The following is a 107,755-nucleotide window of genomic DNA, read 5'->3' as shown; positions in this document are numbered from 1 at the left end:
TCAAAGGGAAGAAATTTCATTTAGCTGTATGGCTCTTTTCTCTAAACAGTTAATGTTACTATAGCTGCGTCTGTAGGACTGCTCTTTGGGTTGAGGCAAGTATTCTGCTCTCTACTCTGCCTCAACCTGTGAGATCCCCATCTTACTTTGTTGTTAAGCCTTTCACTGAAATACAAATTTTAATAACTTTAGTCCTGTAAATAATTATACTTCACTACTACTTGGTCTTGCGGAATAAACCAAAACCAGCTAATTAAGAATTATGATTAAGCTTCTGCTCAGTGTAGAGCAAGTTGGAAAAGGGTGGGATGGGAAATATTGTTATGTCTTGGCTTAACCTGAAAAAAGTCTACATTTAATTAAGCTTGCAAGTGCACTTTTTTTCTCCTCCTCAAGGAGTTGCTTCAATATGGTTGGACCTGATAAGGTCATACTTCGATGCAGCATGCATGTCTCAGCTACTCCTTAAGATAATATAAAACTGTACAGTAATTAGAGCACATAGATGAATTTATAGAACTCTTCTTAATTATCTGTCAAAAAGTTAAGATTGGTGGTCTGCTTTTCTTGTTTACATAGCAACAAAATAACAACAAAGGAAATTAGTTGAATCAAGTTGCTGTTTGCAGAAGTACCAAAGAGATCCAGGAAGACAAGACAAGATCTGTTTCAAGTGTGCAAACACGAAGTCTAGTTAAACTATGTGTGCACATGTTGGAAAGCATGTTTTCCCCTTTCTGCTACAGCAGTTTATTAAGAATTACTACTACTTAGCCAGTACTGGCTGGCAAACTGCTTTTTCTTTGTTCTGGCAATGATGCTGTTGTCATGAAGTTGCTGAGCATGAGTGAAGGAGCTAAAAAATGCTGTGTGCCTGCAGCCTCCCCAAACACTGTGGAAGCTGCCTTAAAAATGTACCTTGTTCCCAGCCACAACATAGGGTACAGAATGGGGATAGAGACGGTGTGTGCCATAGGCAGAATATTAAAGTAGCCTTGAGGCTGTACTAATTGAGAAGTGAAGCCCAATGGAACTTAAGCAGCCTGGTTTTTGTAATTAATGACAAGAATACTTGCCCAAGTGCAGGAAATAAATGTCATGGTTTAACCCCAGCTGGCAACTAAGCCCAACACAGCTGCTTGGTCACTCCCCCCCTGGTGGTTTGGGGGAGAGAATCAGAAGATTAGAAGTAAGAAAACTTGTGGTTTGAGATAAAGACTGTTTAATAGGTAAAGCAAAAGCCACACGTGCACAAAGCAAGGCATTCTTTCACTCCTTCCCATGGGCAGGCAGGTGTTCAGCCATCTCCAAGAAAACAGGGCTCCATCGCATGTAACAGTTACTTGGGAAGACAAATGCCATCACTCCCGCTATCCTCCCCTTCCTTCCTCTTCCCCCAGCTTTATATGTTGAGCATGATGTCATATGGTATGGAATATCCCTTCGGTCAGTTGGGGTCAGCTGTCCCAGCTGTGTCCCCTCCCAGCTTGTTGTGTACACCACCTCCTGATGGTGAGATGGGGTGAGAAGTAGAAAAGGCCTTGACACTGCATAAGCCCTGCTCAGCAGTAACTAAAATACCCCTGCGTTATCAATACTGTTTCCAGCAGAAATCCAAAATGTAGCCCCGTATTAGCTTCTATGAAGAAAATTAACTCTATCCCAGCCAAAACCATCACAAAGTGGTTGAGGCTCATGTGTAGAATACACTAGCAAACCTATACTAAAAAGGGACTAGGAAATGTCTTTGAGGATTTATGTCCGTTTCTGTAGCCAATATAATATTTTCTTTAGCTGCCAGAATTATAGATTCAGCCTATAAATCAAGCTTCATTCATACTATAGTTATAAAGATTGTGAATATCAAATTATAGATGTGCTTCTTCCTCCTTCATAGTTTGCATTATCAGTTCCAGTAAACTGGTTATACTGACACCCGTGCTCGCAGCTAATGAAAGCTGTGTGTATTTAGATTAATTGTGCTTCTTATTTTACTGCACTTAATTTTTCTGTGGTTGTTTTGGCTCTGATGGATTACTGTACATAAAAATATCTGGTACAGCATTTAGGCACACAGTATCTTGTTAGCCGTTTTTTAGTCTTTTTGTAGAGTCATTTATCCTTGAAAATGCACTTCTGACCTTTTGTCTGGCACTCAGAGTATTGCTGTATCGTTATCTAATGTGAAATCTGAACAATTTATAGGCACTACAGAAAAGTGATGCTAAGAGACTGGAAGGTATCAAGCAAAAATAAAAATTGCAAGACAGTAAAACTGCTATTAGCATGGCAAAAGCCTCTCAGTCTCACAGAGAATTGCAAGAAAGGATTATTAGAAAAGGTCCTGCAATGCAACGGCATATTCTCTGTAATGTATACTGCAACACAGTATAATTGTTTTTCTCTGTGGACAAGTTAGCAGTTAGGGAGCACAGAAACACATCAGAGAAGTGGGTGATAAGAATTATGCAAGAAGATAAGGCTGTGTTCAAAACGTTTAAACACCTACAGTGGGGAAGCCTAGAAGGTAAGGGAAAGGTGTAGAGGGAGGGGAGGAATTCTACTTTAGATTTACAATACAGATTTCTCTTTGACTAGGGGAGATTATTGCCTAATACAAGGATTAGGTGTGCTGGTAGCAAATGCAAGAACGTATCAGAAAGGCGGACAAGAGTATCACTAAATATAATATAAATATGAAGCACTTATGTGGCTACTGTTAACAATTATCAAATTTATAACATGAAAGAGAATAGTTACAGATATTTCACTTTTTCCTGTAGAAAACTGAGTCATTTTTCAAACACTCTTAATTTTTATGTATAATCTGTCACCAGCGGTAGACAATGTTACAACAAAAAAATTTTTAAAAGGTGCTAATAAAATATTGCAATTACATTTGGATTAGAAATGAGACATATTATAATCTAGTCTTGAGGGTGCCTGAGCATGATTTGCTTCTTGATCTAAGTTGGTTTATAGTTTCTGAAGACAAACGCGTATAAGTTTTATTGTGAAACACCTACATAAAGAACTAAAATACCACACCATCAAGGCACCACATTTAAACTGGCCAAAGTTGATTACAAATATGAGAGTTGTTTTGGTTTTTTATATAACTAAAACAATGCAGATCCCAAAGGCCCTTGCCACTTTGACAAAATTGTTCAAAACCAATGGATGGATTCAAAATATACTGGGAAACAGGGAAATATAAACACACAGCCTAGTGATGTAAACCTTGATTTTCTTAGGGAACTGGGCAAAAGAAGGTAAGCATGTTAAAAAACAAAAAAGGGGCAAAATTGGCACTAGCTGAGAAAACAGCAGGGAGAGTGACTTGTACAGAACACTGAGCTACTACCAAAACTTTATGCCCTGAGTGATGTTGTCACCTTTATTTGCCCAGTTCCAGATAGGTTAGCACCTCAGTCATAACTTTTCAGACAGTAGCTCTATTTAAAAATAGAACCACAGCCTTGCACTAAGAACAGTTTTGCTCATAAGCTCAGGAAGCAGTGAAGCCTTGTGACGCATGGTCATCTTGACTTAATTATCTGCCTATTTCTAAACAGTAATTAATGGCTGTAACATCATACTCTGTTTACTCTGCATCTTATCTCAGGGCTTCATCCTGCAGCCCTTAACTGTATCAGAATCCTTGTGTTCAGTAGGATTGTTTACATGATGGAGGATTATTCATGTGAATAAATTATTAACTGGAAAGCACGTGTACAAGTCCCCTACAACTACTCCACTTGGCTGTCCCCAACTCAAGAAGTAATGAGTTATTTGCTAAAGGCCTGACCCAGCATCTGTATCCATCAGTGAGTAGGTGTTGACTCCAGTATGCTTTAGTCTTCAATACTGTGGTCTCTCATCCTCTGGGACCTGGTAATGACTTCTACATTGAATGCGTCTTTTCTGGAGGACAAGAGTTGGGAGCATTGTGGAGACAGTACCCATAGCTGTCATAGGGAGAAAGGACCCTGTCCTTGTCCCTAGTCACCAAAGCCTACAAGGCCAATGTGAGTGCATGTTCCTAGTGTTTTCCTGAATCGAGGACCTTCATTCCTAAGCAGTAGCAATTTCCAGGGTGGTCACACTTAGCACCCCATGGCCCCTGTTTTTTCACACAGGGTGGATGTTTATCTGCAGTCACCCTCCCTCCTTAATACCTCAAGCAGAGCTGACACTGTATTGGAAAGGGGAAGAGCAATAACATATGGAGCCATTTGTCTGCTTTCACATGTTTTCTGTGGAGGAGTCCTAGGGCAAGTCCTGCAGCCCTCTTCTCTAAGGAGTCCTTCCACAGGTGAATAACTCACCTGGCAGAAAACCTGGCCCCATAAAACATCTTCTGAACCTTTTACCAGGAAGCAATTTAACAGGTGAAGTTACAGCCCTTCCGTCAGCAGTTTCAGATAATTTGATCAATACTACAGAGGGCCTGTGTTTCATGCGTAACATCAGGGTAGGACACAGAAGCGTCAGGAGAATATATTCCTTTGACACCAGGGTTTGCAAAATGGTTGAACACCAACAGTTACAGCGCCTTCCCATCACCAGCTTCAGACAAAACCTCCTAACAGCGTCAGGTGCATTTGGCAGGAACCAAGTGTGACCTGCTCCAATGGAAAAATACAAAGCCCTTCCCTGAGCCCCACATACCTCATGTCGATAAGTCACACACACTGGAGACAAAGCCTTTGGCTTTGTCACCTCTGCATCATGCTGCCCGTTTCTTTCTCCTCTTCCCTGCAGGGTATCTGTTGTGTCTGTACTGTGCCTCACACCTCACCGGGAGCCAGACTCACCCAAGAGGAAAGCAGCTTGACCAGTGTAGATGTGGAAAGGAAGGGAGACTAAATTAAGGTTATCAGGCTGAAATGTGCCAGATTATTTGGCACCTTGGGCTCTCTCCAACATTTATACAGGTTAAAGCAGCCATTTCTCATCTGCCTTGGCCAATGGCTGGACATGGTCCAGGTCAACCAGCTCTAGGTGTCCTTGCTTGAGCAGTGTTGGCCCAGATGACTTCCAGAAGTCCCTTCCCACCTCAACCCCTCTGTGATCTCAGAGCTGGCTGGTGCAGGTTTCCCTTTGCAGAAGAAAAGTACCAGCTGGTCATTAAGTCAAAGAAGTGGTGTTTTTCCCATCTGTGCCCATAATGCCAGCAGGGAATGTGTTTAGGAAGTGAGAATATGCAGGAAATGTGTAGTAGAGCTCTGCTCCACCAGCTCCCACCTTTTATGCAGTGACTTGGGGAGGTGGTACTGGTTCTGGGGAGACAGAGGAATTAATTCAGGAGTAATATCTTCTGGCAAAGACAGAGCAATTAATTTTGGAATGTGGCTGAGACACCACAAGGATGGGCTACATCTGGAAAAGCAGGTAGAGCTAAATGACCATGTCTTTTCCAGGACACAAGAAGGATGCAATAAATGTCTGTGTCTAAATCTAATGCTAGCATAAGCCACGATATCAATAATTAATTTAGAAAATAGAAACAATACATTCCTTTCTAGATCTTAATTTTATTTCCTGATGTTTGGGTGCTTCCTATCTCAGTGTGCAAACAGACAAACATAAACTGCTTTATGAACAGTAAAGTATTGCTTTTACTGCAATTGCCTGTATTCAAAAGGCAAGAGGAAGTAATTATTGTTGTTTACATCAGCCATTGCCTTGCAACTATTGTGTTAGGGGAACATGTCCAAGGATAATCAGTGTTTTATAACTGTTTTTCCCTACTAAAGTGTCTGATCTTTGTGTCTTCTATTTCTTGAGTTGTGACCAAGTCTTGTACAAAGGCAGATAAAATGTCAAAGTTGGGAAACAGATGAAGAGTTTGGGAGAGCTGAGAGTTTGGAAGGAGCTATATTTATCTTTAATCATATTCATATTGCAATGAATAGACATGGCTTTATTATTTTCCCAGACAAAATGCCACATCATATTTTGCACTCCTAAGTTATCTAACATAATAACGGCAGTATCTTGGATAAGGATAGCAAAGGAAGCATGGGCTATGAAGGCTGGATGATAAGGGAAGACCAGAAAGCACAGATAGAATATTCTTCAAATAGAAGAAGCTGTTTTCCTGAACAGGTTTAAGAAAAAAATCATATGCTCAGTCTCTCAAGCCAAAATACATGTGCATTTTCTCACTTGTCAAAGTGGTGAACAATGGTAAATTTTGAGTTTATAATGTACAGAGAATTTGGTAAAAATCTCCGGAAAAAGAAATCACTTGCCTCAGATTCCATCTTATACATCTTATTCCATGTTATACTCTGGCTTGTTGACAAAGAAATGCAAATGAAATGCCTGATTCACCAGGGGAATATGTTCTGCATTTCATTCAGGAACAAGATGAGATAATTTTAAATCCCAGACCTGTACCACAGCACATATACACAATACCATGTTAAGGATGTGCAGAAGTGCACATCATGCCCCTTCCTCTCAATATTAAAACATGCATATTGTTTGCTCTGATGGCACCATAAAGGAGTGTACTTTTATGAACTTTTAATAGTAGTTTCACTCTTTTCATCATATTTTTAGTGTTTTCTCCCCACAGTTAGGCCACCTGCACCCCTTGGATGCCTCTGCTCCTCTACAGCAAGGATGCAGACAAACAAAATAACCTGCTTCTCAAACAAAAGTACACAAATGTTGAAAGTTAAAAGGAAAGCTGACATGGCAACTTAGGCAGCTTTTAGACCCTAGAAAGCTCAGAACTTGAATCCGGCTCTGTGGCTCCAGCTGTGCTGGGCCAGCACTTGAGACCAGCATTCTGGCCGCTTTGTTCTGTGAGCTTAAGAAAAGCAACCAGGATATGAGTTGTAGGCAGTGATGTCTCCTAATCATGCTTCCTCCATGTGACAGGCAAGCATATGGGTGTCTCCATTGTTTCACAGAGTCTTAAACACAACCTCTACAAAGACTTACGTAAGTCCCCGGTGGGTTTAACTCCTAGTACAGTGCACTATTTCACCCAAGCAGATATCTGCTCTGCAGCAATGCCATGGATTTTCCTAAAGGACTGCTCTTTTAAAATATGGTTTATAAATACATATTCCTCTCTGCTTAAGGAGACAGCATTTATACAACTTGTCATAAAAACTGCCAGAAATTTTCTGTAGAGAGTAGGAGGAGGAGGAGGAAGGAAGAGGAATTAGGACTTCAGTTACCAGTGGGACAGGCTTAGCAAGGAAAAAGATGTAGGATTTTATTGCAAATTTGTGATGGTCAGTCCCACAGCTGCTGCTGCAAAAAGGCATATTCCTTTGGGTATGTATCACGTACCTGCCAGTAACAGGTGCGCATAAAGAACTGAGAAAATGGTGCTTGATTCTAGGACTCAAATGTATTTTCAACACAAAATGCACACCTTCAAATGCCAGTTTTCTGGTGCAATATGGGCAAGTTTCTTCAGCCGCAGGGAAGCTGTGCTGATGGCCACCTAGGGAAGAACCTCCAATACATCTGTCCTTTTAATCCCCAGTTCAGCCTATCTGCTTGCCATGGTGTTTCTAACTTTACTACCTTGGCAGTTATCTTGTTTGATCTCTTCAGTTCTTCCTCATACATTCAAAGCTTGAAATAGCTTTTTCACAGTTTAAATTCACCAGTCAGGAAATAAGTGACTTTTATTGGTACACTTTTAATGAACATCAGCAATTTTTTGCCAATTGAGTGGCACAGACCTATCCCAAAACAGGAAACAGATTCTTACCTAAGTATTGCTGCATAGAAGTTGCTAAGTCAACACTGTCAAGGTCTGGTGGGTGTTAACTTGGTGTGATAATACTTGTGAGTGATAGTTATCTGGAAACTTTCAAGGTCAGGCTGGGTGGGGCTCTGAGCAACCTGATCTAGTTAAAGATGTCCCTGCTCACTGCAGGGGGGTTGGACTAGATAACCTCTAAAGGTCCCTTCCAGCCTAAACCATTCTATAATTCTATGCCAAATAGCAAGTCCACAGTCATAATCTCAGCAACAGTGTTTTTTGTGTTCCCACCATACGAAACAAAGGCAGCTACATTTATAAAAAGATTTTCTTGTCGTGATGGGTGACTTCAAAAGGTATCGTCTCTTTGCCCCTGGGAAACAGCTGTCAGCTGATTTTCTTCTCATCCTTGCAGAGCAAGGGAAGAGTGGCAGCCTGGCTGGCCAACTTTAGGAGAAGAATTGGAGCTGCCAGACCTAGGTCAGTGCAGTTCAAGCCACTAATTATAACTATTTTCTTTCTGATTATTCAGGGAAGCTGTGGATGTTTCCTTGATCAAGAACATCAGCTACGGTTTCCTGAAGCCATGTAGACGTTCTACACCTCTCAGGCAATAATCTTGCAAAGTTTCTCCCAGGGACAACACAGGGCACAAACATCACTTTAAGCAGGAAGAAAAAGATGCCTTTAAGGGTAGTATTTGTTCCACTGTACATAATATCCATCTACAGCCAATCATCTCCTTTATCCTCCCCTCCTCATCAAGGGAAGAGAAAGGATTTCTAGAACAGGGTTATTCTGAATTGTTTAGGTGTTTCCTGTAGGACGTAATAAGCAGCAAGTCAGACATGCTTGTTGCCCTCCACTGACTGAAAATCTGCTCAGCTTACTTAGACCCAGAAGCTTACACTGTTGGCATTTCAAGTACAGATAGATGGATTTCCCCTACTGCTCCACAAATGCAAAGCCCAGCTTACTGCAAGCTTGAACTCAAACTTTTCCAGTGTCAGCTATGTCCTTTTAAGGTGGTCAGGGAACCAGTTCACAAGAAGAAAGCTGGAAGAAACTAGCCTCTGTTTTAAGTAGCATATCTTCAACAAAGATTTGTCAAGCTGAAGTACAGCAAAGGCTGAAGCCGAGGCATATGTTCCTGTGACCCAGTTACCCTCAGGAAACCCAAGCAGGACAGAAAGGTTTCTGGCTTCTAGCTACAGGAGAGCAGCTGAGCATTAAGACATAGTAACACATAATTAATTTATTCCCCCAAAGGAGAATTACTAGCATTTTTTCCCCCAAAAAAGTAGCAGCCTAATATTGGTGCTGATTTTAATTAACTAGCCAATGGGAGGCAGGATGGGCTAAGGAAAGATTTCATACAAAAGTTAATTAATGCTCTGACCTAGTTTAAAGTGTAGCTTAAGTGCAAATTGGGAGGAAGTTTACATCAACCATTTACGGTTCTTTTAGCATCCATATTACTGGGCATATAATGAGTCCTCCCATGGGATCCACAGCAATTAAATTGGCAATCTAGGAGAAATTAGTGAACACACAAGAAACAAGGAAGTAATTTCCAAGGCAAACATAATTCCTTCTTCATGAACCCACCTGAGTTAGAAGAGGAAAAAGCCCTTCTTGCTCAAGCCAAGCACCTGGTTTACAGCTGAGCTCAGCTCAGGGCATGTGATGGCTAGTATGGGCTCAGCTGCTTAGCCAGGAGGCAGATCTGCGTAGCACCAGTCTGGCTGAACCGTGTAGTGGAACCAAGTCAGTGCCCAGCACATAGGAGTAGAGCTCAATACCTTTGCTCAGTGTTACTTGTATGAGCTGTAGTGTTGGGGGAAGGTATTTTGCACCTCGTGGAATGTGCTGGGCGTACAGAAGCATCCTGATGATAACTCATTATTTGTTTAATGAGACTATAACTGTCTCTGGGTTTCTTCCTTTTGTTCTTCCCAGATCTGTTATGATCATTTGTGTCTCAGATTAATAATTTTTGCTTTGATTTATTTTCCAATTACTGAAAATAAGACACTTCTGGATTTTATTTAATTTTGGGGGGTAAATAAAAAATTATTTATGCTACTAATCATCTCTAAATCCTTCATACAAGAGCAGATTTCTCCTCATCTCTGAAAACCAGGGCCCTCTGTGATTCTTGCCTTGGGCCCACAGCCACAAAATCACTTTTGCAAACTAATGCCGACAACTGCAGGACATTGATTATTGCCTCATTATTCTCATGGGCTGTATTTTGCTTAGCACTGCCTGTCTCAGAAAGTTAGCCATCTGAACAGGCAGAATAACTGCACTGTGGGAGAAAGGAGGTTTTAATTGAATCCTGTTTCACAAGCAGGATTCTGAGGCACAAGGACATGAAATGTCTTTACTAAGGTCACAGTAGTGCAGAGTCAAACCATCCCATCCTTTGCCCATTCCTCAATATTACATCATCTTCTTCTCAGATGGCAAAGTGCAGTTGGAAGCACACAGAAAGACATAATTTTAAAATTAGTGTATCAGGTTAGCTACAGTCTTGTAAGAATCTCTTCCTTTTCATAAACAGCTTCATCAAGGTGATTGGGAGTCAGATCCTGTACCCAAATTTTGTGAAACATTGAGACTCACCAGCAAGCAGCTCTGAATCACCGCAAATCACTGAATCAGTGAAGCAAACCCTTGTCTAGCAGCTGAGCATCACATCCTTGTTTAGGTCACTTCATAGATAAGCAGTGGCTTATACATCTACTAGTGGAGCCTCACAGCCTTTTCTAGGTCACTTCACCAAAAAAACCATATAAAATTCCTTCTCTGCAAATCACAGCCTAATGTTTTGTTGGAAACCCGAAGCAAATCCCTCCTGGGAGGCAGGAGTTACCCCTGGGATCTGACTTCTCCCTCAAATGCAGCCCAATCTTAGGTGGAGAATATGTTTAGACCTTTCTGAATCCTATTAAAAGCCCTTTTTGTTGAGGATACACCAGATATCTCTTTCTTCCTTTTTCTGCAGGAACATGTAAATAAGGCATGTTGTCCAGCTGACATTCAAAGAACACCAAGGCTGAAAAGGGTTAATGAATTGTGGCCCTGCTGTTAGCACCTGATTTGGGTAGGGGAGGCAGGTTCCTACAAGAGAAGGGAGAGCCACATACAAATAAGATGAGATGCTACTGTTGCCTGCTTCTGGTCCCCTTCACCCTTCTTCACTGGCGGGTAGCTGAAGACCAAAGCTGTGCTATGTGCCTGTTCGAAGCCTTGGTGTGAGCAGCTTCCAGCCTGTGCTCTGCAGTGCTGCAAGCCCCGTCTTGCATCGGCATGTTTGATTTCCATCAGTTGCTTCTTCCTGGCCTCTGGGGACGCAGGAGAAGAAGGCCTGGCCTTTTGTAGGGCCCAGCTGATCCTTGAGGCTGTGCACACTAAGCAGGGTTAGAAGTCATGTGGGTCAATGTGCCCCAGACATGTCTAAAAGGCAATACTAGTTGGTCTCAGCTGTTGACTGCCCTCACAGGAGGTGATGTGTCTGCGCTAAGAAAACCAAGATGTGGTCTTGTTGGGCACTTTCACTTTTTGAGGAAGATTTTGCTGTGGCAACCACCCTCAGAACAAGACACCTCTCACCTGCCAGGTAGGTGAGCATGCTGCTGAGACCTCTTCTCCATGGGACTGCTGATCTCCTACCTTGCACATCCCATCTCCTCTTGGTTCCTGCCTGCATGCCTTGCACACTCCTCCTCTCCTTTCGAGAAGGGAACCCCATGAGCTCTGTCACTGAAACTCATGAATATTGAGTGGTGGTGTCCACACCCATATGGGGAGCAATTCTCTCCCCCCTTCTTCCACAAGTACTTCCCAAACACTGGACCTTTGCCCCATGATGCTTGTTTGAGCTTAGCTCCACAGTGGTCTCCTTTGGCATGTCCTTGCACAAGATTTCTGTGATTATGGCTGAGTTAACCTGGTCCTGGAAAGAGACATCCTTCAGTGATGCTTCTTGTCTTTATTACAGGTTTTGTATTTTTTTGTTTAGATGGTGATCCTTGATGAACCTCTTAGCTCAAAGAAATGCTATCTTCCACCCCTCCCCTCCATGAGGGATGCAGGGAACTGAATAGGCAGCTGCTAAGAGATTCCTGGCAGAGGATCTTGCCCTTGGCACTCTGACTTAAGGCACATGATTGTTTGACTTTGCCTACACACACCGACTTGTGTGGATGCTACCTAGCTTGTTTGCAAATAATGTCAGTTCCAGCTGAAAGGTGCCAAGTGCTCACAAGCGTCCAGCAGGATGTTGCTGGTGACCTCCTTTGTGAAGAATGTCCCATTGTTGGTGCCAGCAACAAAGTCCTGGCATGACCAGGAGGCAAAAGGACAATATAATAGTAGCCTCCAACCTCTTGAAGGGCTGTTGAAAAGATGACAGAGCCACACTCTTCTTGATGGTGGCAGATGGTGTAACAAGAAGCAAAGGTCACAAATTGTGGCTTGGGAGGTTCAGGTTGGATGCTGAGGAAAATATTCCTCATGGGGAAGATGTGCAGCCCAGGGACAGATCACCAGAGGGGTTGGGGGAACCTCCATCCTTGGAGGGGTTTCAAGTATCTGCTAGACAAAGCTGCAGCTGGCCTCATTTAGCACTGGCAATCATCCTCTTCTGAGCAGGAGGTTGGAATAGAGACTTCCAGAGGTCCCTTCCAATCACATACTCATAGGATGACAATCTTGCCTGTTGGCATGTGCTGCAGGAAGACCTATGGCAGAGCCTGCGGATTTGTGACTGCCAAGTCTGATGAGCCCATGCAGTGGGACAAAGGAAGAACCCAAATGGCAGCAGATACCAGCTGGCTCCCAGGCAGCTGGCATGCTGTTCCACCAGCAAGCAACCCCCCTGGCCTTTCTCTAGACATGGGGCAGCTGCAAGAACAGGTCTGTGCTCTGAAAACACTCTGTGCAGCCTGGGATGCACTAGAGCTACAAGCAGATAAGATATTTGCCCACTTCTGATGCTGTCATAGGGGGATGGGGAAAAGAACTAAAGAGCATCATGGCCAGTGAACCTGACTTTCTGTGTTAGTAAAAAGTCAATGTGAAAGTCCAAGTGTCAATTAAAACCAATCATAGGACCCTTACCCTCCCTGTCCATATCTTACCCAAGTCTGTCCAGTACCTATGCATGCTTAAAGTTTATGCTGACATGTAACATAATAACCTCTATAGCTGGTCAAGGCTAATGACTACAATAATTCAGAAGTTGTATTACCTCCAGAAATGGAATACCATCCCCAGAGGTATGCGGCACATTATCTAGAGCCTATTCTGGGCTTAATTTTGTCCAAAAATTGTATTTAAATGGTTTTAAAAAACAGCTATTACATCATTACAGATTGCCAGTCTCTTTGGCATTCAGTATAATGAATCAGTGGTCAGTTATTTCTTGGCAGGGAAGTAAAATGACTGTCTTGAATCATATTTGAAATAGACAGCATGTACAACCTAAAAAGCTCAATGGGCAGAAGACCATGTAAACAATGTATCATTTTACTTCTTTTTTTTTTTGCGGGGGTGGGGTGAGTGGGTGTGATATAACTTCATTTAAAGTGTCCTAGGCCTTTGTAGAAGGAATTGGAGAACTACAGAACCAGCATGTGTAATTAGGAGTCAGTTGTATCTAGTCCTTGTTTTTGGCAAGATGGAACCTTATCTGTAATTTTAAAGGCTTACACAACACAAAAATGTATTTTCAAGGGGAAAATTCAGATGAATCCTGCATCTTGTAGTTACACAAGGAAACTGGATGGGTAATGGTTATTAGTGCTAATGTAAAAATCCACTGCATATCACTTGATTCAGGAACACCTAAATGTACCATTAGCACCAAAAAGTCTCAAATTAATGAATTAGTATTCATGCTCATCCTAAATGAGGTAATGTTTTTTCCTGCTGAGGGATTGTGCTAGATGACAGGAACAAGGAGCAATCTCTGCGTGGTGTATTTTTGTCCCTCTGATTGTACCGTAGGTGGGAAGGGTGAATTTGGGCAGCTATTGGGATCAACTCACAGCCTTCAATGCAAGGGGTATGCTGGCACCCACTTTTGGACTCTGCAAGTCCATCCTTTGCTCGCTTCTCAGCCTAAGGTAGCTGTGTGTCTTCTGGACCACGCATCACTGCCTGCCACCAGGGGCAGGTAGCCCTGTTTTGGACCTGTCTATGCTGCTTCAGCGTGCAGTCCCTGGCCATTTTAGGACACAAGGGGCACATTTTGGCTGTGCTCTTTTCTCTGTCCTAGGATTTGCCCTACCTGTGACAGTTCAGAAACCCATCTCTTAAAGACTTGGCTGTTGCACTGAACCCAAGGTACTTGGTTTGGGGTTTTTTATTGCCTTCAACAGTCTTTAGGATCCATTTTCCTGCAGGCCATGTAGCACGGATATCATGAGCCATGGTAAATGCAGGGTGTAAACAGGACTACAGGGTTTAAGTAGGACTACAAGGCCTTAGCACCTGGGGGTTTGCTCACCAGCAGTGGCCCAGCAAGAGCACTTGGCTGGTGAGTGTTGAGATACATCATTGCTGCACTGAAGGGTGAGGTCCTGCAAGATGCTGGAGGTGATCAAATGGTTCCTCAGTGCCAAACAGCTTCTTCCCCCAAAGCTGGTTGTGCAGCCCCTCTAACCCTGAGTGCCACCTCTAGTGCTCCACAGTGAGATGGTTTAGCTGGCACAAAACTTACCTGCTGTGGGGGAAGAAAATTTGGGCTGGTGGTCCTGTACACTGAATTGGCTCAACCAAGGGGCTTGGGGAACACTGCAGTGGGTGCAAGGAACAGGATGAGGCTGCTGCTTTTGGTCACAGTTTTGGACTTCAGATCTAGTCTGGCATTTTTAATGGTGGCTCATAGACTTCCTACTTAGGGCAGGATTTCTAAAGTGAATATTTTTCCCAGCATCCCTCTAAGCTAACAGGAAGTTCCCAACAGGGATATTCCAAGGACATTTTGCATTTTTGTGCTGCTTCATGTCTGGTTTAGTTGCCTTTCAGTCCTCAGTAGTTCCTCGAGTTTGTGATTACAGTCTCATTTAACATCCTTTGCTAAGGAAACTTGTATTAGTGCCAGGGAACTGCTAAGCAAATGCCAATGCGGAGTTTAAGAGTGGGAGGGAAGAATCATGAGACATGATATTCATGAGGGAAATGAAAGGTGGAATTCCTTTCATGTAAACCCAAAAACCTACATCAGTACTTTCTCTTCGCCCTGCCCCCCCCAAGGCTTTCTCTGGTTCCTATCACTTTGCACTTTTATTACCCTAAGTATCTAAATATTTTCTTAATTTATCCAAGAAATGAAGGGATTTTCTAAAAGAATAATGAGGATATTGTAAAGGAAACAGTCTGCTTTGCCAATGCTATCATCTTCCTTAAAAATAGGTGGACAGGGACTGGAAGGGAGGGGGGAAATGGAGGAAGGGAAGATGCATGTATTGCCAGAGCAATAGTCTTGCAAGAATCGTGCAGCTGGTTTAATTTCTGTAAATTGAAACATGCTGTACTCTAAAATAACAATATTTCTTTCCGATATACGGGAAGTTGCTATTATTTAGTAACTCCAGGTTCCCCTGACGGTGACTTTCTATTGAATTATGTGAGTCCTGGAAATTACAGCTCTGTGGAGATCCAGTTCTGGTGCCTAGCCTGTGTCACTGTGTGGTACCTACCCACTGAACAGTCCTGGCTGCCTAAAGTCACTGATTTACGGCAATACAGTACTGGTAGGTGGAAAGGCTGTTCCAGAGAGCAGCTGTTCCTTACAATCATCAGTGACAGATCCCACCAAAATGTTAAATATACCATTGCTCTAATTTCTGATTTAAAAGGTTAAATGGAGGTAAAAATACCTGCATGGTTTGGCTGTGACAGTTTTGCCACAGTCGGCAAAACCACTTAATGCACTAGGGTGAGGGGCTGGCTTGCTTTCTGAATGCCATTATGACACTGGAAAAGAAAGTCACAGACTTTCACATGGCCAGAGTAGGAACTGGTTGAGCTCTCCCAGTTTCAAGTGACTTGTGCTGCTGTGGGTGTATCAAAACTCCAGCTGGAAAAGTAAACAAGTACTTCCCACCATAGGATAAATGGAGAGAGAAAGGTATATTAGCTCTAGTAAGAAGAAACCACAGTACAAAAGTAAAAATGGATACTGTATAGATACCATTCCAGTCTTTGCTTTTTGCATTGAAAACATGAAAACCCTCTGCTCAGTTAAAATATAAGCTTGCTTCAGCAGTGATTTGGAGACTTAAGTTACTGGTTAGTTCCTTGTTGGTCTTCAAAAACACATGGCAAGTGTCTTGGCTTGCTTGCCTGTACTGGTGCTACTATTTGGAATGAACTCTTGGCTTTAATCTTTCAGACTTGAGGCAAAAATTCTGATGAGCAGCACCCACTCTCTGATCCTGAGCCCTGAGTAACCTGGGTCAGAAGAACATGACTAGCTGGAGCTTCTGGGGTATAACCAAGCCTTTTTCTTTTCATCTTTGGTATAGTTGAGAAATAGTGTTCTTCCTACAGAGATTCATTACTGATACTGTGATCACACATCAGAAACCCTCCTGTATCCTGTTTTTCCTTGAGATGATTAGCAAAAAGCTGCTAAGCTTACCTATATAACCTATATAGGTTGAAAATATATATATGAATTATACATAGAAGTTCATCTACTCTAATAGCCACCCGAAAAGCTGCAAACATTCCTCCAAGATGTCTACATTCCAAAAATTCAGCATTTCTTGTCAGCTCAGTCATCATTAGGGTTGGAAACATTTGACTTTGGTCTTCTGGGTTGGGTTATGAAAGGCTTACAGTGCAAAGCCACAGTGACTAGCAGCATGGTTTGGCTTTTGTGTGACTTCCAGACAGAACTGTGGTGAAGAAGAGGTAGAAGGCTGCTGTTTTCTCCACCTAGAAAGGAGATTTGTGTGAAGCTGAGCAGTTTCAATCCAGCACAGTTGTCTCCATTGGGAGGAAAAACTGGTAGTAACAGCCTGGTAAGGTTTTGTGGGCTTGTAACAAGCCAAGACATATTTCATCAACACACAGGGATTTTCTTTGCTCAGGTAGCTGAGTAGCAGACAGACCAGCTGCTTCTGGTGCCTCTAAACACAAACATCCCAGACCCTCTGTTGATTATTGGAGAGGAGCTGTACTCTCTTGGTTTTGAAGATCCAATCAAAGCAGAGAGCCACAGCCAGCTCAGGCTTCTCCGGTTTCAGGCTGTGCTCACGGCTCTGACATTTTTTCATCCAAGACTGGAAAAAAAAAGTGGCAACACATTAACAAACATTGGGCCTGTTGATGTCTTGGGATCAGGGACTTGGTGACAGCTAATGGAAACCTGCAGCAAAACAACATGCAAGCCTGGGTTACAGAGCACTCAAGATGCTCTCCTGGGGCAAACGAAGGGTGACAAACTCCTTCATTCCCAATCTTGTGGTTCCTTACTAAAAACACAATGGTACGCATGTCTGGGCACACTCCTGTTTCATTTTTTGTATAAGGAAGGGGTGCAGAAACCCCCCAGGGTGAGGATCTGAGCACTGCAGGTAGCCACACTTAATCCAAGCCTTTGCCACGTAAGCATGGATGGGGTGTAGAAGAGGGTCATGCCCATGCAAAGGCAAGCCTGTGCAGAGCTGGCAGGCCCCTTGAAGGGTCTTGTTTGGCCATCTGTCTGAGTTGGGGGTGATGAAAACCTGGCAGTGGGGACAGGAGGGAAAGTCAGCACGAGTGGCTTGTGTCATGCTGAGAAGAGGTGACGGTTCTGGGAGCTGGTGATGCTGGTCCAGCAGGTCACTGCAGCTGGTAGCTTTTTTCCATCAGCAAACTCAGATTTTTTTTGCAGGGGAATGAAAGGTTCTCCCTGCCCTCCTACTTTTTAGGAAGAAAAGTTGAAAGTTTGAAGTTACATTTGAAAGTACAAGAGGAATATCCACCTGCCTGTCAGCATAATGTAGCCCTGAGGCATGCGCCAACTTCTACCTACTGCAACCCAGTTTAAAAAGTGCTGAGAGCCCAGGACTCACAGATTGCATCACCCCTGGAAAAAAAGTCTGCACCTGGGGAATCTGCTGTTCCCAGAGTAATGTGAGCCAGTGACTGAGTCACTTCAGCTTTGAATTTGTGTTGGTTTTTTTTAATTAATTTGGTTTTTAATTAGAGGTCTCTCTTACCATGCCTGTCCAGGCAAAACATTGTGACCCTGTCAGTAGAAAATGAAGTGGTGCAATATAACTGCAGCTAAAACAGAGTGTGCAGTACTGAGAAATGTGAGCATCAAAAGCCTCCAAGGAAACAGGCATACAGAGGGCATCAAGCAATCGCTTAAAAATAGCTAATCTAAAAATAACAGATTAGGGAGGGAGCTCTCCTGAAAAGCAGTTAAGGAGCTTACGTCTGGTCTGGAGACTAAGGACAAAGAACAGTGCTCTATCTACAATGTATCTGTGCTTTTAGGCAATAAATAAGCCTTAGGCCAGAGGGCAGGGCGCCTTCTGTATCTCTTCATATGCAGGGCCTAAGGCAGTCTTAGTCCGATGCTTTTACCTAAGGAATTCAAGGCCATCTCCTGCTGACTCAGGAACACAGTTTATGAAATCATCCTCTGGCTGGGCAGAGGTCTTGTGGGGTTCTCCTGCCTCAAACCAAGTCCAAAGCTTTTGTCTTCCTTCTCCCAAGCTGTGTCAGCTCTGGGAGTTTAAAAGCAGGCTGAGCAACAGTGGGTCTGAGCCAGCCCTGGAAGCTACATGGCTCTTCCTGCTCCAAACAGTCCCTTTCTGTCCAGGTATTACAGGATAGGCTCTCTATAGTAACTGAAGGCCATGAATAAATGCAACTAGAAGGACACCAGAAATAGTAGCCTAAAACTAGCAACAAGGCTCCAATCTCTTTAAACAAAAAACATTGTTAGGTTAAATCTTTAGTAGTGGGAGCTTTTCGAGCTGTGAGAATTGAAGCTGGAGGTGTGTATGATAGCTTGATGTTCCTTCTGAGGTGGTTATGTAGATTTATTGCACAACAGCATGTTCTCAGTGTTGGTGACGCTGGATCAGGGTAGCTCATGAACACTCACGAACAAGCTGAAGGCTGCCACAGACTGAGGGGAAGAGAGGGTTATGCATTAATGTATTACTCTGCCAGGTTTAGCTTTGCTTGCCTTTTGATCTCCAGGCTGGGGACAATTCCCATTGCACTGCTACTCTGCTGACCACTCAGAAGTGGAAGGCCCAAACCCACTCTCTTACTGCTGAATAGCCTAAAGCAAAAGGTAGCAGCAAAGAGAAGCCTTTCCTTTCCTCCTGGCATAACTGCTAGGCCTCGTTGGGAAACCAGCAGGACGTTGTGCGCATTTCACAGCTCAGGAAAGAGCCCTGCCCTGCCCAGGTGGAGTACTGGAGAAGAGCTGGAAGCCAACAGCTCTCTGAGTATTTTCTTGCTGCTTTCTGTTAACAGCACGTCTCTGCAGAGTTAGAGCTCAACAGTGCCCCTTGCATGTAGGGGCACTGATACACGCCTGGCTTTTGATGGGCTTTAGTCCCTCAGCTGTGACTCAGCTAGAGTGCAGGCACTAGAAGTGGACATTTCTTGAACGGACCTTAGCAGAGGGCCAGATTTTAGCAGCCATAACCTCATAAAAAGAAATTATGGGAAAAAGTTTAACTACTCCAAAAAAAAACCAAAAGCCCCAACCCACTCCACCAATAATGTATGGGGCAGGTAATAAGACTGTCATCTCAAATCAAGATACACTGAACAGGATCAGAATGGAGATTCCATTTTAAGTTATAAAGATGCTCTCCTAGAATTGATGTGTGAAATTAATACCAAAGCCATTGTCAGTCCTATGCCTCATCAATGAGAACTCAAAGTAAAATGATATGCTGACAACTTCAAAAACTAGTTAGAAGCTCCCTGAAGTACTACAGTGGAGAGAATTGCTGGGGGAGTAGATAACATTGTGTGTGAGCAGAGTGTGACTTCCTTTCAGCACTCCATGCTCTCTGGCCTTCAGTTTCACTCTATTTATCATAACACCACTTGCAGGATGACAGCCTATCAGATTAAAGAAATGACACTTCTCTTTATTTTGAGCCTGGCTTCTAGGAGAAACAAAGCCAATGCGGATGTACTCATCTCAAGTTACTTTTGAATTCTTTGATCAAATCTGTTAGGTAATAATGTCAGAAATTATGTGCTTGCTTGTAACAAAAGTCTGTTACTAGACAGGGGGGAGACGCTGACACTGTAGAAAGTCAGTGGAGGTGGCTCAGCTCTTAAGCACTGGAGAACTTCCAGTGGAAAGATGTGCATGAATACTGCAGTTGACACTTCTTGCTGGACATCTGTACTGTATCAGGCACTGGAAAATCCAGGCAAGAAGCTAGACTTTATTTCCCGTTCTCCTGGGACTATTTACTTCAAGGAAGGCTGGAAGCACCTTTTGGAAATTCCCTAAAGGGCCAACAGCATGAGAACATGACAAATCCTTAGTGGATATTTATGTGTGTATAGACATATGTAGGTCCAGCTGTAAAAATTTCCATCCAGATGCCAGGAGTACAAGAACTGGAAACTCAGACACATGCTCCCTGCAAGAATTAGAGAGTCCATTTGCTGGCTTGTGTGTATGGTGACTAAGAAGCTGAAGAGACTCTAGGTCACTCGGTTCATAGGGTAGAAATAAGAATGAAAGGGGATAAACAGCAGAGGATAAATCAATGCTTGAAATGTTATTTTGCCCCAAAGGGAGACTGAGAGATGAGCCTAGATAAAACCTGTCCTGTTACTTCGAATCTCTCAGCTCTTTCTATATGCTTCCTTCATCCTGGATACAAAGTGTAGGATTGCCATCAGGCAGCAGCTGTGTCACAGGCAGAGCAATTAGGATGTACAAAATCACTGGGTAGCAGGAATGCAAGGGAAGAGCGTGGGTGTGGAGACTTAAATAGAAATACATTGCAAGAGGGGAAGTTTGGAAGAAGGACATAAAATGCTAGTTAAGACAGACCCAAGTTGTGCTTATGTGCAAGATGAGAACTAACTTACAGTGTGCTTTGTGTCTGCCCTTGAGTCACATAATGCTTTTGTTTTACAGTTAGTGAACGGTGATGCAGAAAGGCTCTTTTTAGGGTGGAAATGAGGCCCCACAGAGCCCTACATCTGTATCCACTGTGCTAAAAGCTTAAGCAGAACAAGAATGATACTGTTAGCATCCTAAAAAACTTTCCTTCAAAGTGGATTCAAGCAGCAGCAGATGCAAAGGGGGTAGCTCAAAAAAGAACAGCCGTGCTTCTGCACCCATTCCAGCAAAGGCTCTCAAAGGAGAGACAGGATTTGGTACAGGATCGTAAGAAAAAATTTGGCTACTGCTTGTACTGGAGTATCCCCAACATTCATATTTCCAAATCTTTACCACAGAAAACTACTTTTCAAAGAGAGCTAATTTCTCCTGAAATCACAAAATTCCAATACATAGTATTAATATGTGAACTGGCAACCATGATTTCATGTTGCGTTTAAAAGTAGCACCTTAAAAAGCCAGATACTGCTGGCAGACCCACAGCAACAGATTCCTGGGAGGGGAAAAAAAGAAGTCAGTTTACTGGCATGTGGTACAGCAGAAATAACATTTGGTCTTTGAAACTTCCTGTACCTTAGGGTGTTGATTGCAGCAAGCAATCAAAAGGCTTAAAATCCTAGTACTGAAGGAGGAAGCAAAATGCATTATTTACTTGTCTTATGGCCAGGGAAGAGACGGCAAAGAATTTTTCAAATACCTGGGCTGACCCACTTTTTGTAATGCAGACAATTGCTTGCTGTTTGTAACCGCAACTGTCTTGAAAAGAAGTACAGTTACTGGATTACAGTTTATGGGGTTGGGGTAACTTGGTAGATGCCTACTTACTCTGCAAGGCATTAGGTGCACAGTTACCACTGTTTAGAGATAGTGATGACAAGAAGGGATATTTCAGTTTAAGTGGAACTTTAGAGGGAGGTTTGCTTGTTTGAACAATTGCCTTTGATGTGGCAAAACATGAAATACACAATGACTTTTTATATGGTCCTGGAAACGTAACTGCAGCACGTCTGTGGGGACTGGAAATACCCTTCATCTGATCAGCTAACACAGCTGGATAAATCAATGAGTTTTAGGGCAACCAAACCTTTTATTTCGGGGTTGCAAAGGTATGGTTTGTTTTTTTTCCCAGGTAAGCAAATATATTCCCCCAAGTATGTTAGTGATTCCTTAGTAGGAATCAGTTGGATAACATGCCTAGACCTGGGAGCTTGGAGACGCTCCTTGTGTGTTATAATGCAGCTTTTCTGTCTCTCACCTCTGCAGGTGAGCTGCACCTTCCATGCTGTACTATGGTGTGCACAGAAACAACATGGCTATAAGTGAAGGGAGGATGATTAGGAGAAAAGTTACTTGAGAATGCCAGGTGTCTTACCCTTTATGGGGTGGTGGAAAAGAGCTCTTCTTCCAGCCTTCCTCTGCCCTTTGCTATTTGCAGTACCACCAGCAAACGTTACTGGTCTGAAGTAGTGAGCTGCCATTGCATTTTCTCATCTCATGGGTTTGAAGAGCTGTTTCTCAGATTCAATTTCTTCAATGAAGATCAATTTCTCAGATTTCAGGCTTGCCTGAAGCCTGAAAACACTCCTTCTTGGGGTAACCACAAGATGCTTTCCCAGAGCAAAGGCCACTACAGCACACATCTGCAGGCCCTGAGGGGAGCTTCAGAATGGGAATACAGCACAGCCTGATACTACATCTGTTTTAGTAACAGTCTCTAGAGCTGGGAAGCAAAAGGCATGCAAATAATAGATTTAAATATACTGATACTCTTTCTTGCTTTCAGTTTTGAGAACAAGGGGCTAGTTCATTGTGAGGAAGTGAACTCAAAACACTTAAGTATGCAGACTACAAACTTTGGCTTAATCATTTCTATTAAACAACAGAACAATCTTTGTATAATTTAACAGTGAGAAAATCAACCTTGTTCATGTCTCCTTAGCATCCCTTCTACCCTGAGCACTTCCTGCTTAATCAAAGCTATTCAGCTGTTATTCTGTTTTCATGTACTAAATTCACTTCTAGCTATTGTGAAAGAAGGAAGTGAGTAGACAGAGTTCCTTCCCTGTGGTGTGACAGTGGGAAAGGACTGAAAAGACAATAACTTGCTAATTCTGCTGTGTATGAAGGACAGACTTTTTTTCTTCATGTTATGTATTAAGTTTTTAAGATAAGTCAGCAGATACACACTGCCTTCAGTGACATGAAATTGCACTGCTTAAGACTCTGACCCTGAGACTGTCAACACACTGAAAACTCACATTGCCACAGAGCTGCAATAGTCAGAAAATGTATTTCCTTTTCCCCACGTCTGACTCTCAGTAGTTTGATTGTTGCTAAATGTCAAGTGTGGGGTTTAATTCTACATTTCCTGGCTTGCATGTACTTTCCGCTTTAACTAACTTCAGACACGGCTGCTGGCATAGTTTTATCATGTGCTAACATTAACACACTGATAAAAAGAAGTAGCATAGTACGCACTTACAGACTTGCCCTATACACTGTAGGCAAATGTAATCTTCTTGCTGATAATGCAGTCCATAAGGAACAGAGGTAAAGACTGTAGATTACAGTGGTAGGGGGACTAGAGAAGTGCACTGCTCTATCAGGAGGGTGCAGGACCTCTCCCTTTTGGTGAGGGAGAGGAGGGAAATTAAGGTGAGTTCAAAAATTTGGTTGTCCATCTAATATGACAATTAGAAACTGGTAAGCTGGAGATGTTTGTTAATAAGCACTACAGCTTCCTTGTCAGTTCTGTTTGCTGCAAGCTCCTTGCTTTTCCAGGAGCCAGCAATACCTACCAAGTTCCGCACTGCCAGAACTTTTCTGATGGCAGACACTTGGGATGATCCAGTGAGGTGAAATCACAGAGATGGCTGGTTTCTGGATGCTGTAATTTTGCATGTGCTCCCATAGCTAAATAAGGCAGATCCACTGATGTTTCGCATTCCCCAGCTCAGCTCCAGCCCCACTCCCTACAAGGAAATGAAGCACTGGAGTACCGCCTTCCAGCTCATAAAAAAAGGTGCCACCCCACTCCTTAAAGGGATGAGTAGTTCTTGGAGACAGATAGTGAATGGTAAGCTGTAGCCTGGCACTACAGCAGTGTCTGGGTTTAGTTATAGCCTAGGAGGTAGCTAGGCTTGCACCTCTATTTGCACAGTGATCCCAAAAGCGCAGGCCTGGCTCAAGAGAGGCTGTAAGTGTAAGGCTGAATTGCAGTTGCTGTGCCTGAAAAGCAGACTTAAAGGCTCTCCCTGTGAAAACCTTCCCCGGCTCAAGACAGCTCAACTGAGAGCAAACAAAACCCTCTCAGCAACCACAGAAGTTCAAATTTATTTTCTTCCTTTTAACAATGTTCTTCTAAACAAATCAGTTTGCCATCACTGCTTTGCAGTCCAAAAGCTCTTGGAAAATAATACCAGCTCCTTCCCAGTCTCACTGGCAGCATGTGTGCCAAGACATGCAGCCAGCTCTCCCCTGGCAGCATTTCTCCCCAGCAGGCTGGCCAGTGGCTTTCCTCCCCGACTGCCTGCCCAGACAATAAAAGGGGCTGCTTCCTGACCTCTGCCGGCAGTGGTGTCTGGGGATGTCTGGCTGTGCCATGCACACTACGTCAGGCGGCACTGCAATATATTCCCTTTGCTGGGAAGCATCTGGTGTGTGGCTGGGGGCACTCGCTGCACCCCTGTTAGAGGGTCAGGATGCCTGTGTTGCTCCCCCAGGACTGCTGCTGGGGTCCTTGTCACCATGCCTGTCATGGCCATCACAGCACATGGTAATCATGCCATGTGCTAAAGTGATGTGTATGCCCCAAATTCAGTGTGGTTCATATCCTATTTTCCAGCAGGGTTTGCATAGCTTCAAGTTACACTCAATGGCATGTGAAGAGCATGCACGGCCTCGGTGTGCAGCAGCTGACTACTGGCTTCCTGTTTCCTTGACCTCCATGTGAATTATTGTTGATGAGGTCCGTAAGCCCTAAGAGAAAGACTCACAGCCTACCCACCTGCTGATGTCTCCAGTGAGAATTCTGGGGTTTTTCTCCTCTTGATATCCCAAAGAAAATAGAATTTTCTTCTAAGTAATAAAAATGAACCATGTGAGCCTGGCAAAACAGAATTTGGCAACCAGAGAAGAGAGCTGAGAGGTAGGGAAGCATTTGTTTTACAGTTATATCCTTGAAGAAAGCTGAGAGACTGATCAAAGCTAACAACTGGGTGATAAAGTATATAGTCAGAGAGAACAACTAATTGAGATGTTGATAAGAACTAAAACAAAGTGTCCATTAGGTGAGCTATCCTCATTATAATACTAAAAATCACACTCATAGGCCAGGAATCCTCCCCCACTCAAATAAGCCCCTTACTCTCTGAGCATGCGTGATAAATTTAAATGGCGCTGTACCTTTAAGTTGAAATGAGAAAGAAATAAACCCACTGAGCCGTGTGAATATTAGCTGTGACCAACACATTTAACTGTATAAATGCCTTGTAGTTTCTGGGTGCGGGGTGCTAGCTTTGTGGGTTACCACCTAGCACCAATCTTTACGCAAAAATGAATTAAGTAAAATACCTCTGTTCTGTGTGTAGTTTGGCATTTTGCACACCGGGAAAACGAACCCGCTTTTGGGGATAACGCTCTGGGCCCCGCTGTGTTGTTTCCACCCCGCGCACCCAGCACAGCCCGGCGCTCGCCACTCCTCGGGGCTCTTCCAGGCTGCGCCTTGCGTCGGAGCTTGTAGAGCAGCGGTGTAAAACTACCGAATCCTGAGCGGGACGAGATAAAAGCGTGTGGGAGATGCTGGGCGGCACCGCTGCTCCCTCGCCTCACGCAGGTGAGGAGTGGTAGTACCAAAACCTCTCTTCGCAGAATCCAGAGAACTAAACCCGGCTTAAATGTATTTTGAAGAAAACCTGACCGGAAGCAGCTTTGACCACCCCCATTCTATTCCCCACCCTCAATTCTCTGCATGTGTTTTTCTCCCGTCTCTTCCTTCTCCCCACACAAAGTCCCCCTGCAGCCCCGCGGGCTGCTACGGCCCAGGCCCCCCCCAGGGGCGGACCCGCCGCCCGCGCAGACGCTCTCGCCGGCCCGGGGGCGGCACAGGGAGGCGCCGCGTCTTGCTGCTGCTGCCTGGGTTCGTGTCAGCGCCGGCTTCCCCGCTGTCCCGCCCCTACCTCAGCGCCGTGCCCGGGGCCCCTGCGTCCGCGCCTGCCCGCAGCCAAGATGGCTCTGCCCGCTTCACCTTGCCCTTCGCTGACATGGCGGCCGCGGAGTCAGGGGGCCCTGCGCGAGCCTGTTGTTTCCCACCCGGCAGCGGGGCCGAGTGCCTGAGGGGCGCTGCGGGGGTACGGCCCAGCCCGGGGCAGCCCTGGCGTGCTTTTGGCTTTTTCCTTATTCCCCGCTGCGATGTTTTGCTATCCGTGGCGTGCTGCGGCCTGCTTTTCCCTTCGGGGGGGCCTAGCTCGCGGCCGGATCTGGGGGGGACGGGACCGCCCTGTATTGCTCTCGTTTCTCTTCTCTTTGGAGTGGTTGTGGAAATAACGTGTATCTCTGCCTGCAGGAAAAGGGGAAACAAACGAGACTGGGAGGAAGAGGACCCTTCTCCTACGCCTCCCCCAAACCAGCTGAGTGGGGCAGCCGGTAAGGCCAGTGCCATCGCACATGCCATGGCACGCTGTCGACCTGTTTGTGCAGGACCGGCGGCCTGCGTTTGTCCAGGAGATCTGTTGGTAGCAGCACAGTGCTGCTGGCTGAGGGTGGCCCAGAGACAAAGTCAGTTTCCTTCAGAAAGTATGTGTCTTGATTGCTCACTGAAAATAATGAGGTAATGGCAGAGGGTGGGAAACAGAATTTGGGTTTTGTGGGCCTGTGGCTTGCTCTGCAGGCTGGGTTTCGTGGCCCTCTTAAAACACATTTCCTGGTCGAGGTTTGACGCAGCACAGGCTGTCAGTGTTGGTGTCAAAACACAACTAGATAAACCTGTTGGGTAAATAAATACCTGCTCGTCCACAAGAGGGAGTGAAGGCTGCCAGCTGTAATTTGCTTCTCTGCTTTACAGGCTTTGAATAAACAGCCCATCTGGCAGCTTCTTTTAATAAAAATCTTGGGTTTATTTCTACAGCATGCCAACCCATTTCCAGGAGGTCTCCATCACTGTCAAAAGATTCATGGCCATCACTAGATGTGCTATTTCTGATGCCTAGAAAAAGCCTTTCTCTGTGCCAGACCCAACAAACATAGTGGCATATGTGATGACTGACTGTTGGCATTGGCTGGCATATGTGCTTTGAAAGGTCACACTGTTCGTCAGCCCTGTCAGCTGATGTGAGGCATGTAACCAACCTGTTTGTTTCATTCCAGCAAGCTGGGATTGACAAACCCTGAAGGAAGAAGGAGGGGAATCCTGAAGTGTAGTGACAGACTGTTTGCTCCCAGACTCTGTCCAAGGGGACAGCTTCTGCATCAGTGCTGTTCCCAGGTATGGCATAGAGGTCATAGTGTGTCTCTTCCATATGCCTGAAGCTGAGCTGAGGTCTTGCTTATCCTCACAACTCTCCATCAGTTTTGGGAGTAGAACTGCAGTAGCCTTGACTTACGCTGCCTTACATGGGCAAACTGCACTCTGAACTTTTTGGAGGACTAAAGGGAGCTGATCCAAAGGAAAGCTTTTTTTAGAAAAAAAAACAACAACCAAAAAACAGTGACTTGTTTTATCTGAACCTGATCATTACGTGGCTGCAGATGTTGTTAGCCCGGCCATGGCAATACAAGGAAGGAGGCCAGCACAGGCAGCTGGCAGAAACAGCCAGTATTGCAGCAGCCCACACTGATGACAGCCTTAAGCTGCTGTGGTACCACAGCAGCAGCTTCTGTTGCCATCATCTTCCGCTTGCCCTTGGAGGGATAGAATTGGTTGGGGTTTTGGTGTGGTTTTTTTTTTTCCCCTCCAGACCAAGGACTGAAATAGGCAGTTTTGTTCTCTAAAATATTCATGTATTTAAAAGGTAGCATAAATCCTAAAAACAGTATTTGAGGGCAGTGTCTCCATCTCTGTGTTCCGTATGCACAGATCATCTGTGTTTTGGGACATGAAGAGCAATGGAGCTGAAGCTTCCCTCTGATGTGACTGTTGGAGGGCAGAGAATTGTGAGCTTTGTTTTGCTTTTAACCTTCCACACTGTTTTTCCTGGAAGCTTTCTGTGATTGCACTGACCTTGCATGTCCCTCCAAGGCAAGGCAGCTGGTCTTCAGTATCACAGCCAACATCTCCACTCTGTTCATTAGCGAGTTAGTCAGCATTCTGCAAAGGTCAGAGGTGCATCTTATCTACAAGTTTATTCAACAAAGAAGCACCTAAGGAGTGGTGGTGATTTTTTTTTTTTTAATCTGCATGTGAGTATTTATTTAATTTTTCAGTACTAATGCCTTCTAGGGATTTCTTTGGCCTCTATGGCTGTAACATTCCTCACTACCAGCACCCCAGGGATAAGAGTGTGTTGCTCTCTTCGTTTTATGAAAGAGGAAATAAATTTGAGCCTGGAGGGTCTAGAGCCATTGCCTGACTGTTGGATCTGGTTGCTCTGTCCTATCACTCTTTACCAAAATAGCAGAAAGATACAGCAGGGGGCAGCACAGATAACCACAGTCAACTTTTTTTTTTATTGCATATAGGTGGACAAAACAGATGAAGGAAGAACCTTGCAGAAAATCTGGAGTCTGTGTAGGAGCTGGGAACTAAATTCACATTTCATGAGAGACACTCTTGTTCTGTACATGTTTTTTCCATTTAAAGCTTCATCTGTTACTTGAGTGAGGGGGAAGACACCACAATGTCAGCTCACGTTTACCCACTCAATCTCATCGTCAGTGCTCACTGGGGTTTAAGTGAAGCTCCTGCCTGAAAGTTCTTCTGGCATAAGGCCTTGCAGTAAGGACTGGATCAATTCCGGCTCTATTTGGTGTTGCTAGAGGTGTGAGCAGGACTACAGCAGTGCTCTGCTCAGAGTTGTTACTGTTAGTGGAGAGTCTCAGTTGACTAACAAGGGGCTGTGCAGGGTGGCCAAAGGCTAATGGTGGAGGTATCAGGAGGAAACTGAGGGTGTTTGGGGCTCTTCTGCATCTTTCCTTGCAGGTGTCTTTCCTTGAGATCTACAGAGAGCACCTCTTAGTGAATCAGTGCGAATTATGCTTCAGCCCAAGGATTTCTACTTGCTTCTCTCTGTCATTCTGTGAGCTGCCCTACCAGGTTTCTGCCTTTCAGTCCTCTCATGCCCCAGACACTTGTGTGGCTCTGCTTGGAGCTGCTGGACTGGAACACTTTAGTTTCATACTCTCCAAAAGAGTTGCCCATCCACTGTGGTCCTCGCTGTGGAGCTGGATGGCACCAGCCCTGCCCTGCTGTCCACCCAGCTGGGCGTCCTTGCCCTCTGCGGTGGTGGACTGGTTCAGGGAGCTCAAGAGAAGGGTGTTGGGATGTGGGGATATTTCAGCTGCAGCTTTCCAAAGTGCTGTGCACAGGGTATGCAACGTAGCTGCCCTAGTGTCTCCACACCAGGAAATCCTTACCGTCCCTGTGAGATTGAGACTACTAGGTTTTAAGATGCTGTTTCCTTCTGCCTAGTGAGTGTGATGAGCTTTATGAACAGAGCCAGGAGGGATGGGTTTAACTTGTGACTTCCAGAAGCGTCAGTGGAAAGGAACCCTGTAGAACATGTTTTCTTTGAAATCAAAGAATCATAGAATCGTTAAGGTTGGAAAAGACCCTTAAGATCATTGAGTCCAACTGCTAACTTATCACTGCCAAGTCCACCACTAAACCGTATCCTCAAGCACCACATCTACCCTTCTTTTAAATACCTCCAGGGATGGAGACTCCACCACCTCCCTGGGCAGCCTGTTCCAATGTTTGACAACCCTTTCGGTGAAGAACTTTTTCCTAATATCCAATCTAAACTTCCCCTGGCGCAGCCTGGGGCCATTTCCTCTCATCCTATCACTTGTTACTAGGGAGAAGAGACTGACCCCCGCCTCACTACAACCTCCTTTCAGGTAGTTGTAGAGAGGGGTAAGGTCTCCCCTCAGCCTTCTCTTCTCCAGACTAAACAACCCCAATTCCCTCAGCCGCTCCTCATAAGACTTATTCTCTAGACCCTTCACCAACTTTGTTGCCCTCCTCTGGACACGCTCCAGCGCCTCAATGTCCTTGTAGCGAGGGGCCCAAAACTGCACACAGTACTTGAGGTGCGGCCTCACCGGTGCCGAGTACAGGGGCACTATCACCTCCCTGTTCCTGCTGGCCACGCTATTCCTGATACAAGCCAGGATACCATTGGCCTTCTTGGCTGCCTGAGCACACTGCTGGCTCATGTTCAGCCGGCTGTCAGCCAGCACCCCCAGGTCCTTTTCCTCCAGGAAGCTTTCCAGCCACTCCTCCCCAAGCCTGTAGCATTGCGTGGGGTTGTTGTGATCCAAGTGCAGGACCCAGCACTTAGCCTTGTTGAATCTCATACCATTGCACACATAATATGCCCTGAAGGGAATATACCCATAGCATTCTAGTTTTGCGGCCTGAATCTGTACCTCTGGGAAGCCTAAAGTCAGATTTGTTGTAGACTCCTAGTTATCCTACTTAGGACTGAGAGCTGTTGTCTGTGGGTTTTGCTGTTGTTCTTCCTTTACATCTTTAAATTCGCTCTTATTTTCTTAAATGAAGTACAAATATGTGAGAACAGATTCCCTCAGCTCATAAAGCAGTGCAAAAATGCCAGATAATTTGTGTTGACTTCTGCTTAGATTTTCATGCTCTAAAAACCCAGCTCAGCCGCATTTGCATCTTCTGCAGTGGGACCATGGAAGGGAAAGAGATGTCACCGAGTCATCACTCAGAAGAGAGCAGCATATTGGACCTACTCTCTGTCTGTGACCTAGCAGAGCGCTTTCTGCCTCTACACAGCTCTGAAAACAGTGAGGAGCTTTTTTGTTCTGTGGATACATTTCCCTCTCCACCAACAGGTAACAGCTTCTGCCTCTCCACATGCTCTTTCTTCAGCCAGTACATTATCTATTTAAGCTATGTGTCATTTGACTGAGTAATAGCAGTCTGATACCGGTGCATCTGCCTCATGCATCTACCATAACTATACTCTGTTCCAGCTTAACAGATACAGTGTGAACTGTGTATTGATGAGACACAGGAGAAGAGTTCAGAGGGATGCCATCAGCTGCTAATGTTTTGACAACACCACTTCTTCATGTTTAGTGTCTTCTCAGACGAAGAGAGTTACCTGAACTGACATACAGAGCAATCCTCCAGGCATCAGTAGGAATTACAGTCTCAAATTACCATAGTTAGTAAGAAATGTTTTTAAACTTCATTGTGTTCTTCACATGCTCATCATGTATCTTCCACTCATGAGCTCAGGATGTGGCCTCTGTTGCCCATTACTTTAAAATTATGACAGTGAATGTTTGCTTGTGCTAATGACACGAGTGTGATGAGAACCACTTCAGTTCAACTCTTGGAAGACAGCAGTTACCTCATTTGAAGGAGGACTGACTCCTGTAGAAGTAGCATTTTAGGTCAGCGCCTGCTGCAGATTCTCAGGAGTAATGGTGTGTCTGAGAAGATGAAGGAATAGCTGGCTCATTCTGATTACTACACCCCTCAGCCCAGTCAATGTGAATATATGGCAAGAAGTGTGAATACAAAATGCACTGGTCCAGTGACACTTCTTGCCATGTATTCATACTGTCTGAGATGAAAGTTTTAGTAATTATATTTAATATTGGGGGTGTGTGTGTGTAAAATCTGGTCAACAAATAATGTGTGGAGATGGTTTGTCAAGGCACCTGAGCAGGTGAAATGTCACTGATGACATTTCTGGTTGCTTTGGAGTTTTAAGTAGTGTAAAAGTAGAGTTTGGCCCCTCTTCTTCCTCTGGCACTGTGTGGTTTACTTTGGCCTAGTTCCAAGAAGTCAGGTTGGAATTAGATGTGTTGAATTTTTTCAGTGGGAATTCCACTATTTTGCATGATAAACAGCTAAGCAGCAGGATTTACCAAACTAGTCTAACTCTGTTGATGTTGACTACTTGCCTGTGCAGTTGTCTTCGCCTCTGACTGTGGGACAGCCAGAACTGTAATGAAATCTGCGAACACTAGATACCAATCCTTGCTTTGGTTTTCCTATGCAGACCAGGAAGTCACGTGTCTTATATTACTAATGGTGTAAATCTTCTACTGTAACCTCTGCTTTAAACCATGATCCATATCACATTCCATGATCCATATTGCATTAGAGAAATAGTGTGTCTGGTTTGAGGTTTTGCTTTATTTTTTTGTGCATAAGAGTGGTGAACACCACTATGATGAATGTCCTGAGCAAGCCTTTTCTGCTGTCCTGGGGGGAGAGGATGGGGAAGTTTCTGTAACAGTGAGATGGGCTGGAAAGCATTTGTCTACTCAGATTTCACAAGCCCCATGTCACAGGTATGAAGAAATTCTGGGAGCTGTGGGGCAGTTCCTGCAATGTTTGTAGGGCAGCTTAGTTGCTCAAACATGATTTAGTGTGGCTCGGGGCAACTGGACTTGATTGCTCTGATGAATGGGATGCACAGAAGAACTGCATGACTATTCATCAGTCCTAAGACTGGTCTGAGGCATAGCAGCGGTGACATAGGCAGAAATGAAGATAGGCAGCTCTAAACCCAAATGACAGCATTGGTCAAGTCACTTATGGTGCATGTATGGAGTATGTAACTGAAGCTCAGCACCAAGATATGCTGAGAGGCCAGATCCTGCCTCCTTGCTGTCTCCAACACCCTCTGGTGTCAGCAGGGATTCCAGGTGTGCTGAGGAGGGCAGATGAGGCCTATGAACCCTCTCCTTTGTCATCTGTTTTAGAGACCCCTCACAACTGAAACCACTTGGCAATAACTGTGGGATGCATGCTGTAAAATGCTTGTGCTCCTGGGAGTGAAATAACCCAGCATCCCATTGGACTCAATTCATGCTCTGAACTTCTCTGTTCCTTTCTCATTGTAACAGTGTCAAACCAATATACATACTCACTTGAACTCTCGTTCTTTTTTGACGCAACTTCAGCTTTCTAAGCCATTGAGTTTGGTGAGTGTGGCAGAAGAGGCAGGAGGATCATTTTAAAAACAGTTTATCTGCATCAGATGCTCTTGAACAAGCAAGTTCTGTCAAACATGTTTTGAGAAAGGAAGCTCCTTTGCATGTTTGTTTTCTCGTGAGAGGTTGTGAGCTGCTTCTGTGACACAAGATAAATTAGGAGAGCAGGAGTGGCTATAGCTTGCACCCCACAGTATGACCAGAAGATTGCATCCCAGGGCTTGGGCAGGATACATGATGGGTGTTCTTATAAAACTTGAAAGGTTTTTATTAGGGGTGGGGATCTTCCTTAGTGATTCAAAAGCATTTTGAAGGCCATTAGGTCTCTGAGAATGTGACACCTTCCTTAGCAAAGAAGCAGACTGGCAGCATAGGCTGTGTTTTCTGACATCTGTCACATGAACTGGACAGAGACTGACTGAAATATGATGCCATCACAGCCCCAGGAGTTGGAAGTGGATATGGAGGTATTCCTAGTTCCTGAGTCACTGGTAATAGGTCTTACTAGTCTAGAAAGGCTCCATCACTTACAATAGAAGAAGGTAGTACCTATTAGCCGTGAAAACAAGCATCCCTAGGCAAGAAAACGTTAGTCCTTTGGGAATACTACTAAATATCTAAGTTGTGTATAAATGAGTGGTTTTACAGTTTGTGCGGGAGCGAGGGTTCTGCTCTTGCAACAAACATGCATACTTTTAGCTTGTTGTCATTGTGAGTTCAAGTGTTTAAATGGTGATAGACTGAGAAAATTAAATTGGATCAGTGAACCTTTCAGTATGCTTCCTTTTTGGTTGGTTTTTTTTTTTCCATACTGGAATGTTTCCAATCTGCATCACTCAGTTGCACAATGCTGCAGCAACACCTTGCTACTTCCTCAGGATTAAGAAAAATTGCCAGCAGAAGTTCTTACTTGGTAGTGCTCAGGTGTGTGTGGGAAGAGGCCTTAAATTACTTGGATTAATATTTGAAAGGCAGCTAATAAAGTTGTTTACAATGAAATAAGTCACTGGCAGCGTTCCTTTTTGATGTAGGGCACTGAACACTGAAACTGTATGGACAGTGGAAACAATGTTTGCCTGGAAAAATTGCAGCCTAAAAAAAGGTTAGAGAATAGACTACGGATGTGGTGCTGGCGGGGTCCTGGGCTCTGCCTATGCTGCATAGTTTGACAGAGCAGGGTTTGCCAGCACAGCCCTGGAGTGATGCTACCAAGCCTGGAGGCAACGTTAGAGAGCTCAGCGATGGCACCGTGCTTGGGACACTGCCTGTCTGAAGGATGGGCAGAGCTCAAGCCCATCTGCCTGCATGGTGGTTCCCTGGGGCTAACGATCTTTGGAGGGGGTGTGTGTGTGTCGTCTTGTTTGTCCTGTAGCTTGTCCCTTAATTGCTTTTTCTTTGTAATGAAAAGTAGTTTAAAAACTGTGTCCTCAGGAGAATGGATGGGTAGACAGGGTCATCCATTGGAAGGGGAAGGTACAGGAAAATGTAGCGTAACAGGAGCAGAGAAAATAGAGGAAAGATGACAGTAGGAGAGGAAGGATGATGCTGAGGAAATGGTGGGAGCAGGAAGACTGAGTTCACTGTGTGATTGGAGAGGCCTGTGTATATCTAAAAGCTGGCTAGCTTTTTTAAAGAAAATAAATTATAAAAGCCAGTTTGGGGATGTCAACCTTTAGGTGCTTCTCCAAAAGCACTACTTCTGTTCCTGCAATTTGCTTCTGGTTTGAGCCCAGGCATACCTTTGGTTATTTTCTTTCCATGGACTGCCCTGACCTCTCTAATTCAGTGAGAGTTCCAGTCTGCCGTGACTGTGCTTCTTATTCCTGTTCCATCCTTAGCACTGGTTCTCAGGTGGCCACACAAGGAGTCAGCTCAGAGAATTGACCTAGCTTGCTGGGCAGCCACATGAATATTTGTGTGGAAGAGATGGGGACAGCTGCTCTTTCTGGCAGCAGCACAGATGTATGCCAAGATACAGTGGTCTGCAATGTGTCCTGTCTTTCATATGGGGTTACAGTTTTTCCATAATGGTGGCTTCTGGAAAAAGTGGTGTTAGAGTATTACTGCTTTTACAATGGGGGGACCCAGGCTGTAGGTTCTTTTTGATCGATCATGTTTTTTGTAGGCTTCCTTCAAAAATAGTCCATTTGGAAGAAGTCATGAGAGCTTGGGGGAAGTGGAACAGAACCATTTCACCAGAGACTCACTGGCTCCAGGCAGATCAGTCTGTCTGGGCCATGACACTGCTGCTGAAATTGCTGCTCACATCAAGAAGACACCTGATCACAAGATTATCCCAGTTTAAAAATAAAAGCCATTATGATTTTTGGACTGTTATGGTTGCTTCTGGGGTTTCAGTTGACCAAGCACATGTGTTAAACAAAGCAGAGATATCCAACCTATTAACACCACATTCAGTTCTATAGGTGATTATGATTTCTCTGAAAAAAAAAAAAAAAAGCTGCGTATTCCCAGTGAATTTACATGCTTAGTTTTGCAGTGGGTTGTTATGTCTTTTATTAGCATCTGAGGAGTCATGCTAATGTTGGTGCATGTGTTCTGACTTGTCCTTAAATGCTCTCTCCTGTTTACCACATCCACTTGCCTGTCAAGAGTTGCTTAATCTCTTTTGCAGAAGTCAGTTGTGTTTACTGAAGAAGTCTGGCATGGTTTGTACTTTTTCTGTATGGGAATTGTGCGCAAGTGCTGACACAGAAGCCGAAAATGAAAGGTGCAGATTGTACTGGTCATGTCAGCAGCAAGCTTTCAGGGCTGGCACTTCATGGGTGCTTACAGGTTCAGTTCAGTTCAGCTCAGAACTTAACTGTGTTCATTCATTACTTGCTATAGAAATTATAGCTTGGCTGTCTCAGCTATGACTATTACCAAAAGTAGCAGAATTTCCAAACTCACTTTTGTCTGACCATGCTGAAGACAACCTGAAGGCTAAAGACTTTTATATATATTCTCATTTAAGTAGTCTATGTTAACTTTGTAAATCCAAAACATGCATGATATTTAAAATCACTTTCAGACCGAGCGAAAGCTGAGCTAAGAAGGACTTGTACTTGCAGTCCTGGCTGCTGTGGTTAGATACAGAAACTTCTGATAGACTCCCTTTACCAGGAAGTTATAGATTGCCCAAAGAATATCTTAATTTTTTTGCTTGATGTGGAGATGAAGGGGAGGGTGCTGTAGAAGTGTGCTTTGTGCTGTTATGAAGAGTCTCCTTTGCAGGAAGTAAACACGCTCTCCCACTTGCAAACCTTCTTCACCAAACACCATCGGAACTAATGGGGTTTTTTTTGGTAGATTACCTGTGCCTAACTCCCTCGGCCTTGCTGAAGATCATGGTCCCTATTACGGGAATTTTTGGGTGTTTTATTGGTTTTGGTTTGTTTCCTGCTGCCCTCTAGTGGGCAGTATTACCCGTTTCAGATGCTAGCAGCTTTGCATGCTTGGAACTTAGAGGGATAGCAATTTATTTTTTTTTCCTTCAGCTGGTGGTGGGGTTGTATGTCACTGTGCCGAGCTCAGACCTGTCTCAATTTACTACTGTTGAGAAGCGATGCTAAACAATCCCCAAGGCTGATGTGGGAATACTTCTCAGGAATGTTGGTTGCACATTGTTTACTGCATGGGTCTTGGCATAAGGTGGCTGATGTTGTCTGTTGGTGAGGTGTTTGGTTTTGTCTGGGAATAGCCCTCCTACTTCTGTCTGTTACATTTACAGCAGTGCTGGATCTGATTTTGTTATGTAAATGAAGAGTCTTTAAAGAATGGTTATATGATGCTTTTTTGGGTGCAACTGTCATATTTTTACCCTTTCCAAAAGTTGTTTATAGCAACTTTCTCCTTTGTCCCTGATACTGGTATAAACATCCAGTTATTTGTCAAGGTGGGTGATTCGTTTAAGTTACCAAAGGCATAGAAGCACCTATTTTCAAGTGAATGTGTATTTTTTTAATCAATGATTTCTAACCAAGTACACTCTCAAATAGGATGAAAATAATAGATTTTTCTTAATATTCTAGTCTTCTCAAGAGGCAAAAAAAGGTGAAATGTTTCAAATACTAATAGTTTTGTATAGATGATGTGATCCAGTGGGGGCAGATGCTCAATGGACTTGAATTTATGTAGCTCCACTGAAGTCATAGGCAAGCCCTTGGGTCAAGTAACTACATGGTGCTGGTGAGTTTGGCTGCATTCATTTTCCAGGCATTTCTTTGTGGCCCAGTTGTGTTGAATATTGAATGAAGCTGCAAAGTGGGATTCATGCTACCTTACATAAAAGGAATACAGGGAAATTCCATGACACAAAAATAAAGCACCCAGCACCACTGAGTTGCTGAAGGTCTTACGTCTTTTGTAAAATATTTTTTCAGGAATGTGTTACATAAAACATCTAGCCAAAAACAAATCATGGAAGAGAAAAAGGCAGTGCTTTATTCTTTACAATCTAAGGAAGAAAACTAATGCTATTTTAAGGAGCATTAAAGCACTATACTTAGTACGGGAAAAAAAGGAGACATGTGACTTGCCTTTTAAACTGTAATGCTTCAGAGTACCTCTGTAGAGGTTCTGTTAAAATGAAGTTTGTATTAAACCTTTAATAATTAGAAATCAAGTCCAGAAGAAATGCTTCAGTAACAAAGACAAGGAGTTGCACTTATGCACTGTAGCTGTCTGATTGGATTCTGCGGTTCTGTGCATAAATGAGAGCGTGGGAGTTTGTCTCTTGTAGGTGCTAGGGAACAACTGTGCAGCACAACTGTGTGCTGTAGTCAATAGTCTGCTTATACATAGCAAGGCTTACTAACTGAATGTATAATCTGCATCCCCTACATTGGCAAAAGATTTTTAGTGAGGTTTTGTTTTCCTGTGTGCAAAAATATGTCAGATTTTTTTTTTTTTTTCAGACACTGTTCGCTTTGTGGAGCTTTCTCTTAAATGCTTCAGACTCCTCATTTGCAAATACTGAGCTACCTTGCTTGGAGACATAAGGCGTCAGAGTCTGATTGACAAGGCCTCACCCAAATGAACTTTCGATTTAAGTGGTTTTGTCAGTTCTGATTGACACACAATACAACAGGAAGCATCTTCAGAGAAGAAAATGCAGGACAGGGTAGTATGAAAATGCCTAAAGTGGGTCGGAGTGAAGATTGATTGAGTGGTAACTTGTCTTCAGCAGGAGGTAACAGTGATATTTAAGGAGCAGTACAAACAGAAGTGATCCTGTCCCTGCAAGCCTTTAGGTTCCAAGACTTCTGGTTTAGGAGCCACAGATGGCGTATCACTGTGTCACTAGCTCCTCACGAATGAGACCCTTCCAGGAATTTGTCTAACTGCTTTTGGACCTCTCTCTTTCTCAATGTGGGAGGGAGACTGTGGGGAACCACTGGCTTAGTTTTGCCTCTTTTGCTTCCTTTGGTCCCCTGGATCACCTGAGTTCCTGCAGGCTAAGAAACAGTATATGATCACTGCTGTTTCTTTCTCCAAGCCATTTTTGGTCTTACAGACATCTCACACATTCTCCCTGATGTATTTTTCCAGGCTAAAGAAACCTGGTGTATTTTACTTTTAACTCAAAGAAAAGCCATTCCAAGACTTAGGCAGCTTTAGACTATCCTTCTGTGTGTCCCTTCTAGTTTGTCAATGATGTTTTAGAGATGTGGGGACAAGAACAGTGCACAGTGCAATGTCTGTGACACAGCTCAGAGCAGTCTGTCCTTGCTTTTAATTCTTTGTGCATTGTTTTGCTAGCTTTTTTCTCCACAATTTGGTACTTGTATTTCTCCACAATTTGGTACTTATATTGGAGGAAGGGAAGTCTTTCCTTGCTGGGCACTGAACTATGCCTGGGCTAGGACAGTGGTCTCAAAAAGGTGCTGTGTTGAAAGGTCTCTTGCTATGTAGTAATATTAAAGTCTAGGATCCCTGCAGGTAGGTCAAAGTTGTCTTTTGCTCTTTCCTGGCCTTTTTGTTTGTTGCAGTATGTTCACATACTTTGTTCTCTTCTTCCTTCCCTTATAATATTCCTTGCTTTTGCACTTTCACTGCCTTGTCTCCTACTCTGTGCTAAATTGTGGTGGTGTCACTGAAATCAGGAATTAAACTCCTTAACACCAACGTAGTATTAAAAAGCAGGCATTCTTTATTACAGCGCCAGATGCACGGGGGATAATTCCTTCTAGTGTGCATACCGCAAGTTGCGATAGACAGAGCTTATATTGCTTAGTTATGTACATATGCATTAAACTTCCTGGAATAATTATACATATTCATTCCAATTTTTTGAACTAATTATAATACTTGCATCTTAATTACCTGTGAGTTTTAAGTCCCTTAGGAACCTCTGAAGAGATATCAGGCAGTCTGCAGTGGTCCCTAGTGGTTTGTTGAAGTGGTGTTTTTTTCTGTGCTTTACGTGAACTCTGGGTCCTTCTTCCACAGATGGTCATGAGTTGGCCCATCGGGTAATCTTGTCACAGTGTGTTACAAGGTATGTTGATTTCAGCTACTGTTCTGACTCTTATCTAGATGTCCTTAGTTCCTTTTTTCTTGATTTTTGACTGGCTGGCTTGCTGCTAAGTTGTTTGCACCACTCCAGGATGTTCCCCATCGTGCTGGGGAAGATTATGTCTTTGAATGCATTCATGCCTAAGGTCCCTTACGACAGTGGTGTGTTCCCCACCCCACATCTCCACTGTCTGTATACAGCCACCTACCTGCTGTGAATTCTAGGTAATGCAGTCCTTTTTACCCTAAAAAGTATACAGACCTTTCAGTAGATGGTCCTTGAAACAGCATGGAAATATTTACTCTGACAGCCTGTAATTAAAGACCAGAAGTCCTAAATGCTGTCCTCCCACCCTGTGCTGTGTGCTGTGTCTTCAACAGGATCCGTAAATCAACTGTTATTACTGGACTTTTATTTCAGGGAACTTCACAGTTTTTATCAGCTTTACTTTCAAAACCCTGTTGGCACAGTTTTCAATAAAATGTTTGCTCTGCATCTGCCTTTGATGTTTGTTGTGCTCGTAGTAGTCCTTGTGTTTTCCAAGGCAGTTTTCCGTTTCTTCCTGGTTATAAAGCTCAAGGATTTGGCTTAGATTTGAAATGGCAAAACTAAAATGGGAAGATTGTTTTAGTGATTTAAAAACATCAGACTGAACCCTGATGACCTATGGGTCACGTTCAGGAAAAGAAATGTGATCCTACTTCAGTAGCCAGAGCAGGGATTTACTGAATATCAAGCAGGGAGGGGAATCTGCATATCTATATAAAATGTCATGGTAACAAACCATTATTGGTATTAGTTTCAAAAAGGAGGCTGCACAAAAGTTTGTACCTGCTTTCAGGATGCCAAATAGCTAATTCCATTATCATAACAAATGCATTTATTGCTTTTCTTTAAGCTCCATCTACTGGAGATGGCCGGCTATGAATGCTTTACTTCACACTGACAACAGCAGTTTGACTGTTAGTGATAGAATATCATAGAGCTCTAAAAAGTGCACACATGGCATATACAAACAATATATATCTATTTTAGATCTCATTAATCTTTTACCAGTTGTCTGGGGTGAGAGGGGCCTAGTTCATTTGCTGTCAATAACAGCCATGCTATCAGCACACATCAGTACCAGACAGTGGGACCTGTAATAGGTGTGTAGAGCTGTGTCAGGCCACCAGTGGGACTGGGGTCTTTTAATCTCACCTTGCCCTGTGGCTGTGGTATAAGAGTTCCTGTGGGCCATTTCTTCCTTATCTTTATCTAAACTGTCATTCCAACCTGGGCTTTTATGTCTCTTATCATAGCTCTCAGTGTTTGTCCTTTGCTGTGACCTGATCTAGTTCAGACTGCAGTAAAGTCTTTATGGCAATTGTTCCTAAGGTGGCTGCGAAGCAGTTTTGTACATACTTATGCCAATGCTGTTTTATTTTACCAGGACAGTTAGTGAGCATTAGCTGTTTAAATAAGAAGGAATTAAATCCTGTAAATAAATGACAGAGAACAAGACTTTTTTCAATTCTTTATGAATAATTTTCTATCCTCTGAGGTGCAGATGAGGACTCCTTTGAGATGGAAAATTGTATACTGGGAACAGAAACCATTCAAGTATGTGCTTTATAGAGGGATGATAGACAAGTTTAGGCTATATGAAGCCTGTGCCTTTCAGCCATCGTTTGTAACTACCATGATGCTGTTAAACATTATGGGGACAAATAAGAATTTCTAAGGTAGTACAAGAAGACCTCAAGAATTTTTACTGACAAGATACAGATTGATACCAGGTCGGGGTGGGGGTGTCCTTCGGTAGGCAGATCCTACTGGCTCTGTAAAGCTGCAAAATACGGTGCAGATGTGGCTGAAAAGCTGGTCCTTGCTTTGGGTTCCTCTTTAATGGGTGATTCCCTGGGCTTCCCCATTCTGTAAATAGGTTTTTATCGCATATGTAGTGTGAAGTTTCTTCTGTGCTTGAGGCTTTCTTTTCTAGCTCTACTTAGCTTTTTCAAAAACATCAGGTCTGTTCCTCACCCCTTGGAGTCAACAGTAGAAATGGATCTGTCCTGGAACAACTGGATGTTGGCAGTCAACTGATGCTGCTGGAGGGAGCAGAGTGTTTACTGAAGTTAATCGTCCCAACTATTAACAAAGGTCCACTCAAGATGGCTGCCTTCACTACACTGAGCTCCCATCTGAAACAAATTTGTCTATAAATTATCTTTAGTTGGGCTCCAGAATCTTCAGGGAAGGCCTGTGTTAACAGGTCTGTGTGGCATCTGGTACGTCTCTGGGTAGCCAGCATGGCCTGTAATGATATTTCAGCAAGTAAATATCATTCCTTGTCTAGTCCTTCAAGAGCATGACTGCAAAATACACTAATGCCCATGATGCCAGTTTCACACACTGGTGTTGGTGCCCTTCCATGCTTCTGTGTATGGCTGCATGGATTTACTGAATGCTACAGAGCAGTCGAGTCTGGTCTGCAATAACATGAGCCTCTGGCTTGTCACAGGCAGGAAGAAGGGGGTTAGAGATTCTTATTTTCCTGTGACAGTTATTTTAGTGCAAAGCTGCAGTATAAATTCTTCAAGTTCCATTAGATTTTTATAAAAGAGATGAATGCCTTGTTTTGACTCATCATCTTGATCTTGCCCGGGGACTGTTTTTACCACATGATTCTCACTCAGGCTGGCCTTGAGCAAGCAACAGGAGCCATTTCCTTCACATGATTATAATTGAAAGCACAGGCTGCTCTTGTAGAGATCCTCATCAGCTTCACTGCCCAACTTCATGCCCTTCAGCAATATTGTCGCTCTGTGCAAGGGTGCTGAAGTGCCAGTAGAAAGTATATGGGTTGAATGGAAGAAAGTGCAGGATTCAGGAAAGGGAAAGAAGACATTAAAGTGTCTGTGAAGTTGAGGGAGAGGTCAGGAATCCTGTGCAAAATGGGTTTTGTTGTTTAATCTCTAGCTAATAGATTTTGATTAATCTTGTTATAATTTCAAAGCGGAGAAGCTCTAGGAGCAATCACTGATGTAACTGGGGGGCTGGAAGGGTATGGGAAGACAGACAGCAATGGCAGTGATGGAGAGAATATTTTACATGTGTGTGGAAGCTGGGCAGCATTACTTCTTTACCTGTCACCTTGGGTTACCATTTTAACTGCAGTACTTTCTTGGACAAGTTACAATTTTATATGCTGAATTCCTAGATAACCTTCCATAGCTGTACTGGTTACTGTTGAGAAGTGACTATAGATTAGTGTGTTCATGTTGTTTGGATCCAGGTATCCAAAAAGTATTTCTCCAAGCAAAGTGCAGAGGGCTGGGAGAATGTCCTCTGCTTTCCTATGTTGTGGTGAATTTGGGTGCCACTTGTGTGCACCAGAAGGACAGAGTCATTGTTTTTTCTCCCAGACTTCTTTGCAGAGTCTGGATGAAGGCTGTGCTGCAGGAATACAGACCTTCATTCTCTGCTGTGTTGTTTCCCAACCTTGAGAATCTCTCTTCAGAGACCCATAGGAGAGGATTTCATAAAATGACCCTTCTTTACAACACCAAAGCTTTAACAGGATTTCCCCATGATCTGATGTATAGAGGCTGTGACACCTCAGAGCATGGCTGGGAGGTGAATGCATCCTTCCAGATCTACTCTTGTGCTGGATTAGGAGCTGCCCCCTCCCTAAGCAGACTGAATGTCTGATTCCCTCATCTTTCTGATGTGAAATCTAGCAAGTGCTCCATCCCTCTTGCAATGCTGTTCCTGTAAAAGTTTGGTTGGGTTTTTCGTGCTGGTTTATGTCTAAATAAGGTTAATATGAATGAGATTTCAGTGTATGTCTGAGCAGTGAGTGCTTTATGTTTGAAACATTGAGAGGCAAAGAAAGAAGTTCAATTCCTCTACTACTGTGGAGAAAAAGGTTCTGTTCCCTTTTTTTAAAAAAAAAAGAAACCCAAACCTTTAAGATGTGATTTTAGCTTTAAAATCATGCAAGAAGTATGCATTAAAAGATTCATTGACATGAGAGTTACACAGGGGAAAAGACCACAGAGTGGAGTGGGAACACAAAGGGGTTGGACGGTTAACTCCTGCAGACTCTGCTGTAGGGTGTCCTGGTTAGACTTATCCCATTTTTAGTTCTGCTTTTAAGGAAGAGAAGCATCTTCTGTAGGAAACAATTTCAGCGAAACTCCAGTTTTCCTTAACAGCTGGAGAGGAGAAGCTACAAAGCATTCATGAGGCCTGTAAGCCAGGGTATATGTTTTTATAATAAAGTGCTACAATAATGCAGTAATAGCAGCTGTGAAACATGCTGGTATATGCATGAATTTTTCCAGTCACTTTGGAGTGCAAGAACTGCTGTACAGCTGAAACATCTCCACAAAATACTTCTTTTTTTCTTGAAGAAAAATGAAAATGCATGCCATGGATCTTTAAGTAATTGAAATAACTGGGAAAGGCTGTAGAGGAGTGTGTTCCTGTTACCTGGACACTTGTTCCTGGTATCTTTTCATTAATGTTAGATTCTTTTGTGTGAGCCTCCCAACGTGTTTACTCCTTTCTTGTATAATAAAGCTGCTCTTTGCAGCTTAGTATTATGGTGTTGTTGCAGTGCAGATAATGCAACTGCAAAAATTACCCAAGATGTATATATCTGTGTTGAGTGGCCAGCAAGTGGCAAAACAGGAAATGCCTGTGATAACCTTGTTATGTAAAACCAGCGTTACCCTTCCTTGCTGTCTGCAGAGCATGCCTTGGTGTCAGCTTGTCAGCTGCATCGCGTATGTGTGGGTGGTAAAGATCTGTGAAAATGGCTTAAAAATCCCAAGTTTAAATCATGAAGGATGTCGGGCTAGGACAGAACAATGGAAAAGGGCATATTGGCTTGGAAAGCCATGCTGAGGCCATCCTGTGCCAGCCTGCTAGGGTATTTCTTTGATAGCATGGTGCTGTGTGGGTTATCCAGGTTAGCATGGGCATTTGGGGAAGCAGTATATCTGCATCAGCCTGAAATGCAGCTGTACTCAAGGCAGAGAGCCCAAGTATTGATGCTGCAGAGCTTCCAGTAAACCCCTGAGCTTCCCACATAATCAGATGCTCTGGGCATATCACCTCCAGTCGAGTTGCGAGCAATGTTTGTAGTTTAGATGGAGAGTTGATACTCTGGTGATATTACACATAAATAAGAAATGTGACTCCTCAAATATTTTCAAAAGCTCTTGTTTCCATGTTTGTTCTCTTAAATAAGCTGTTTTGCTTGCAGTAGCTTTCACTTCTGCTTGATTTTCTGAAGTGTATGCCTCTTTGGTGGATGTATGTGTCACCTGCCCTGCACCCAGCCTCACTGCTTGTGTTGGAAAGCTTTGCCTCTGGTGCAGTCCATGGAAAGATAGCAGTTTGCATCATGCCACATGTTGGAGCATGGTTGTACGTGAGTGTTCTTCCCACTCTGACAGTGCTTTTATGTAATTCATCATAGTTACTGCTGAGGTGGCAAACAGCCCCCTGAAGCTGCCTAAATAAATCAAAAAATGTTCTTTCTTTTATTACCCATTTACAGGGATAGCTTATGTAAGCAACATGCGCCAGAGCGCTGTGTGCTAAAATACCAGTATATCTTAAGCGTTTCTGAATGTCGCTGAGATAAAGTGTATGAGCCTGTGTGAAGTACCTGCAATTGTGTAAGCAGTGAACTTGTACAGTAACAAAGGATGTTTCTTCATTACTCCATGAGCAAGATTTTTACTATTTTTTTTTTCCCTGGTCTGATTCTAAAAGTAGGGGGTTTGCCTTGTAATTGTCAGTCACCTGCCCTGTTACACAAAACACTTTGGAGGACCCTCAGAGGCCTAAATTCTCTGAATGAAGTTCAGCTTCTTCTGGGTATCTGTTACACCAATGATCATTTACACATAGCCTGACTTTCTCCTTTTCACTGGGATGCTTTCACTACACATATATCTCTGTCAGTCAAACCTTTTCTCAGAACTACAGCGTGACTATGTGCTAGGAAAATGATCTAGAGTTTATGGGACACAAAAGGCTGTGCACTGACAGTTGCCATTGAAGTGCAGCAAGAGGAAGTGAGATACATCTGCCCTGATTGCCATGGTCTCTTACTGCTTCTGAATTTATTCCCTGACTTTGAAGCTTTGAAGCTGCTGTGAATTAGCAACAGAGAATCCTCTGTGGCTGGTGGAAGGGAGGAGGAGAAAAAAGGGATGCCAGTTCCATTGAAATGAGAAGCTGTATTCCTTGCTGTGCTCCCAGGACTCTGCTTAGTGTAGAGGCCAGAATTACTCTGGTGAGAGGATGCAACTTGTTCCTACCCAATTCTGCCATGGCAAATTTGGAGTAAGCTGAACAGGAGGCTGTGGGCAGGGATGCCTTCACTTCCTGTGCGTGAGTAGAGCTTATGGTGGATCCAGTGCCTGGAGTGTTGCAGTGGATGCTCCATAGCTGTGTGACAAGGTAGGACATAGCACTACTATACCTGGACAGCCTATTACCATCTTTTGACTGGAGGTCCCTGCTCTCTGAAATGATGTGGCCTGAATTAATCCCAGGATTGTGGGGATCATTGTGGATTTTTTTCCTGGTTTTCTGTGTAGTTATTTAGTCCCTGTCTTTGCATTCACCAGCTGCTCTCAATGTCTCCTTGTGTCCCCTCTGTAACGTTTGGCTTGCACCACACCACATGGATTAGGTACAGACGAAATATTCCTAAAGCCTCCCAGCTCAGGCACCTATCACAAAAATAGATAATGTAACTGGGGGATCTGGTGCTGGATTTAAACTGGCTCTCTGTGTGTCTTAATTCAGGCCTCAATTTTTTTGCCTGTTTCTCTGGTTTACTTTACTGAGCTCATTGGTGTGCAACTGATGAGGCTGCAGCATAAAAGCACAAAAAACAGTGACTCATAACCCTTTAGTAGCAGACTGTGAGTATAAAATACAGCACACTTTAATCATCCACAATGCTTTTTTTAAATAAAGCAACATAGGCCAGTGATTCAGCATCAGTGTGGGTTATAGTACATGAAGTTTTATCCTGGAGCCCTCCTGTGTCTGGTGCCTTCATTTCATGAGTTTAACAACCTCCCACCCCGCTTCCTTCTTGGTGTTGCATGCTGTAGATTTCATAGTATCTGAGCCCCTTGGCTGGCTTATGTGTGCACATATATATTCCTATAGAACCTTCTCCACAGGCGGATGGAATTGTGTCAGGCTGAGCAGTGCTTCTGTGTTTACAGCGAGCCTCCATGCCAAGGTTATATGTGAAGGGTTGCAGGCAGCTGGTTATTTATTGCTGTAATAAGCACTGGCAAGCAAATGACAATATTTTGTGCTATGTGCTGCTTGCTGTTCTTTTCAGCATGTTGAGGGATTTCTAGCTACGCTCTGTTTATGTTTGTTCCAGGGTAGAGGTGGGAGCAAGTGGCAGCTTGAGTTTTGCAGGTTGACTCTATTTTATAAATATAACGCTGCCTATGTTACAAAGATTATCTTATTCTTAAAGTTGTGTCTGTCAAGAAAGTAAGCCCTTTGCATTCATACCTTCCATAAATTCCTGCAGACTACTTTATATATCTCTAAATAATAATACAATGTGTGTTAGTACTAAAGGAAGTCCCAGCTTTTTACAGGCTGTGATGCTTGACAGGAAGAGGTTATTTTTAAAATCTGAAAAGGTGAGACAAAAAGAATCAGAAAAAAGTAAGCATGGGAAAGCTGGCAAGTACACTATAACATCTTCTAGATAAATTGGGACTTTGGCGCTGCCATAGTGGTCCATTTTATATGCATACTTCTATCTCAAACAATTATACAAAACTTGGGTGGTTGGTTTTTTTTAAGTTAAATCCAGAAAATATTAATGATCTAGAGAGGAATCTGAATATTGATTCTGCATGTGTTGAAAGAAGAGGAAAAGGAAGGGTAGTAGAATCAAAATCAAGCACTTTCTTACACAGCAGGTAATTAGATTATAAAACTCAGTGCTACAGGTAGTTACTGAGGCTGAGAGTTTAGCGGTATTCAAGGGAATTATACTGATTTGGATAGTAAGAACAAGCTAGGTCAATAGTTCTTGCTGACATAAACGTTGCTGAGATATTGGATCCTGCCTGGCACCTCCTTCCTTTCCCCTTTAGAAAAGAGGAAGAGATGTTCTCATTCTGCAAATGGCGAGCTGATACCAGTGCTTTAAATGGTAGAACTCTTGCCTTCAATAGTCTATACCTCGTAAGTGCTGTTACTTGAAAATAAATCCTTGGATAACCTGCCCAAAAGCAGAAGCAGGAGGGAAACTGTAGTAAGGGGACTGTTGGAGTAGAGAGTTAGAAATGGAGAGTTGGAGGAGGGAACAAACTTTTTTTCGTCCACAGCTTAGGTTATATTGGTGCATGAGTAAATTTTTACAGTGGTATTTTACTTTGGTAATGAGTAGCATACATCAAAAATACAGTAACTTGTGCAGACCTGAGGAATATTCCCCCTTAATATGCTGACTTGGTGTGTATTCCCAAGTCCTTCTGTGCTCTTCATAGTATAAACTTATTTAAGTGGTTTTAAAGATTGAAGAGAAATATATCATCTTTACTCCTGGTCATGGTGTGGCACAAGCGGGTTCTCTTTTGTGATATTTTATAATCTGTGAATTTTCTACTGAAGCAGAATGTGATTTACAGAGCTACCATCTGCAATCCCTGCTGAATTTAACATTGCTTTATGTTGCATCTTCTCTGAATGTCTAATGAGGTTATTCCTAGGTTAATTTTTCTCCTGATGCAGTTTTAATGAAAATATGATGAAGGCAACAGAAGATGCAAAATGAAATAACTTGAGAAAATCCGTTCCATGCTGCACTAGTGCTTTGCAGTAGGATGTTTGTTATTGCTGCTAATTATTATTTTATATGAGGCACTTGTCTAATAGCATGTGTGTGCATGTGAATCATCTGCAGAGCCTGTGGCAGCATTCCAGAAGTGAAGTTAGCTCCAGTGGCTGAGTCACTGAGTTTGCACCAGTGGGTTTCATTCCTGATTTAGACTGAATGTGAGGAAACATTAGTATTCTTCAGCCCAGCAATCTTGGAATACAAAAGGAAATATTTTTCTATTGTTAAGAAATCAGGTATTGCTGTTAGCTCTCAACAGTCCACTGATACGGAGCTAGTAATTTACCCCTGATGAGGATCTAGCTCTGAATTTTTTTCTCTTAAGAGAAAGAATAGGAATCATTCTTTTGCAGAGAATGAAAACAAAAATGAGGTTGAAAGTTGGATCTGATATTCAGAATATAAGCATCATGCTGTATAATTAGCAACTGGGAAATGCATACCCACCAGGATGAGTTAAACCATGTGGGGAAGGAGGGCAAACATGCGTTGTTGGCAAATGTGATTCTTCATGCAGAAAACAAAATGCTGTTTTTGCCTGTGCTCTTCCCACACACATGCACAAAATATTCAGCCACTTAAATTCTTCATGACTTCTCTTGTATTAACAATACCTGGCAATGAAATATTTGTAGATGAACCTTATTGTTTAACTATGGATTAGTCAACGGCTATCTCTATAGCATGCTGAAGAGTTGATCATAGAATGAGGTGATATAAAACCTAATGGTATCTTTCAGGCAATAATTCACCTTTAAAAAGTGTATGTGGCTGGTTTCAATACTTCAGTCTGCTTTGTTACATCCTTGGTTTGACAAAATCTTCCTCCCCGTAGTACAGAACAAAACCACTGTGCTGTTTCTAGATGCCAGCGTCTAACTGTGTTGAAGTGTTGTTGTTATCCCGAAAAGTGGGTTTGTTCGCCCGGTGTGCAAAACACCAAACTACACACAGAACAGAGGTATTTTATTTAATTCATTTTTTGCACAAAGATTGGTGATAGGTGGTAACCCACAAAGCTAGCACCCCGCACCCAGAAACTACAAGGCATTTATACAGTTAAATGTGTCAGTCACAGCTAATATTCACATGCCTCAGCTAATAATTGGTCAATTTCTTTCTCGCTTTGATGTAAAGGTACAGCTCACTTTTAATTTACCACGCATGCTGAGAGAAGAAGGGACTTATTAGAAGGGGGCGGGAGTGGTTCCTGGCCTATGAGTGTGATTTTTAGTATTGTAATGAGGATGGTTCACCTAATGGACACTTTGTTTTAGTTCTTATCAAAATCCCAATTACATATTTTCCTTGACTATACACTTTATCACCCCTTCTCAGTGTCTTCTGAGGTGGGATGTTTGCTTTCATCAGTCTTTCACCTCTCCTCAGGGATATAGTCATAAAACAAGTACTTCCCTATCTCTCAATTCCCATCTCTGGCCATCAAATTCTGTTTTGCCAAGCTCACATAGTTCATTGTATGGCTTAGCAGAAAATTCTAAAAATTCCATTTTCTTCAGGATACCACTGTTGTGGTGCTTAAGTTGTAGTCTGTACTTTCTGGGATCATAGCAATGGTCTCCCCACTCTCAATTGTCCTGTTAAGAAAACAAACAACAAACCAGCCTAGCTGCTTCTTAAGAGTAAGATGATTTCAGAACTAAATTCTTTTGAAAGGATCTGGCAGGAACCTCTGCCACCAGTTCACCTTTTCTTCTCAGCTGTGCACTAAAAAGAGACTTTGCCTTTCCAAAATGGTACTAAATTAATGTGTAGTGGTCAAATTTAGCCAAATTCTCTGTGCAGGTAAGCCATGGAAAGGAATGCAGTATTACAGAGCTGTGCTGCTGCAGGTAGGGGCAAATTTGGCCTCCTTAGAAATATACAGTTCTATGTGCTTCAAGATCCTGCTCATCCTGGAGTAGATACTGGTAAGACCAGAGTGATCCCTAAACAGTCAGGTGGCCAAATTTGAGAGAAGATGGAAAGCTCAGTTTGGTTCAGCAGCCTTAGTGAAGGGATTTACTGTGAATCTTCCAAGCTTTATGAAGCCCTGCCAGGCAATAGCTGGGCCTGCCCTTTCTCCTCGCCTCTCAAACAGACCTCCATAGCTTTTTTCAGCCAGCAAGTTACTGGCTTGTTGCAGGAATTTAGTTCTCTCCCTTGATTATTGCATGAGAAATTAATCAGGCTTCACTGCTGTTCTGGAAGCTGTTACATCTGATAATGTGCCTGGGGTTTTCCTTTTGCAAAACACTGTCTACTGCTAATTTGAAAACAGTTGTTTCTGCTGCTCTTTGAGGAACCAGTGTGTTCCTATGGATTTTACTTCTGTTCTGAACACCATAATTTCCCTAATTGTTCTTGCTTTAGTGACTAATGAATGAGCAACAGAAATGGCCTGCTGCTTGAAACTTAGGTGGAGAGTTTGGATAAGTATCCAAATATCCCTGTGCCTTGGCTCCAGTATTGCGTTTCCGTCTGTGATGAAAGAAGGGAGCAAGCAATGAAGCAGAAGCAGAGCCCATCTTCTTCAGGGGCACAGGGACCAGGCAAGGACTCAAGCTTTGGGTGAACAGTTCAGGCACCCCACTGCTCTGCTTAGACAGCTTACTCCTGCATACCATACCTGCAAGGCTTTCCTTCTCTGCGCATTTCATGTCCGCGCAGAGGAGTAATGCTTCAGAATAAACACTGGAGGGACTACAGAGTGTATGACATTGGAAATACTATTATTATCAACTGTCAAGTCAATAGTCCAGATGGTCACCTATCTAGAACGCTTTACTTGGAGTCCAGTTATTGAGGAATAACGCACCTGGAAAGGTGTATTGCCCTTACCTGTGGCAGGTTTCAGTAAGCCTTTGCTTTGGTAGTAAGGCTGCAACAGTGAGAGGAACCAAAACAGGAAAGGAGATGGTGTGCCAGGTAACACTCTTTGGTCTCTGCTTCCTCTTCTTATGGTTGGACTATGACCATGGGTCCAGGTGCTTCTTGGTCTGGCCAGATAGGCTGTTACCATTACTACATGTTATCACAGAACATAACTAATTCAGCAAGAGCTAAACTACTTATGGAACTTAAATGGTATCTAGAACTATGGCTGATTGGTGATACCTCAACAAAATTTTAATATAGTTGTCCCTACCTCTTCTTGCTGCTGTTAGTAACCCGGGGAAGGGAATGTTCTCAGTTCTACATCTGTTGGAACATCATCTACGTGGCTATGTTGCTTTAACTCTTGCTTTGTCCTTTTCTATAACTTTTTGCCCAAAACCATCTTTGGTTTTCCTCTGGGAGTGTTTGGAGGAACATCTCTGGTTTCATTAATGTTCATGTGAATATTCCCTAAAGCTCAGTGCGGTCTTTGAAAAATATCACTGTCCCAAATGTGTATTGGTAGATCCTACTTTTAAGGCAAAAACCTAAGGCAAAGGAGATGCAATAAACCATCTGTTGTACCTTAGCTATACCTTGATACAAAAAACACTTCTAGGGCTGGATGATATACAGCATGTGACACCCTGCAGAGCATGTGCATCCAAAGGAAAGCATGGAAGTGAGTACTGATAGCATCATTTTGTACAGTGTCTTAGTCTGTGGATGCCTCCTGAAATTGTACTGTTCAGTGCCCATTAGAGAAGACTTGACATGGATGGTGTAGTTCATTCAGTGGATTAATTTGAATAAATAAAACCTACTGCACTTTTCCTATCTGTGTGGAGCTCTGGGCACAAAATGCATGACAGACAAGTTCTGGTGGAGGGGCATGGGTACGACTGCTTGGAGAAGAGTTAAAGCATGACTCTCAAAAGTAACCATTAACTCATTTGGTGGTCACACACAGCCACTGCTTTTGTTTGTCAAAACTGTGGAAACCTGCCATGAGCCTTGGACTTTAAAATGATGGTGAGGGCAAGTAGGTTTGAAAAATACTTCAGATTTTTATGCACGGTGGTTGACAGACACTGTATTGGTAATACTGATAAGCTGTTGGCCTGAGACAGGAGAAAGAGGGATGCAGGTTTTTTCCCATCTACTGATTAAGTCCTTTGCCTTAAATTTAGTAGAACTCCTCACAACTGTATCAAGAATGAAGATGGACATTTTTGGCTAACAGTAGATTTGGGAAAGCTCTCCAAAGAAGGATTTCTCTGCTTTTCTGGAGACTCCAGTTGTAATTCTGCCCGCTAAGGCTTTTTTCTTCAAAGTCAATTCCTGCGCTGACCCTATGACTTGTTCCTTGACAGGGAGCTGGAGTGCTCCCCACACCTCAGGGGCTTTGAGTTGCTTGTGGGTCTGCCCAGTGGCAAAGCCAGCCAAATAACCCTGAGCTGGTCTAATAGTGCATTGAAAAACAGATGCTGGTGAGCTGCGACACAGTGTTGCCCCATGTGAAATGCAGCAAGGGGTACACTGAGAACAGGAAAATCTTAGCATAGTTCTGATCAGAGAGGCAGCAAATCCGAGGGGAGTAAGGGCTCTGCAAGATGACACATGAGCATGACAGCGAGCTGGCATGTTGGGTTGCAGCCAGCCATTTCGGTTAAATCGCTTGTGAGGCAGGTGTACAGCTAAGGGAGGTTGGGTTAGTGTTTTGGAGGCTGGAGTTTGCAGCTCTGTCTATTGAATTAAGCTGTGGCCTTACTTCATGCTGGCCTGTGTGTCTCCCCATCTCTCTGACTACCAGTTCTTCAGCACAGTCTGCTTTGCTTGTATTGAAAGAAGCCCCCAGCCCAGTCTTGCTGCCAAGATGGACAGTGTAGGAGGACTGTCTGGTGGCTGCTGGGGAAAGACTCAAAACCCAGGTTAGGATGGGCTGGGGTAGTCCCATGAATGTCTGCACTGATCCACATTTACTGTGTGATGATACTGCACTTTTGTCCTCCCCTGCTACTCCTGAGCTTGCAGAGAGCAGGATGTCAGTGCTAGTGTCTGCAGTGAACTGAGACATAGCTTTGGGAAAGTTGATAGGAGGGGGAGACCTCATCACTCCCTACAACTACCTGAAAGGAGGTTGTAGCAAGGTGGGTGTTGGTCTCTTCTCCCAAATTACTCGCGATAGGATGAGAAGAAATGGCCTTAATCTGCATTGGGGAGGTTTAGATTGGATGTTAGGAAAAATTTGTTTACTGAAAGAGTGGTCAGGTACTGGAGCAGGCTGCCCAGAGAGGTGGTGGAGTCACCATCCCTGCAGGTGTTTTTTAAAAAAAAAAGTGTAGACTTGGCACTTCAGGGCATGGTTTAGGAGGCATAGTGGTGTTGGATTGACAGTTGGACTTGATGATCTTAAGGGTCTTTTCCAACCTTAATGATTCTGTGATTCTAAGACGTTGGCATCTCTTGCTAAACACTTTTTCAAGTCTGTGATTTATGGTATAACAGAATGTTGTTACCTAGGTGCTCTGCTCTTTGGGTAATATTGCAGAATGAAACAGCACATTAGCTGTAAGAGAATATTTTATTAAAATACGTCTTAGCTAGTTTGCAGGCAAAAAACTTAAAAAATATTCTACTTTTCAAATGTGCTCAGTAATCTGCTCATCTGTTTTCAGTAATCTTTTTAATATTTTTACAAAACTGGCAAGTGTGGGGTTTTTTTTAAAGGAAATTAAACTCTGTTTTCAGATAGGGAGCTTTCATAAGACTTAGCATGTCTCTCTAGCATCAGGAGGTCCTGATACTGGGCTGTAATTGAGTTTTGCATTCTGTCTGAGTAGAGTTCATCTCAGAACCTAAATTCTAAGGGAAAAAATAATTTGTGCAGATGGTCTTCATAAAACAAAGGCAGATTGAATCTAGAGCTGTCACAGAATTGCTCTTACAGATGCATCTGCTGCAAAATAATTACTGCTGTTGAGCCCAGTAAGTTAATCAGCGTCTTTTGTTTGTGTCTGCAGTGAAAACAATTAAAAGCTCATCTCCTATTTTTTAGGTAAACTTACAGATTCTCTGATTTTTAAGGGTAATTAGATTTATTTTGATGTGTATCACAGTCCAAAGTGTTCCTGTTGGACAACTAGCTGTCTGTAATATAATTTACCTGTAGCCAAGATGTAATTTCTTTTCAATCACCTTTTTTTCCTTGGGCTGTTTCTTGCTAAAGAGTACAAAAACCTTTTGTCTCATTTCACATAAATTGTATTTAAAAAGCTTAGTGCTTTTTGTACAAACATAAGAACTGCCATTATTTGCATTTATTTCAAATTTTCTTTAAATTTGTGTTTGGAAACATAAGAAAAAATTCTAAAATGTTGTTGAGAAAATAAACACTGCTAGTACCTTGGTTTAAGCCTACAAAAATCTGTGTTGGGAGTCTGATCCCTCAAACATGGTGAGACACGTGCACTGTGTAAGTGCATGTGGGTAGAGGGGACACCGCTGAAATGGGCAGTGGATGTCAGAAAACAGCTACTGATGATGGCATCTAATTCCTGGAAGCACAGCTGAAATTCCCAGCAGACTTCCACTGTGGGATTTCCAATAGAGATTTTCCTCAGCATGATTTGACAAGTCCATCAGTGTGGGTCAGTATCGTGCTGTGGTTTCCTGGGGGCATAAATCCTGCTCCTCCATGCTGAAATGACTTGTGCAGGGTGGTCAGTGGCAGGCCTGGAGGGAGAGCATCCCTTCCCTCATCGTCCAGAGCAGCAGAGCCTGCTTCCTCCCCAGGATTGCAGCTGCCAGGGAGGGTGCGAATGGTGCTGTGGTGAAACTATTTTCTGCTCCAAAGGCTTCCCTGGAGTCTGGACCAGACAGCATTGCACCTCACATGCATGCACTGTTTTAACCATGGGAACGCTCATCACACAGTTGACCACACAGTGTGAACACTGCCACCAAGAGTGAGGCTTTGAAAGGAGGCAGCACAGGCTGATGCCATCATTTTTGCCAAGCCTCTCTGCAAGGTAGCAAACATCATGTGTCTTTCTTCCTGCTTTGCACAATCCCTGCTCCTCCAGGGCAGACCAGTCCTCTGCTGTCTTCAGATTGACTCTGTGCTCCCTGTAGTGTCAGTGTTTTGTTGATTAGGAGCAGATTTAAATAACTTTTGCCATGCCTCCTTTTCCACACAGCTTGGCAGTAGCTTGGCAGCTTCATTGTGGTGCTGGAGATTAAAAAACAAACAAACAACAACAACAAAAACCAAACCAAAACAAAAACCCAAGATCTTTTCAACTCTGTAGGACATGGCAGTGATGGTGAAGTTGTGTTTAAATAGAACAGGATCACTCCCCGTGATTAACATTGCATGCATTCTTCAGGATGGCTTCACTTTGTTAGCTCTGTGCTCCACTTGTGCTTATATGTTGGCATTAGATCACAAGTGCTGCTGTCACTAAAATGCACCTTTCATCTGCACCTCTGTTTGAATTACCTTTATCTCTGAATTCTTTCAAGTCTGTGCTGCAGCAGACTGGCCTCTTACTTTTTTATTACAAAGGTTGAATGGCAGTTGCTTAAGGGTGGGAGACACTAAGGGCACAACTAAGCCTGTGCAGGTAGATAGGTATTTGTTTTATTTTAATTCTCAGTGACCTTTATTTTATCCTGATTAAATTGCTCACTCAAGGGTGCCAGCCTTTTTTGTGCCCTTAACGCATTAAACATTTTCCAGCTAAAGAAAGCATTAGGTATATCTCCTGTTGTCTTAAGAGTCTCAGTTAACCTTCAGCAGTGAATGTGACCAGGAGAAAGTGGAAGAATGTGAAAGGGGAAAGTGGATTTATTTGTAGAGTGGAGGAAATGAAGGACTCTAGCACTATGTTCATAGAGGTTTTAAAACTTCAGAGGTGAGGATCCCCTGAATGTAATTTTTGTTTTCTAATAGCTGTTCCTGACTTAATTAGTGTGAAAATGCACCTACCCATCTTATTAGTAAGTTAATAATGTTCATGTCCAAGTCCTTCTTGGATATGATCATTTTCTGGTATGCTCTTATACCTGTAGCTATACTTTCTTTAAGAGGCACAAGTATCTATACACCCTTATGAGGGTACTGAGGCTTTGGGGGTGACATATGAAAAATCAATCTACTGAGGAAATGAGAGAATGAAAGAGGTTAAGGAGGCGGATTGTCAAGGTAGCGGAATACAAATTAATTTCTTACGCCCTTACGTTGTCCACAGTTGATCTAAAAAAAACCTGTTAAGTAGCCTTTGAAATTCAATCCCAAAACTTGAGCTGAAAATGTTCACTGAAGTCTTTGTTTCAGAATTCCCTGATTTATTTATAAATAAAGCAGATGCATTTACTACAATCACAGAATCCAATCTGTTTGAATTATGTTTTCTTTAGGCCCTTTAAAACAAAATTCTTAAGCTGATCATAAGTTTTGGGGGTTAAAAAAATTAAAATTACCTGAATATAGGATCAGCTAAATTATCTGAACTGTCAAATCCCACCCCACTAACCAATCTCAAATAAGAACTATGAGACTTTAGCTGTCAGGAATATCTCCAGCCTAGATATAAGGAATTGGATAGTTCTAAACTTAGCATTTTGTTTGAAAAATTGAATCTACCTTAGCTTTTCAGTATCATTTTATATCACACATATCATACATATCCGATTTTATCATTGGATAAAAATGTCCAATATTAAGGCATTCATTATGTTAAATATTTGCCTTTTCTTTTGAATAGGTGAATGGCTGTATTAATATGATTAATATTATTAATTATGTTTGTATAAATGTTTGCCAGGAGTGCCAGTCAGTGGTGACTAGCTGACATTTTTTAAAAGAAGAGGAAATGTTACTCCATAATATGTGTGAACTTCCATTGTTCAAACACCTGTCTGAAAATGAGATTTGGTAGCTGAAGTTGGCAGCTGTTTGCATTGCTGGAATGAGTGAGTTTCATGGTTTGATCAAAATTTTCTTCCATTTTCTGTATTAATTTTAGCCACACTACAATTTGACTACAAGTAGCAAAATCTGAAATGGTTCAACAAAATCTGCACAGCCCTATCATGCCAAATTTTCAGATGGTGCTAACCCTCCTTTCTCCGTGGCTGAGAAGTGGTCCATCAGTTCAGGGCTGTGCGTATGGGTCTGGAAACCTTACCTGCTCCCAGAGACTTCCCTGAACAGTTTCAGGGCCTGGATTGGTGCTGCTTATGAATTATGAGCTCCATGGATTTGAAGCTGTTTTGTTAATTAAACTGAGTTTTCAGGCTTCTGTAACTGTTTTGCTCCATGTTTCAGTGAGAAACATTCCACTTAGCAAGGACTTTTTCACCTTGTCTAGATAACTTGCTCTCAAGACTACTAAAAAAACCTAAATACCACTCTGATGGGGTTTAATTTATATATACCTCTGCCTTCCATTTCAGTGTAGACTATTCCAAAACATGTTCTCTTTCCAGATTATTTTTTCACATGGACCAGCAAGCCTTTTTAACAGGTACAGCAATATTTAAATTGCTGTACTTCCCTGTGCTCTTTAAAATGTACATCCAAAAGCAAGATGCTGACATACCTTGACTGGTTGCAGAGTTAAAAAAAATTACTTTGAGCAAGGCCACCATATTGAAGTAACTTGTTTTTTCTTACAGAATCCCATCACTAGTCCAAGAATACCTCTAAACCCATCAGATTGAGGATTCCTGGTGCAGAAAGCTGGTTACATGCCCAGATGGCTGGGTTGTTTTTAGCTAGTGTGTTGTTTTTAGGAATATAATTTTCATGCATTAAGCACCTGTGCTGCAGCCCTGGTTGTCTGTACTCAAACACACTCTAGAGAACTCCTTTCATCTGTTGATTGCCTGTTTATTCAGCTTTACTTGTGTTTATTTTCATCATTTTTATTTCTTGTCTTTTTTTCCCATCTGGTATTGTTTTAGAGGGAGAAGCAGTTGCATGTGGAGACCCATATTCTCACTGAGATGACAAAAGAGCAATAGGAATTGCTAAATGCCCCAGTAACATTGGTTGCTTCAAATTTGCAAAAGAAGAGCAAGGTAATTTTGAGAGACTGATCAATAAGCTACAAATTGTGAACTTACTGATGTTTCCTGGTATCTGGCTGTATGTTTCTGTAGTCTCTCTAACCTGTATTCAGAGAACAAATGCTAAACAGACATGATCATAATTCATCTCACTACTCTGTTGAAAGTCATACAGACACTCACATCACCTTAAAAAACAGTTCGGATGTTGTTCTTTACTGTTTGTAAATGGTGCAAATACTTACACATCCAAATATCAGATGGATTATGAAAAGTACACATTACAATGTTTGTAGTTGCCTGTTTTTAACAGGAATTTTATATTTTTCCCTACCTTGCTACTTGTGTGATTATTTTTGAATGAAGAAGGTATTTTCAGTTAGGCAAGCTCATGGTCTAAGGTGAGTGAAAAATGTTTTCTTTAATAAAGAAAAAAGCTCTGGCTTACCTGTCCTTTTGTTTGCCTTGATCTGCAGGAATTAATTTAATTTTTTTTCACGGGTAAATGTTTTCAAGCTAGGTGTGGTAATGCAAGATCTTAATATTCCTGGACTCCTTTGTGTGGCTTAAAAACATGTGTGCCATAAAAGTGTGGTGAAGAAACATGTGGTTACAGTAAGTATCATTAACCACAGTTCGTCAGTAGTTGAAGGTGTTACTGAAAAACTGTCCGAGCAAGTGGTTCACACACAGCACCAGACTCTTCCCTGATAAAGTCTGTGCAATCTCTCAGCAGAGCCATCCCTGTGCAGAATTGCTGTTGGGTAATACTCGATATGGGGCAGGAAACGTGGGCGTTTATTTTGTTTGCTTTTTAAACAGAATTTGGGCTCTCAGTAACCTTCATAGTCTACCCAGAGTCGTGTCCACTAGTAATTCAGGTGAAATGTTTGGTTTGGGGCAGAACTAAGAGGTTTGAGTGCACCCAGATCTATTCATAGCTAAGAAATTGGCTTTAAAAGCAGGACTAATAGGCTATGCAGCCAGCTAAAGGGATGCAAATAAATCCTGAGTGACTGAAACTTTTTACTGTTTGGCCTTAGAGGGCAAAGCTGAATTATAGCAGGGAAATGCCTGTATTGCCAAGCCTTTCTCATGACTGGCTGAGAGGACAAAGTAACGAGACAGCAATGAAGATGGCTCTAGTTGCTTGCTCAGTGATTTTTCTCCTTTTTAGCTTTTAAATTCATACTCCGTTTTAAGGATTTCCTCCTTTCTCCCTTCTCCTCTGCCATTCCATCTTTTTTAGTCCATCGAGAGACATACAGAGTCCCATAGCCATGACCCTGCCTTGAGAAAAGTCTGGCAGGTGAATGCAGCCCAATGCAATTCTTACGTGATAATAATTTCAGATTTCAGTTTTCAGGTGCTTGGTTTATTAGAAACAGAGCAATTCCTGCAGAAAGCTGACTGATTAAATGGCAAAAACTTCTGTTCAAAACCTAATTTTCTATCAAGCAGGTTCTGTTGGAGGAGATTTTCAGTGATTCCCAAAACAGCATGATAATTAAGAAAAAACCCTTGTGGTTCTCAAGCATCCAGATTTGTGAATGGGCTATAAATGTGCCTATCCCTCTAGTCCAATAATCTTGCTACTCATTACTTGATGTCAAGTAATACTGCAGCAAAACTAGATGGCTCAGATGTTAGTTCAGTGTACTTTTGAAGTGGCAAGCCAAAATGTCACAGACTAGTGATGAACAGATATCTCCAAGTTATTAAACACGTATATCTTGCTTGCTTTTCATTGTATTCTGTCAAAATTGCGGTTTCTGTCTTGAAAATTTTCTTGATGACTGATACATCTGACTCTCTGGTTTCTTCAATATGAGCATGTTTCATTTATTTGCCTGCAGATAGCTGATAGGTGAAGATTGGTATCTTGCTTCCATTCTTATTTTTGAGTCTGGTTTTTCATTTTTGATCAATATCTGATGCGCAAGCTTCCTCTGGCAATGCAGAAGAAAACAGCTCCAAGCTGTGTGATTCCACATCCCACACTGTGGGGCTGGGGAGAGAACAGAGCCGTAGGTCTGCTCTTTCTGTGCCAAGGCACTCTGGGCTGGCTACGTCTCTGCACAGCATGTTCAATGCACACAGCCACGTCAGGCCTGCAGGAAGACTGGGAAAATGCCTCACTCTACCTTCAAATCTTCACCAGAATATCAGTAGGTTTCTTTACCTTTGTACCTGCTATTTGCCTGTGCTTTTTAAGATTATTTCTTTGTGGTTTTTTTTCTGCTCCTCCTTCAAAAAGAAGTGCAAGCTTTCTGTGCTTGTCTGGCATACAGCATATTTTCAGGAGCATGACACAAACAAGAAGCATGGTTTTGAAATATTGTACTGCAAGTAAATTCAGGAAACCACCTCTGCAAGTGTTCTTCCATTGTTCTTAATAAAAGATCAGTCCTGACTGGAGAGCTTTGATCTGAAGAGGGACAGTGCACACATTCAGCTATTTCTATCACGTCTAGAGAGAATCAGTCCATCTATAAACATTTCTTGTGGTATTCCCACACTCATACTTTTGGCCTTAGACAAAACCGAAAGATCAGGACTGTAAAATCTGAGAACCAAAAGATACCTCTCTTGTTTTTCTGTTGTACAACTTGTAGCAATGTGCTGCTGAAGAATTTGTGAAGTTGAAGCTTAGATGGCATAGTCCTCAAAAGAGCGAAAACCTCTGTGGTTTCTTCTAAATTTGGCAAGAGCATCTGTGTATCTGCCTTATTTGACTCAGTTTTCATCCTCCACAGCTTTTAGAGTGTTTTCCCCACAGCAGCTGTTTTACAGTAGATGCCTGGTGGTACCTAGGCATCAAGTCCACATCAGGATTCAGGCCTCCTAGTGCAGGGCCTCCCATGAAGATGGCTAATATTGGTATTATAGGTCATAACTCTCTTGCTCTCAAAAATATATACAAGTAGTATCATTTTACCTAATATTCAAGGATGCTTAAAGAATATCTTCCCTGCAGTATTTTCTTGGTCTAGAAACTACCTTTCTGCCTATATCTGTCATGTCACTTGTGTCCACAGCTGTGCGTAGCTGGTTGGAAGTACAGCTGAAATGCATGTGAATCTCTGCAATGTAAACTGTATGTATGTTTGTGGGTCCTAACATTGTAATGAATTGGACTTTCAAGTGCTATAATGGCAAGGGAAGGCAGTGTACACTGAACAATCCCCCCCACTTCTCCTTTTCCAAGTTCACACAATCTGTAAATGAAGCAAATCTTTTGCTATGTTTTACATATTTTGGTCTTCTAGTCTGTTATTCTCATTAAAGAAATACTGTAATGATAGGTTCTTCCTCTTCTATTTTAGCTGTATGAATAGCATCATATTCTTGTTTTTCTAGGCAAACTGTCATACATGTCACTCTGCAAGGAGATGCAGGAGGTAGGATTTTTGTAAACTGATGTTGAAACTTGAGCTGCTGATTTCCAGTGAGAGCTGCCTGCTTATTCCAAAGGTGTTCGCTGAGGATTGTTGGCCCTCTTGAGTACTGAAAATGTATTGAAAATGTGTGACTCTGAATGAAAGACAAAGTATGCAATATATCAAGAAAGGATATTGGTTTGGGTTTTATTTTCTTTTTAATACTTGTAAATACAGTGATATTGTCTTACTCAGTAATACTTGTAATCTAGAGTTGCTTCCTGTCATTGGCAGCAGCCATTACTGAATATTTCAGAATAAGATGCAGTTTCCCTCTCTTTGTTTCATCCCCATCCTCCAAAATGGGTGTCTGCAGCATACAATGTGCTGCCTGTTGGGTCCCATTCATGCCCGTAGCAGAGGATTTGTTAAAGCCCCAAAGAATGGGATTTAATAACTTTCCCAGATTTTTTTTTTTGCTAGACTCATCTATGATCACAAATTGTCATGCAGACAGATGTTCAAGTCTTCTTTTAATTTCAGCTCACAGCTTCACCAGTTCTGCATGACAACATCTGCAGAATGTCTCTAAGTACAGTATCATTCCTTTTTGTGTCTTGCCAGAAACAGGAAAGATTTTTCCCTGCTCACTTTTTACCTTAGAACTGTGAAGAATCTTGTCTTTCATCAGTCCCTCTTCGTCTTTTACAGAGATCTCCTTGGATGAGTTAAGTTCCCAAGGGACTTTCTCAGCTCTTAGCAGAAGAGGTGGGCATAGCAAATCCTTTTCCAAATTCTGGAGTTAACAGCTAGTAACCGAACCCAGGGCTGAATAAAAATTCCTTCCCTCTCAGTTAATTAGGGTTCTTTGGGAAATTAATCTTATGTCAGAAAGCTAATGGTTCATGAAGACCTGACTATAGAGGAGTCAGCTGGAAAAAAGAGAATAGAAAGACTGGAATTTATAATTTTTAGGCAGGAAAAAAACACAAAGGGAAACAACTACCATTTGCTTTAGCTGTGCAATGTGAATGAAGTGATAAAGCTCTTTCTGGCATCATAAACACAAACCCCAGTTTTCCTTCATAAAATTCTTTACAAATCTTAAGCAGTGAAAATCAGGTAGGCAGCATTGTTTCTCACCAGTTTCAAGCACCAGACTTTTGCTTTTATTCTTAAATAGGATGAGCTTAAAGACAAATATGATCTGGGGCTAAATTAGAGCCTTCCATGTATAAAAAAAGCAACACTGCAAGTTGCTGATTAAAAGAAGGAAAAATCAATCTTTTTAATAAAGGCTTCTGCCTGTTCACAGGAGGAAAGGGGTCAAACTTGACTCAAGTGATGTGAATCCTCCCTGTGCACAGAGCAGTGCTGTGGTCCTGCTGAGTAAGGGACTTGACATGAGAGGATAGTTCTTAACTTTAATCTACAGAGAAGGCGGAGGCTTGGCTTGTGGATGTTCGTGTTGGATCCTGTCTGTCAAAGCTTAAAAGCCCATTGGGATGTTTTGCTGTGGCTAAGAAGAGGCTGGTCTAGCACAGCACTGCTGTGTCTGTGCCCATAAACATGCATGGTACTACTCTTGCAGTTGCTTCCCTGTGCTCTCAGCTGGAAGCTGAGCAATTAGCTCAAGAAGCCTTGTCAGTGTTTCTTTTTGGAAATTGGTGCTTTTAGTGTTAAATAGACAAGGTAAGTCTGGCTGTCAGTTCCCAAGACTGTATATGTAATAGGAAGGCAGCAGATAGTTGCAGTTTAATAAAGCCCCTTGATGCTTTCCCTTGCTGGATAATAACTTTAATTGACAGATAATATTTTCAGTGGCATAAACAGGTGTTTCTATTATTTATGTTCCAGAGAAAGGTTATTCTTGATAGTAGAATCTGTAACCTTAGATCTTAAGTAACTTTTTTAAAATCACAATTTGAGACAAATCGAATGCTTTAGGGGCTTTTGCTGGCTACAGAATCATGTAAATTAAACCACTCTAAATATACCTATTTGAAGAGTTCTTAACTTTGCTATTTCTATTTTTAGAATGGTGATGAGGTCCAAGGCAGGAACTTGCCTTGTAAAAAACAAAAACAAAAAACAAAACACCAAGACAAAAAAAACTCAAAACCTTCAGGCACCCCAGTTACGTTGCTGTCCAGCTCTTCAGAGATACCTGGGATCTCTGCAATGAGAGGTGTTCCTATATGCTCTTGCACTTACAGCAGCTGTTCACAGACACTTACATCCAATGCCCATTGCCCTGGGGCCTGGCTGAGGATATGTCCTCAGCAGGCTCTTGGGGCACAGCTGTAGTGATGTTATTTATGATGCTGCCACTGCTTCTGGCCCTACCTGTTGCCCTGGACCATGGGACTTGGTTGTTTAAGAGCAGGTTTGTGAGATGACAGTGGTGCCTATCTCCTGGCTTTCAGCAAATACGGAATGTTAATTTGTAGGAGTACATATTGTAGCGGACTTGCTCTGTGGTTTAGTAAATCTAGCGTAACTAGTGCGTTCTCTGAAAGATTTAATTTAGCTGAGTTTTCCAGCTGTCTTAAAAATACAGTGCAGTAGGCATCAGCTGTGAGCTCTTGGAGCAGGGCAGAGCTTAATGCCATGTGTGACATTTGGAAGAGTATCTAGGGGGATACGCTATTCCTGCTAATTGCATTTCAACAGCACTTTACCATTTGCCAGGCTTTTTATTTTTCTGGAATTTCGAATTCTCAAAGGAATTAGAAAGGGAAGGGTTTATACTTCCCCAGAATGACTGCTTACATCTTATTCCCATGCGAATTAAAGCCCCTCCACAACTTTTCACAGCACAAATGTGCAGCAGGTAGAAAAAAAAGCAGGGAGCCTGACTCAATGCTGGGCTATACCCAGTGCTATTCCTCCATCACTACCTCCCTTTCTACTCCATACCCCAAATTCCTCCTGCCTCTTCCTTCTTGGCTGCCTTTTGTCCACCTCCTCCAGGTTTCCTGACAGAGTGGCCAGTATTTGGACAGGTCCTGGGCAGCTCATCAGCGATCAGACACAGCCTCTCCTGTGGGCTGGTGGATGAAAAATTTATAGCTAGTTGTGTTGAGTGTAAAGCAGAATATCACAGATCCTGTCTTGTGAGCTATAGCCTACTGCATATTATAGCATGAGAAGGCTGGATTGTGTGTCATCAGGGAGACAGCAAAGTAGCAAGGCTTATTATATTCTTACTTTCACTTTCAGTTAACAATTTAAATACCCACAAGGAATAATTTTTCCCTGTTTACAAGAGTCTTTTTGAATGATAATGTCATTGAAAATTCTATTTTGCCTTTGCTTTAAATGCTGGAAGCTTTCCCAAAAAATGATGCAAGAAGAAAACAGCTGTTTTCTGCAAAACAAAGATGGGTGCAGAGAAGTTATAAACTCTGCCGTAATTCTTCTGTGCTGTACAAGAAAGGCTTTAGGATCTGTCATTTACTCAAAGTGATAGATGTACAGCACCTAGCAGAATGATACTTGGTTTTTTAATACTTGTTTTTTTGGTGCTGTTCCAATTTAAATGTTAGTAATGGAAATAATTCAATGCAAATATATTCCAGTTCATATAAAGAGATGTACTCAGCAGTTCACCCGTGGGTTTTTAACTGTTGTCATCAATGGAAATTTTATTAATGAAAGTAAGGGCAATAGGATTTGGTCCCAAAATGTTGAGCTTTGCAATGCCTTAGCACCCCGGTATGTGATTACTGGCAGGCTATGGTGCTGTGTGAGATTGGGGTATAATGAGCTTCAGCTAACTTCTCCTTAAGTTTCTTCTTTCTTCCCAGAGCAGAGTGGAATTGCATTACCATGATGATACGTGCACTCCCACTGGAAATCAGCCATGTGGAAAGATAAAAAAGATGGTTTTCTCTGCATTAGCTGTCTCGAGTGCTCAACTCATGTAATTGTAAAGTGCATGGACATGTAGGGAGTTATGCTGTGACATGGGACCTGTGATTGCCTACTGTGCAGATAGATGCATCCCCCAAATGATGTGGTTTGGCACAAATTTACTGTCAGTTGGGAGCTCTGCTCAAGCCCAAGTAGTATTGCCTCTGCTTGAGCTTTTCCCTGCCATGTGGACATGTTTGATGGAGAAGCAAGAAGGGATTTTCTAGGAGTGGTGACAGGCCTGTAGCAACCCTAAGGGATGATATCTGTGTGCACTTTTCTTATCACTTCATAGCAACCACAAAATTAAGGATCCTTTCTTACTTGTGGATGATTGCTTTTACCCCAGGTACATCCTGGTAGGTTGATGAGAAAAAATAGAAATAATACAATCCGGGTACAAAATGGGTACCGTCAACCAAAACAACTGGTAAATTTTGTCTTTCTTGTATGACTCATCATTGCCCATGAATGTCAAGAATGTGTTGACTTTAACTGTAACAAGTCACAGTGGGGGCTCATGGGTAGAAAGAGCACACTGAGGTACAGGTGGCAGTGTCCAGGGCAGGTGGGATGTCCAGGGCAAGGAGTGGATGATTTTGTGACTGACAGAGTCTTCTGTCTCCCTCTCTGAGGAAAAGTTTGGGAGTGCCAATTAACTGTGATGTGCCAAGAGGTGGGATCAGTGATACCTTGCAGATCTTGAATTTGGCATAAAATCATGGTGGTACCTCGGGCAAGGCAGTGTTTTAAGCTCTGACATGGGAGTCCATAGCTGGAGTTTGTCTCCCAAGCTAGAAAATTTCTCCTGCTTCTGCTCTTCAACTACCCTGAAGAAAAAGCTGTGTTCAATTATGCTCAGCCCCATCTACACCCAGGGAGAGTAGCTAAAGTATTTGTGACTTTTGGGATAGTCTCACCCAAGGAAGGAGTTTCTCTCTCATCTAGCTCTCTCCCTTCCTTTGTTTTTCCTTTCCACTGTGTGTTGCTCAGTCCTCTGGTTTTTTGTTCAGAGATATTTGTTCAGACAAGCTGATCCTAATGGTCTCTTCAGGCCTTTACCACCAGCAGGATGGCTATAGCAGGAAGCAGATACATGTTTTCTCAGTACACTATCTCAGAATTGAGTAGCAAAATAATCTCTATCACTCTGAGATACTCTGGATAACAGTCCTGTCACATTTTACCACATAGGGATGTCCTGTAGCATCATCTAACCAACATTTCGTTGAACTTCAATCACTACTGTGAACATAAGGGCAATTTGTATGTCTCCAGATTAATTCAGTTCTATTAAAAATTATTTGCTTTTCTCAGTCTCATAATTTTCCTCACCCTTGTTTAGGGTGGCACAATAGAGGCACCCAGAGAAATTCAGCCCTCGTTCCATGTTATCCACAATATGTGATCAATCAAATGGCTGAAAGGGGTCGAGGGCTTGAGCCATTTAGAGATGGGGCTTGCTGCCCTTGTTGAACATGGCTGCCCCAGTGGTGCTCTAACACCTAAGAGCACCAGAGCAGCTCTGGTGTGGATATGGGATTGGCATTCATTTTGGTGGGCTTTAGCTCGAGCTCCATCTGTGCCAGGGATGAGTCATTCCTAAACCCTGGGGCAAATGATTCCTGCCCTAAAACAAGCAATGCAATTGCCCTTTTCACAGAACTGCTGATGACAAACACTGTGGTTTAGCTCTTCTGTACTCAGATCTGAAGTGTAAGTCTCCTAGACCCTGATAATAGGATGGGCGTTTGTGGACTGGGCAGGAGGGGAACCACACATCCTACAAGCAGGGTCCCCAGAAGGCAGTTGTCAGACAGTGTGGGTGAGGGCAGGAGGCTTGGACAAGTCCAGCTACAGATGCTGTAACTAGAGAATTAGCAGCTGCTGGCATCCAGCTAAGCCCCTGCAAGGGACAGGGAGAGGCATCACGGCAACACCAGCTCTAATGAAGCACTAGCAGCTGCAGCGGTTGCTGCCCACCTGAATTAGGGGGGATTTCTTTCCTCAGAAAGCCAGCAGTGTAGGAACTCTCCTGTTTGAGGGATGTCTTATTTTACACTCTGACTGTATGCGCTTGAACACAGTTATATGGAGACTCAGACTTCTACCTGAGCTGCTTTTGTAGAAGTGCAAATAATAATATTGTAGAGTTGTTGCATCACTGAAAGTGGCCCAAGTCCAAAGCAAGAGTTGGTTGTGTGCTTCAGGCGGTAGGGTTATGTGCTTGTACCAGATGGAGACTTTAAATTTTCATGAGCAGGTTTATAAACACAAAGAATATCCTATTATCAGCCCCCGGGTCTTTTACTAATAAGCTGCAAATGCTGAACTTCAATTAGCATGGAGTGGAGGTGCAGATGAAATGCTATACATTCTTACTGATGATTATCCATCATGTCAGAATGAAATCAAGACATGAATAATGACCTGTTTCAGTTTTTGGGGCTTTGTTTGTTTTTTGGGGTCCCCCCTCCCCCAACACATGCTTGGTCGCATAAATGAGTGAAAATTGCTAAAAATAGTTTAGGCCAGATTCCCTGGTGATGAAACTCCATTTCAGCTGAATGGAGTATGAATTTTGAGCCCTGCTCATCTTTGCATTGACTTCTGTAAGTGCTGGGTCAAGCCAACACAAGGGTGTGTGACAGCTGTGTTGTTAAGTTTCCGTGGAAAGATAAAGAGTTTACAAAACTACATTTTTGCTGTTGCTGAGAGATGGCCAGAGAGGCCTAAGCTTTGCCACAATGGTGCTGTGTGTTATCAGGGAATCCTGGCTTTTTTGAGGGGTGTAGGTGCATGGAGAGGGAAAGGGTTTGATTAGTTTAATGCTGTCTTTGCCTTTAGCAGCACATTTGTTGGTCTACGTGGCCTACTCATGTGCTGTACGCATGCCCTAGCTGAGAAACTCTTTCTGGACTCTGCAGGCATCCAGGTACTGGGTTTGTGCCCGATGATTTGTAAATCATTCAGAAAATTTGTGCATTACAACAGCAGTATCAGCTCTTAAGAGGGTGTTGAGGAAGGATCTCTGCCTTGACTGATACCTTTTAGGGAGGAAATAGATTGAGTATATTTGCAAAGATGAGTCTTGGCACATAGTTTGAGAAGGCATTGGAAAATTGTCAGGAAGGCAGAGGAAAGGTGCAACTTAGTGGGATATATATTGGTCCTGGGAATTCTGCATCTAACTTTTCATGTCTTGCCTTAAGAATGCTTGGTGGAAAACTAATCCTCTAAGAGGATAGGGCCTACTGCTGAAAAATAGAGGTACATAAATTTGAATCAGTAACTGAAAGAAAACTGTTCTCCTAGTAATATAGTTGAGTACTCTCTGACTAATCAAACCCCAAAATATACCCCTGAAATACTTACTGGTCACTTTTTCAGTGGATTGTGATTCTGAATAGAATAGAGTAGAATAGAATAGAATCATTTAAGTTGGAAAAGAACTTTAAGATCATCGAGTCCAACTGTTAACCTAACACTGCCAAGTGCACCACTAAACTGTGCCCGTAAGTGCCACATCTACACATCTTCACATACCTCCAGCGATGGTGACTCAACAACTTCCCTGGGAAGCCTGTTCCAGTGCTTGATAACCCTTTCAGTGAAGAAATTTTTCCTAATATCCAATCAGAGATCATGGGAGAAAGGCAGAACAGCATTGCAGAGGTTTCCCCTGACACCATGAAACCAACAGGATTTTGCTCTTCCCAGATCATGTAGGGTCGAGCTGTATAGCTGGAAGCAGCTGCTGCTCTTTTACAAAATATGGCTGTGAGCTGTGTGTAAGAAGTAGCAAGATGGCAGCATGGCACAGGGGTTTGCAAATTTTTGCCACAGGAATCTGAGCGCAAGTGCCACTTGATTGAATTATCAGACATGCATGAGGCTTCAGTTCTAGCTTAACATAGGCACCAAGGCTTGAGAGATTATTGAGGCAAAATGGACCTGTTCTCTTTGATTAGCTCTGATATGCTACTCTGATGGTATATATTGATGTTAAAAGAAGGCTGCTAAGCTTTTCTTTGTACTACATTGGAAATGACACATCGAAAGAGGAGAAGTTCTATTTAAAATTGCAGAATCAGAGCTGAAGTGAAATTTAAAAGAAAGATCAAAGGTAGAGAGTAGCAGGAGAAAGATAGAGGCAATGTACAGTATGGCTGCACAGACATCTTAATTTCATTGTAATGAATCTCTGACCACTCAGGCAGGGAAAGGGTAGCCCTTTGTGTATGGGTAGGGAAGGAACAGCCTTCTGCCACTGCACTGAGATTTCCTTTGAACATGGTCTCTTACTGAAATGAAGGACTGCGCTCTGCATCATATTTCACAGAATTAGAAAAGGCCAAGCTATTTTCTGACTCCCTTCATCCTGCTTACATAACTTGTAGATGACGGCTGTGCAACCTCTGGCTGAGCCCTGGAAAATTTTCTTGCTGGTGACTCAGGTATTTGGCAAACAGGCTAACGTGGCGGGTGTGGAGGTAAGACTGCAGTTAAAGGCACTCTCTGGGTATCGGAGCCCAATTCAAGGCCCCTTTATGGAGGGTCCTCATACTAGAAGCTGTGTGTGGCCTGCTGATCATCCTGGTTGTGTCATTGCCAAGAGTCTCTGTGCTGATACTGTATTAATTATGTGCAAGTACAAAGCATCCCCCTTGGTTGCATTGGGGCAGACGAGAACCACAGACCTGACTGTTATTGAGAGATATGGGTCAGCAAGGAAGGAGGAGAAGAGCTAGGCAAGAATGAGTCCTTGCCCTTTACATAAATGTTATCTATAAAAATTCCTGTGGGATGTGGGAAGAGTGTTCAGTGCAGCTTGGGCTGCAAAAATGGGACTTCATGGGGAAGTACAAGCTTTTGCAATCCCCATTCCCAAACTCTATGCAGTCACCGTAACAGTGTTGGTTTCGAGGCTCTAGGTCTGGCTGAAAGCTGAAGACCAGGACTGCACATTGTGCTGTAGGAGTAAAATTGGGAACTATGAAAAGGGAAGAATTAGACCCAGGGACAAAGGAAGAAAAAGGAAACAGGCAGAACTGCTTCAGCTGCAAACTAGACTTGCCTGTGGGTCAGCTGTTGTCTCCAGCAGCAGCAGATCCCAATTTTCACCTCTTTATAAGTGTGACTGAGAGGAGCTAGGAGGTGCGTACTACCAAGTAGGTTCAATCACTGCATTAGGGCGAAGCTGGGACAACTATGAGATCCCCAAATACAGTCCATCTTGTATGAATGAATGCAGTAAGCCCCTCTGACAGTCCAGCCAAATTTAAAGCAGTACTTACCTTACTCCTGCACAGAGCCTGTTTGCCAGACTGCAGTGAGGGGGACAAGAAAAGATTTTTCCACAGGGATGACCTAATGACTAATGAGTTTCATTGATCTTGTGCTTGCAGGAGAGAACAATCTACCTTCTGCAGTTCCTGTGAGCTTTTCTGCTGGAGGCTCTGAGAAAGCAAACGTGAGGTGTTATCCAAAAGTAGGGCTGTGTGGGCATACTGAACCTAACAATGCTGCTCTCTCATGGATGTATGAACATGATAGTGCAGAAGATACAGGTGTCAGGAAATCTCTTGATGGCTTCTACAAAATATATTGCAAAAAACGGCCAGACAGAATGGATCCCACCTACGAGGCTGCATCACGATGTCTGTCGCAGAAGATTTCAGGGCTAGCAAACCGTGATGGAACAAAATATGCATTGCGTTGCCTGCAAATGGCCCAGGTGGTTTTGAACAGAGATGGGTGTAAGATCTTTCCAAACCACCCCACTACTGCTCGTTTTTCGAAGCCAGCTGAGGGAGAAGTTGTCTTGGAAGACAGAAAGAGAACACCCGGACTCTCAGATGACGTCCTTCAATTCCTCTGGAAACAAACATGGACAGAACATAGCCCTCATGTGCCACATGAGAAGTGAGCAAGATGCTGGTTTGTTTCTGTCATTGGAGGTTGGCTTTCACTCTGAAAAGAGGTGACTTTCTTGGAAAGGCACTGTTCCTCTTAGCACCACCTTCAGCACCACATACTCCATGGAGTGGTTCATCTGGAGCAGGCCTTGCCACCCTGGCCTCTGCAGGGCAGCACCTCATAAGAAGCATCTGTGGTCCCCATGTAACTGCTTGGAATGTGTTGACTAATCGGGATGGGTGATGGGTGATACGGTGTCTGTTGCTGGGACAGCAAACATGATGATTTTTACATACCAGACTTTTAAACTGACCTATATCCATACCCAGCTGAACAGTGGCCCAACCCAAATTCAGCCCCTGTGTAGGCATGGATGTCCAAGTGCTGCTGAGTATAAGAGACTGCTTGTATGAGCTTGGCACACTATGCCCCAGACCTAGGGAGGGAATTTGAGATTTTGTTCTGTACCTGACTGATACTGTAACACCTATGCCTCCACAGGGGTACCTGAAAGCTGTGTGTGCTTACCTACAGACATATGATCCCACAGATCATGATTGCAATGCGGGTAAGCTTTTTTGACAGAAAAAGTGTGTGTGTGCATGACAGAGAGGAAATACAGCATCTGAGCAGGTTATTTTTTTTAGCAGGAGGGATAAAAAAGAAGGAAAAACTTTATCACCTTAGTGATGTTTCTAACACTTCAAATGCACCAGCTGAGCAGACTGGGGATTTTTTCCTATCTATATGAGCTAGTTTAAGAGCAACCTGAAATAGATTCATGAGTAAGGGCTGTGCAGAGGTGTCCATAGGGAAGCTGCAGAGTTGGTGCCAGCTGCCCTGGTAGCTGCCTGCTGTAAGATGCAGAGTATCTGGGAGAAGAAGAACTCACATCTCAGCATGCCCAAGATGCTTGATTGCTTCTGTAGGGGTGATGCTGCTTTCTCCAGCTCCCTCCCTACCCATTAGCCCCTGCTGATTTCTGCTACCATGAGCCTAGAGTTTGCGTGAGAGGAAGACAATGCTTGTTGCTTGAGTACACTCTGTTATCTTTGTTGGTGCTGCTCAAGACCTTGTAATTATTTTCCTGGTGTGTTGATGGATGGAGGTTGTTGCTCTCCAATAGGGATCATCTGGTGTTAGTTGGCAAGATCACCACTGGCTGCAGTGGGAACGGGCCCAATGTACTGGTTGTCCAGTTTAGTAGTGGAGACTTACCGCTTGCCCTATAAGAACATAAGATAAGCACCCACCTTAAGAGGTGACCTGAAGGACTAATTCCCAGCAGCTGGTTTTGGTCAGTGCCAGCTGGGGAATTTAAAGCACTCTGTCTGTGATGCATCACTATGAATTTGGCAGGCTTAGTTCTCCTTTGCTTTTGTGCTCGCAGAAAATGGGAGTAAATCCCAAGGAAAACAGTTGCATGAAGGATGCAGGACTGGCCTCCCTCTGTCAAACCCTTCATGGGAAGGGTGCTGCTGTTGCACAAGGTTGCAGTTCAGGCCCCTCTGCTCAGCATGTGGGAGCCCTTTGAAGTGGTCAACCAGGAGCAAGCAGAGCTTCCAATCCCTCTCTGGACAGGTTGTCAGTCATGAAAGCTATGCTTTACTGACTGCAGTTATTCTTGTAAATGTTCTGTTCATGGCAGAAGTATCAGGCTATAAAAGAGACACTTGGGCGGGAGAAGATAGTTACATGCTAGCCCTTACCCTGATTTCCAGGCCCACCCTTTGATGGGATTTTTGCTATGTTTCACACCTTGCTTGGGGTGCTTGCAAGTCAAAGAAACCTGGAAAAATTCTGAGCTTTGTCTTCTCCAAACTTTTATTGTTAGATTTTCATTAAAATTTACAATAGACCTAATTATTTTTGGCAGATTTTAATATTTTATGTGCTTACAGGAGCAGAGCAGAGCTCCGCTGCATAAATTAGGCTCCAAAATCCCATTGATTTTTAGTAACAAAACAAGCTAAATGTTTAGGGGAGTCTGACAGTCTTGTCAAATATCTGGTATTAGGAGCCAAATCATGATAGAGTTTAGAATACTTGATCATTCCTAATGTGAAATGAACAGCTCCATTTCTGGAGAAACACTCAATTTTAGGAAGTGTTTCACTGGAATCTTACAGTTCAGTCACTTTTATTAAGTTAAACAAGACTGCAGCACAGAGAATAATACTCATCACTCCTTTTCCCACTCACTGCTAATTAATTTTTTACAAACCTGGCTGGAACCTGCTGTATGTATTTTCAAGTCTGCTGAAAGCCAAACCATTTGTATTGCTCACTTCCATAATAAACATCTCTCCTTGATTTCTTCAAGACACGGGGAGATGAATGCATCCCTTCCCTTTGCCAGGTGTTCCAAGCAAGACTCACCAATTGCTTTGAACAGGCTGTACTTGAAAGAAGCACACTCCTCTTTGGCATTTTATGATGCTATACAGAAGAAATAGTAATAACAAATATTACATCTGGTGAGCAATAGCACAGGGCACTTAACTTACGTCTGTTTAAATTTCTTAAGCTGATTTCCAGTTATAACTAAGATGTGTTGCTTCAAATTAACTGTTAGATTTTTTTTTCCTCCTATTTTTGTGGGTTCTTTGCTTTTTTTGTGTTGCTTTTGTGACTTTTTCAGCCTAATAGAGGAGAATCTACCTGTGTTCTGGATCCACTAAACTGCTCTTTCACAGACTAATTCACCCCCTTCTTGTTTTGGAGTGTTCAGAAAGGTGGAAGCAGCTTTCAAGGAGCAATCAGCTTAAAATGTGGAGGGCAGCCAGGATCCTCTGTCAAACCAGTCCTCAGCATTCCAGAGTGGGACAGCTGTGTAGCAATGCCAACGTGCCTCCCACCACTGCAAGCACAACCATGCGTGCCTTGCCTGCTGCTACCAGTTGTAGAGGCACAAACTTGGTCAGAGCTGCTGCCCACTGCAAACAACAGTGTTCAGCTAGTGATGGGAGGAGAGAGGAGGACAGACCCCTGGAGGAGTGAGAGCACAGGGAGGAGGAAGAGGGATTTGGCAGGGGAAACTGCCCCAGGAGCACAGGTGGGTGATTAGGTGCCTCAAACTGAGCTTTTGGGCAACTGCTGTCCTGGATGTTGCCCCCCAACCCAGCCGCTCATCTGGAGACAGGGTAAGGAGGCAACCCTTCCCTGGGAAAGCAGGGCTGTCCCAACAAGGCAGAGTGCTCCCACACTCCTTCCCCTGCTAGTTTAAATGCAACTTGACAGTGCTTCTGTCCTGTTTCTCTCCCCACCATCACCCCTCCACCGAGGTCCAGTTCCTTTCTGTCTTTCATGATAGTGCTAATGAGATCCCTGGAGGAGTTTTAGCTTTAAAATGAAACAGATCTCTCTGAGCATGTATAGCCTGATGTCAGTCAGCAACAAAGCAATGAACCACACACAACCACTTAAGATCTGGAGGCCTCCTGTCTCCTGGGTCAGTGGCTTCTTTGCTGCTTTACTCCCTCTGCCAGGAAGGTGTGCCTTTGTGCATGGTTCCCACACACCGGTTTGTCCACTGAAGGTTTGGTTTGCTGTGATGATGTTGCTTGCTGACTGGGGGAGCCATTCATTCTCCTGTGTGGACATGTTCAAGGAAGCACAGAGAGCAAGAGGAAGGAATGTACAGAAGGTGACAGCATATGGGTGAAGAAAGAAGAAAGGACAGTTGGGATCTCAAAGGTCAACAATGAGGTTCCCAGCTAATGCGGTTACTCCAGTACAGCCACATGGCTTGCACCAGTTGTAGCATTTGTACTTCAGAATTTCAGTTTGGACATAGCTTTTACTCTGCCAGCCCAGCTGCTGAGACCTCTCATCTGTTCCCTTCCTGTGCTGGCCAGATCACAGCATGGGTGTTTGTCTCATGCACATCAGATTCCCTGCTGCAGTTTTACATGGGGCTGCTATTCCTGCCTTGCTGCCCTGGCAGATCAGCACAGCAGTCATGATCCACTGTTGGGTTGAAGAGTTTGGCAGAGGTTAAACCCCCTTGCTTTCCAACCGACCTCAGATAATTCTGGGAGGTTGGGGGTAGCTGGGTTTAACTTCTGATTGACTCCAATGTGTTATCGTGACTAGGTCTTTTTTACATTCTCGGAAACAGAATTAAGACTCAAAATGGAGTCAAGTGCCAAGTCACTTTATTTGGCCAGAATAGATGTAGGAGAGAAAAGCAAAGAAAGAGAGAAAGAAAAGGGTGGAAAAGGGAATGAGAGGGAGGGAGAGAGTGGGACTGTTGCAATAGTTATCACCACGGGTCGGCGGCAGTCTGTCCGGTCTGGGCGGGGAGTCTGGGCATTTGTTGCATCTTTGAAGCCAGTGGAGGGGGAGATGTTCCAGAACGCACACCTGTCGTCTCTGCTGTTTTCCCCTTTTATAATGTTGCTCTCTTGCATAGTCAGTAACTGTTCTGCATACCCCTGCCTTCCACTCCGTGGTGGGGTGAATGCCCAGTACTGTCACTAGAAGGTGCTTGAAAGTTCTAGAGGGTCCGAGCCCCCCCCATATGTTGCCAGTCAGCCTTGGGCCCAGGCATATGTGTGGAGGACGAGTACTCTGAGATAACAGGGTGCACATTCCTGCCGGGTCGACCTTGGTGATTAAACTCTTCCACCCAGCCCCATAGTGATCAGGCTTTAGTAGTGAAACTTGTCTGCCAACAATGTTGAGACAAGTTTCTAGTCCCTGACAGCAGCTGCTGCACTCTGCAAGTGTTTCCAGCAAAGGCAGTGGAAAGGTGGCTGCTGACTTTATCCAGAGGAAGAAGAGGCACTGCTGGCCTAGCTGGCTGCAAATTATGGCCAACATCTTTGGACTTGGTGCAGTCTCTCTTTGCAAATAGATTTATACTGGGACTGTCTGGGTTGAGGGTGCTGTCCCTGAGTCATAGTGAAAATGATACATTTGGCTTCTTGGTGGTTCTGCTTGATGTGTTGCTTGCTTGCTTTTATGGCAGGGGTGTTGTGCCTGTGCTGGAGGGCACACAAAATATTGGAGCAGACCCTCAGCTGCTCCCCCAGCTACTCAAGTTAATGGTGCTAGGGGGAAAAAAGGTGTTGAGATGAGGATCCAGCATCACCTCCGTTGTAGTAAATATATCTGCAGGTGTTGGTCTGTCAGAATCCAGGGAAAAGCATCCTGCAGGCAAAAATTATGGAGAAGGGTAATACAAACTGCTTTAGCAATAGATAGAGCTGGAAAAAATGAACATGCTCTTGAGTGTGCTATTAATAATTACAGTAATAGTACTAGCTTCTCCCTGCCAGCCTGCATTGCTTAACCACCATGCATCTGTCACAGCTACGAGGCATTAGTACTGACAGATGTAGGGAGCTATTGCTAAGGTTGTACAGGGAGCAAGGAATGTCTTCAGTGTGAATCAGATGTTGTCAGTTATAATTTTTCACCAGCATTTATGCTGTTCCACACAGTTAAATATGAGTTGCTGTGCAAAACCTTTTAACTGCCATTTTAAGGGAAATAACCTCTCAGAAAGAGAGAGCTAGAGAAGTCAGAGGAGTGCATCTGAATCCCTTCAGTTGCTGTATTAGGCTTGGTGATGAATTGGTTTGTGCTTTGGGTTAGGTCTAAAACCACCTGGTCTCCTAGTCAGATACTTAATAAAAAAGAAAAAAAGCCAAACCCATACAATTTCCACAAAGAAATCTCGGAGCGAAATATGAGGTTCCTGTTCTTTAGGAGAGTCCTGCTGCTACTGATGTTTGAGCAGGTGCTGGGTTTTGAAGGAAGAGAAAATAAATTCTAATGGACTCTAGTCTGACCCTAGATCAGCCCCAGAGCCAGACATGGCCTTCTCCACTCATAACAAACATGAGGTGTCTGTCTGGAGTTCCTCTTTGGGGCTGTGAGGAGAAAGGGTGCACACAGGGTGCTGCTTCTGGGGCCGGGCAAAACCTGAGCTGCTGTCTTTTTATCTGCTTTTTGAATGAAATTTAGAAAACATTCAAGGGAATAGCTGTTCATTTGTTGTTAAGGGTTTTAAATGATGGCAAAATGAAGCAATCTTAGTTTGAAAGGTGCGTGTCCACGCAGGAATTTAATCTGGGGTCCCACTGTGGGAGGATCGTGCTGCTTCTCTACACACCAGGGGCCAGAGGCAGCTCTTGAGAGGTCGTGCTTCTGCTTCAGCTCCTCCAGGCTTTTGGAGCTGCGCAGCCACTGCCTTTAACATCCCAGTTTTCTTCTTAGAAATTTCTGATGCAGTAAGAAAAGGTATGAGAGTACTAATTACTATTTAGCCCTTTAGGAAATGTGATGCAAGCAGTGACAAAACAGAATAGGTGGCTGCTAAAAGAGCATGAAGATAAGATACCGGCAGACGAGAACATGAAACTGTTCGATTTTAAAGAGCCATGTAGGCAGCGCAGAATGGATGCAGCTGAAAAATTTGGATTATGATTCATATCTACAAATCCTGGCTGGCATCTTGCAGAGGACATGGTAAGCTCTGTGCTACCGAAACATGCACTTTGAAAAGTTTGCAACCCTCATGATCAGGAGTGCCTGTAGTTCTTCTGTGCACTGCTCACTTCCAGGTACAATATTCAGCTCATGTCAATAAGCCTGTCAAAATAGATGTGTGTCTCATGCTGAGACAGAAAGGGAAAGACGGAGTCCCTTGGAATAAACATCTCTGAAGCAGATGATAAATTTGATGCGGGTTTTGTCTAGAGGAGAGGGGGTTTTTTCTTAACTGTATTTCATTCTTTGGAGTATGAGTCTGATTCCTGTGTCCATGCTGATTTGCACGGTAGGTGACTGAGAGGCTAAATTTTGAGGAAGGGTGAATTACCTACAGGAGAAAGGACAGGGGATGACTCTCAGTTCAGCACTTGTTTAGGTGGGTGATAGTCTGGCATCCTGATTGGCGGATGGAAACAGTTGGCCAAAGTTATTCTCTTTGCATGGTTGGAAATTCTACTGCAAAGCACTTTTAGGTTTGCTGCCTTCATAGACAGGGTCCCCACAGTTGTTGCAAAATGAAGGAGAGGAAATCTGTGGCCTTTGTTAATAAAACCAGAAATTATGTGCTTGGGGCACCTTCTTAGAAAACAAATGAAAGTTCATGAAGCTTGAAATTCCATCTTGGGATGGGAGAGAATCTATATTTAGGATATAGAAGTTCATATAGGAAGTTCAGATAGTTGTTGCCGTTACATATAGAAAGTCCTTGCACTGTGGTTATTTTTCACCTCTTCTGGAGTCAAAGACATGAACCAACCCATGCTCTTACTCGAAAGGACCAATGCTTTTGAAGTGACCTAACTGTCTCTCTGTCCTATCCCTACATATAGAAAAGGATGAACACTCCCATGCAAATGTTCCTGCCCTTAGGCATGTTTGGTCCCAATGTTCATGTCCCAGCTTTGCTGCTGCCATGACCCCTGATAACACTGATGAGTTTACACTATCTGGGTATCTGTTGCTATGTGAAATATCTGCCTTTTCCTGTCATGTTGCTATTGCCTGAATTTCAAGTATTTCAAGAGTTTTCAACCCTGTTGCTTTTTGAGGGTTTTCTTTGCCTTCCATGACTGGAAGAAGCCACAGAAGCAGTCAGAGGCTCATTAGTTTTGGTCTAACTCTGCTTAGCAGCCGTTGGAAGGACTGAAGTAGTGGCCTGGATGTATGGCCATCCATGGGTGGATAGATGATGTCTCTTTCCAGGTAAAGAACATTATTTTTTCTGGCTGTTTCAATACCAAGAGTGGCATGAGGCCCTCATGGAAATGTCCCACGTTCTGTACATTTCTCCCCAGCCTGTGCAATAACCTCAGAGAAACTGTGTTTCCTTTTGAAGGGCTGAAGTGCTTTCCTCTCTGCCTGGCTTGCACTTGACTTGGCTTTGATGCTTGCATGGTTTCAGCACTTGCTGAAGCGCAAATCATCTTCTTCTCAGAAGCCCTTTGCTGTTGGTTTCTCTCCATTCACTTTGTTTGCTTCTGTGACCCACCCCATCATTTTATTTTTTCTCCACTACATTATTTAAGGCAGGAAATAAACTGTTTCCCTGGAGGCAAGGAACCAGGCAATGCTGGACCACTTTGTACCTGAACATGTTCCACCATTGTGAGCTCAATAGACAGCTGGGCTGCTTTGGTTCAGCTTTCAAAAGCAGACTTAGCTGTAACCACTGAACATTTAGCCACTGGGCAAAAAAAATGCACCTGAAGTTATAGTCTCCTTGAAACTCTCCTCCCAGTGGTTGCATGTGCTGTGTGCATGCTCTGGGTGGGATGGTTTGCAAGTGGCACCTTTGTGCAGTAGGAAACATACCTCCGAGTTGTTGTTTTTCTCTTGCTCCAGGCTAAGCACGACTTGCCGCTCAGTGGGGCTGGCTGTTTGATCCCAGGGCAGAGCTGCCCAGCAGGATGATCCCAGGTGCTCTCGCTGCCCTCCTGCCCTCTCCAACAGCTGTAGGAGGGAATTTTCACAACCTTCCCTAAATCATGCTGCTGCGGCTCTGGCAGAGCCAGGACTCTGATTCCTGTTACGAAGGTTACACATGTGCAAGTCACATTTGTTTCCTCCCTCATTGCAATGAATGGAATTAATTTAATGGAATTAAATCTGGCAAAGCATGACAAAGGTAACAAGAAGGGCTTCTTTAAATACATCAGCAGTAAAAGGAAGACTGGGGATACAGTGGGCCCACTGCTGAACAAGGAAGGGGCCCTGGCAACGCAGGATGCAGAGAAGGCAGAGTTACTGAATGCCACCTTAGCTTCAGTCTTTACTGCTAAGGCTGGCTCTCAGGCATCACAGCCCCCAGAGGTAAGAGAGAAAATCTGAAAGAAGGGAGACTTACCATCAGTTGAGAAGGATTGGGTCAGAGATCACCTATGCAAACTGGATCCTCGCAAATCCATGGGCCGCAATGAGATGCACCCACGAGTGCTGAGGGAGCTGGCGGATGTTCTTGCTGAGCCACTCTCCATCATCTTTGAAAGGTTGTGGAGGACAGGAGAGGTGTCTGAGGACTGGAGGAAAGCAAATGTGGCTCCAATCTTCAAAAAGGGCAAGAAGGAGAACACAAAAAAATATAGGCCAGTCAGCCTCACCTCCATCCCTGGAAAGGTGATGGAGCAGTTCATCCTGGAGGTCATCTCCAGGCTTGTAGAGGACAAGAAGGTTATCAGAAATAGTCAACATGGATTCACCAAGGGAAGATCATGCTTGACCAACCTGACAGCCTTCTATGATGGTGTGACTGTCTGGGTCAATGAAGGGAGATCAGTGGATGTTGTCTATCTTGACTTCAGTGAGGCATTCGACACTGCCTCCCACAGCATCCTCACAGGTAAGCTGAGGGAGTGTTGGTTGGATGAGTGGACAGTGAGGTGGATAGAGAACTGCCTCAACAACACAACTCAGAGGGTCATGATCAATGGGGCTCAGTCTGGATGGAGGCCTGTCACTAGTGGTGTTTCCCAGGGGTCTGTGCTGGGTCCAGTCCTGTTCAACATATTCATCAGTGACCTGGATGATGGGATAGAGTATAACCTCAGCAAGTTTGCTGATGACACCAAGCTGGGAGGAGTGGCTGGATACACCAGAAGGCTGTGCTGCCATCCAATGAGACCTGGACAGGCTGGAGAGCTGGGCCAAGGGGAACCTGATGAAATTCAACAAGAGCAAGTGCAAGGTCCTGCACCTGAGGAGGAACAACCCCATGCACCAGTACAAGCCAGAGGCTGAACTACTGGAAAGTGGCTCTGTTGAGAAGGACCTGGGAGTGCTCGTGGACAGCAAGCTGACCATGAGCCAGCACTGTGCCCTTGTGGCCAAGGCCAATAGTATCTTGGGCTGCATTAAAAGGAGCCTGGCCAGCAGATCGAGAGAGGTTATCCTCCCCCTCTACTCTGCCCTAGTGAGACCACATTTGGAGTACTGTGTCCAGTTTTGGGCCCCCCTGTTTAAGAAGGACAGGGAACTGCTCGAGCAAGTTCAGTGGAGAGCTACCCAGATGATCAGGGGACTGGAGCATCTCCCTTATGAGGAAAGGCTGAGAGACCTGATTTGTTCAGCCTGGAGAAGAGAAGACTGAGGAGGGATCTCATCAATACCTACAAATATCTAAAGGGTGAGTGTCAGGATGGTGGGACTGGACTCTTCAACAGTGGCCAATGACAGGACAAGGGGCAATGGGCACAGGTTGGAACACAGGAAGTTCCACCTCAGTATGAGAAAAGACTTTTTTACTGTGAGGGTAACAGAACAGTAGAACAGGCTGCCCAGGGAGGTTGTGGAGTCTCCTTCCCTGGAGACATTCAAAACCCACCTGGATGCGGTCCTGTGCCCCCTGCTCTGGGTGTACCTGCTCAAGCAGGGGGGTTGGACAAGATGATCTCCAGAAGTCCCTTCCAACCCCTACCATTCTGTGATTCTGTGACCCTGCCAGAAGCAGCAAAGGTGTCCCCTCCACAGCCCATGTTCCCTCCACCCACTTCCCCTCCGTCTCCCAGCGTAAGCCACTATAGCAGCATGCCCTATGCCATCCCAGGGCTATTCCCAGAAAGCTGTGCCTAAGCTTTGGGCTTCCCACAAGCCCACTGTCACCTCTGTTTGTCCCCTTGTGCCCTCTGGTAGTATATAGACGCTGCTTTTGCAAAGGCATTTGGTGCAGAAGAAATACAAGGTCTTGTTTTTCCTTCCGGTTGTTCAGGAAAGGGTCCTGGCTCACAGCAGAGGAGCAGCACTCCAAGCCTGGGTTAGGACAACACCTAAACCCCACAAGACTCTTCAGGACTTGGGGTATACAAGATCCCACAAGATCTTCAAGTGAAAAGTGTAAGCAAAGTAAAAGATGGGGAATAACAACAGCCCCCTAGGGTATGACAAGCAAGGCCAAAACTGATGCCAGGTAGGAGGAACACAGGACTTGTCAGCCAGTGCCAAAGGGTTTCCCTGCAGCGCAGCCCAGACCGAAAGCCCACCCGAGGTCCGTTAGAGATGTGTGCACTTTGGCTTGGGTATTTTCCAGCTGACCTGGACCAGCGTCTACAAGTGTCTCAGAGGGATGATGCACTGCTGCAGGCCCCCTACCCATGTGCACCAGCTGCCTGGGTTGCCTTGGGGCTTATCTTTGGACTAAGTCTGTAAGGCAGTGAGCACTGCTTCTCTGCCCCCAGAACAAACCTTATATAAATGCCTGATTCAAACTATTTTGTCATCCTTGACAAATCCTCCTGCTATTAAGTCATTCCCCACTTTCCTTGGCTTGGAGCTCCTCCAGGGTGTTTGGTATTGATGGACTTGCTGATGCCTACTCTGACAGAATTTTTATTTTCCCTCCCACACAACTGCTAGTGGGAGGCACTGATTCATGCCAATGACCTGCCTGATCCTGGAGCTGAAAGGCAGCTGAGCTCCTGCAGCAGGCATCAATGAAGTAGCTTCCAGCCTGTGAATGGAGCCAGGACCATTTACACCAGTGGAGAATCTTTCCCCAGGAGTTTGAGGTGTTTTGGGATGCATGGGTGTATATAGGGACATAAGGTTGCTAAAATCAGTGTACAACAGGCAATATACATCCTATATAAATGTGTCTAATTCATTATTGAGCATATGTGATTTTGTGTGGGACATGTTTTCCCACAACACAGAAGTTCATTTTAAAAATACCCTGGTCTGTAGGCTTTCCCTAAAGACTTTTTCTCCCCACACATCTATTAGCCAACAATATATGCCAGCATTTCTTCCTTAGAAGTAAAAACTGGCACATCGCACACAGCATAAAATAATAAGATGCGATTAAGACCTATTTATTTGCAGGTGCTATGAATTAAGAGGGAAAGTCTTGTAATGAAAGAACACCTGGCATGGAAAATCACCTCAGTCAAGCTGAACAAAGTTTCACTCACACTAGAAGGTTGGTTCTTGTAATGGGAAATGTCAGTCAACCTCAGGGCAGGTAACAGTATCCAGAGTTATCTGTAATGAGGCATTTCTGGGTAAGATGCAGTACATGGGCCAGGAATGCTACTAAATGAGTGCTAAAATCAGCACCTCTTACCAGGGAAACAGGATTATTCTATGATTAAAGATACTGAGGTGAGGATAAGGGAGATCAATGCTATGCCCTGCAACACATTTTCAGTGTGACCTTCACAGATTGGTTTGTTCTGAGTTCCCAGCAGGTTGTTCTGGGTATCTGAGAGCTTCAGAGGACAGGGCATTTACACCCACATTTTTGCCTAACAGCAACTCCCCTAAAAAGGCTGCAGATAGGGGTTGAAACAAGATGGTTTTGTGTCTGTGATCCAGGCCCCCTTGTTTAAGAAGCAACTCAGCATGTACTCTACGAGGCCAGTGTGTTTTCATGCCCTTGTCCCCTCACCCTTCCTCGGTCTGGGGGGTCCCTGAGAGAGCATCACTGCTCTGGGCATGGGCTGGGGGCCAAGAGGGTCAGGGCACAGCTGAAGGTGGCTGTGGGATAACTGTCTACATATTCTCAAAGCACCTCTTCCCTCCACAGGGTGGCTGGATCTATAGGGGAATTGCTTTGCTTTGGTTTTCTTAGGGTGGGGGGTGTGATCTGAGTTCTTGCTTTGGTATGGAAATGTTGGTGTTAGTTTTGAGACAGATTGGTGCTGGAAACAAGAAAGATGTACCCATTAAGCGAGTACCACATAGAGTGATGAGAAATGTGTGTTTGTATACAAGTCGCACATCTAGTTTTTTGTCTCCCTGAGTGTTATTGCTGGTTGTCTGATGTTCAAGAATAAACTTGTTGCACGTGAATTACTGGGAAAAAACAAAAGTGTGATAAGGAGACACAGACTGTGGCTAAGAGCTATTTTGAAGGCTGGGGGAGTCTTTCCAGAGGCAGCAGTGCTTCGAGCTCAAGATCCAGTGGTGTGCTGGATAAGGGTAGGAACGATTTTTGGGCCCCTTCTTCCCATCCCCACTGCCATGGGGTGCCTCTGCAGCACTGGCACTTGATGAGAGGAGAGAGCGTCAGCACCCAGTCTGCCGCGAGGAGAAACAAATGAAGCTGAATAAGCGCAGATGCTTCTCATTCGGTGTTTGAGTGCAGTAGGCATGCTTGATAGCCATGTCCTCCAAGCAAGGAACAAGGCTGCTGATGTTATTAAGGCTGAAACAGACCCATTTGTGAGGTCCTGGAGAGGGTAGCAGGTTGTGATAGGGATCAACTGCATGGTTGCCCTTTTGGGGCTGGGGGAGGCCCTGATGCCCTTAGTAAGGAGGGATTGGCTATATTGCTGCAAGGCAGCAATATCTGTTAGGCTGCAACCAAGAGTAGCCTGTGGACTGGGGTGGTCCTGGGCTGTTCTCAGGGCTGCTTAGTCTGGGTGGGACAGTCACCCATACATGCTGTTTGGGCAGCATTGGGTGCTCTTAACTTTCAACAAGTGTCCTATTACTTTTGTTCCCAGTGTAAGTTTGCCACACTTGACCCATTTGAGCTGAAATATCCCCCCCTGAGGTGGCCACCCAACACAGGTCTGCATGGAGGAGGAGGTGTGTGGCAACTGTCTCTTCCCAAAGCCAGGGCATGACACTTTGCAGGCTCAGTATGCCTTGTGTGAGAGCTGGTGAAGCCACCCGCTATGGCTTGCTGTTCCTCATGTCCAGGGTAGCAGAGGTCTCTTTCAGGGTCACTTTTTCTGCTTTTCCTGCTGCATCACCTCTCTGCTCCCAGGGTTACTACTGGATGCTGGGTCTTTCATTTGAGCTTGCACCAGGACATGTATTTTTTGCTTCCCAGAGTGTTTAAAATGCTTTCTGCTCAGCCTTTCAAATGTGATGTGGAGTGGCTGGACTGAGTCACCCCCCAAGTGCCTCCTGTCTGAGCATGTGCAGCACTGGCTGCCAGCAGAAAGACTAAGGAAACTCTGGTGTGTTGCTTAAGGCTGAGATAAGGGGCCAAGCCAAAGGGAGCAGGCGTGGACACTGACTGGAAATCCAGACAGATTGTGCCAAGGAGTACGTCCTACACTTGTTTTTTCAAGAGACGGGCTTGCAGACCAGGTAGTGCCCAACAAAAATGGCAGCAAAGCTTTTAAGGACCCCAGGGAGAGCTGGCACCACCCCCTTCCCATGGGAGCTGGGATCCCATCTGGTCAAGGCCACCTTTGCAAGGTCTGGAGAGGGAAGTGGTGGCAGGTTGCCACATTAGTACCCCTGAATAACATGTCATGGCTCTCAGCATCTGCTGGTTCCCACCTTGTGAGGACATCTAATCTTGAAAGAGCTTTTTTCTATATTCCATGGCAAGCTATGTGCTGGCTTTACATCCCTGTCTGGGGGCCTGCAGCACATTGCAAGGGTTTTTGGCTGGAAGGCTGCAGAGGCAGATGCGTGTGATGGGATTTTGAATGTCAGCAAAGATCACAGAATGGTAGGGGTTGGAAGGGACCTCTGGAGATCATCTTGTCCAACCATGTTGCTTGAGCAGGGGGCACAGGATCACATCCAGGTGGATGCCCATTGCTGTCTCCCTGGTCCTGCCCACAGGCTGCCAGGTGCCAGCTGCAGTGAACCTCCACTGCTTGCAGTAAGTGCTGCTCCTTGAAAATTGGTGCTTCTCCAGGGAGTGCAACAGGAAACCAATATCCACCGTCTGGCAGCCACGAAGTCATAAACCTCTCATTGAGACTTAACTAGATGGATGGGATAGTGAATGAGTGCCAAGCAGTGTGGAGGTAAGTTTCTACCAGACCGTGCTCCTCTCTCTGACCAGGGAGAGATATTTGGAGAAAGGACAGAGCTGTGGCCCTGGTGTGGGCTCATGGGATCCACGTGTAGCATCTGTGCTTGGAGCTTTGGTATGCCAGTGCTGTGGGCCTTGTTTGTACAGAGGTAGCAAAGCCAGAAGGTTTGTGACCATCCATTTTTGAAGAGAAGGACCTCAGTTAATGTTACTGGCAGTGGATAGAGAAGAGGAACCCAGATGATGCCTTCCTGAGGGAAAGACAAGTAAGTCAGTAAGCTCATGTCCATCCTGCCAGCTGGTCACTCAGCACTTGTCCCAAAATGTTTGGGACAAGAGGGGGGGGGTCAGGATGGCATTGGAGCAGGTGGATGGCCAGGCTGGGATGCAGGAGCAAGCTGGGATCCATGGGGAGAAAGGGGACACATTCAAAATCATTGAATTCATGTGTCGTTAATCCTACCTCTTGCAGAATAGCTCTTCTACTCTGAAAAGATTCTGATTATCCTCGAGAGGGTGCTTTCTTGGTTATTGCAGGGTTGGAGGGAAGGTTTAAGTTGCATTTGAAAGCCTTCACTTTGGGGGAGGCAAACTGTGGACATTCCTCCTGCAAGGAGAAGTAGTTACTGCCATTTGGCTTGCAGAGAAAAAGCAGTGGGCTTCTTCCTGCTGATAATTCTCACTCCCAGCTGCTCATTCCTACTGACTTTACGTATTATTGTGGCTGCTTTTCCAGAGGCCAGGGTGAGTGCTCTCCTGGCTGGTATGCTGCAGTGGCAGGGAGGGTGTTTTGCAAAACATCTGGTCAGTGCTGAAATGCAGTTCCTCTGCTTCCTCTGCCTCACTGTTGAGGTGAGTGATCTGTCCCTGGAGTCATAATGGGGTAGATGAGACTGGAAGAAACTCAGGAGTAGAAGGGTGGTGGTGTCCCTTGAAGAAGGGGGTTGCGTGTGAGGAGGGCAACATCCCTGACAGGCCCTACTTTGTCCATATGGCATTTTGCAGAGGTATTATAACTAACTGGAAAATTGTCCCTACATCACAAATATAGGTAGTTATCATCTTACCCAGGAGGGAATGCCTGAAAACTCACACATCTACAGCAATTTACACTAATGGGGTATCGGCCAGGTATTTTCAGTTCCCAAGGCTGCCTTTAGACTTAAGCCTCTTAAGCCTTTTTTATAGGCACACAGCATTTCACACAGAGACCGTAACAGTCTTGAAATCAGGGTGTGCAAAAGAAAAAAAGGATATTCTAGTGGGAAGAGATCTTGGGAAAATCTCCTCTTGCATTTTGCAGATATTGCACTCTCTTTAATAGGGTCTTTTTGCAGCTGGGTTTCCGTTTTTAGTGCCAGTGGCAACTGAAAAGAGGTGATTGGAAATGTCTTTGGCAATTCCTTTTGCTGTGTGAGTAACAGTGTCATGAAATAGATCTCTCAGCACTGTCTTTTCAGTCTGGAATTACATACAAGGGCATAATGGGATTTTTTTTTCAGTACATACATTGTTCAGCAATAAAGTTTCCTTTGAAATCGTTAAGAGTCTGTTGCAGAAATCTATTTATATTTTTATCTTACAAAATTGAAAATTGCCTTTGAAATTTCCGTGACATATAATCCGCAGAACAATATTGTTCTTACAAACAGAACCCTTGCTGAGAGTCAAAGTGCTATAAATATTTAAAGAAATTAATTACTAAGTAAGCCAGACTAGTGCCTCAGTCTGTAAATATTAAATGAAACATACACAGTTGACAAAATGCAGGCAGAAACACTGAATTGGGCTATTTCATTGCCTAAATGAAATTAGTTGCAGTGCAAAGGCAACTGTAGAAGTCATTTTTGCCTAATGGCAAGCAGCACTCAAAATATGAGGGCTTAAGTCAGTATTTTGCTTGCTGAAAGAAATTTCCGTCCTGTTTTACAATCTACTGCAAAAAGCCCCAAACTTCTTCACCATTGAGGTTACCACTGTGGTTAACTGCATATTTTAAAAAAATGGTCAGGGGGTTGGGCAGGGTTTTTCTGTGGGGTGAGGGTCCAGGTGTGCAGCTCCAGTGTGCTCAGGCCAGAGGGTGAGATGCCCCACAGCTCTCAGGCTGCTCTCTGGGCATCAGCTGCCTGGGTGCTCTGGTCCTGCAGTGATGCCAAGCATCCAAAAGCTGGGCGGGGTAGATGTGCTGGTGGCTTTCAGGGGTGCTTCTCTGGTGAGGAGGGCACTGAGGTGCTGTTACCTCCCCCCTTGCAGAGGAGGAAGTGTCTGGGGCTGCGGAGGTTGCTGCTGTTGTCAGCAAGGCAATTTCATTACAGCTGAGGCTGGGAGAGGATTTAGTCATAGCCAAATTTATTAAGCCATGAGTAATCATGTAAGGGCTCCCGTGGATCCAAAGCTGCATTTTAGCTTGATGATTGGTTCATCTGGAATGGCAGGTTTTGACTGGGATTCCAGCACATCATTTTCTGACAGTAAATCAGGAATTTATACTAAGGTGAGAATTTGCAGCATGGATAATACAGAGACTTGTGACTAAGAATCCCAGTGGTGCAATGGTATTAGGCAAATTCTGACTTTCTCTTGTAGGAGGGCAGGAAATGTGCATGTTGTTTCACATCTTGGGTGCCGTACCAGTGTAATTGCAAGAGCTAAGTTGCATTTTCTACCTGGACCAAGCAAGGTTGGCAAGTTGCTGTCAGGGAAGGACCTAGGAAGTGGTGCTGGTTTTTAGTGGTGATCATGCTGACAGTGCAGTATGAAAAAATTGTCCTTTGTTCTGTAGGCCCCAAAGCCTGCTTTTTGTATATGTGTTTATTTTTGTATTGCAGCATAATCTAGATTTCTCCCACCTGAGCTGACAAACACTGAGGGAGGAATGACTCAGGGGAGATAGGGGTATGTAAGTGGAGTATGTGAAGATGTCTGTGTGGAAGACCTGGGATGTTGGGGAAACGGTTGTTTACACTTGATCTTTCCTCTCTCACTTACCTGTGTTTTGGGTTTGGGTTTTGTTTTGTTCTTTTTTTTTCCTGGTGATATCTTTACAGCTTCTGTAGACTGTAAGTATATCCACAGGCTCTGAAGATTTCTATCAGCTGACATAGGGCTTTTTCCAGAAGACCATAGCAGTGTCTGTGCATGTATTTTTAAGACCCTGTAACATGTCTTGTAGGCATATTTTAAACCTTTTTTCAGATTGGCCATGTAACATTTGACCTCATTCTATGGTATAGGTTTTTACCAAAGTGGAGCTAGGAGGATCCTGCATGGCAGAGAAGAGCAAAATGTTCTTTTATTAAATAAAAAGGAGGAAGACAATTCAAGAAGAGTCAACCTGAACCTTTAAGGTTCTCTTGGTTCTGAAGCAGAAATATCCTGTAGATTCTTTAGATTTTCATTTAATGAAGTCTTTGCAACTAAAGACTAATAGTCAGTTTCTACCAGTTGTTTCCATACTGCATGAGAGTACATGGCATGAAGTATTAAATATAGAAAGAAAGAAAAAGATAGTGGCCCACACTACAGAAATTACATATCTGTATCACCCAGGGTCTCTTCAGAGCTTCTCTGTCTCTCAACTGGAGCTCAGTTTGCTGGGTGGTTCACTGATACCATGTGCTAAGGCCACAGGCAGTGACAGGTGTGTTTAACTTTCACGGGAAAAATGTCCCAAAAATATGTCAGTGGAGGTAAAATATGTGCATTTGAGATTTAAATTGGAGCTGGTTATTGTATAAATACAGAATTAGGTGGTTTTATATCTCAGTGCATTCAGATAATTTGCATCCTGTGGGCTCAGTTCTGCTGTGAGGGTGCATTTTTTATCACTGTTGGGTTTTGGATGACAGAGACATTAAACCAAAATGTGCAGACTGACCACCCGTTACAAGTAACAAACTGTACCAGCCCAGTCCACCCAAGCACAGGCTGCTGCAGGGTGTGCTTAGAAGCATTTTGTCTTATCTAACAGCAGTATAATTTCGTCTCCCATGGATTCAGCTCAAGCAGACACTGTTCGTGATAACTCTGTCCCTGTTGTTTGTTGGATCCTTCCGTGGCTCAACAAACAAGCTCCATTCATCAGCATCACTGCAGTTGCCTGACACAGGATAAATAGTCTTTGCTCAATAAAAAGGAGGAGGTCTGAGTGTGGTAATGATTGCCACCTCTCACAAAGGCTTTGACTGGAGGTGTGCAAAGACTTTGGGATGTATACAGGCATAGGCACTCCTGCTGCGTTGCCAGGCCCCCTGTCTGGATGCAGCACAGACAAGATCTGACTGAGCACTGGCCTGTTCCCTTCCAGTGTTTGTGTCTGATGGATTTTAACTCCTCTAAAGTCTGTTACCGTATGAAGAGATAGATGAGCCGGGCACCTGATCCTGTCTCACTATAGAGTTAACTAAGATGATAATTGAATTCCTGGGACATGGTTCAACTACATGATGCACCAGTTCTAAGCCACTGTAACAGCCGGTACTAGTGAGCTATGGGTAAATATATATATGGTAATGTGTAATGGCAGTGAAGCTGAAGCATCTGTGCAACTCCATTATCCGTTATGGTGCAACTGGCATTGCATATGCATAGAAAGGATTTTTGCTGCCATTAGTGAAGCTACATAGATGATGTCCCTTGAGGTGCTGGCTTTTCAGATTTGATTGGTGTTTTTCTCCAGATCCATCCCCTTAGCTCCTTCTGAATGGAAGACATGAGTGTGTTCATTAAATAGGCTGCAGGATTTTCATTCCATGAAAACTAATCGGCATCCAGGAATGAAGATAATCCCACTAGTACATCTAATTAGAGGAGAGCAATCCTCATACTCCCCAAGCAGTCTCCTCTCAATTTAGAAGGAGCTCAGGCACAGAAATTCACTTGTTGTCTGAAGTTCTAGCTTCTAGGATGAGCCAAACGTGGGGTTTTTTTAAAGCGTTTGTATTTGAGAGAATCCAGCAGGATAAATAATGTTTATTCATAGAGCGATAGATTGTCACAACATTCTGAGGCATGTATATCAGTGCAATCAAAGTTCTGACACATCTGAGAAGGGAGGTTGGGGTGTGCCACTCAACTGATCGAGTGAAATATGCCACCTTCTGCTGTAATCCTGATGGAATGCAGTCACATCTCTTTCCTAATCTGAGGGGAAGCTCATGCCAGCTGATACCTGGCTGTAAAAGTCCATGTGAAGCAACATTGTTTTGAAAATACAGGCTGACTGAATTAACTGTGGGCAAAGTGTTTGGATTCTTGTCTCCCACTCTACCCAGCGCTTGTCAGGCCACACCTGGAGTACTGTGTACAGTTCTGGTCCCCGCTATACTAAAAGGATGTGGACAGGCTGGAAGGAGTCCAGAGAAGGGCCACCAAGATGATCAAAGGACTGGGAAGCCTGCCATATGAGGATAGGCTGGGAGAACTGGGTTTGTTCAGCCTTGAGAAAAGGAGGCTCAAAGGGGATCTCATCACCACGTACCAGTACTTAAGGGGTAGCTACAAAGAAGATGGAGACTTCCTTTTTACAAGGCGTCACACGGAGAGGACAAGGGGGAATGGATACAAGTTGCTCTTGGAGAGATTCTGATAGGACACAAAAGGAAAATTTTTCACAGTGAGAACAGTCAATCATTGGAATAATCTCCCCAGGGAAGCGGTAGACTTGGCCATGTAGGACACTTTTAAGATTTGGCTGGACAGGGTGCTGGGCCATCTTGTCTAGACTGTGCTCTTCCTAGAAAGGTTGGACTAGATGATCCCTGAGGTCCCCTCCAACCTGGGATTCTGTGATTCTGTGATTCTGTGATTCTCTGTCTGTTTTCCAGCACTGGCAGAAAAGTCTGTGGGATCATGTTTTGAAATCCTACCCTGGGGTGCTAAAGATGGAATTAGATATACTCCATCCAGTTCTGACCCTGCTCCTGTCACAGACCTCTTGGGTGACCCCTGCAAAACCTGCAAATGTTTGTAACCTTGATTCTGATAAAATCTGAAGGCATTAACATGTGCTTCTAGAAGGCCCTGATATAACTGATGGCAAAACATGTCCTGGCAGTGTTTTAACATCTTCTCTTATCAACAGCAAATACAGGACTTTTTGATTCTTTGGGGTCAGCCCACACAATGCTGAGGTGCCCTCAGAGAAATCCTACAAGTCAAATATAAATAAACCAACCAGCACAGAGAAAAGAGCCATGAAGCTCCAGTGATTGCCGCTGCAGCCCAAGGGATGGATTAGAAGCTATGTGGGGTAGGGGTGTGGGACTCCTTCATCTCAGCTGTCTCTTCTGCAGCAAGAAGGCTTCTGTAGTGGTGGTTGTACTGACTATCAACAGGACTTATGTGACACAGGTACTTAGTATGACTACCTCATAGATACTAAAATAGCTGGCTATTTTTATTCAGCATCTTTTTATCACTTGCCCCTTTTGGCTGTCGTGTCCAAGATAAGTACAGCCAACAAATGCTGGAGTAGAGCAGTTACACAAGGATAACTAGAGAGTGCTATTTATATGCCTGAGGAAGCAGAGAACTCTTAAATGGCAAATGTTTCACCTAAAATTCTTTCTTTTGAGCAGCTGAAGATGTTGAGGCCAGGCTGAATCCTCACACAGACAGGGGAGGCCATGGGGGCCTTGGAGCCAGTGAAATTCTTCGTAGTCTTTTGAATCTGGCTCTCGACTTTCCACAGTCAAGGCTGGTGATTTCCAAAGAAAAATCTATCTGTGGAGATGGGGCTCGTATAGGCAGTACGGGAATGGCATGCAGGAGGAGGAGGTTGAGGAAGCAGAGAAGATGTTGCAGTGTTGATTTGCTTTTCATGGTGGCCAGGTAACCAGGTTCTGTTATTTTGGAGAAACTGTAATCTGAATGCAAGGTGAACAAGGTATCTGGCTTTGCCTCCTGGAGTTAAAGGCTGTCTTCTAAAACAACCTTCAAATGGAGCTGAAGTTCCTGGCTTCCTTTATGCACAGATGAAGCTGCATGTGAGTTTTACTGGAGTGTTGTGTCCTTGAGCCTTGTTTTATATGTTTAAAGGATATATGGTTATAGCAGCCTGGCATTGTTAATACACAATATAGTAGTCAGTACACAGAACGATAATAGATATAACTGCCATTTTGCTGTATAGATCCATTGTCCTCCATGAACACTGGCAATTAAAGGGCCATCTGCTTAGCACTGAGAACAATCGAAAAAGAACAACTGAAAAATACACATCATTTGGAGATGGCTTTCTAAGAGTTAATAAATGGAAAAGCAAAACAGGTCCTGGGGTTACAGTGCCTTTGCCAGGCTCTGAAGGAAACTGGGGGGGAGTGTTCAGAATTGCTGTGGAGAGCTCATCATAGCTTGTCACTTGCGCTTTCCAGTCCATCAAGGACTAATCGGTACGGTGGAGGCTGTTTAAGAAAATTGTGTAAAACTTGATCTTTGTAGATTTTGCTCTGGCTCCCAGAGCATCATTACAGTAAATACGAGGTTTGACTGTGGAGCTGGATGCTAAGAGCAGTGATTTCCTTGGTAAAACTCTTGAGGAACACTGTGTGTTGTTCACTCACCAGATGACATAAGAATGGGGATCACTTTGCAGTCATTCTCTAGTTCTGGGTTTGCTGTTTGTGGCAGCGGAGGCGGGGGAGGGGAATGATTTGAGTGGAAGGAACATAAACCTTGCAGGGAAAAAAAAAAGAAAGGCTGCTGCAGCATCTGAAGAGGCTTTGGCTGGAAATGGATGTGAAAACGCAGTGGTGATTTCTGGTGAAACCTGTTCAAGCAGGATGGATTACCGCACCTCCTGCCTGTAGGTAGACGCTCAGCACCCTCTTACGGTGGGAAAGACCCGAGGATGATACCGCATCCCCAGAGCTCGAGAAAGGGGCAGGGAGACCCCGCTTTTCTCCCCTTCTGAGGGAATGTAAAGGGGTATTAGGAATATTAGGCGGGGGGCAGGAGGAAGAGATGTGGTAGTCGCAAAGGAAGGGAAAATGAGCTCGGCTTTCCCAGCTGCGGAGAAGCTTGCCCTCGTACCGGTGAGGCGGGGGAGCCGGGATGGGGGGGAAGGAAGGGGGCGGCCTGCGGCGGGGGCACGCGGGGCTCCCGCGCTGCGGGCGGCGCCGCTGAGTGGGAGAGGACAAGGCGGCGGCGGCGGCGCCGCCCCCGGGGGCTCAGAGTGACGCAGGCTCCCGGCCGGATCCCCCACCCCGTCTCCTCCGCCCCCGCTCCCCCCTTTATATAGCGACGAGCCGAGCCGAGGTGAGCGGAGCCGACCGGAGCATGGGGCGGTTGGTGCTGCTCGGCCTCCTGGGGGCCGTCGCCTTGGCAGGTGAGCGGGAGCGAGGGCGCGGCCCCCCGCTAGGGGAGGGCGGCCGCTGAGCTCCCTCAGCGGCGTGTCCGGCGAAGCCTGCCGTCGCCGTGAGGGAGCGGCGAGTGGAAATCCCCGCCGGGCGCGGGGTGGTTTGAGGGGGATGGAGGGGCTTGTCTTTGAAAAGCGGTGGAGCGCCCCGCTGCCGGAGGGGTGTCGCCATCGGTGGGTGTATGACGTAATGCCCGGCCCGCCCTGTGTCACCCTGGTCACCCTCCGGACGGCCCTGTGGGATGAAGGGTGAGGTAGGGCGGGGGTTGAGGAAGGCGCCAGCGCCACAGCGGCCACCCCGAGGGGTGCCCCGGCTGCCGCCACCCCTCTGATCGCCGCTGCCGGGTAAATGGCAATGGTTCCCCCATGCTGTGGGAGGGCTAGTCGGCTACTTCTGTTTTTCCTCCCTCCATACAGTTATTTTCCACGAAGGCTTCTTGGTATAATTTTATTCGAGCGGTGCCACTAGATTTTTGCCTGCTGGTTCTTGATACTGGGAGGTGATTGTAAAGTAGCAGGTCTGCAGCTTTAACAGAATTTTTGTTCTGGCGTGTGGCACTAAATATTAAAACCATACTGTGAAATGAAGATTAAACACAATAAGATGAGGTGATTGCTTGGCTTTATAGCTATTTATGCATACTGCATCATTTCTTGAAAGAATTAGTGTTATTCCAGGTTGAGTAATTTGCCTTTGGGTATATTAGAGGTCTCCACGTGGAAAAGCTTCTGGGACTTGTACAGAAACTCTTGAATGAAGTTGACTACCTTCACGTGCCTTTTTTGTAGTCAGAGGGGAGGGTGGAAGATGAGGGGAGAGGCCCTGACACAGAAAAGCTGGTTAGACTTATTCCACAGACCCCATGGGGATTTCTTACCAAATATTATTTCCTATTTATGTCATCAAACAGGTCAGGTACCTCTTTACATCCTTTTGGCTATCTTGCTTTTAAATGTCAGCCAGAATCAATGAACTAAGGAGTTTGTTTGGGGCTGGGAATCGGTGAAGTAGTAACTTCAGGAACTTACTAGCTGTCCTGCAAATCAATATGCCAGTTTCTGTCATCTTTCCTATGAAGGGTTTTTGCTGACATTTTCATGAGCACTGCACTGAGTCATTGGCATTAATGAAATAAAGCCCTGTGGGGATTCTGTCGTGGACCCACCAAAAGATCTGTCCCAATCTTGGAGATGCAAGCAAAAGCTGTGTGAATTTGTTGTGCATTTCTCATCCTTTTTCGTGATCTTCATCAGCTCTCAGCACTTCTGCAAACTCAAATAATCTGATTGTAACTGCCTGGGCAGATTTGGTTCAGGAGGGGGAAGCGGACCCAGGGCTTTGCTTTACTTTGTGGGTCTGTGGTCTGGTTTTCTGTACAGGAAGGATTTCCATCTTGGTGTGTGCTCTGACTTTGTTTCTGCTGTGAAACCTTGCAGTTGTGCCGTCTGCTGTGTTCCTCCCCAGTCATCGGGTGCCCTGCCACCTGACAGTGTTGGCAGTGCTGGGGTGATGGCTTCACCCTTCCTGAGCACACATAGAGAGGCAGGCAGAGATGTTGGCCAGCCATCTCCAGCTGGCAGAGGGCCATGAGGGAGCTCATGTCAGCTGGCATGGGCTAGCGCTGCCAGCACTGGCGTGAAGTGGGGCATGCTGGCTCCCCACAGGCTTCCTGTCTCAGCTCCGGCAGAGCAGCTGCCTCAATATATTATTTCAGGCTCTGGGATGGATTGGATATTCATTTTGTTCCTACGGGCAGGTTAATATGACATATGTCCAATACCATTTGCTTTTTCTGACATTGTTATGATAGCCTAATGCTTCCTCTTTGTCTGTGCATGTCAGCTTTTCATCATTAACCAAGCACTTGCTTAATGGTCATTAATCTATCTGTAAATCTCCTTGGAGAGTTGGGAGCTTTGGAATGACAGAGCAAAGGCAGTGAGTACAGCCTGACTTTATATTTACGCAATGCTAGCATAGTGGTTGAGAGGCAGCCCGAAGCTGGCAACTCTAATAGCAAAAGATGTTCAGAAGTTTGTCTGTTCTGTGCTTTACCACATCGACTGAGTATAACTCACAGGAGACGTGCTGTGGCAGCATCAATAAAAGGACAAAATCAGTTGTTTGCCCTTGTGTGTGTCATGATTTCTCATGTGCTGGAGGACCAGAGGAGCCTCGTCAAGAAGAGGCAATGAAGTAGGTCATCCCCTCTGCTTACATGTAAGGGGTGAGCTTGAGGAGCTTGTGCCATAAAAGCAGTGTCTCCAACCCCTGTGGGATTGGAATGTTACTCCTTTTAGTGAACAACTTTTTTTTTTTTTTAGTAGAAGGGACTTTGCTGCCAGTCTTCTGCCCCTACGTGTACACATATCCTTATCTTCTGTGCTCAGATGGAGGGTGCAGGCAGGTTAGACTGCTGTGGCATCACCACTGTGCAGTGTGGTAGTTATTTGCATACTAGGTTAGTAAATGAAGTAACCTAAAACCTGACTCAGCACTGAATGCAAAAGATGGGGGAGAGGTTTGGCTTTGTATGGCACCATCTCCCCCATACACCACTTGGCATTCTGGGGAAATGATGGATTAGGGATGTAGTGCTATTTTAGGGGAATCCCTTCTGTGCTATCCTTGTGTGGGTTCCCTTCCTTGATCACAGTTGTATACACAGGGAAGAGATGGAGGCTGGAGAAGCACATTCCTACCTACATATGTGTTTGGGTGAGCAAAAATAGAAGACAGTAGAAATATCAAGAAGAGTTGTTATTATATTGTGTTCAATTATTACACACAGAGCCAGTGTTTAACGGGATGCCTGCTTCCTCTGCAGACACAGAAAAGAAGATTTCGCTGCTTTCAATAGCATGAGACTACGTGCGCTTGTCTGCTTCACAGGAAACTTCCTTGGGGCAGTGTTAGTTCTCCTGATGCTGTAAGGTAAACTGACGTCCTTCGTCTCCATAATCTGATTTGTGTTCATCTGTTACAGAAGTTCTCTCACTGTCTCAATGAAGCAGTATGGCAAAGAGGGTGATAGATGTATTTAAGACTATCCTGACTTGTGTAAGAACTTCAGAACTGCACCCCAAGCTGTAAGTTTGTGTACTGTGATAATAAACCATGCGGTAAGTCTGTGAAGCCATGATAAAATAAGGCTTGCTTCTACATACTTGCGTGTGGCTGGCAGACTTGCTTAACTTCATTTCTGCAAATATTGAGGTGGATGAGAATTGACACCGTTTACTAATAATGCACAGCAGCCAAGCTCATTAACCAGCTGGAGACATATTGGAACAGTGATGGCAAAATAAAGCAGCATGGAGGTTTCTTTTGCAACAATTTCCTTCTAAAAGCAAGTACCTTGGACCAGGTACAATAGAACTGGTGCAAGGAGGTGTTAGTTACCCCACATGTCCTCAGGACAGAGAGAGAGATAGGTTGTGCTGCTTCCTTCCAGAGTGGCGTTTTCCACTGGGATTTTATTTTTCTTTTTTTTTTCCTCCTATTTCTTGGGGTGATAATGAACCACTCAGTGAATGGAAATTTTCCTGTCCTTTCTGGATCCGTCCTTCCTTCCAGGAGCCACTTCCTATCCAAGTGAGACAGGATTTCTCCAGTAGGGCTGTGCCAGTAGTTGCTTTAAAGCCTTGAGGAATGGTCTTCTATTAGGGAGGTGGTGGTAGGGCACCCAGAGCCCATCGCAGAAGCCAAAAGGTTCTTGGGGTGCAAACAGGCCTTGCATGTTTCCTGTTTTTACCACCAAACAGGTACAATTACATGAAGACTTGACTTGCAGTGAAGCCCTGGTCTTTGAATTTAAGTGTTGCTTTCTGGGGTTTTTTTTGGTGTATATTCCTTCTGTGCTAGAAATGTCAACATGCCTCTTCTCTCATGCTGGGCTGCAACTTCACATTGCTTGTCCATCCTGAATAAGAAAAGATGTAATGCAAAATGTGTCTGGTTTACTGACCTGCCAATCCAAAACTTAAGCCATCTCAGCAGACCAATTTGACTGAGGACTCCTTACAGTGATGCTTGTTGCTAGGATTAATGAGTCTGTAATAATTTGCTTTTCTTTTAGGTGTCAGTGCAGTTCCAGTGGAAGACGACCATATTGAAGAAGTGGTGAGTAGCTGTATGTCAAAGCAAATTTCAGAAAATATCAGTCACATGCTCTCCATGTTTTGTCTTTAAACTCTCAGGGTAATGCTTTTTTTTTTCCTAAGGGTAAACTCTTAAGAGATCATCGGTGATGTGGAACTCAGAGTCCCTTTAGCTGTCAGAAGATACCTGCATGCACTTCAGTGCATTTGATGAAAATGGAAGCTGGCTTCTTGTGTCAGTGTGGTACTTTTGAAACTCTATGTTATACAGCTGCCCGAAAGATGATCTGAAATATTATTTGATAGTACATGTTATTGGACTGTAAAAAGTGAGATGGCAACTTTGAAGAAAGATGAAATATCTACAGTTACCAACTACGTAATGGACTTTCTAATGCCGTCCTCCTATCTCCTACTTTGGAAAGAGATTCTTAACCTGTTTGATTAAATAAATGCCATTAGCTGCTCTCGGCACCTGTAACCTGACATCAGACCCTCTCCACTGATTGATAGTGTGATCATTTAGATTAGTAAACTCCTGGTAATAACTAAAAACAGTTAAAAGACAAACAGATGTATAAATGTTCTATTGTCTCTTCCCATCCAGCCACCCAGATTGTCAGCCTGAGAGTCTTGTAACTCTGACAATCTGAGCGCTTGCTCACAACCAACAAGTTTAGCACTTGAAAATAATATTGCATGAATTTGTACAGAAGAGCTATTCTGGTAGCGTTTAGGATTAGAGGAGATTGTGTGACTTTCCTAAATTGATCAACTTCCTCTGCTTCCAGAAGACTGTCCAGTTGAATGTTAACTGCTAAAAGAGGCAGGGCTTACATCACACACACGAAAAAATGTGGGGCATGTCACTTACAGAGTATATAAAGGTGGTTTTGGTTTATTAGCAATCCAGGCAATTCTTCTGCTAACACCTTTGCAGCATCCTCATTTGGACAGATCCTCATCTTTTGAGTGTGTGTTGTGTTGGTTATTTTTTTTGTAGGGTCCTGTTACCACATGTTGTTTGACTCTCCCTTGTACTGAACAGGGTATTTAATATTTAAAAATGTACAGAAGCAGCCTGTTACCTATGCAAACAAAAGGGTAGATAAAAAGAGCTAATGACTGTCCTCTGGTATGGGAGTGAGGAGCAAAGCACTTGTTGCCCAAATGCACAGGAAGTTGTGGTAGAGCTGAGGATTACTCAAAATTCGTAAATATTAGCCCGAACGCTAGTTCTAAATTAGCTTTACTCACTAACTGGGTCAGAACTAGGATTTCCATTTTTGCCATTAGATTTTTTTCTCCTATTTTGTTTCTTCTAGGTAACACGGTGCATAGTGGAAGTTCTGTCCAATGCTCTATCTAAGCCAAATGCACCACTGATTAATCCTGAATGCAAAGAAATCCTGAAGAAGAGTAAGTATAACATTATCTGAACTTGTGAAAGGAATTTGGTAGATGGGTTCTCTCAGTGTTGGAGCTGGTGAACTGTTATTTCAGCCTGTGTGAAACTGGTGCCTCCAAATTTCAGTGTCAGAATTCTGATTTCCTTCCGTTTAGTCTGTCTTGCTCAAAGAGCAAACAGCCTGACCTGGTAACCGTCAGGGATTCTTGACTAACATGTAGCTCTACTTAAGGCACCTGGGGAGTCTGGGAGAACTAGACAAGCTCTTTAGGTAGCCTAAGAGGTCAACAAATGTGACTGGGTTTGGACCACAGGCTGAATGCATCCCAGGGAATAGGAAGTGGCTTCAATTAAACACCACTTAAATCAACAAGGCTCCTGTGCCTGGTGGCAACTGAATCCATGCACAGCTTAGGAGAGGGGAGTCTTTTGCTCAGCCCAGAAACGATTTAAGTTTGTGATACTGATTCCGGAGGTTGGGAGATGTGTGCTGAAAGCTCCCTGTGGGAGTGTTCATTTCAGATGAGCTCATTCCTACAGCATGGTGCTTAGCTGCCTCGATGTCGAGGTGTAACCCTGTTTGCATGCTTGGTTACTGTCTGTAGTGAAGCATGGTGAAGTTTGACACTGTGCCACTCTGCAGAAGACACATCTTTCTTTTCTGCCAAGTTATATCTATTTGATTACAGAACAATAAAAACGCTCTTGAACTTACCTGCCAGCAAGAAGCAATAATGAAACCCATCTGTCTCCTGCTTGTTTACAGAGGGAATAATGCATGGCCCTAATACAGTCATCAGAAGAGGGTGGGTTTGGGGCTTTGGGAATACATGTATTTGTGTCTAACAGCCCCATATTTCTAGGAAATGCTGAATGCCATCAGGCATCAAGCTTTGTTTATGACATTGTTAGTTTCAGGAAAAAACCTGTATATTTGCCATGTTTCAGAAAATGAAAAAAAAAAACCCACTGGAAATAGGGGGTAAAGGACCATACCGTTGCCGTTAGACAGGTATCCTCCAGATAATTAGAAGCTTTTCAGAAATAATGAGCTATTTTTAAATCTGTGCAGCTACTGCCTGCAAACTTTTAGGATTTGTGATCTATTTCTGATGTTGCTCAGACACAAGTGAAGCAGAAATTTCTTAATAGAAATACACTGTTACCTTTGTGGTCAGAGTCAGATTTTCATTTAGCATTTTGGAAATAGTGGAAGGAGCATGATTTGATTAAAAACTCTATTGAAAAATAACAATTTTTCCCCCAGTCAATTTAGAACTTTTAAAATTAGCTAAAAGTCCCAAATATATTCAAGTAGCTTGAAATAGGTGGTTGTCTTTTTTGTGAATAAGTGTATGTGATGGGTAAGGTCTGACATTCAAAGAACTGAACATAACTCTAGATCCCATTGATTTTTTTAGTGGGAATGAGAGTTAATTTAATTCAATACTAAAAATGTGATCACAAAGAAAAAAGCCAGAGGAAGAATTATTCTGGAAATTTCAGTGGAACTTTTAAAATGCCTAATTAAATGAAAAATAATTAATGCTTTTCCAGGCAAACATACAAAATATTAGAAAATTATGAATTTTAAAAGCAGAATTAAAATATTAATTCTGTCCAAATCTTCATGCTGCTTTGGGAGCCAGTTATCTATTTAAACTGAAATAACCCTTCAGTGGAGTTGGATTACTTCACTGTGCTGCTTTTATTATTGCAGGTGGTAGAAATGACAGAGAGAGAAGTGAAAACAAACAACTTGAAGTGAGGTATTTGAAAGACCCAGCAGAAATTGAAAAACATCATACCAGGAGCATGGAGAAAGAACAAAGTCAGGCAAAAGAGGAATCTAAAAAGTACGTGAAAGGAAGCGATGAGGAGAAACTTGCTCACGAGGAAGGTAAAAGCAAGGAAGAGGAGGATGGACACCACATCATACCTATTCAAGAAGAGAGAGTTCATACAGAAGAAACGAAACACTCTCAGGAAATTAGAAGAGAGGAGGAGAATAGCTACCACAGTGAAGAAGAAAGCAAAGAGAGCAAGCGTCATGACAAAGAGGTAGAGCATGCTGTTCTCAGCAAGAAGTCCCACTATGGAGGTACAAGCACAGAGGAGTTCCCTGATGGGAATGATAAGCGCTCCATGGGCCACTGGCATTCAGAGGAGAGAATGCAGAGCCCGTACAAAAGAATTTATGAAGGTGAAGAGGAGGAAGAAAGAAGTGAAAAATACCACCATGAGTCTAAGGAACGTGATTTCTCCCATCAGCAAGAGAATGAAGAATCTGATGAGAGTGAAGAAACAGAGGAGGAAATGCAACCTTACAAAACCGAATATTATCATGGGAAGCATAGAATGGGTGAATCCTCTGAAGAGAAGAGGGGCCGTGGTGGTGAGAAAGAGGAACTAGCTGAGGAATCAAACGCAGAGGAGGCCCATCTCTGGGATGAAAGGAACCACCATCAGAAACATCATGAAAAGTCTGAGCAGGAGCGTGAGGAGAAGGACGGTTATCGTGGGAAGCATGGGTCTGAAGAGGTGGAGGAGAAGAGGCATGCAGACCAGGGAAGTGATTACAGAGAAGGATGGCAGCAGAGTGAAGAGACCAGTGAAGAAGAAAACAAGCAGCATCGCCACAGTGAAGAAAATAATGAGAAATGGCGTGAGGAGAGGAGACACCATGATGGATCACATGAGGCAAGGAGGCACCATTCTGAGGGAAGGACATATTTTGGAGATGAAAGTGAGGAAGCGCTGGACAGGTATCTCAGCGGTGGCAGCAAAGAGAAGCAGCATCGTGCTGGAGGGAGATACCGCTTGTGGGACAATGAGGATGAAGGGTCGCAGAAAGCATACGCTCGAGAGCACAAAGGGCAGGCCAGAAGGCACTACAGCACTGAGGACAGTGTAGAGCAGCAGCGCTACCCTGGCAACAGTGAGGAGGAGGAAGAAGTAGAAAAGCTGCATCACAGCAGTGATCAGTTGGAAAATGAAGAGGAGAATATGGAGGAGGGAAGATATACAGAGAGAGAAGAGTACAGAAGCCTTCTCCCTGCAGAGGATGAGAAGAGAACCATGGCATCCTACAGCGCTTTCTACCCACTGCTGTGGTGGAAAAGTCGGCACTTTGAGAAAAGGGACAGCGCAGGACAGCAGATTCTGGAGGGCAAAGAGGAAGGCACACCCACCCTGAATGAGAAGAGTCTTTTTCCTGAATATAATGGCTATGACTGGTGGGAGAGAAAGCAAATCCTAAGTGCTCTGAACCATGGACGCACTGAGAAGAGGAATCGTAGCAAAACGAACCGATACGATATGAAAAGGCAGTACAACAAGATGGATCAACTTGCACAACTTCTGAGTTACAGGAAGAAATCAGCTGAATTCCCAGAGTTGTACAGTTCTGGAGAAGACATGAAAAAACGTCATGTAATCAGGAATGACAGAGGAAGTCTGAGCCAGAGGCCTCTGACAGAAGAGGAGGTATCTGTACAGGTGTTTTTCTGAAAAGCTAGGGGAAGCTGACTTTACATGCACATTTCTAAATCCACTCCTAAGGCAGCTGGTAAACTGTGCATGGAAAAACACAAACAAGGTTAAGTCCATTGAGAGCCAGATCTCCAGTGATTTAAAAATATGCTTTCTTTGGATGAATTCAGTGGAACTACCCCAGGGCACAGTTTGTAAAATAAAGACAATGTGCATCCTCATTAGCTTCTGTTCACTGCAAGAAAGGAAGAGAAAAGGAGATTTTCTTTCTCTTTGGGCGCTACCTCTCTGGAGCTCTAGGGTCTTACAGACTAGTAAAACAGAGGTGCCCATTGCAGCAGGAGCAGAGGGTTAATTAGCAAGCACCACTTGGTCTGTCAGGTTGTTTAAAATGTACATCTGAAAAGCAAGTTGGACATTTAGGGTGAAATTCAGCTGTCCATTGACTTTCCTACTGTAATTGCAGAACAGAATCTGGCTTGCACTCGTAAGCCCGATTTGTGCATGTAGTTCCCATGTATGTGAATCCTCTTTTGTTGGACTTCCTGTTCTGCTTTGGTGTCCAGGAAAACTGAGTCTACACGCATCAGCTAGGTGCTCCTCATGTGTCCCTGTATCTATTGCACAAAGCTGAGCTGGGAGGCAGTAGAGGTTTAATACTAATTTATATAGAGGTTAAATGGTGTTAGCGAGTCATCATAATAAACAAAAATTCGCTGCATAAACTTTTTTTCCCCTAGTGTCTGGTAGCATGGAGGTGTTCCTTTTGTTGCACACTGTGCTTGCTGTGTGTCGTAAGCCAGAACCACTGCAATCCTTGTTCTGGAGGTTGTAGCCTCCGAAGCAACCTTCACCTGGGCAGAAGTGACTGCATGCCGCAGGGGGTGGCAGCTGTGAGATAGCAGGAGGACACTACTAGATAATGGTGCTTTAAAGCTGAAAAGATCAAGCTGTAATTAGGTCCAGCTCTCAGAATGAGTATTTTGATACTGTCCCCAGCCCTAATTCAGTTAAAAGTAGGAAATTGCACAAATCTCTGAAGTATGTGCTGCATTGCTATAAACGCTCCCCACCCCAGCAAGCTGCCCAGAGACCAGTAAGTAGCAGGAGACACCTGCCGCAGAAATGGTCTTTGTCTCTCATTTTCATGGAACAAAACCTTTACCAAAGTTATTTGATGTGTGAAATGCTCTGTATGTTTCCACAGGAAAAGGAACTGGAAAACCTGGCTGCTATGGATTTGGAGCTGCAGAAAATAGCCGAGAAGTTTAATGACAACCAGAGAGGCTGAAGATGATCTGCTTTGGCATTTCAAAGCTAGGTGTAGCTGTGCTCACAATACCTGCATTTTGTGGTGAATTCACTGCCACTGGATTGCTGTTTGCCCTAAAAAACAGGAAATACTATTTACTGTCCACTATAGTGTAGTGATTTATACAGCTGAAAATGTCTTTAATTTGCTATTATGCTATCAAGATCTGAATAGCCTGAATTTTAGTACGATAACCTTTCATGCCTGGCATGAATTTTTAATATGCTTGTGAAAATAATTGTGTTCAGTGTTCTTCAGAAATATATTTGTCTGAGTTTGAAATAATAAAAACCATTGATCTTGGACCAAACTTTCTCCTTGCTTATTTGACTGATTGGGTTATTTCAAAGTAAGCTGCATCACATGGATAGATCATGTACAAAATGTTGACTTGTGGTTCACCAATATTTTTTAAAAGTTACAGGGAGCCTATATGTGCCTTTTATTTGCCAGTTGGCAAGAGCATGAGAGGTAAGAAACCATGTCAATTAATTTGCTCCAGTAACTCAGAAACGTTCTATGAATTATTTAGTTCTGGAAAACTAGTCATGAAAGAAGCAAAGAGGTTGCAACACCAAATGGATGCCGGTTAATTTGGAAAACACATGGTGCTTCAGTATCGATGCATTAGGTAGGCGATTGGTTTTGCCACTTATGCAGACTAAGTAGTCCCGTGAATTCAATCACCTACTGAATGTGCTTTGCTAACAGATTCTTTCTGCCTACCACAGGCAAGCAGGTGGTGGTGAGAAGCATTACGGAGCTTGTACGGTGCATTGGAGTGGGGTTGATCTTGTACAAGGCAAGTTTTGCAGCAGCCAGCGAGCTGGGGGTAGGAGGGCCTGTGCGTAATGAACTCTACAATGTCTTTTGGAGAATGAGTGAGTGGTGTGGGGAAGGAGCCACGTGGTAATCTTAACAACACTATGAAGCAGTAAAAGAAATGATCCCATAATTAGTTTAAACTACTCCAAGTATTTGGGGTTCAGTTTAATTTAACTTGGCCAAATGTGGAGTTTTACAGACTTTCTGCTGTGACAGTGTCTTCGGTGGCTTGTATGACATCACACATAGCAGAGAAGAGCTATACAATGAATTCATCTGAGTCATGTTATCAGTAAATGTGGGGTGTCTATCATCCGAGCTTAACGCATTTAATCCACCTGCTCATTAAAACACAAACATGGCCTCTGTCTAACTGTAAGGCAATATGAACTGAAAATGCTCAGTGAGATCCTTCAGCTGTGCAAGCATGCCTATGCTTGGGGATTTTGGTAAGACCATTCAAAAGTTTCAGCTTATTAGGTTAAGGTACATGATGTTTGAATCCAGGCTCAAAGAAGTTGACAGCATTTTGACTTCAGTGGGACTATGGTTTCACCAGACTTTTCCAGCAAGTAAGGAAAGTTAGAAACTGTCCCAGATGCAGAAGTACTTTGTTAGCTGTCTTGAAATTCTGAAGCTCTCCCTTTTTAAAATTTACAATACTGTACAGTAAGTGTTGCAGCACGGTACTGTTTTTCCCCCAGCTAGTATGAGAGAAAGTGCGTCTGTGAGTATGTGAATACCTAGAAGCAAATAGCTTTAGTTGTAGCACAGAAAACTTTCTAAATTGTTCAAGTATGTAACTTTTTAGCAATGATTTTTTTTTAAAGCTCAGCTTATACCCATACATTCATGAACCAGCAATGTTTTGCTTAAAGCTATGTCCCTTGAAAGACTTTAAAAACAAATATAATTCCAAGAGCTTTGTGACAGCCCTTTTTATCTGTCGTCTTTCTCCGTCCATTTCCATTGCTCTGCGGGGCTGACCGCCACATGCACCAAGAGCTGAGTAGCTGTTCTGATGGCTCTTGTCCCGTTTTAATCTACACATTTGCATTGCCTGTTCCAGATCTTTTGATGGGTAATACGAGATCTTTTTTTAAAAGGCCAATACAATTTACATTCATCTGCATTACTTAAAGGCAAATTGCCTGCTTTTGGCATTGAAGCTAGGTGGTACAATTTAAAAGTATTGATGTGTAAGATACATACCCTTGTTCCAGGAAATCAAATGAAGCAGAAATAGTGGTTTTGGCTTCTGAAAAAAAGTGTTGTCTCACTTCTGGCTCATGCACTCCTGGTTAATGGTAAATTTGATGTGCATAGTGTTAATAAAGCACAAGAATGGAAAGGTTGGTAACTACTTATTTCTTCTAATCTGCTCCTATTTTCAGCAAATTTGCGTAGTGAAGGCAGTAGTATGCTCTGCTCTGTGACTAAAGCTAGGAATAAAAACAGCTCCTGAGTCCCTAAGTGCAGCGATACCTTCATCAGACCAGTCCCTGACCCTGCCAAACATCCATGGTGTGTTACAGAAGCTGAGGTTTGAGAATTTCAGTTGGCTGTTGAGCTTTGACACTGCCAAACGCTAGAGGAAGGCTGTAGTTCCTCTGAAGTCTAAACAGCACCCAGATCTCCTTTGCCACCCTTGTGCAGATTTCAAGCCTGGATGAGTACTTCAGGTGACAGAAACGTAGGACAACACACACAATGCACTTGTTTCCAGACCGCAAAGTGACTCCTCTTTTCTGAGCTGTGGGAGAGTTTTTTAAAAGTACCATCTGAAGGCAGCTGCACCCAGTGCAGCTGCACCCAGTGCACCCAGTGCAGCTGCACTGCCTGTAGCCACAGCTGAGCTAGGCCTGATGAGCTCTCATGTTGCAACATAACACACTATCCCAGAGATGGCCCTTCACACAGCACATGAGCCTGCCTGGTGGAAATTGGCTTTTCAGCCTGCCTAGCCGAACC

The 107,755-nt window shown here is 43.8% G+C and overlaps 2 protein-coding genes across 12 annotated transcripts; both read left to right on the top strand.

Moving 5' to 3' along the window:
- Positions 1 to 25,922: 25,922 nt before the first annotated feature.
- CHGB (chromogranin B) lies at positions 25,923 to 105,269 on the top strand. 11 transcript variants are annotated; one of them, XM_064446707.1, is made up of 8 exons: positions 25,923 to 26,004; positions 26,431 to 26,510; positions 27,231 to 27,348; positions 30,712 to 30,881; positions 98,726 to 98,769; positions 100,073 to 100,166; positions 101,876 to 103,653; positions 104,855 to 105,269. In XM_064446707.1, exons 4-8 carry the CDS (start codon positions 30,719 to 30,721, stop codon positions 104,936 to 104,938), a joined length of 2,163 nt encoding a protein of 720 aa, XP_064302777.1. In that variant the 5' UTR covers positions 25,923 to 26,004; positions 26,431 to 26,510; positions 27,231 to 27,348; positions 30,712 to 30,718; the 3' UTR covers positions 104,939 to 105,269. The 11 variants fall into 11 exon arrangements, with proteins under 11 accessions (XP_064302777.1, XP_064302778.1, XP_064302776.1 ...); XM_064446708.1 differs by lacking the exon at positions 25,923 to 26,004 and adding an exon at positions 26,032 to 26,215 and having other exon boundaries at positions 98,726 to 98,766; XM_064446706.1 differs by lacking the exon at positions 25,923 to 26,004 and adding an exon at positions 26,033 to 26,215.
- Positions 67,683 to 79,653, top strand: SHLD1 (shieldin complex subunit 1). The gene is made up of 2 exons (XM_064446718.1): positions 67,683 to 70,200; positions 71,067 to 79,653. Exons 1-2 carry the CDS (start codon positions 70,059 to 70,061, stop codon positions 71,585 to 71,587), a joined length of 663 nt encoding a protein of 220 aa, XP_064302788.1. The 5' UTR covers positions 67,683 to 70,058; the 3' UTR covers positions 71,588 to 79,653.
- Positions 105,270 to 107,755: the final 2,486 nt, after the last annotated feature.

This window comes from Phalacrocorax carbo, chromosome 3 (assembly GCF_963921805.1).
Source record: "Phalacrocorax carbo chromosome 3, bPhaCar2.1, whole genome shotgun sequence".
Lineage (NCBI taxonomy): Eukaryota > Metazoa > Chordata > Aves > Suliformes > Phalacrocoracidae > Phalacrocorax > Phalacrocorax carbo.
The sequence above is the reverse complement of the archived record's forward strand: the minus strand, read 5'-3'. Positions and strand labels throughout refer to the sequence as shown.

Bases quoted from the DNA above. Each gene is read 5' to 3' on its own strand.
- CHGB (XM_064446707.1), top strand. From the start codon at position 30,719: ATGGAAGGGAAAGAGATGTCACCGAGTCATCACTCAGAAGAGAGCAGC. The intron at 98,770-100,072 runs GTGAGTAGCTGT...TGTTTCTTCTAG, and splicing joins ACGACCATATTGAAGAAGTG to GTAACACGGTGCATAGTGGA. The intron at 103,654-104,854 runs GTGTTTTTCTGA...ATGTTTCCACAG, and splicing joins AAGAGGAGGTATCTGTACAG to GAAAAGGAACTGGAAAACCT.
- SHLD1 (XM_064446718.1), top strand. From the start codon at position 70,059: ATGACGGCTGTGCAACCTCTGGCTGAGCCCTGGAAAATTTTCTTGCTG. The intron at 70,201-71,066 runs GCCCCTTTATGG...TTGTGCTTGCAG, and splicing joins GTATCGGAGCCCAATTCAAG to GAGAGAACAATCTACCTTCT.